The sequence below is a fragment of the Ascidiella aspersa genome, chromosome 1 (genome assembly GCF_963924565.1).
Source record: "Ascidiella aspersa chromosome 1, kaAscAspe10.2, whole genome shotgun sequence".
NCBI lineage: Eukaryota > Metazoa > Chordata > Ascidiacea > Phlebobranchia > Ascidiidae > Ascidiella > Ascidiella aspersa.
The window spans coordinates 10469159-10613337 of record NC_139447.1 but is presented as its reverse complement, the minus strand read 5'-3'; the positions used below and the strand labels follow the sequence as shown (position 1 = coordinate 10613337).

The 144179-nt window shown below is 36.1% G+C and overlaps 8 protein-coding genes across 8 annotated transcripts in view; 2 read left to right on the top strand and 6 right to left on the bottom strand.

The window, feature by feature from the left end:
- The window catches only part of LOC146167438 (phospholipid-transporting ATPase ID-like), a 22902-nt gene extending 9310 nt beyond the window's left edge, over positions 1–13592 (bottom strand). Inside the window, exons 1-22 of the mRNA XM_083388808.1 lie at positions 13419–13592; positions 12716–12774; positions 12022–12135; positions 11791–11889; positions 11633–11694; positions 11319–11391; positions 10940–11010; positions 10549–10631; positions 9674–9862; positions 9377–9435; positions 9043–9117; positions 7812–7933; positions 7584–7692; positions 6946–7089; positions 5268–5430; positions 4563–4679; positions 4099–4185; positions 3567–3670; positions 3138–3207; positions 1346–1476; positions 592–756; positions 112–207 (exon numbers count right to left, since the gene is read on the bottom strand). Coding sequence (XP_083244934.1) covers positions 112–207; positions 592–756; positions 1346–1476; positions 3138–3207; positions 3567–3670; positions 4099–4185; positions 4563–4679; positions 5268–5430; positions 6946–7089; positions 7584–7692; positions 7812–7933; positions 9043–9117; positions 9377–9435; positions 9674–9862; positions 10549–10631; positions 10940–11010; positions 11319–11391; positions 11633–11694; positions 11791–11889; positions 12022–12135; positions 12716–12774; positions 13419–13455 — 2229 coding nt within the window. The 5' untranslated portion in view covers positions 13456–13592. The remainder of the gene's footprint in view (positions 1–111; positions 208–591; positions 757–1345; positions 1477–3137; positions 3208–3566; positions 3671–4098; positions 4186–4562; positions 4680–5267; positions 5431–6945; positions 7090–7583; positions 7693–7811; positions 7934–9042; positions 9118–9376; positions 9436–9673; positions 9863–10548; positions 10632–10939; positions 11011–11318; positions 11392–11632; positions 11695–11790; positions 11890–12021; positions 12136–12715; positions 12775–13418) is intronic.
- Positions 13593–34080: 20488 nt separating this feature from the next.
- LOC146167437 (b(0,+)-type amino acid transporter 1-like) lies at positions 34081–52018 on the bottom strand. Its single transcript, XM_083396831.1, has 11 exons — positions 51813–52018; positions 51012–51052; positions 47887–48026; positions 45922–46147; positions 41852–42034; positions 39191–39324; positions 38295–38429; positions 37843–38043; positions 36945–37094; positions 36449–36617; positions 34081–35352 (listed from the first exon to the last, which is right to left on the bottom strand). Exons 1-11 carry the CDS (start codon positions 51842–51844, stop codon positions 35273–35275), a joined length of 1491 nt encoding a protein of 496 aa, XP_083252957.1. The 5' UTR covers positions 51845–52018; the 3' UTR covers positions 34081–35272.
- Positions 52019–58299: 6281 nt separating this feature from the next.
- Positions 58300–70331, top strand: LOC146167436 (uncharacterized). Its single transcript, XM_083391655.1, has 12 exons — positions 58300–58427; positions 59376–59700; positions 60359–60489; positions 61202–61422; positions 62095–62733; positions 63425–63534; positions 64062–64330; positions 65954–66141; positions 66565–66738; positions 68220–68360; positions 69154–69282; positions 69648–70331. Exons 1-12 carry the CDS (start codon positions 58355–58357, stop codon positions 69738–69740), a joined length of 2493 nt encoding a protein of 830 aa, XP_083247781.1. The 5' UTR covers positions 58300–58354; the 3' UTR covers positions 69741–70331.
- On the bottom strand, positions 70151–74910 carry LOC146167435 (BTB/POZ domain-containing adapter for CUL3-mediated RhoA degradation protein 3-like). Its single transcript, XM_083391668.1, has 6 exons — positions 74629–74910; positions 74250–74405; positions 73734–73871; positions 73034–73208; positions 71392–71587; positions 70151–70846 (listed from the first exon to the last, which is right to left on the bottom strand). Exons 1-6 carry the CDS (start codon positions 74837–74839, stop codon positions 70622–70624), a joined length of 1101 nt encoding a protein of 366 aa, XP_083247794.1. The 5' UTR covers positions 74840–74910; the 3' UTR covers positions 70151–70621.
- Positions 74911–75345: 435 nt separating this feature from the next.
- Positions 75346–98975, top strand: LOC146167434 (myotubularin-related protein 10-like). Its single transcript, XM_083385639.1, has 18 exons — positions 75346–75488; positions 76604–76711; positions 77165–77275; positions 79916–79985; positions 80368–80504; positions 81541–81631; positions 82298–82415; positions 83148–83235; positions 83668–83807; positions 84288–84370; positions 85422–85571; positions 86965–87179; positions 88845–89024; positions 89812–89912; positions 90381–90814; positions 92888–93048; positions 93796–93985; positions 96759–98975. Exons 1-18 carry the CDS (start codon positions 75450–75452, stop codon positions 97076–97078), a joined length of 2736 nt encoding a protein of 911 aa, XP_083241765.1. The 5' UTR covers positions 75346–75449; the 3' UTR covers positions 97079–98975.
- A 2020-nt stretch (positions 98976–100995) lies between these two features.
- Positions 100996–110616, bottom strand: LOC146167433 (uncharacterized). The gene is made up of 6 exons (XM_083389219.1): positions 110448–110616; positions 108869–109085; positions 107803–107924; positions 107255–107424; positions 103315–103541; positions 100996–102398 (listed from the first exon to the last, which is right to left on the bottom strand). The coding sequence occupies exons 1-6, from the start codon at positions 110584–110586 to the stop codon at positions 102206–102208; spliced, it is 1068 nt and encodes a 355-aa protein (XP_083245345.1). The 5' UTR covers positions 110587–110616; the 3' UTR covers positions 100996–102205.
- A 2570-nt stretch (positions 110617–113186) lies between these two features.
- Positions 113187–127260, bottom strand: LOC146167432 (uncharacterized). The gene is made up of 13 exons (XM_083389205.1): positions 127137–127260; positions 126478–126533; positions 125442–125546; positions 124527–124643; positions 123250–123408; positions 122315–122442; positions 121518–121603; positions 120680–120782; positions 119713–119878; positions 119031–119189; positions 116346–116522; positions 115104–115241; positions 113187–113469 (listed from the first exon to the last, which is right to left on the bottom strand). The coding sequence occupies exons 1-13, from the start codon at positions 127145–127147 to the stop codon at positions 113342–113344; spliced, it is 1533 nt and encodes a 510-aa protein (XP_083245331.1). The 5' UTR covers positions 127148–127260; the 3' UTR covers positions 113187–113341.
- Positions 127261–130745: 3485 nt separating this feature from the next.
- LOC146167431 (S-adenosylmethionine sensor upstream of mTORC1-like) lies at positions 130746–137491 on the bottom strand. The gene is made up of 7 exons (XM_083389200.1): positions 137217–137491; positions 136180–136310; positions 135458–135639; positions 134882–134999; positions 134700–134795; positions 133529–133704; positions 130746–131873 (listed from the first exon to the last, which is right to left on the bottom strand). Exons 1-7 carry the CDS (start codon positions 137287–137289, stop codon positions 131639–131641), a joined length of 1011 nt encoding a protein of 336 aa, XP_083245326.1. The 5' UTR covers positions 137290–137491; the 3' UTR covers positions 130746–131638.
- Between the last annotated feature and the right edge of the window lie 6688 nt (positions 137492–144179).

The following is a 144179-nucleotide window of genomic DNA, read 5'->3' as shown; positions in this document are numbered from 1 at the left end:
AATAGGTTAAAAATATTTCAATAAATTCACGTTTTGTATATTTCAAATTTCGAATTGGAAGAAGACATTTATTTCGTTTTCTTATACAAAAACAAATAAAAAGCCGCTTACCGGGGCGCATAGGTCGTGTTGTGGACTTGCGATGTCGTTCGTCGCCGGGTTTTGTTTTCCGATTTCTTCAACAGCTTGCTTGATCTCCCGTTCGACCTGATACACAACGATAATATTTTATACAAACTAACACGACACTAATCAATGAAAGGGCAGGTCGACGTCAAAATTTTGTTTGTTGTCTTTATAGCAAATTTTATTACATAAGTGACTGCAGGTTGTCAGGCAGTAAACAAAGGAGCGTTTTTAACTAAAAGTTAGCATAAGTATATTTAAAAATTATATTTAAAATCCTGTACAAATTTGCCCAATCTGGTTAATTTGAAGTTAATGTTAAGATTTATAGTTTAACCTTAGGATTATGCTGCTTTATTTTCTTAACAACTCAGAGCCCGAAACTGTTGTCAGAATTGCAAAACCCTTTGTCAACAATTTGAATGGGGCAGGAATACCGATCTTCGGGCCATTCATGTGACCAACCTCTTCCGTTGAATAGCCGGAAATGACGAACACGTTCTTCATACGATCAGTGAGCATGTTGCAAGAGTAGCCGATGTTGATGGCGGTCTCCTGTTTGTCGCCAGTCAGAACCCAGATCTTGATGTTGGCCTTGGACAGGTTGGCTATCGTCTCTGGCACGCCGTCCTGTGAGAGATAGAGCGTTTAGGAGGTTTTCTGGGTATTATTGTAGTCCAGATAAAAACTGTCGTTAAACAGTTTAAACCGCCAGTTTTAAAATGGTTAAATATTTGCGAAGTTAACCGGTCTATATTCTCTTCGGTTGTTCTTTATTGCTGCGTTGTATGTGACGCTATAAAAAAGATTATGAGTGCGACAAACGGTTATAAAATTGCGCAGCCTGTTTCTCTTATACAAAACTAAGTTTTACTGTACAGTTCAGCATATTCTGTTGAACTTCAAATTAAAAAAAAAACTTATGAACTTTTGTTCAAATTAAAAAAAAACTTATGAACGTAGCAATCGTTGTTTGTCCCTAGGGCTCTACAGGCATATTAGATTATACTTTTACACAAACTTAGTTAGTTTTGAAGAAGGTGAATTGTCGAACAACAAGTAATGTTCCTGCTAATTAAAAAACTGAACCAAACAACGCAAATTAAGATGCGACTCTACAAGGGTTTGTACGTTAAAGCATGAAAGCAAGCGCGAAAAAATACAGCTTTGCCACCAAGCAAAGCGATTCAAATTATCCTACCGCAATGCACCTCCATACCTGTAATTTGTCTTCGATGGCGGTGGCGCCGATCAGGGTCAAATCGCGCTCAATTTCCTCGTACGCGGCGTTCAATGCCTCGTCGCGGTCCTCCAGCGCGGTGGCGGCCTTTTCGTGGGCTTCCTTCCACACTAGAGAGGATGTGGGTAGGTTAGGCTAGGGTCGGCAACGAGAAAATGTCGGCTTTGGCGGTTTTTGTTAACAACGGCTAATGCTGTTGGCATGTTAGTCCATATAGGGTTGGCAAAGATTTTTATGAAACAAATTTAAAGACAATTAAGTACTTTTCAAAGAAAGTTCATCAGTCTTTTAATACCTAAAATTTGATCACTTGATCAAAACAGTATAAATGACATTGTCAACACAATAATACACAGGTTTGCTTGACCGCGACACGTTCTAAACACGCGGCGCTACCCATGGAATAAATCCAAAGACAATTTAAAGACTTTTGGAAAAAATGTATAGGATTGGTCAAAGACTTTTCAATGTGAGACAACCAAAGACATTTAAAGATTCATCCTGTGTGGCAACCCGGAGTGTAGCAACACTTCAATTTTGCAAAAAAGGAGAGTCAAAAGTGCTCGGCCTTACCCGACAAGATTTGATTTTTTTATTTTAAAACGATATATTTGCTCCAATTTAAGTTTAACCAAAAATATTTTAAATAGAATATCGGGAGCTGGGCAATACTGACTTGCGTGGCGAAAGTAAATCTGCGACCCAAAGCTTGACGAAAAGCATGTGTGTAAATTATTAAAACGTGTGACAGTCTTCTTTTTAAAAAATAAACACGCATAACAAACGTGATGTTTGTAGTAAAATATAGCTTCCATTAATGGTAAATGAATGACCGAAGTTATTTGGACATATGTCTTAACTTGGATTTCAGACATTTAGGTAAATGATTATGATTTTACAAAGAGTCCTGTTCCGTAACGCTGTCCTTTAAGTTTAGTTTTATGTAATGTTTTTGCAAATTTTAAAGTTTAACATTTGACTTAAATTGTTTCAAGTTTAGTCTTATGTAATGTTTTTGTAAATTTTAAAGTTTAACATTTGAATTAAATTATTTTACAAAAGACTTGACTTAGACTTAAGGTGATTTGTTTACAGTGTTGATTGACACTATATAAAGCGCGATTCTGACTTTCTATTGGATTTGTTTTGGTAGTTTATAAATATAAATACTTCAGTGGATAATGGACAATGGACATGGTTAACCACAGTGACAGAAGCACACGTATTACTTAAGAAAACGGAAAATGAGGATCATTGACAGGTAAAAAGGAAATCGAGAACGTTGTGGGACAATGGCAACAATATATAGGTTATGAGTAGGGCGAATATTTTTTGACCAAAAAAATAGGAAATTTTGACCTGAAAAAATTTATTTTGACAAAATTTTGACCTGTTAGAAATACATTGATTTAAATAACCTAGGCATCGTTAATCACGCGTTTTTTATACTGTATATTGCTCTAATAAAGATATAATGCGGTTAAAATGGCTTTGAACTTATATCAAAACTATTCTTTTTTGATAAAATGAAAGATAAATTTCAAAATAACCGAACGACCAATTTCAAAAAGCTGACTTTATTTTTTTTTAATTTTGTAAGCAATTTATGTGCAATTTTATTCGATTTCGACTTAAAAAAGTTTGACAAATTTTGACCTAACGTGTAAATTTTGACAAAATTTTGACTTTTTTTGACAAGTCAAAAAATATTCGCCCTAGTTATGAGTTAAACAATGATATAAGCACAACTCTATCTTTAGGTAAACCTTACCTGCGTAAGATTCTTCGTCCAAGTGCTTTACGGCGAGACACAACGTCCTTAAGCCGCAACCAGCGAATTCCTGGTAGAAAAAACTCACGTTCGGAAAACGACTACAACAGTTGCAAATATAACAAAAATATCAGTCCGTTTGTTTCAAGGGTACAAGAGTTTTTAGTCAAAAATCGCACGTTCACTACATTGTCTTTATTCATTAACTGTCCCACAAATAAAACCCAGTTGTTAAAACATTACTAGAACAACCTAACGTAAGGCGAATTGGCGAGGTTTGTCAATATTACTTCTCAGTTGTAAAAAAGTGGACAAGTAATTAAACCCCAGGGCCTAGAATTCGTCTGAGAGCTCGTCTGGGACTTTCAAAGCACCAGCGGACCCTGGTTGAAAAGAACTTAAAATTGATTTTACGAGGCTATAACTCACGTCAAGGTGTTCCGTGGTGATGGCCTTAAGTTCCTCGTTCTCGCCTTCCTTTAACCTTTCGTATATGACGCTGTCGGCTCCCTTGCACATCAAAGTTATTCGGCCTACAAAATAAATAAAAAAATACATGAAATATAGCGTTTAATGAAATACGTTTTTACTAAGCTGTCATTTAAAAAGCAAGTTTTAATTCTTATTCTTAAATATATTCCTTCCGTTCTTGGTTCTACCGAATTGAGTTTTCAGTCATAGTTATTGAGTGAATAAGTTACGAACCCTCTAAATCCCCATAAAGTCTCAGTCATACGAAGAGCGTTGAGAAATAACGTTAATGTGCTCGTCCTGAGGTTAAACACTATTTTAAAGTTTAATTTTGACAAAGTTAACACTAAATGTGGTATAGCCCTATTTGTAACAAACTACACAACAGACGAGGAGTGTAATTTCTGTCATCTCGTCACAGGGAAATATTACCAAACTGTAAATCTAAAAATACGCGCATGTTTTTAAACATTAATAACCTGTTACCTACCTTGTTCGTCTTTGACTATAACCGACATCCTTTTCCGGACGTTGTCAAAATCAAGAATGGCCAGCACCTTGTACTCGATGGACTGTTCTGAAATATTGCGCCGCGTTTAATTCACATAAGTACTGTATATACAAGAAATCAGAGTATCTACAAAGGCTACTTTAACAGTTTTCACATGTGGTGGTTAAATTTAGCAAAATAAGAAAAACTGCCATCATCGCGTTAATATCTAACAAATTATCAAAGTTGGTCAACAGGGTTAAAGAAGATAAGATTATAGGCTACTTGTACGGCCACCAGCAAAACATTAAACACACAAAAATATTTAAGAACAAAAACAATTCTGAATAAAACTTACATTAGTATTAATGTTGAAATCGGGCGAAATGGAAACAAATTAAAAACATGCGCACCGAAATTGAAATTTTTATAGCAAAAGTACTAACAAAAAGTGGAATTCTTACCCTGTTCAACCACCGTCAAGGTGTCGTAAGTTCTCGATTTGAAGACAAAGCCAAAGTTCCTAGCGGCGCCGACCAACGCCCCTTCGTCGGGCGATTGCGCCTGGTACACCAGATTGCCTGGCACAAAGCCAACACAGGTTTTTGTTTTATGTGTATTTGAGCTAGGATTTTGACGAATTTTCTTTTGATTAAGTTGAAAAGCAATCGGTACAAAGGCATATGCAAGTAGAACTATAGATCAGTAGGGAATAATGTGTTGTTTTTTGTTTGGATGCTTTACGTTTGAAATGAATAAAAAGAGTTAAAAATATACCATTCTGGTCCGTTGCGCGACAAAAAACGAAGCTAAAAAAATGCAAAACAATACTTTTAAAAGGAAAACTGTGCTTTTCAGCGTGGCATTGTAAACCAAAAGTGGACAGTAAATTCGGAAACGACCCCCAAACATTTTCCTGCTTTGCGATTAACAAGATTCGTTAGCATAGATTTCTATTTTCTAAACTTTACTTAACTAGCAATATTAAACAGCACAGCAATAGGTTTCAACAAGCGATGAAAGGAAGAAAATACAATACACGTGCCCAACTTCCATGAATCGCACAGAACATTCAAACAACCCTGGCGAACCGCTCTTCGCGGAGCTTAAAGGCTGTGTAGCAAACTGACCACGAAAAGTCATGCTGCTACAATTTGGCGTTCACTCACCGTCCGGTCCCTCGTCGGGCATCACGGTGTGGCAGATTGCCAGAAGGCGAAAGAAGAGCGCGCAGTTCTCGTCGCCGGAGCGAATCGCCTCTACCAGCTTATGGTCGTGGAAGTCAAACGTCGACTCGGCGTATTCGTTAAACGAGAAGTCCACCTTCGATTGCTGGGCGACAAAAAAACGATTGTACAAGATGCTGGGCGCGTGGTCACTCCCCTAAACTGTATTTTAAGCCTATTTTCAATACGAACTGTATCAAAATTTACTTCTTGATGGCGTCATGTTTATATGTAACCTTGTGACGTCACGTTTAGATGCGTCCTTGTGACGTCACGTTATGACGTCATTTCTGAATAAATGTTTAACCCCCACCACACCCTCAAACGAATTCGTGTCTGCTTTTGCCCAGTATTGTTCTTTGAACCGGTTGCCAATGCTAAATCGCCTACAAAACCTTGCTATTGGATCGCCCCAATATGGCCAATGGCCATAGTTCGGCAGAAAAGCGATAATATGACTTAAGATCGGGTATCAGCCTCAATCCGATATTATCGGATATCCTTAAGACACTGAAATGCTATTCATTTACAGTTTTGCATTACAATCTTTCCCCTAAAACTACACATGAGAAAATCAGACACAAAACGTAAAAAGCTCTACTGTCGTCATCAACAAAAGATGCAAAAACATTACTTATTTTAAGCCTAAGAAGTTGTAAAAATGTAACTGACTTTGCAAATAAGTCAAAAAAAATTTAAGACAAATTATGTAATAAATACACCTAAAAATTTTATTTATGAGACAAGAAAACTATACTACGCTAGTTTTAAATGTCAACAATACTAAATCATTACAGCCATATTTTTTTCGTAAGTATGTTTCGAAATATGCATAGTGTGCCGCGGAAATTTTATAATTTAAGAAAAGAACCTTTAGGTTTTACAAAAGCAAGCAGAAAACCATGCCAGACTTCAATGCAAAATGTTTATCCGACACCCGATTATATTATGGCATTCACCAATTGCCATACAGCCAGCTGACAGAAATTTCCACAATTTATTTTATAGAAAGTGTATCGCAGGCTGACAAAGTTCAAGAAGCCCTGCAATTTGTAGACTCAAAACTTCGTCATTAAACCATTGCTATAGTATAAATATAATACGACGGTTAGGGTTTAGATTTAGAAACTTAAAATTAAATTGAATACGGCCGACAAGGAAAATGTCTACTAAATGTCATTAAATGGAGCCTTGTAACACGCGATATTGAATAAGATCATTTCAGAAAAGTTTAGAACGAAGGTTGACATTTAGTTCAACCAGGCCATAAATAATTGATGATTGGCGTTTCACCTTTTGGTTTACCGTGAAGCAGTGATGAAATGCAATGCAAGAACGCTCTTGGCAATAGGAACGGTGTTTTTTTACATATGCAGAAAATTTGCGCCAACATAAGAAAACATTAACGAAAAATCGTATAAAATAAACACAAACCAAAAATAAAATAAATCATCAAAAATGACATGATATGAAAAGCAATCATTTTAGGGTCAGAAAACAAAGTGAATAAAACCAATCGTTAGCTAAATATTGTTAGAAGGTATTTGTTACAGATTCGTAATAATAAATAAAATAAATTATGACTTATAAAAACAAAGAAAAAAATAACACAACCGTGCACCTCATCAGGGTATACCATTCTCCCTTCTTTGTCCCGAGCGTCGCCATATCTTTTGCCGTTTATCGTACATTTATTGAATTCCATGATGTTCTGTGTCAAAGTGCCAGTCTTGTCAGAGAAGATGTACTCAATTTGACCAAGTTCCTGTAAAACACATATTTAGTTGAACTTAAACAGAGATTTTTTTAAGTAAAAAGTCTCACTATGCTAATAAGGTTTTTCAGGACTCAGAAATGTAATAAATTCTGATACACACTATATTTACCTAAAATAAAAAAATACTTTTTAAGTATTAATTACATATAATTTTAGTTATTACTATTAACTTTACGGTCTAATTATCCTGTTTTGCTCATACAATTGAATTTGTACGATTTACACGTTTAGCATTATTAAAATGTCACATTAAAATGTCAGTAATAAATAATAAAGTATATTTACTTAAAAAAACCTGATAGAATAGCATCTTGCATTAATAAAACAGCGTCTGGCGAATATAGGACATTTGCTTTAACTTGTTGTAAAGTATCTTATTAAGTGTGGGCTAATAAAACACAAAGAGTAATTTTTATTTTGGAAAATTAGATTTATTGGGAAATAAGTCCATTTATTGGAAATTACTTCTAGATTGAGAGTACCTCATTAAGAGTTGTAGTTCTTGCAATAGCAGGCAAATCTTTTTGTTCATAATACATTTGCCTGTCCCAGTTAATATAAAAACTTTGGCCAAGTCGAATAAACTCCACACTAGAAAATAATGATAAGATTATGAGAGTTTTACTAGTTTTGGGCGTAATAAATTTCTAAAGAAAATATTTAATGTCCATTAAGTCTCACAACTATAAGAATAAGAAGCACAAGTTTACCTGACATAAAGTGAAATAGGGACAACTGTGTTTAGAATAATGATATAAGACCAAAACATGAGGAAACCTGACATCTGAGGATTTTGGGAGTATCCAGTCCAGGGCATGTAGACCTGGAATTTCTAAAAGCGAAATGTAGACGGTTGTCAATAACATAAGTATATACAGCTATTTGTTTTTGTTATTTACACCACTATTTTTTACTATTTTTTTTGTTTGAAAATATACCTTTTATTTCCAAGTGTAACAATTGGTAACTACCAATTTTAAAAGATAATGTAGTAGTCATTGATTTTAAATAAGTTTGGCTAGTGATAATTAGAAAATTAACAGAACTTAATTCGTATGAATTACAATAAATAAGCCATTGCTATTGTTTTGAAATTACACAGCTTAAAAATGTTTTTTATTTACAATTAACAGTTTCCTTATGGCTTATTGAATGTTTTGGTAAACTTCATATTTTGGAACATTTTTTTCAGCTAATGCTCATACAACTTGTAAGAAAGCTGTTTCCGATATCTTGTGATAAAGGAGAAAGGAAAACGAAACGCTATGAATAGCAACATTACTGCTCACATGTGTGTGACGTAATTCTACAAACACAGGCCAACCATGAATGAGGAAGAATCGTCAACTAATCTTTTGTCAGCTGGATTGATTCAGAAAAGTACAATATGCCTAAGGCGTTTTCAGAACCTCATTTAACTCCTAACCTCATACATTTACTTTACAAGTTGTAACACAATATTGTGGACAATATACACAAGGTATATAATATTAAAACCATGATTTAAAAAGATCGATCTGAAAAAGGTAGATTTAATGCAGGCCTGGCACTGAAGTGACACAAGACGGTAATTTATTTACTTTGGAACAAAGGTCACTTAACTTCTTTAAACAGAGTTTTTTACTGAAAATATACGAACATTGTAAAATCTAATTACCAAATTACAAAGCAAGAAATACAGTACTTATTTACCTATAAACTCAGCAAGTTTATGTCCCATTAGAAAAATTGGCCAATATTTGTTAAATTGGACCAATGCTCGGTCATGTTCTTGTTTTATTAGTTATTTTTGTTAACAATAAGTGATAAATGGGCATATAAGTGTAAGGCATAAATGAAACGTGGTTGTACTGATTATGGTCAGGATATGATGAATTTTCATATGCAGGCTTGACTGCCTGTCGTTTAGGAACTGGTGTTTTCCATAATCATATCACTTACCACGCCCACCAAAGTCTCCCAAACGCTATTTCCGATCGCGGCTACTGTTGCCATCAACAGCAAAAACAGAAATATCTGTGTGAATTAAAGCATTGTTAGATTTATAAATCACACTCTTTATATCAGTTTGAAATTATAACTATAGATTTTCTTTCAAGAACTTCAACACAAGACTTTATTGGTTTGCTAAGCATGTAAAAATTAACAGTTTTCATATAGTTGGCACAGTATTTTTTAATATTACATAAAAAGAAGCAAATATTCTGATGCACTATAACTTAAATAAATAGCTTTGATCCAATGTTAAACAAGCAAAAATAAAGAAATTACTTACAAACCACACAAGTTTATTCATCAGTCGGTCAATGCTTGTCCGTTTCAGTTTGGTCTTTCCTGTTAATGACAAATGAAAGCATTGATTGGCTTTTCACTCTGTCTTGTTTGTGTTTTTTTAATTACATAGTATAGATACTTTTAACACACAAGGTAAAATGCAAACTATTCCTGATCAAGTAATCACAATTATTTATATTTAGCCATCTTGGAACAAGTTATAAAGATAAAATGTATACCTATCAATCGCCATTTCTACACTTAGAACTTATACGTAAGTATAAAAGTAAACTTTTACCTGTGTTTTGCATCAGCTTTGTATCCGGGCCAGCGAAAATAACTAGTCCATAGCACCAGGCTGTGTTTCGAAGAATACAGCCACGCAGCAAGATATTCTGGTTGTCAATGGGAAAGGTATCATCGTTCCAGTACAGATTACCGGTAAATTTGTGAAGGTGATTGTTGGGTGCTTCACATTTAACATGGCCTTAAAAAAACATAATTCGCAAGATTACGGGCAGTAGAACAAATGTGATAAAGGGGATGAATGGTTATCATCAGTTGTAGTGTGTGTAATGATGATTGTAGTGTTGCATATTTCTATTTAGAAAATTTTGATATCCAATCACAATTGCTTATTAAACTACACAAACTATTCAATAATTTGAGAAAACATTCTTATTATCTCTTATCCAAGTGGCACACTCTGTTGCGTTGGAGTTAAAAAAAAAACCTTTTTTACAGGAAACAAAAATATAAACTGAAAGATTGATTTGTGGCTACACAATGTTCCTAAAGAAAATGTCAAAATCTGCATACACTTGACAAATTTAGTAGATGCTGTCTTGGTGACAAAAACTATTGTTTTTTGCAAATCAAAACATACCACGGCAACTTAAAGAAAGCTAAAATGTAGTCAAAGCGATTAGTGGATTACCAAATCCTTTCATTATTAAAACCTTTGCCTTTAATAAACTATTCTAAAGAAAGGAAATCCTTAGAAAAAAAACATCTTTTAGGATAAAATTTTTAAACCATTCTTTATTTCTGGCTGTAGGCTATTAAACCGACAAATTATAATAATTTCCTGTTTTAGCACAACAATAAAACATAGTCCCTCAGACACAGTAGTGCATAAATATTAATGAGACAAGCCTTGTGACCAATTCTTACCATTAAATTGGGAAAGTTTTTGAATGTCTTCACCCATTTCTCCAGTTTCAGGAAAACCTTGGCGGACTTTCAAGTTGGTTTCACTATAAAAACACTAATGTTAGAATTGAGAAAAGTAGATTTAAACCGTTCCTTTTATAAAAAGTAGGTCATAAAGAATTAAAATACACATTAGGCTTACACAAGTTTAGCTTTGCATTTTTTAAGTAGCTTTGCATTTGTTTATTGAAAGACAAAAGCAGCAAAATATATCAATGACATCAAGACGCAAAAGGATATGAGTATATAAACATGACAACCCTGGCGGAATATATCTATATCTGTAGTTAAACACATCATGTCATGGCTTTGTTTGCACAGGAGTCAAGACAAGTGTACTTTATTGACCCACCCATCCAACTCTGCCGTCTCAATGTAAGCAAGGTGGTGCTGTTCGCTCGTTGATAGCAAAAGAAGATCCGCCTGTTGAGAAATACGGAAATATAATAAAACTGGAAAATTTTAAGGCTATCTAAATGGTTATACATATTATTGAACAAAAATTGTTTTTCTCGTTTTCAGATCATCATGATTATTAACAAGTCCTGTCCAATACCATGTGCTTTAGGATTTACTCACAAATATAAATTTATAAAAATATATCTCAAAAAATTTAATAAAATAAACAGAGTAAAAAAATAAAGACGGTAAAAAGCTATGAAAAATAACGCGATAAATTTTATAAACAAAGTGAAAAGCATGTTTAAAACGGAAAAAGTTCTCATACTTACTGTCACATGTTCGTCATGCCGAAGTTTAATAATGTCCCCAACTTTTATGTTTTGCCATTTCTCTTTGATCAACCTAATAACAAAACAATCCAGTTGAAAAACAGCATAGTGTTTCCTCTTCGCACATCCAGTATTTTTATGAAAAAAACTTTCTTTACAAAGTTAGTTAAAACAGCAATGTTTTATAATATAACAATTATTACAGTAGCAAGAGAAAGCATAAAGAACAAACAACTAAAGTTTTCTAAATAGGGCATACAAAACATCAAAACGTTTAAACCAATTTTTACATACAATAAACAGAGTATACATACTCTCCATTCCTGAGCATTCGTGACTTCCTTGTATTAACAGAGTGGTCACTTTTATGCCGGTTCTGTAAAATAAGTCAAAAAACAAAAAAATTCAACAGTCAAAATACATACGTTTAACAAAATACAAAGCCTTATAAACAAAGTCTTAGGTAACTTACAAAATCATCCACACCATCTTTCACAGCAGTAATAGACAATACAAATACAATGGGAATGAGTGTCGTTGTTGGATTCAAAGAAGATATTTGAGGAATGTACTACAAAAACAAAGCAAAATTAAATTGAATAAGAAACCAATTCTGAGGATTTATTTTAAACTAACAACAGTCTACAAGTTAAGCGGCAAGAAATACAGGTAACACGGATGTCAAAATAACCACAACATTCACCTGTAAGATTAAAAGTATGACAAAATACACGTTGGCGACCCGGTGCATTTGTTCCCATAGATTTTTAATGAGAAAATTGTACCACGTGTACCTTGAAGTTTTGATTGCATTGGCCTAAAGTTGGAACAAATGAATTATATATAAATATTTATTCAGATTAAGCAAAATAGTATTTTTTTTTAAATCTTACTAGTAAGGCTTTGTTAGTTAGACCTCAAAGAAAGTACTACTAGACAAATTGTTAACCAAGTACATATAACTGCTTCAATGTGAAGTTGCTTGAAGCAAAAAGCAGCTTTACAAGGGATGGACTCAGTTGGTAGAGCGACGGTCCCAGTATGGCCAGAGGTTGTGAGTTCGAACCTCACTGCAGGCTAGTTGTTTTTCTAGCCTGCCCTGCTTACATGACTAATCAACAGATTCGGTGAGCCTTTGATGGCTTTCAGTGTACCAATTACATGTAGTGTGAATTCCATTATCCCATTGATTTTTAATATTTTATAGAATGCCAAAATGTGTCCGACATTGGATATGCTAATAATTTTCTAGGTATTTGCACAGTAAACACAATACACAAATCAGGACAAACAAATGTATTCTTGCAAATATTTGCCTAACTAAACAAACATTGATTTTCCTACTTCTAGGTGCTCATTACCTAACGTAAACACAAGCTACCCTAAAATATACATACAGCATAATTGAATTTAGCATTGTACTCCACATCATTTGCGATGAAATCACGCTGGTCCTCTAAAAAAACAAAAATAAATAAAATTAGAGCATTTTCTAATTTTGGTATTTTAAGACTCAAAGCGAGTCTTGAAAATATGGCAGATCTTCAAAAGATCTCTGTTTTTAAAGAGAAGATAAAAAGTGCACCCCGAAAAAAATCTGAACTGCACCCGAAATATGTAAAACGCTTATGCAGAATACGTTTACAGTGCAATGTATGCAATACAAAATGCATCCTAAAATAATAAAGTGCACCTGCCCTTTGTTACATCCGGTCACACAGAATTTTGCGGCCATGTACCCGCGAGATCTCGTCAAGATCTGCCATACTTTCAAGCAGTGTCCAACTTCACCCCAAACTTTCCTATATGTTGTGCACCAGGGAGATATTGTCAAGATCTGCTATATTGTCCACACTACTTTATGCTCATCTCAGTTTGGATTTATTCCAAAGGCCAACATTAAACTAATTATTAAAACAACTAACATTATTTTTGTAGGGGTTTGAGTTAACATTTGAGTTTGTGCGGGCCGGGTATTAAGTATTATTATAGTAATTCTACCAGTTTTCGTCACTCTACCTAAAAAAACTGGTAGGATTGAAGACCAGCACTAAAGTACACCAAATACTATTTCTAAAGAAGTTAAGGCCTATTAATCACCCTTTTCTTTTTGCTTGAAGCACAACAATTTGTCCATCTTAAACTTTGGACCAGAGGTCAGATACCGGTTTAGGCCAGCTTAAAACACAGAAGACTTAAGCAGTGGTTTGGAATTAGAACCTATCCGTCACTAGCTTCATATTGGCTAAAACATAACAAACAAACGTTAACACCTAACTTGTAAAACCAAGTCGGACACTGTTGGTCACCATTGTCATTTCGGCGAAATAATTTTTCATGCTTTTTTTAACATTTTTTACGCCGTTTACCACAATTTCACTTTCTTTTGCCTACCTATAAAACTGACTAAAATTAAATATTTTCGTGTTTTTTGTCATCAATATAGTCAGATTGTCAATTCATTCAAATATTTTCAGCGAAATAGGTTTGCCGTAGCCCATTTGAGCTTAAAAACAAAAAAGGAGAGTTTGGGGGGTACATTTGGTCGAATTTTTTGAAAACTATCCGCTTCCGCACATTAAAATTTCTTAAAAATTTACATAGAACAACTAGAAAGTATCTTTAACAAGATAAGCATAGTCTCCCACTCTGGTCATTCAGATATTTTCAGCGAAATAGGTTTTCCGTAGCCCATTTGTGCTTAAAAACCAAAAAAAATTAAAGTTTGGGGGGTACATTTGGTCGAATTTTTAAAAACTAACCGCACATTTAAATTTCCTAAAAATTTACATAGAACAACTAGAAAGTATCTTTAACAAGATAAGCATAGTCTCCCACTCTGGTCATTCAGATATTTTCAGCGAAATTGGTTTTCCGTAGCCCATTTGTGCTTAAAAACAAAAAAAAATTAAAGTTTGGGGGGTACATTTGGTCGAATTTTTAAAAACTAACCGCACATTTAAATTTCCTAAAAATTTACATAGAACAACTAGAAAGTATCTTTAACAAGATAAGCATAGTCTCCCACTCTGGTCATTCAGATATTTTCAGCGAAATAGGTTTTCCGTAGCCCATTTGTGCTTAAAAACAAAACAAAAAATTAAAGTTTGGAGGTACATTTGGTCGAGTGGATCACTTTAGATCAGTGGTTCTTAACCTTTTTTGAGTCGCACTGCCTCTTTGGTAATTTTCCTATGCCATGCTCTCCCCTATGAAAAGCAATTCGGCATTTTGTAATGAAATGTCAGTGGACAACATGAAAATAGTTAAGCACATTGCTGGTCGCACGAAGCGCGAAACAAATTTAGTTTTATTGCTTGAATTGGCTAAAGTGTAAGCCTATTTCAGGAGGCTTTTCGAATTGCGCACACAACAAATTGCTCGTGCTCGACACGAGCTGATTTTGTCAAACATTTTTGAGGGCATTTATTCCACAATTGTAAGGATGTGATGTTGAGAACAAAATTAAACATTGCGTTATTGTGTTCCAAAAATGTGACGACACAAAATACAACGGCAATTTTGCAAAAACATTATAGATTCGCGAAAAAAGGACAAGTCCCCCTGTTGCTAGCCTGTTATTATATATAAAATTGAATGAAAATAGTACGAAAAAGGGATAACGTTTATGGTTTATCTACACTGTCATTCGATTAAACACCAAAATTAAACACCTGAAAGGGGCGAAATGTCAGCACGTTTAAAATTAAACATGTTTAAATTTCAGGTGTTTAGACGTTTTGCCGTTTATTTGGTCAGGTGTTTAGGGCTAGTATGCAGTGTTTCCAAATCAATTCCACAAAAATTTCATTGGGTAAACCATTTTATTGCGCGAAAAAGGTGAAAAACAACACAAAAAGCTCAACACAGTGAAAGTTTCAAAAAATGTAAAACTTGGAAAAGAAAACTATACACTAAAAATTGAAGTGCTTATATTAAAAAGGAAAAGAAGTAGGAAAACGGAAAACTTACATAATACACAAAATAACATGTTGGAAATGGATACAATGAAAGTGTTAATGCAAACAAAAATATATATGCAACAAAAAATCAAAAAGTAAATAAAAACAACAAAAAAGATATATATTTTTTAATATTTATAATTTCTATACTTGGCAAATTTTCACGGTGGGGTCTTTAGTGGGTTGTTTAAAATCATATTGAGTTATAGTATAAATATCGCTTGTTAAATACAATGAAGGTGTTTATGCAAACAAAATTGCGTATGTGATAAAAGTAAAAAAACAGACAAAGAATATATTTTACAAAGTTGAACCCTTTTTTATAAAATTTATAATTGCTATGCTTGGCAAATTTTCAAGGTGGGGCCTTAAGTAGGTGGTTTAAAAATATATAAACACAGAGCAACTTAAAGTTAATTAATAACTTAAATCCTGTGCATATTAACGAGCTTGAATATCAATGAAATATAACTTAACAATTTGTTCAAAAATGTTGTTCTTCCGCTAAGTCTAATTTAACAGCCATTCCATCCATTAATATACAAATGCAGAAATGCTGCTGTGATGTACAAAGGTTTGCCCAATAAAGGCCTTAAAGAGCTTTTCTTGACGAGTTGAGCATGGCTGCCTAGAAAATAAAATTTAGATCAATATAATATACTGCAAATCTGCAATAATTAAATTATACACTGTCACTGAACAACTTTTTTTTTATTTGCCTAACATAGTAAAATTTTCAAGTTACCATCCAGAACCACTACATGTAATGTCACAAAAACATGTTTTAGTCTGTCACTAATCACCACAAAACATATTATTAAGACATGTACTAATTTGTAGCATTAGGAAATGTATAATAATTATTTATGTTACACTGTAACTCAAGGGCGGGCAACTTCTCCGGTTTGCGGGTCAGATATGGAAAAATGAAGTACTTGGCGGGCCGGATTAAGTACTGCTAAATCTTGCATGTTTTGTCGCATAATGGCGGCTAATGTTGTACTCTTTAAACACGGCCACACTTTCATTGCACATTAATTGCTTCCCGAAGAATAAACTAAGTGCAGAACTTAGTAAACCGAAAATCAGTTTGTTTGGATTTTGAAGTTATAAGATAACAATATTTCGCTACTAAAATCATCATAAGTATAATGATTTTAGTTGCGAAATGTGGATCATTTAAGGCCGGAAACTGTCTATGGGCCACTTAAAATCCCGTATGTTGCTCCCGCCCCTGCTGTAACTGAATGACCGTGCAATGATTGCGAAACAAGTTCATTTTTATTGTAATTGATATCTTCATAACCGACTAAAATTAAAAAAAAGGTTCACCCTACTTTGAAAACAAATTAAATCATTATTTCACACAAAAAGTTAATGTGTGCCAGATTATTGTATTGGCCATTATGTGCTATTGAAATTTGTGCTTAAACTAGTAATACACAATCTAACCCCCAAAAGTTGCCCATTACTGGGACATTCAGACCAGACACTATACACAACACATATAAATTAAATGTATTTTCCACAAATTTAAAAAAAATTGAGTTTGTTTACCTTGTGATCCATATTCTTTTGTTGATTTCCACTTGCACTTTGTCACAGACTTTTATTTTCCCATCTTGCACTTTGCAGTTAAAATTGCTGGAAATAAATAAAATTATGTAAACTATATAATTTATTAAAGGGCCAGTAGCATTCCAAAAGACTACAGATTAAATTTTACTGCTGGAACAATATGTAATATATTTTTTTACATATTCTATGATGAAAGGTTCTAAGCAAAAACTTATATATTAGCCAATTGCGAAAGGCAATAGTTTTCCTTGCTGGCCGCTACATATGAAATAAAAGCCAAATGCGAATAAATTATTTTCATGTAAAACATGTAAGTAAAATGAAATTACATTTTAACCTTAGTGATCGTCCGTGAAGTTGTTTTTGAAGTCGAAAAGAGCAATTTGTTTGCTGTCATTGATTTCCCTGAAACAAAGCAGTGTAATTAAGTATCTTTAATAATAATAAATTGTTAAAAGCATACTTGATTGTTTAACAGAAAAATTAAATTTCTATTTAATAGCATACAAACCTTAAATGTTTCATCTAAGATAATCCTTTAATGTGTACAAAGTGTAAAGCCACGAATCATCATGAAATAGTATTTTACAACTTTCATTGCTTTTGGATATATGAATGAAATACCTATAATTCTGAAACAAAAACCCCAATTCAGTCACTTCATTTTCCAAGACAAGGCTTTTGTAACATACATTTCAGATTCTCAACCTGACAGTCTTGCACAGCTAATAAAACATTATTACTACACATTTATCAAAAGTATATTAAAGTATATATGTCACCAGTATACACATTAGTATTTGTTTAACATAAATGTTAGTAACTCGAAAGCCAAATATACGCAAAACCGGCTTTAACAGTAATGTATAACTTGTAAAAGTTCTAAGTATTTTCTCTGTTTGAGGTTTCAATATCCCGCGTTCGTCACAGGCCAGTGCGTTATTCAGCGGACCGAATCAATTTCAAATTAACTATGACTTTATTTATTGAATGAAATTTATATGTACACATAAAATTGTATTAAAACAAAACATAATTACTATAGTTAGTTAAAATATATCGTAAATCAAACACTTAATAAAGAATACTTACTGTTCGTCATATGTCAAACCAGATCTTGAAAAATATATAAGCTTCGTTGCGATACAGCTTTCCCTAGAATAAATCCGTGCCGTAGATTGTTTTCATCGCGCGTTTTTTTATTGCTGGCGCAATTTAAGTAGGTCATGGCGGCACAAGACCGCACAGCCTCGCTTTGTACTTTGGTACAAAGCTATAGGCAAGCTACATTAATGAAATCAAATATTGGATTAAATGACACGTTGAGCACACTAACCCGTATATTATTATTTCCACATTTACAAAAATAAAATAATGCCAAATAGGCCGAACAGATGTTAAGTTAGGAAACCATGTCTTAAGTCAGTTTGTTTATTGTGATCTGTCACGGCCATATATGCTAACTTGTTAAATATTTGACGAAATCGATAGACGCAATCGCACATAAAACAACCGTTCAGTGCTTTAAAATAACAATACCTCTCTCAACAACATATCATCACATTAACATAAATGGCTTAAGCTATTGCTTTGCAAGAATGCATCGAATTAAACACGTCTAACAATCAACGTGTTAAAATATCAAGTGTTTAATCGTCAACATGTTTAAAATCGTTAATTGTGCTTAAAATATCCCAATATTCGTTGTTAAACACGTCAAAATATCAGGTGTTTAGCATAAAATCGTTCAGATGTTTAGAATTTAAACATCAAAATTCAAATTAAACACAAAGGTGTTTAAATTAGGTGTTTAAGTGTTTAGAATTTAAACGTGCTTAGACCGTTTTGGTGTTTAAATTTAAACACCGTTCTGACAGTGTATATAGTTAGCAAAACTGTAATTAAATGGGGCTGTTATACCTTCGATGATATGTGTATTACTAATAGACAGAAAATATCGAATGGCACTTAACGATACTTCATGTCAGAAAAGACAACATAAGTAGTAAATTCGCGCCGAGCGCGAAAATAGGCTGTATCATACAATACAATGTACATAATAAGAATATCAAAGCCCATACAGAAGTAGGTATCATTTTGATCGTTTCGAATAACTCTTTATTCATTTTCAACATAGCTAGCTATTGCTATGTTGAAAATGAATAAAGAGTTATTCGAAACGGCCAAAATGATACCTACTTCTGTATGGGCTTTGATTTTCTTATTACGTCTTACTACAACCTCCAACCATTTTGCTACAATGTACATACATGTTCCGTATGTTGTAGGTCCAGGATGTAGCGTCCGTTGGAATAAATAACATTTGTATTTACTATATCATGTGGGACGTAAGACTGAAAACCTCACTCGCCATGGCTCTGTCCGGCATAAGTTCCAAGTTCCGCTACGTGAACGTTCGAGTAATTTAACTTAGCAAAATGCGTTGGCGAGTTTCGTAAATTGTAGTGATCTCAGTTTTTAAAAAAACGCTGTGTTTTCCGTTTTATAAAAAATTATACATCAGAAGGGTTAGCTAGACGGTTTAAGCAACATGCCGACTTTCTTTGGCAAATGGTTGGAAAACCTTTAAACCGGCAATTTAGCATGTTTAATGGCTACAGTAAATTTTCAAAAATAAATTCCATATCTTGCCTAAAAGTCTTGTTGAAAATGCAAGCAAATACCTCGAAATGCGATCAAAGAGGACAAGCTCAATATACCCCTAAAGCGGCTGGTGCTTTATTGCGTAGCTGCGACATGGTTAAGTTAAGGTAAAGAGATGGCACAGCACAAACACACGTTTATAAATGTACAATAGCGAAATAGAAAAAAATGCGATCTGCACGCTTTGGTGAACGTGGATAGACATCGGTAGGTTCGCTACAGGACCCCCTCCAGAAGATGTGTGAAGCTGCGTAGGTTCCAGGGAAGTTCGTCGGGTTGCTTCGTTACGTCGGTGACGTAGGGAATAATGCAGGTTGCGGTGAAAATAAAGCGGCTGTTGCTTCGACGGCGAAAATAGATGGCGAGCTTGCATAAGCTGTCTTCGAAACGGATTCTTTGAAGGGTTTGTGCGACGTTCGAGACAAGAAAACCTATTTCGACGTTCGAGACGAGAAAACTTTTAGGAAAACCTATTTCGCTGTAAATATCTGAATGACCAGAGTGGGAGACTATGCTTATCTTGTTAAAAATACTTTCTAGTAATTGTATGTAAAGTTTTAGGAAATTTTAATGTGCGGATAGTTTTTAAAAATTCGACCAAATGTACCCCCCAAACTTTAATTTTTTTTTGTTTTTAAGCACAAATGGGCTACGGAAAACCAATTTCGCTGAAAATATCTGAATGACCAGAGTGGGAGATTATGCTTATCTTGTTAAGAATACTTTCTAGTAGTTGTATGTAAATTTTTAGGAAATTTTAATGTGCGGATAGTTTTCAAAAAATTCGACCAAATGTACCCCCCCAAACTCTCCATTTTTTGTTTTTAAGCACAAATGGGCTACGGAAAACCTATTTCGCTGAAAATATCTGAATGACCAAAGTGGGAGACTATGCTTATCTTGTTAAGAATACTTTCTAGTAGTTGTATGTAAATTTTTAGGAAATTTTAATGTGCGGATAGTTTTTAAAAATTCGACCAAATGTACCCCCCAAACTTTAATTTTTTTTGGTTGTTAAGCACAAATGGGCTACGCAAAACCTATTTCGCTGAAAATATCTGAATGACCAGAGTGGGAGACTATGCTTATCTTGTTAAGAATACTTTCTAGTAGCTGTATGTAAATTTTTAGAAAATTTTAATGTGCGGTTAGTTTTTAAAAATTCGACCAAATGTACCCCCAAACTTTAATTTTTTTTTGTTTTTAAGCACAAATGGGCTACGGAAACCCTATTTCGCTGAAAATATCTGAATGACCAGAGTGGTAGACTATGCTGATCTTGTTAAGAATACTTTCTAGTAGTTGTATGTAAATTTTTAGGAAATTTTAATGTGCGGTTAGTTTTTAAAAATTCGACCAAATGTACCCCCAAACTTTAATTTTTTTTGTTTTTAAGCACAAATGGGCTACGGAAAACCTATTTCGCTGAAAATATCTGAATGACCAGAGTGGGAGACTATGCTTATCTTGTTAAGAATACTTTCTAGTAGCTGTATGTAAATTTTTAGGAAATTTTAATGCGCAGATAGTTTTCAAAAATCCAGCTCAATGTAGCCCCAAAAATCTGTGTTTTTTCCAAAAACTCTTTTCGAGTTTTTTTATATTAGCAAAATTAATGGATTACGGCAATGCTGTTTCGGTGGAAATATCTGATGGCCAGAGTAGGAGACTAATGCTTGGTAGGCAAACTTTATTGTTGTTGCATTGTATTTTTTAGAACTTTTGGATGTGTGCAAATTCTTTAAAATTTATTCTAAAACAAAGATTTTAGCAGATATATTTTAAAAATGTGTTGTTGTTGTTGTGACAATCTAAATGTATTGATGATAATTAAGGCAAATCATCATTTATAAATCAGTTTTGTATGAGTTTGTGGGGGGTGTGGGTCGGTTTAAATGTGTCTTCACTTATATAATTGCCAAGATGAATCGACCACACTCCTACAAGATTTGAGATGGCCTGTCTTCGTAAGGCCAGACAGGTCCAATTCTTTCCTTTAGTTCAGATACATGAACAGTCAATTTTGCTGTCTGAGTAGAAGCTATAAAAGCCTCTATCTCTCTCTCTCTTTTTTATTGATTGAACACGCTATTTATAGACGAGAATCAGTTAAGAAAATTTCTGCGATAAAGAAAGATTTACGTCATTAATTCTTATAATACTTAACAAAATATCACGTGATAACAAGGCGTGGTCTAAACCTTTTTCTCTCGACTCTTATAGACGGAAATAATATTTTTGTCCAAATATGGCTTGAACAAAAGCGCTTCGATCTACATTGCGACGTAACTGGCGTTCGATTCTAAAAAATGCCGAATTGTTGACAATAAGGCGAATTTCAAAACAAATCGCTCACATTAAACGGATATACGTCACATCACATACAGCTCTGAAGCATAAAAATTGGTGTAACAAGGCATTCGTTGCAAACTCTAGCAAGAGATATCGGCAATCGAATTTAAACAAAAACTTTCATGACGCAACATTAAGGCGATAAAACAAAGAATTAATTTGATGTGCTGACGTGTTGCGACAAATACTCCCTTTGCAAAGGTTTTGCGGTCATTTCGAATATATAGGAATGACATTCTTTTCCAATTGTTTTCGTGTGTTGTGTTTCAGCTGTTGTGAAATGCTTATGGAGCATTGGACGCGAAATTGTCCGATCATTCAACGCATTTGCGCAATTGTTTTTGGTTCGATTCCTGATTCCTCGAGAAAATTTTCGTTTGTGCCTGAACTGGCAAGGAGGATTTTGATGTCAGCGTTCGCTGGTTGCTTGAAATGTGTTTCATCGACACGCCAGAGCAGTTTGCTGTGGCTTTTTTGCTTTTCAGGAAATCTGTGCGGCTTGCAGGTGAAAATCCCTGCGCGGTGCGTTGCAATTCTGACGTCACCAGGAAGCCGTTGTTTTGCGCGTTGCATCTCGATCTATCGCTTTGTCCAACGCTTGTTGTGTTTGTTTTCTGAAATTTCAAAATATTTTTCCGGCAGATGTGTGTTCGAAATTATCTGTAGCAACACTCAGTATTCAAGTTATTTATATTTTGGTTATAGACACACATATTTTCTATACTTATATATATATATATAGGCGCGACAGGTTACACTTAAAGTTTGAGACAATTAATTACTGCAATTTGTAATTACTCACGTTACATCTTTTGCGATTCAATACAAAATTAAATTCTATTGTTTTTTTAACATTGAGCAACATTTCCTTAAAAATTTGCATTTTTTTTTTTTTTTTTAGTTTGCACAATTCGTTCAATGTAAGTTTTAAAATAACGACGCATCACAAGAAAATACGCTTTGAAATTGCTGCTTTTTCACTATTAATTTTAACAAAGGCAGGTAATGGGCTTATCCCTAATTCGTGTTTATAGACTTACACGATTTTGAAGCATATATTTCGCGTGTGGAAAAAATCATTATGCTTTTCTTCGAGGTATTTAGACTCGTGTTTGTTTTTTAACTACCTAACTAAACGCGGCTGCGTATAACGAGAGTTCCCTAAACTAAAACCCAAAACCGTACCAAATATTTAAAAGAATTCGGAAATTTAACACAAAATTATTTCGTGCACAACAAAATTAAATCATGATTCACAAGTTTAACGCGTTGATTTCAAACTATTGAGCTCCAAGCACAAAAATTAAGCTCTTTTAACATTTATCAAAATATCGTGCGATCGATGTTTAAGCTTAGACTTCATAGATATAGACTATACATAATTTGCGAAATGCGATACATAATGGTTTAATAAAAAGTCGCACTAAAACAATTTACAGACCTTTCGGTCGGTATTTTAATAATTATACATATATATATTAAAAGTATAAGATTTTCACCTGATAAACTAGGCAGAATCAGTTATTGTGAAATCCATAATTCCGTTTCGTTTTCCATGATTCCAAACGGTGGTGATGACTTTATCGACAACGCTTGTTTGTATTTCGTGTTTCGAATTCCAAGCAAATGCTTTGCTGACGCTATGGAGCGTCTCTTCACGTATCTTTCGATGAGATTATTTTCTTCTAAAGCTGGCTTCTTGCAAGTTCCAAACATGACAGTTTTTAGGCGGCCGTTTGTAGGTGGTCCATACAGATTAAGGCACATATTTTTTCTTTGAGCTTCGTTTCTTCAGTCTTCTTGGGAAAGTAGTTTGCAGGTGGTTCGTTCGTCACACGCGGGCATCAATTTGAGGGGATGTAGGTCCGGATTAATGGGTTCTTCGATCCTCACTCGGGTCGCGCCAATTTGTGGGGGGTGTGGGTCGGTTTAAATGTGTCTTCACTTATATAATTGCCAAGATGAATCGACCACACTCCTACAAGATTTGAGATGGCCTGTCTTCGTAAGGCCAGACAGGTCCAATTCTTTCCTTTAGTTCAGATACATGAACAGTCAATTTTGCTGTCTGAGTAGAAGCTATAAAAGCCTCTATCTCTCTCTCTCTTTTTTATTGATTGAACACGCTATTTATAGACGAGAATCAGTTAAGAAAATTTCTGCGATAAAGAAAGATTTACGTCATTAATTCTTATAATACTTAACAAAATATCACGTGATAACAAGGCGTGGTCTAAACCTTTTTCTCTCGACTCTTATAGACGGAAATAATATTTTTGTCCAAATATGGCTTGAACAAAAGCGCTTCGATCTACATTGCGACGTAACTGGCGTTCGATTCTAAAAAAATGCCGAATTGTTGACAATAAGGCGAATTTCAAAACAAATCGCTCACATTAAACGGATATACGTCACATCACATACAGCTCTGAAGCATAAAAATTGGTGTAACAAGGCATTCGTTGCAAACTCTAGCAAGAGATATCGGCAATCGAATTTAAACAAAACTTTCATGACGCAACATTAAGGCGATAAAACAAAGAATTAATTTGATGTGCTGACGTGTTGCGACAAGTTCAGCAAAAGATAATGAACTTATGGTAAGCGGTTCGTAAAAGTGTGAAAAAAAGCGTAAAAAATTATTTCGCCGAAATGACAATGGTTGTTGGTCACACTTCGCTGAAACCCCACCGGTTAGACCAAAACGCTTTAAAGCAGTCTGATCACGTCTAATCAAGTGGAACGCTATTTCTTTTGTTGTCGCGTCCCCACCGACCAGACTTGACGCAAATCTTACGCACAGCAGACAGACATGACTAAACGCGTTTTTAGCGAGATAGCGCGTGCACTACTTTTTTAGCGTGTCTGAAGATGCTTTTTGCTAGACACCATGAGTTTTTTACGGTTTTTTGTAGGTTTTATGTTAGGAATGTTATTTTAAAAGGTTCAGCAGGTATTTTTTTGTAAATTAAGATGGTAAGTAGGACTGCAGTATTTTATTTATATATTTATCTACATTCTGTTGGCTGTGTTACTTTATTGCAGTTGGATCATGTAAAAAGGTTTGGACAGGCCTTCGCAATTCCTACTCCAGGCACCTGCGTGAGTCTAAAACTGCACCAAGTGGATCTGGCAGTAAGCGCAGGATTGCTTGGTACCGGAGAGGGGTTGGTAGCCGAGGTCGCATATACGGGCGTTTATGTCGCATATACGGGCGGTTCTTGGTCGCATATACGGGCGGAGATGTCGCATATACGGGCGTTCGCATAATGTCGCATATACGGGCGAATTTCTCTACCGAACATACTGTGTGGTGGAAGGCGTCGGAATGGCGTTCTATCAGATTTTAGTAGGCCATTATGAAGTGTTTGTGTTGCCTGACAGTTATGACGTCATATCGTGTCTTCATCGTAACGTCACTCTCATCAAGTTCTGTAGTAAATAGCTCATATTTGGCTAGGTCGCATATACGGGCGTTCGCATAATGTCGCATATACGGGCGAATTTCTCTACTGAACATACTGTGTGGTGTAAGGCGTCGGAATGGCGTTCGAATAAATTTTAGTTGGCCATTATAAAATGTTTGTGTTGCCTGACAGTTATGACGTCATATCATGTCTTTATCGTGACGTCACACGAATCTAGTGGTGTAGTAAATTACCCATATATTTGGCTAGGTCGCATATACGGGCGTTCGCATAATGTCGCACATACGGGCGAATTTCTCTACCGAACATACTGTGTGGTGTAAGGCGTCAAAACGGCGTTCGAATAATTTTTTTAACTTAAAATTAAATAAATTCATTTTTTATGTTCCTAATCCTTCTTGTCACTTCAGTCGCTGTCCTCAATAGAAACACTGTGTTTAATGAAAAAATCTAGTTTGATATATATTACGCCTGTTATTTATTTTTCATTTACTTATCTGTTGTTTTAAACATACAAATAGCCTCCCGCAAGTGAGTATACTATTATTATTGCAATATTGTTGCGTTCTTTTTTGGATTTCGCGATATTTTATTTTACGTTTTACAGTATTTGTTTAGTAATTGTTTTCTTTAAATAAAAGATTATACGATTTTGCTGCCAAATTTTGGATTGGCTCGCTGTATATCGAAATTTACCATGGAGACAAAGCCATATTTTATGACGGTCAGCTAACCGACAAGAAATCAAGCAAAATGTGAAATACATTACCAGAACAAAAATCGAATGTATGATGTAACAAAATAACCTTATATAAACCGTTTGCTAATTTATAGTCTTATTTTATAGTTTTGTTTATATTTTTTATTTATCCAATACAAATGTATTTTGAGTGTGTTAATTGGCAGCTGCTGTATTTTGTTAGCAAGAATCGTTAGGACCGTCAGTATTACAGTATGGTAATTTACTACACCACTAGATTAGTGTGGCGTAATTACGAAGACATAATATGACGTCATAACTGTCAGGCAACACAAACACCTTATAATGACCAACTAAAATTTATTCGAACGCCGTTTTGACGCCTTAAACACACAGTATGTTCGGTAGAGAAATTCGCCCGTATATGCGACATTATGCGAACGCCCGTATATGCGACCTAGCCAAATATATGGGAATTTACTACACCACTAGATTAGTGTGACGTCACAATGAAAACATGATATGACGTTATAACTGTCAGGCAACACAAACATTTTATAATGGTCAACTAAAATTCATTCGAACGCCATTCCGACGCCTTACACCACACAGTAGTATGTTCGGTAGAGAAATTCGCCCGTATATGCGACATTATGCGAACGCCCGTATATGCGACATCTCCGCCCGTATATGCGACCTACAAGCGCCCGTATATGCGACATAAACGCCCGTATATGCGACCTCGGCTACCAACCCTGATGTGGTACCTTGCTGAGCAAATGTCATTCCTAGCTCCCTTTATGAAACACAGAAGGTAATATACTGTTTTTGTTGTTGTTTTAAAATTTTTAGCACTAAGTAGTGGGTATACAATAGGGATGTCCCAAATTCCAACACCAATGCCAATATTTTGAACAAAATATGTTTTATACCACCCTGGTATAATTACAAAGCTAACACATAGTACCGCATATTGGTTCTATTCCGATATTATCAGACATCCCCAGTATACACACATATAAACCTTACACGAGGGGACAAATATTGCTTAATGTATATAACAAGATAGTATAATTTTTCAACTTTGTTGCCAGGTCACAAAATAAAAATAATAAATAGTTCTGGTAAAGATAAAAGCTTTATTTAGAACCATAGTTTTTATTAAAGTAGTTGTTATGGAGCTATTTTTCACCTAAACAATATCTGTGTTGCTTACAATGTTTGCTTTAAAAATAACAATAATTTACTAACTTAAATATATAACAACTAGTGGTTAATTTTCTTATATTGTATGTTACACTTCAGTATGTCTGGAAATATTTCCACAACTTCATCAAGTGATGATGTACAGGAAATAGAGGTCACTTTTGGGGACATAGAAGAAAGTTCGTCTGCTGAACATTTTGTTCTTGAACCTGATAATAATGCCCTAGCAACTGATGCTAATGCTAAAACATCTGGTGATCACCCACCTCGCAAAGAAAAACGAAGGCGGGAATCCACCAGTACTTCAAGTAAAGTTGATGAGGCAATGCTAAATTTTTTAAGTCAGAGGCCAAGGGAAGAAGACCCAGATAGACTATTTTTGCTAAGCATACTGCCAGAAATGAAGCAGTTAATAGGTTCCCAAAAAATTAATTTTAAAAAAGATATTCTTACTGTGGTGGAAAAATATGTGGATTAGTTGTTGTATTTAAGAATTGTGTTTTGGGTTTGTCATACCATACATCAAGATAATTTTTTGTTTTAGAGAATTCGTTTTTAAAAATGGTTATTTGCATTTTAAAAAGAAATTATGTTTTTTATTTGGCAACCCTTAATTGTTCTTCCTTTTATTGTTGTGTCATTTTTTCACGCTATTTTTCAATTTCAAAGTTCTGCACCTGCCTTTCGTTTCACTGTTGCCTTTCTTGCCACTGCCTTATATTCTTATCACTGTTGTTCAAGTTTTAATTCGTTTTTCGTTATATGCTTTTTTTACTAAGGTACCTCATGTGTTAACCTACGATTGTTGTATGCAATACCACCCCTGTTTTATTTTCCAATTTAGTGAAGTAACAAATTTGTAACGGTTTTATTGTACCCAGTCATTATTTTATAAAATAAATTTACATGAGATTATTGTATTGCCATGGAAGTTCTCCGTTTGGTGAATGAAAATATTGCTTGAATAAGTCACGAATGCCCAATGCTTGCGATGCAGGTCTAGATCTGTTTACATGGACATAAGAATGCGTTGCAACTTGTTCCATATCACAGAAGGAGGGCTCAATGACGGTGCCTTCTTGTTTTCTAACATAATTGTGAAGTATACATGCTGCTTTAACAACTTTGTCGACTTGTTCTGGTTACAGACATATAGGTTTTTCGAAAACCCGCCATTTAGCAGCCATTATTCCAAATGCACACTCAACACTTTTTCTTGCTCTAGATAAACGAGCGTTAAACACGCGTTTTTCGTTATCCAAAGCTCTTCTCGGGTAAGGCCGCATAAGATTTTGTAGCAGAGGGTATGCTTCGTCTCCGACCAACACATATGGAAAGTCATTTTCTGTTTCTCCTGGGAGTGGGCGATTTTCCGGAATGTCCAATGAATTTCCAATCATCCTTTGCCCAAACATAGAAGTGCGAAAAACCCCGCCATCACTATTTCTTCCGTAATCCCCTACTTCGATAGAAGAAAAACAACCATCAGCATCTGCAATTGCTTGCAATACAATTGAATTATAACTTTTATAATTGTAAAATTGCGATCCAGCTCGTACAGGACATTTGATGCGGACATGTTTGCCATCGATAGCACCAATGCAATTCGGGAAATTCCAAAGCTCCAAATATCGACGGGCATTCTCCAACCAGATTTCTTCGGTCACTTCTGGCATGTATAATGGCTGCAAAACGTTCCAAATTGCGTTGCATACCTCCGGAATAATACGGGCAATTGTAGAATGTCCAATGTGGAATTGATAATGAAGACTTTTGTAGCTGTCTCCAGTTGCCAAATATCTATAGCAGAGACATATTTAAAAAAAAATCTGCAATCATCATTTAACTACAGCCAAAAAAGGTCTTACCTCAAAGTTAGCATAACTCTTTCAGTTGGTGATATCGCCGCCCGATAGTTCGTATCTTTCTTTTCTATATCTAGTTTTACCAGCTTAACCAGTTCAAAAAACAATTTTGAAGACATCCTTGCGTAGTTTTGAAATTTATCCTCATGTTTCAATAAAGTGCGAAAAAGTGTATGGAAAGAACCCTCTGTATACCTTTGTTCACAAATAGGGTGAACCCAGTACTTGTTTGGTCGAGTAAACTGCTGGTTACGTTTCCAAATCCATATTACTGCCAAAATTTCCATTTCATTTGCCTCCGCCATGACCACAACTGAATTATATCGCCTATAGCTTTGACCAGTTCAAGTTTCGCGCGCTTTGTCGGTGGGGATTAGACACAGTCGCTTTCAGGCACGACGCGACAAGTCATTAGACAGACATGTTTCGTCGCGTCGTGTCTGATTACAAACACTGCTGAGCGCCTTTTTTTATAATCATAACGTCATGTTGCTTAAACTCTCGGAGATATTTAACAATAATTTCATTTCGGTTATTCACTCTTGAATGTTAATAGTGAGTATTCAATAAAAAACATTGTCGTTATAGGCGAAATATAGAAAATTTAGATCCGCATACCACAATATCACAATTATTACAAAAAAAACTATTTTAACATTATCATCTATAATTTTGTAGCGAAGTGTTATAAACAAAACGCTTCAAAAGAGTCATTTTGCTAAAAGATTTTTTATGAGAAAGGTGGGAACTACGTTTAACCCTTTAGAAGCGGAAACCGTGAAGTACGAAAAAAATTCTTGTAGAGCAGTGGTTCTCAACCTTTTTAGCTTACGGACCGGTAAACTTCTAAAACAAATTTTGCGGACCGGTGAACATTCAAAAATTGAAATTAACCCAAAATGTAATTACGACAAAAGTAGGCATACTAAATGCAAATAACAAATGCTTGAATTTAATGAGCAATTTGCTGCTGTCTTTGATATTATACGTGCCTTATGTGGTGTGTATTAAAAAGTTAGGAGTGTAATTCAAAGTTTCTATCATAAAACCATAAAAAATACTGTAGATTTACTTCAACGTAAGCTTTACAAGATAAAGATATAGTCTCCCACTCTTGTCATTTAGAGATTTTTAGCAAAAAGATTATTTTTGTTTCCAACAAAGTAAAGCCCCTTCTGTACGTACAATGACCGGTGTCCAACGACGTGTGACAAACACCGGGACCGAGTGTTATCGGCGTTACGCGTTTGATCGATTTTATACTATTTGATTTGATGCACTCTTATCCAACGGCTTAAATCACCATGTTACGTTATTGTGTGCACTGAGATTTGTGAATATACTCAACGAGCAATATCAACCGAGAGAAGTGACTCTGTCTAGACCAGGGTTTCTCGTGGCCCCACGAAGCGGACATTGGGGGGCTACGAGCACAAGTCTGTAGCAATGTTGTGGTATTGCAAAACCCGTGTCACTATATTTAATTTGTATTAGTTAAACTTAAACTTGTAGTGTTAAACATTCTTTGACCAATTGTAACGCATTTTTTCTTACACATTACTACTTGCTTTTCGTGAGAAGTGCAACAGTCGACGTCAAGCTTGTAATTCTTTATCTGCTCGCCTAATTGCCAAACATTATTACGTCACATACAACCAACATTTTTGTTTTTCTAGTTTACTTAGTTTCTCTTTGGATCGTTTAAAAATGTCGAAAATTTGCAAATGGTGCGAGAGTTACGTTTTTTTGGCTTCACAAAAGTTAGACAAGAAGGCCATGATACTGCTCGGTGGTGATGTCAAATGCGTCATTACGACCCTCCAAACTTAAAAATCACGGCGATAAAAAGCATCCCCCAAAATCGAATGATGCCGCCGATTTTATTTCTGCTAAAAAAGTACGATTTGATCGGGAAGCGACGTCACCTGATTTCGGATTTTAATTAAATTATTCATTCGTTGGCTTTCGTCCAATTGAAGTTTTTTTAACAACGTGGTAAAATGAAATAAGTGAAAATACGTTAAACACAATTTTAGTCATTTTTTTATAAACGAAAGGGGCCACGAGGATTAAAAGCCTTTCAAAGGGGGCCACGAGGCACGAAAGGTTGAGAACCACTGGTCTAGACTCTAAAGCAGTGTTTGTTAAACAGGTGAATGGTTCACCCCAGGGTGAATAAAATTTTTGCACGGGTGAACCAACCGAAAGGGGTGAATAAGGGTGAACCGTCAGAAATTGATGATCTCTGCAGTAAATCGACTATTGAACTGCTGTTTTTTTTTGCTTATTGTATTAGTGAAGTTGGTTTGCACTGAGTGTATAAGGACAAAAATTTGGTGAATGTGTTTTGTACTTTTGTAGCTTTATATCTCTGGACGAGAAATTGTAGATTTGCAATGGTAAAACTGAGCTTGGTTGATCTTAACAAAAGTCGAAACAACCTAAGTCATTTTGTGCTGCTGTTTATAGACAAGATAGTTTTATCATATCATGGGACAAGGGTGAATGAAATCTGGAGATAGATGCTAAGGGTGAACAAAACTTTAAAAGTTTAAGAAGCACTGCTCTAAAGTTCAAGAAGTTAAGGAATGGTATTTTACCGGCCTGCTCCTTGAAGTCAGGTGTAACAATAAACGTGTAAGAGACATAGGCAGCCGTCGGTCCTCACTTTACGGCCCAGCACCTTCACGCAGCAACACACCCCACTCTAAAGTATCATTAATTATGTTTTTTATCGCACTGCTTAAAGCAGTTGTTCCCAACCTTTTTGTTGTCACGGACCCCTTTGGACAGATTATTAAATATGCGGACCCCTACCTAAATTTTACCTGAAACTCAATTAACATACTATTGAGTATTCACTATTGTAATAATTATGCTACTCAACTACTGTACTGTGTCAAATTGTTGTTGTACTGTGTCAAAATGTTGAAGAACTAAGAACAACAGAACGAACGAACAAAAGTTGAATAAACAACTGACATAATACTAAATTAAAGAAACTAGAAAAAAGTGGGGAAAATTATATAAATAAAGACAAGATAGGCTGATGACCAACCCGCTACATCTGCACAGCAGAGAAAGAGGGCCTGAGGTTTTTAGCGGGATTTGCGCCTCGCACTGTTAGGACTTAGTCGCCCTTCACCAAACGATTTTCCTCGGGGATATAAATTGAAAAAGGTGACCTAAAGTGCCATGCCGAAACTTTGTCAACGTAACCAAATTTAATGAGAGGACTGTTGTTGCCTTTCCTGAACTAAACGACTAATCTGTGGTTGAGTTTTTGACAATGCAACACGAATGTCATCTTCGTCCTCTGCCTCATATCAATTTAACTACATCCTGGTGTTTACATTCAAATATTAATTCTCACGTATATGCTTACCGGTACATATCTATTGGCCTAACAGTATTCTCCAGCTGCAAGCACTGGTGTCGTTCCCGCCAATATGAGGTAAACCAGGGATCGGTAACCTTTGTCTAGTCGCGGGCCAATACCAAACTCAGAAAGGTCTATGCGGGCCCCACAAAATGCTATCTAAGAATTGTGTTATTAAAATGTTAGAACAACTTTTAATCAGTTAGGCTTCGAATCTTTTTTTGCACTTAAAAACGTGTTTAATTACATTTAAGGAGGCAGTAAAGTGTTGGCTCAAACGCGAAAAATTCGAGTTCACACGTCATCATCCATACTAATAATGAAAAGTGGAATGAAACTACTAGGAAACACGATCACTATCTTTAGTGAGTGTTTATTAACATTTTTATGTCCGGGGGCAGCAAGCGTAGCGAGCACGTTTTTATTTTGGTGCACTGACATTTCTTTTAAATTTCTTTCAAGTTTTTATTACATTGCCGAAAATAAATAATAAAAAATATTAAAAAATTTATGCCCAATATTTTTGAATAGGCTACGTTTTCCATTTGTTCGCGACGCTCTTGGCAGCCTTCCACGGCGCACGGGTAAAGAAGCGCTGATCTAGTTCAAAATACAGCTTTAAAACGTAAACGAACTGGACATAGAAAAATCATTTGTGCGAAGCGCGAAAATTTTTCGCACTTACGTGGTTAAAATAGTCCAAATGCGATTTTTTATGTATTTTTCGTTGCATACAAGTATGTTTCACATTATGGCATGGCAGTGTTTTGTGTCATCAATGCGCTATGTATTTGATAAACAAGTATCCTGAATCCGATCTATTCGTAGTTGTTTTACATAGTGGGCCTTTGATAGCAATGAAAAAAAAACTATGGGCTGCGACAAAAAAAGTTTGCCGACCACTGACCTATACGTCATTAAAAGCAATGATGAGATAACGTGGGTGTTTAGTAGTAGCTTATAGTCCCCACTAAAGGTATGTTTTTGTTGTAGAGTTACAGACTATGGTAGGGGTGTGTAGCAGCGCTGTGGGCCTATAGTTATTTTAAAAAGATCCCAGTAAATTCATTTTAAAAAATAACAATTAAATTCTCAGTTAAATCAAGATCAGAGCAAATCAACTGCATGTCAAGTCTTTGATTTAAAACAAAGCTTTAAACTATTTATATTAGAAACTCATCCGATTATGAGTCACGGAAAAAATAACAAAAAGGCCGAAACGGGGCAAACAAATTGTTTTAACGTGTAAAACCGGATAAATAGCCAATTTAAAAAAATGTCAAACGTAAACGCTTAATTTTAACCCAAGCCAGTTGACTCAATGACTTAAGTTCAAAGTCAGACATTGTCCAAAATACTTGATTCAAATGAAGTCATTTTACCGAAAATCATTTAAAAACAGTGACTTAAGTCTTGTCAATGAAGTGACTCAAGTCTTGTCAAACGAAACGTATTTAATTAGAACACTAGTGTGTGAAGAGGAGTATAGTAGACTCTCTGTCTGGACGTTTCTTTATTTTTTAAACGGACTTTTAAACTTGTAGGCCAGAGGTAACATCTTGTAAATCTTTCGCCTTTTACGAACGATTTAAAGAGGCTAAACTATTAACCAACAATCAGAACACGAATGGCTTACGCTTTTATATTTCGAACACAAGGTAAAGTACTAATGTATACTCATGACCGTTTAATAAAATAAGAAATCTGAAAAAACATAACGTTTATAAAGCATTACGACACTATGGTTAAACGTTTGGTTACGACGTTTTAAAAAGATAGATGCCAATGCACATGAATGCTAACTTTTAAAATAAACACTACTATTGCATCATTGGTTGTCACTAGCCGCAATGCATGTATTTTTTATCAAAACAAATTCGGTTTAAAAAAGTTAAACATCGGTTCATTTAAGTGTCACATCAGGCTTTGAAATAGCGTGGGATTTTCAAAACGCAAACTGGAATGTTCTTACCTACTTTTGGCCACAGTCAACGGTTAAATCTAACACAAAAATAAGGTACGCATCTAGATAAATTGACAATCAAATGCAGCTATACCGTTCAAGTTAAACTAAGAATAAATAAAACATACTCTCCCAAGAATCAAACAAGCAAAAAAGAAATAAAATAAAAGAATCCGTTGCTAAAGTAAGCTTTTTTTTTTTTTTTTTTTTTGCGAAAGTAAGTTTGTGTATTTGAGAGTATCTTGTGTACAACAGTACCACTAGTGGTAATGAACAGGAAAGTCCGATTATATTTATCCGATGCCCCCCAAAAATCGGTGCAGATCCGATACCAAACTAATTAACGATTTTCTTTCATGGTTTAAAATCACATAATAAACAAATAAATAAAGGTTAACTGCATGTCTTCCATTGCTAAAGAAATTGTTTACTTAGCAATACGGATACAGTGCCTTTGTACGGTTTAATGTCATCGATTTAGCTTATCATTTGGCATCGGATCGGAGTCATTTTAGTTTTAAATATCCGATGTCTTAATACAACATGTTGTGTTGGATATCCCTATAGTAACAATAGTAAGCAACATATTTGATCCCAGACACACGCTTTTTGTTGGTATAAAGTATAAAATTTGTACAATTCGTTTGCCGCTTGTGGTAGAGGCAAAAAATGGCACTAAACGACGAAAAGGTTTGTGTAATATTGCACCAAGCGAAAGCAACCAGGATTTCTGTTAGGCGACGCACTAGGCGATTAAGTGAATTTTGAAAAGATAAGCCGCACCGCGAAAAACAAAGAAGTTGCAAAAGCAAGTGATACGGCCTAAGTCAAAAGCTGACGTCATTGGTTGAATCACGTCATGACGATTCCATCTCAGCCTCGTCAACGTCAGCCAGCGCGACGAAAAGAAGTTTTTGCAAAAATCGGTTGATTTGGTCTGAAAAATATTAGTTGGGGGTTTATTATCTTAATTGCGTGTTTACAATTTTATGAAAAACTGTTGAAAAAACATCGCATGAATAATCATTTTAAATTAAACAACCTAATCAGAAACACTCAAGTCTAAGTTTAGTCAACGGCAATCTGAATCCAGGTTTATTATTTTTTTTAAATTAGTAAGGTGACCTAAAAATTCTTATTTTCTAAATGCTAGAGCAAGATTTAGTTATTTTTGTCTAGTCGTTTTACAATACGATTGTGGAGTCGAGTTATATACAAACAACAGCAAGTCAAGTAAATTGGCATCAAACTATGTAGGTCACAATGAATATAAATCATGTTCAAACGTATAAGGTCAAGATATTCACTTAGGTCAGGGATCACCAAGTTTTTTTTTATAAAAGGGCCGGATCATGTCAGTCATAGTACACAATTTTATCAAAATTAGTTTGCAATTAAACCCTCCGACATTCCAACTGTATACCTTATCTTCATTAGGAAAATATGCCTGGACCGATAGAAATAATTTAGCGAGCCGAAACAGGCATGCGGTATGTAGTTTAGTGACCCTCGACATAAGTGATTACAACTCTGTTAAGGCAACCTAACAATCGCAACGTTTTGGCAAAACCAGAAAGTCACTACTCGAGAGAAAGTTTGACCGAGTTTCCATTGATATATGTCATTCTTTACAACTCGAGACAGAGTTGGTTTATTTAGAGTCGGACTTGAGACTCGAGTAGTCACGTAAGACTCCCCGATTCCCAAGACCGACGTGCGCATGCGCAGCACCAAATTGCGAAACTGCAAACCGTAAACATGGGATAGCAAGTAATAGACAACTTTTCCAACCAAATATGGGTGGATAAATTATATAAGACCCATATGAGTGGATTGCTCAATATCACCTTAACAGTTACGCAAACGCGTGAAATACAGTAAAATCGAACTCGGACTCGGGAATCGACGAAATCGGCACATTTATCCGGAGTCAGACTCGACATTTTGTTGGCCGATCTCGGGACTCGGACTCGGGTTCGTTTTGTTGGCGGGAGTCGGAATGTTTTAGCCCTGCTTACAACACAACAACTTACCGATAGCGTTGCTTTTTAGGCGCATGTGCACGAAGGGAATGTAGAAGGCGAAGCCGGAAAGCATGAAGAGCAGAGCAAACAAGTACTGGATCTGCGGTTTATCGATGATGGGAGCTAGCACTAGGCAAACAGCAGCTATGCACACTAAGATCGGAATGACGATTGGAACCTGAGACAAAGTAGTGTTGATTGGACATTATGTAAAAAAAATTGTTTACATATTTTGTGTTTTGTGTGTGTAAAATATATTTTTGTTAATATCTCTCATAGAAATGTTTCGCCACAGTGCACCGCACCGTTACGATAGACGAAAATATTGACAGGGCTTTTCAGTGTTGCTTCTCACCTTTACAGACTTAAGCATGTTGATTTGTCGAAGTTTAAAATAAGTGCATACCACATTCAGTGTTTCGCTCACCTTTACAGGCCGAGGCTATATATGATGATTTCTCGAAGTTTAAAAAGCGCGCGTACCACATTCAGTGTTGCTTCTCACCTTTACAGGCCTGGGCTGGTCTGGTCTCTTGTATCTGAAGTAAAGCAACGCGGCGCAGGTCATCCCGTGGAAGGTCCACATCGAAAAGCTGAAGTAATCCAACAAAGTGTCGAAGTCATTTGGAATCACCATCAGGGCAGCGATGATTCCCTGGAAAAAGTAACAATTATGTTGGCTTTTAATTACCGGTAAAAGCTGGGCGATGAGCACAAATCTCATGGAAGGCTAAATTGTTTTGCTAGTATCGAGAATCTTGTTAAACCGTAATTTGGAAAGCTTCTTAAGATTTTTTTATTACGGAATATTTTTTTAATATTATAACACGATGTAATTTTAATCGGTTTACCTGGCGAAAAACTATTTGCTTTTAAAAGTCCCAGTGACTGGCAAGATGTCTCGAATTACCGTTTTAAAAAAAGATTACAACGGACTAAAAAAACGCATGCTTTGTAATTGTTGATATAGTAATTGGGAACTAACGCAGTTGTTCTTAACCGGAGTGCCGCGGCGCCCTGGTGTGCCATTTCTAATGCGCAACTGTGCCGATTGGTATCCAAGAAATTTTAAGGATCTGATATTTTATGCTCAATTAGTAAGTTTCTCGATACAACTATTTGTGTACGGAAACATGCCATTTGACCGTTGACCGTTAAGTCAAATGACATGTTCCCACATGTTTTAAGTTGATTGTGTTATTTCGGTTTAACCTATAGTGACATTTCAATAAAATACTCAACAAAAATTCCAGTCGTCATGCAGAAAATATATTTATTATTTTTGAGGGGTGCCGTAAGCCATAAAAGGTTAAGAATCCCTGGACTAACCTATAGTTTTCGGAATCACTGTCATAAGTAAAAGTAAAATATATTTTTATTTCTACACAAAGTTCTAAACTCACGTTTAAGATGACTGCAGGCGCCGGAGTTGACCGTTTAACGTGCAGCATTGCGAGTACCTTGGTGAACTGACCCTCTCTGGCAGCAACGTACGATATTCGACCGGCTGTGAAGCAAGATCCAAGACATGTGCCGAACACCGACCAGGTAACAGCTACTGGGATAACCCAGACGAAATAGCCGAGTACGCGGTCACCAAAAGTCTAAGAAAAAAGTTGTTTCAATGAAATTATCGAAAGATTTATTTCTCACGAGAAATCTTTTATTCTCCTTTTTCTTTTTAAAAAAGTTGTATGAAAAATAAGAGTCACCACTGTTTTTAAGGTAGTTGAGGCCTTTAAAATCAAAACTGATAATATAGCGTTTTAGCAACTATGTGGTATTTCTACATATGATTCTATAAAGCAGTTGGGCTACAGCTAAATACATTTACACACAGAATGCAAAAACTTACAGCGCCCACAGCCGGGGATGCAAGAAGTTCAGGAAGTGACATGGCGCTGAGATAAGCTACGTTTGTCAGCATGTAGAGGCCGGTAACCAAAGCCATCGCAGCTCCAATGGCGCGAGGAAGGTTTACGTAGGGATTCTGAAAAATATTGTATTGCATTACAGGGTTACCACAAAATCTTTAAGTAATTAAAAGTCTTTGTATCGATTTGTGTATTGAAAAGTTTTTGGAAAACCATATGTTTTTTCAAAAGTCTTTGAATGGTCTTTGAATTTGGTTTATATGCAGCTTTACGTTCTGTGATAAGTAAGACTAGTTGAAAATACAAATTTTTATTTATATTTAATTCGTGTTGACCGTGCCATTTATACGCTGTTTTGTTTTCGAACTATATATGAAAAATACGTCGAGCGACGTAATTTTAGTGCTTTGAAAGGTTGAAAAGTGAGAAGTTTTAACAAATAATATTTTTAACATAAGAAAAATGGTTTTTGAAACATCTAAATATTTAAAAACGAAAAAAAAATTCGCCAAGGGCGGAATTATCAGTTTTTTTGTAAATTGCAAAATTGGGTTGCTGTTTAATTTGGTTGGGACGCCAAATGGAATAGTTCACCAAAATTGAAGAAAATTGCGAATGCAATGTGAAAATATGGTCCATATAAACCAAATTTGAACTTATTTATGCAATTGTCCTATTAGTTTTTGATCATTTTAAGTTTACAGAAACGTCGGTGAAGAGAATTGAGTCGCCAAGTTTTCTCTGTTTATCTTTGCTACCTATATTTGGGTCGCCGCGAAAAAGGTTAAGAATTACTTTTTACACTTTTCTAAACAAAAATACGTTCTTCAGAAAACCTTTACGACAAAGATGTTTTTTGACAGTCCAGCGAGCTTACCTTGAGCTCTTCTATGACGTAATTAAGCTGGTTCCATCCGTCGAAAGCCCAAAGTCCCTGGTAAAAAGCGAGCGCTATCTCTCTTGCACCAGGGGCTTCCCCATCGAACGCGTGCTGAAAGTGCTCGGTGTGACCTGCGAAAACAAAACTTGGTCATTTATTTTTGTTAACCAATTACGCAAATCGTGTTGCACTTTTGTAGAATCTACCAGGCTTAGAAAGGCATATTTAAACATAGGCTCATCATACGTCCCGTTTTAGCCGAGACAGTCCCGATTTGTAGGGCTTTGTCGATTTGTAGGGCTTTTGTGTTTTTTTAGAAAGCCAACATTTCCTCACACATTACGCGGAAAATGTTGTAAATGGTCAAAACTTGGAGTCGAAGTCCATACTGAAGTAGGTTTCATTTTGAACGTTTTGAGTGCATCTTTATTTATTTTCAACTTCCATGTTGAATGAAGAGATGTTCGAAACGTCCAGATTATAACCTACTTCAGTATGGGCTTTGATATTGTTACTACGTTTTACTACAACCTTCAGCCATTAGACTCCACTGTTTAAGAGTGATACGTGTGATGTGCGATTATTTCCTTGCATTAAACGTAAAAATGGAAATCTTACGTCACTTTAGCGTGTAAAGCCCAGTGGTGGGTTGGAGTTAGCACTTTAGAAAACAATGGGAATAATTTTAGTCCAATTTTAACTTGAAATTTTCCTCAAAAATTAGACTGGCAACAACAGGCCTGTTCAAGTTAACTGTTTTGTGACTTTGCGCTATGACATATTTTTGTGACGTCATGCTTAAATGATGACAAAATATATTTTGACTGTTTAAATGCGTCCCGATTTTAAGCTTTAAAAATATGGTAACTCTATTTAAACATGTTGAAAAATGTGTGGTGAATAAATGCTGATATTTATAAGGAATACTAAATACCATGTTATAAACATAAAAGTTTGAATGAAATACTTGATCGAATGTGGAAAAATCAACAGTTTTCCCAAAACAACCTGTACAGATACTTTTGTCAAACACCAAGCCTTACAATTACACAAAACAGAAAAAAAATTAACAGTTATTATAATTATGGTGTAGTTCAGTTAAGCTACCAAATTATACGAGGTTGAGCGCTTCCGCAAACTATATTTAAACAGTGATCTGCGGTCTTTCAAACGAGATTATCGGCCGATAAGCGGAATGCGTAAAATTGCGGGAATTTCTGAACACGAAAATTGTCTTGAGTTAACTGCTCGAACTAGATTATAGCAGATAGGCAATTTTAAGGCGCTTTGTATTCCATTTAATGCTACAGTCGCCACTTTTTCTTGTACATACTTTAAGGTAATTATTCTTATCAAAGCTATGTTTGAATCAAACACTAATTATGTGTACGGCCAAATTTCGACTAAAATAACTTAAATTAGCACGATCGACCAAAACATAATTTACGGTACAATAGATTAAAGAAAATTAGTGCTGTTGTCCTATTAACAGCGGGTCCTATGTATGGGTTTTAAAAGGATAATACCGAGTTCTTTATTTTCGCCCCATACTTAAACCTAGGTCTAAAAAAAGAAAAACAATAGTCGAAGGTAATGATAAAAATGTTTTTGTAGGGTTGAAATGACCTTTATAGATAGTAAATTATAGCAAAGTATTTTCGCTGTATTGTAAAAGTGTTTCGCTGTAAAATATTTTCGCCAAATAAATATGATATTTTAGTCAACTAGTTTTGTTTAGATTCGTTATTGCAACCTTTACGTATAATCCTATCTGTGTTTTAACTCAGGACGTTCGAAAACGTATTCCAACACTTATCCGATTTAAGTAGAAGGTGTAATTAGTAAATAAACTGTAACATTTATTAAATCACTGAATGTTCGCAGTGCGTTAATGCCATTTAAACAGGCTCTTTTAAGTCCTTGTTTTTATAGCTTTCAGTGAATTGTTGCTACAATAGTAAAGGCGTCACGCTTTTGACACGTTATGTTGTTTTAGGAGAGGTAAGGTGGCAACAGTCGATACCTCTCTTTGCCTACGTTAAAAATTAAAGGGGCCCAACTCAACCCAACTTGGGTTTTTGGTATCCTATAAATAAATCGTTGTGGCGGACTTAAGTAACCATGTCGAGCTACAATGTATATTAAGATGTCAATACAACCTACTCTTCAGCTATATATACTGCGTTATCGTACTGCTCATGCATACCCTATTCAATAGGGGTGGCCAACACGTCGATTGCCAAAAGTGTCACGTCATTATAGTAGCTGTTGCATACAAGTGAAACATTAAAATGACCAATTGTTGTCTGGACAAGCCTAATAGGGCATTCTTATAGACGTAACAAATTAACCTCAACAGCTGGTTTGGAATACAATTAACGCTCAAAATAAAATGAATATGTTTTTTAACGCTCCAAAAAAAGTGTTACTCTTTTACAAAACCAGTCGATCAAGAGTCCCCTTGAATATATTTGTTGGCTAAACCTGCTCAAAAAAAGTGTAATACCAAGTTTGTGTTAAACAACGGCTATTTGTATCTGGTTGGAAGCTCGCGTTTAACAGTTGGTCATTCTGGATGAGCATCAGGGATCAATGTGTGGCTCTTCGCGTTAAATAAAGTTGACTAAAAACGAGAGTTTTTTGTGTTTTTATACAAACCTTTGGCTAGCATGACGATTCCTGCGATGATAATGATGCAGAGACTTGCTATCTTTCCCATGCTGAAGATGGTCAGGAACTGGGTGGAGAGCTTCACACTGGCGCAGTTCACGAACACCACAGTCATGATCACGACCACGGCTGCCAACTTCACGGCCAGCTCGGAAGATTCGCCGCAACCCGCTGTGTGTAAAAGGAGGTTGATAAGTTTACATAATATAAAAAAGCGGCTAAATAATCTGTAAGGTCACCCTTTAATTTTACAGTACTGTTCTACTTTGATCGGATAAGCTTTGGAGTCTGTTTTTATACTATTAAGTCGAGAGTTTAAACCTTGATTAGGCTATACGCACAAAGTTAGTACTGTGGTAATGACTTCAGTCAATGACTTGACTTGACTTAAGTCTTTTTGACCAATGCCTTGACTTCGACTTAATTGCAATCATGTCCATCACTTGGTTTAGAAGTTTTGTTTCAGTTAACTATGTTTTAATTACATTGAGTTATTTATCTCGTTTGCACGTAAAATAATTTATTGATTATGTTGTGCTTTTGTAATTTTTTTTTAGAGTTATTGGCCATGGACGAAGTCGGCTTGCTCTAATAATGACTTGAAACGGACTTGACTTTGGCAAATGATGACTTGTAATGGGACTTGACTTGCTTTTTTGCAAAAGACTTGTCTTGGTTATTTTTTGACTTGACTGAGTATTAAGTTTTTTTCTTGACTTGTGTACAATATGCGATAATCCTTAAGCGACAAGCGATGTAAACTAAAGCGTAATGTGGCTATTATATGAGTTGTCATTTTGTGGCCCAAACACCATCTGCGATCATTTGGCGTGTTCGGACGCTACCCGGATATTCAAGGTTTTGATAAAGCCACGTTGAACGCGATGTAAAGCCTTCGTTCTCACACAGATCAACTGCAGCTTTTGGTGCTCACAGTAACATTGCATTAACAATTTAATGCACCTGACTAATTTTAGTTGGCAGCTTAATAATTGAATGCTGAAAAAAGTGCGGCTAAAACAATGCGAACTGCATCGTTTTGTCACGATCAAAGTGTTGCGTTAGTAATATTACATTGTAAAAATAAATAGTCAAGTATTTGGGCCCCAATGATTTTTAAAAGCCCAATTCGCAAACGCACAAGAAATTGATCGTTATTGTAACGTCATTCACTGTACCTAAGCCAAAATTTCCAATTCACATTTTTCCATAAAGTAGTTAAATCTTGCGAAACTCGTGTTACAAAAATAGAGACAACTGCCAAAGGGTATATAGACACGTGTCACTCTAGAATACGCGCTTCGTACTAGACCAGTTTCCATTAGCATTTTAGTTTATTAGCATTCCAGTTTACGTTTTCATTGTTAACGTTTTTATCAACGCGAACACCCCCCCCCCCAAAAAAAATGGCTTCGCGTGATCCTTGGTCGGCATGGGTTTTTAGAATTTACGTAAAAATCGACGTCATAAAACCATAAGACTTATCAAACCGGCTGTTTTGGTCCAAAAAATGTGAAACTTACCTAAAGCATTAAATATTTTAAAGAAGAAGCGCCAAAGCGTGTTTTTTTATTATTTTTTTTATACAGTTTTCTCGTGTACCCAAAAATCAATTAGCGTACATTGACGCCCTACAAACTAGTCAACGCCTTTTGTGCCATATACGGTTTTGGATACACTATTATTTGTGTTTTGCGTCCGCGTGGTTTTTTTTTTGCGGCCAAGTGGGTTAAAACATGACTAAACGAATAAAATACTGACAACTAAAAGAAAGAGTCTGGTATCTTTTCGAAAAACAGGCTGATAAACTGGTCTTTGGAGTGTCAAGCCTTCAGGCCAGCGATGCTTCAACTGACAGCACAGCACTTGAGTCACTCTAGATTGCTTGTAATTGGCGTTTATTTATAAAATAGCCCATGGCAGAGAATTATATCTGATTGTAGCGGTAGTAAGTGTAAACCATTTACGTTTCGCCGTGTAGTAAAGGAATCCCAGTGTCTTAAAATATGACTCGCTTAATTTAGATTTATGGACTTTACAAAAGCCATCTACAATTTATACGAAAACGTGTTTAAACTTTTAACGTTCGATCCTGTATTAAGTGTGATTTTCACCCTGATGTACGTTTTACATGTTTAAAACATTAGGCTTATGTCTCATACAGTTTGTTGTTCGCACATATTGATGCGGAAACCAAAATATTTTATCCAGCGAGGCACCTTGGGAATTTCAAAGCGCTTAAACAACATAAATGAGATATTTTTGTCTACAATGTTTATATTCCAGTAATTTCCAATATTTTACAGCTTGTGACTTTTTCAGGACCCCTAATTACCCGTTTCCTTTAGGAGATAAAAAAGTCCTGATTTACCTTTGGTATATTCTTTGCTTAATTGGATTGTTAAGAAAATGCACAAATTTCCAATGCGGGTTTCAGTGCGAAATCCTCTGTTGGACTTGCTTTGTAAATAACGTTTGTCGTACATGTAACAGCGGCACAAGATAAATCGTTCAAAGGCGGAACTTTGACTTTGCTATATCCGGCTTTCATAAACTTCTAACTTTGTTGCAAACTTTCCAAAATATTTCAAATTTGACTTGAAAAGAGTTCGATTTGCCAAAAAGTATAAGTATAGGCCATATGACTTCCTATAGTTATTTGTATGGTTGGCACCTCAACCAATATGCTAACCAACAGCCAAATGTTTCTGTTGTTTGCAGATCACATTCACAATTGTTAAGAAATGTCTTATGGGGCCAACGAAGCGCTGAAGTATAAACGATCTGGTGTTAGTGTTTGTCAAACAAGAATTTAAGCAACTTTAGTGCTAGCCATAGTCCCTTAACTCGAGCCCAGTGGCCCAAAGTTTTTTTTTATTGTTTGCCCGTCGGTCAATGGGTTTGTTAGATATGTTGAGGTTCACAAACTATGCGGAATTGAAAGAGCTGGTGCAGCATCTGCCATTTTTACAACTTATCCTAGTGCGAAATGGTTCAACAATATGTTTATGAGAATGTGGGTTTATTAACCCAAAAATGTGAGGCCTAACGATGTTTTAATTCAAGGGTTTCTAACTAAGTATAATATGTAATATGTTCAATTTAATGCAGAATATTAAATACTGAAAAAGTGGTTTCGCTCAAAAAGTTTGAAGGATTAAGCTATAAGCAACATTTCAACGCATTTTTAAATCAACTGAACTGACTATAACCCAGGGGTATCCAACTCAAACATGCCGGCGTGCTAATTTTTATCCTATAACTTCTTCCCGTGCCAAAGTTTAGTAATATAATCCTTTCTAATAATAAAAGCGTTTTTTTACAAATAATAAAAACATGTAGTTAGCAGTGCGCATTACTGCATCTAAATGTCCGTCGGTGAGCTGACTTTGCTTCTTGTTTCTTAACACCATGCTATATAGTCATGTGAATGCTAGCCTCCACTACAATATAATGTTAAGTATTAAAAGTAACTGTTAGTTGTCGTGATTGCCGCGATTGTTTTTTATTGTGAATAAACAATGTCAATTCCTATATAAAAAAATTAGGTATTTTTTTGACAATTGGTTGAAAAACAAATTAAGTATTTTAGGTGCGTGCCTTTTTTTATTAAGTCGCGTGCCACATTTGGCACGCGTGCCGCTTGTTGGACACCCCTGCTATAACCAGATTTCCGAAAAGAAATACTATAGAGCGATTAGGCTTGGAAAAGTTGAAGAAACAAAAGTGTTTAAGTTAACATTTGAGACTTATTTTTCGACGAATTGCAACTATAGCAATATGTTCAATTAAATGCGTAAAAGCGACTATATATAACAGCACAAAATGACTTAGGTTGTTTCGATTTTTGTATTTTCACCTGTTCACTAAACAGGTTGAACATCACGAATATCCGCCCTGCTCGCAAGCTATCATCCATTTCTGACAGTTTACCCTTATTTACCCCTTTTGGTTGGTTCATCCCTGCAAAAATTTTATTAACCCAGGGGCGAACCATTCACCTGATTAATTAAGAAACACCGATCTAAGTGATCGAGTCCTGCTTTTGCTAAACTTACCAGCCTGAGCACTCGCTAGAGCGTATTTGGAGAAGGTAAGTGACAGAAGTGCAAGAGACGACGGTTTGAGAACAATGGCTGAAGTCCAGGCGAAAAGGTAGGCCGGGATGGGCCCGAACGCTTCCAGGAGTACCGGGAATTCCCCTCCCGACTTGGGGATCATCGTTCCCACCTCGGCGTAGGAAAGGGCGCCGAAAGTGGCCAGAACGCCGCAACCGAGCCAGATCTGCCGTAAATGGGGGAAGCAAACGTGTTTTACGAAAATAGTTTGAGAAAGTACCGAAAATATATATTTTTGTAAAATAGGTTGCAAACGTTCAAATGTGGTCCAAGAATGTGTGAAAAATGGCGCAAACAAGAATTTGGAAAAAATTGTGAAAGTATAGCTACATCCGCAATAACAACACGGTATCTAAAAGTAGGTAAGGAGCAGTTTTTGTGGCGAGTGAATTATTCAGTGGCTGGACGCCCAGTCGAAACCTGCGGACTTTGCGGTGCGCAATTATCTTCTGTGCCCGCTATGATATTTATTGCATTATTTAAAGTACAATGGCTTTGTTATATCCAGGGAGTCGAACCGTTTGACTTTTCCGGTTCAGGTTCGGTTCGGGTTCAAGGATTTTTTCGGAATCCGGTTCAGTTCCGGTTTCGGTTCGGAGCAATTTAAAAGTTCTGGTTCAGCTCCGGTTCGACCATCGTTATTTCAAAACCGGTTCATAAAGTTCCGGTTCGGATATAATATAAGTTGCGTTAAATCTAAAAATGTGGGTCAACAAATGTAGAGAATAATCTTTGAATTGTACGTCATTCAATCAAAGTTACGTGACGCATTAAAAAAACATCAACTCATTATTGAAATATTTAAAAAATCAACGTTTTTTAATCAATATTCAAATTTGTTCATTAAATTTTAAACATGGCATAACTTGAGTCTTTAAAATACAAGTTGTGACGTCATGCTGGAGTGAACCGCTTTTGTTAACAGGTTCGGGTTCGGTTAAGGTTCATGTTTTTTTAAATTATTCGGTTCAGTTCCGGTTCGGCTCCTTAAAATCGTTAAAAAAACGGTTCAGGTTCGGTTACGGTTCGAAAAAACTTGACCCAAAACCGGTTCATAAAGTTCCGGTTCTGTTCCGGTTCGACTCCCTGGTTATATCACAGCAGTGTTGTCAACCTGATTTATTTAAATACCTTGAATCGAATTCAAGTATTGGAAAAATGTCATTAACCTACGTCACCATTAAAATGTATTTCGGTTTACGAGTTAAATCAATACAAGTTGTTCGTTTAAATCGTCGCAAGATATGTAAAAAGTTAACCAAGTGAGATATGTAAAAAGTTAACCATCGTCATACTTTAATCGCCCTTCCAAAAAATGACTCAAGGCCAAGTCAAGTATTTAGTTAGAAAATAATACAAGTTGAGCCATTGTACTAAGTAAGTACAACATTGCGATTGTTAAATTAAAGACCCCCGTCAATCCAAGATGACGTAATTGACTTATTCAAATTAATGCCCAACTTTCATTTTAAAGGGTGCGATCAGATGCCAACGCTTTCGGGCTAAAGCGATTCTAACAAAATAGGCTAAAATATATCGATTTTCGTTTTGCATTAAAAGTGACAAAAATACAATTTTGGGAGTGCATGGCCACGTGCATGGCCACATGGAAACAAAAACATAAATCCAATCCAATAACTTAGAAAATTCAATCCTGTTTACCCAAGGCCATCTACTTAAATCACCTTAAGTCAAAGTCAATTCATTTGTCTAAAAGAAGAAAGTCAAGCCAAGTTATTTTGACCATGGACTTAATTCCTAATTCATGTCCTTTCAAGACAGATACTTTGCATCGGACCTAACCTTAAATAATACCCTTAACAGTCAGCCTTTAAATTAACCCAAAGCCTCCATCATTCACACAAGAACATTCCAGAAGGCCAGCCACGGGCCGTGTGCACTCACCAGGAGCCCAGTTCCCACCGACCCAGCGTTCCTCATCACTCCCTTGGGAGAAACGAATATCCCGGAACCGATCATCGTTCCCACGATAAGGGAAATCCCCCCGATAAGATTGACTTCTCGTCGCAGTTGCAGTTTTCCGTCTGCGGGGTTAAAATTGTTGTTTAAGAACAGGGTTTACAAAACTACGGCCAGCGGGCTAAATATGGCGGAGTTATTCTAATTTCCTTAATGAACATAAATTGTATTTAAAAATTGTCGGGTGCAGTTTCAAACTGGATTTTGGTAAAATTTTAAATCGAACTGCAGTTTTTAAAGACTCACTATTGTTTTGTTGCATAGTCATCTACATTTTCTTTATTTAAGGATAATCAAGTTATAAAAGTCGACAGAAAATTGTATATCCTGCACGCGTTCGTAAATCCTTACAGTTATCCTGCCCGCGATGTTCGAGCCTTACAGTCATTAGGCCATTTCTGAGAATTTTTTGGGGGGTGACTCCTGTTTGAAAGCAGGGGTGGGCCACCTACGGCCACGAATGTAAATTATACGGCCCGCCACCTAATTTCCAACTGAGCATATAAATGTTTTGAGTATATTAACAAAAACAATTTTTTCTCGCTTCGCACGAAATCTTACATTTCTTATATAATAGTTGGAGGTTGTAGTGAGAAAACGTAATAAAAATACCAAAGTCCATATTAAAGTAGGTAACATTTTGTGCGTTTCGCATATCAGAGATATCAGACATATTTGAAACGTTTAAAATGCTAACTACTTCAGTATGGGCTTTGATATTCCTAATATTTATACAATTTTAACGTTATGGGGTTAATCCTCAGCTCAGAGGCGCCCTGTAACCCACGAAGTTCTCAGCAATGATAGTTTCGTCAACGTATTCTATACATGACTGATTTTGATCGAAATTTGCGCAAATAAATTGCGTCTTAAAATATTTTCTGATAAACAATGAAATTGATGGCGCTTCCCGTAAGTATTTTTCTTACAGATTTTTACTGCGACCAGGGGTCCTCGGCGATACAATTTTTTTTTTAAATGCGAACTTATTGACGATATGGCCATTGTTACGTAAGTAATCTATCTTCAATTTCAACTAAGAATTGATGTCAGCACGTATTGAAATGTCTGCAGCCAGTCTGTTTGTTATCAATTTTTTACGATGTCAGCACAAGTTTCCCATTTCGATCAGTCGTTTTCAATCTTTCCGCTTTGCTGGCAGAATTTGGCGTTGACAAGTCGACTGTGGTTTCGCCAGGCGCATAATTTGTGGTTTTTCAAAAAGGTTTATTTTTTGGTGTTAAGCTGGCACAGTTTGCACTCGATAAGTGCAAATTAACATCCACCAAACCCTGCAGTTTTGCACAAATATTTGACGCATCGCTAATTTCTCAATGTTTTAACCAGTAATTCGCAATTTTTTAGGCTTCTGTAAAAGCTCGTTGCAAGTGGAATTTTGCGAAATTTATTTTTGTTTAGTAATAAAATGCACAATGCACATGTCAAGAGATAATAATATATTTGAGGTTTTTTACCGCAATGGAGTTTAGATACGAAGACGCCCTTGGAAATATTGAAACGACGTATCAGGGCATCGCGACGCACAGTTTGTAAACCTATGGTCTAACTCTAAGTGGTCTTACGTAAAAACCAGCCATTAAAAATGGATTACGCCTTGGGCGTCATCCCTAGTAGTACGGCAGTGTTTGGTTGACATTTTCACTTTTTTTACAATCCATGTTTTTAGTTCTGAAATGTGCGCCGGGATACCATTTTCAAGCTTGTTCGTTGTACTTTTGTGACAAGATCAGCGTTTGATTTCTTTAGGCAACATTTTCAGCTTAAGTATGTTTTAGGTGTTCTTTTGTAAGTAGATATCGTCGCTAGAGGCCATGCGTCTTAATTTTGTCGACTGGAAATTCCAACCTGTGAGTATAACCCAAACAAACTGTCCCTATACTTAACGTACACTAGACACGTGCGCCAGACACGCAGTTATACAAACAAATGCCCATACACAATACAACAGTGCGCATTGTATTACAAATGATGCAACATTGCCGTGTGCCACGAGTGCCCGTGGGGCATGAAAACTCTTTACCTAACTGAGAGTGGCAGCTTGGAGCTGGAAATTTCGCCGCGAGCCAACTGGAAAGTTCTCTTAGTCGCAGCGTCACGCCTCGTTGCGCCCGAAAACTTTGAAAGCAACGTGGCAGCCGAGGCGAGGCAATACTACGCTGTTCATTCATCAATTAATCCATTCATTCTGTTTCTGTTAAAAAAGCTCAGCCAATCGCGTGCCCTGCTTAAGTGACGCTTATTTCGTGCGCTACTACCGAACGGCAATAAACCGGCTGCAGCTTGACTTGCCTTGCAAACTTCAACAAGCTTTTAAAGTATTTGCGCAGAACCACTTTAGGCCATATTTGTGTCGCTGGTCTTGTATTTGGACCCCTTTAAACCAGCGCATCCCATACATAAGTAGGTAGCTGTTTGAATAGGCCCGTGTGCCCGAATGAATGCATTGTATAATTATGTGCTTTGATTTGTTGCTCATTTTCGCATGAATGTTAACCATTGTTAGTTTGTCTGTGCTACTGATTTTAGAGAAAAAGTTAAGCCCTACGGTACAACACATTTCTTTCAAATTTGTAAAACCTTTTGAACCATTGGTTTTTCAACCTGGGGGTAATTTAGTAAGATTCAAAGGGTATGCACAATGTTTTGTAAATGCATTGACGACATAACTATATTCCACGGAGCCCATTCATTACACTTAGTCGATAACGTATTTTGACACTTTGTGTTAGCAAGTAGTTTGTATGAGTACTGATATAAATGTTAAGTAAGTATATGTGCCCTATTTTTTAACTTTCTTTGCTTAAAAAAGTACACAGCTCGAACGTTTACCGTATAATATATCTCCGGAAATAAAATCTATATTGGTCAGAAATTTTCACACTTTACTTAATCTTTATCAAACAATCAGACTTTAATTAAAATATTTCAAACAAATATCGCTTTTACTTCTGGAGACATTACACGGTGAACTTTAACGCTGTGTGCTTTCCTTTGATCTTAATGTTGGATTCGGAATATGGAAAACTTACCCGATTCTGTGAGTGAGTCTATGCTGTCCACAACGCTCTTTCTGTAACAATAAAAATAAATGTCGCGTAAGGTAAAGTCGCATTACACATCACACGCTTATCACTACGACTGCAGACTGCGGTATTAGCGCTTCCGTTTGGGTTATTATGAGTAATCAACGACAAACAATTCAATACTAGAAGATGCGATTGTTATTCGCCTTGTTACGAAACAAGCGGGTAATAAGAGCATCGTTATCAGTAGGCATGGCACTTTTTCATCAACGGGAAAGTTTGAATATGTCTTATAGTTGTTTTAATTAGGGTATTACTCGTTTAATCCCATAATTTTTTGACTTCGAATTTTTCCTTTTCACAGTGATTTCAGGAAAACGCAAGTTAACAGTCATTATGTTTGTAACAGTAACGAACAGTTTAATTTTTCTTTTTTTGGTAAAAGGGAAGTACGTCGATAACAGCGAAATGCTTACATGAAAGCAAAACAAAAGTCTTACGGTCGCAAATCCCAACCTACTGCACTGACTCAACGGGGAGATCAGGACAAATGATACGTTATTGTAAAACAGAAATGAAAACAAAGCAGTGCAGCACCTTTCTCAGTAAAATTTAGACCACTTTTAGAAAAGTATTTCGCGTATGGCATATTCAAAATCAGAACTTAAACACACCGCTTAACTAACAATATTAAATGCGGTATAGAGAGACTAATAATTTCGCTCTATAAATAAACGCGTTTAATTACCTTTGTTAAAAACCTTTAGTAAATCAAAGTGCTATTGTCATCTCAACCTTAAAACTTACTTGACAATTGGATTTCCATTCTTTTTACCCATTTTGTTTTGCACGAAATGCAATAGCTAGTCGACTGTTTTTGAAAAGCCTAAACCCGCACCACCTGTATGAAGCCAGCAAAGAGTTATTTAGCGGAACTGTTAGCGTTAACAAGGTCAGGCAACAACAAAGCCGTAAAGCGTGCGCGTTGTTGTAGTTTAAACTGGTTGGACATGTCCCGCACAATTTCGCGTCTTTCCTGTCTGTACTACATTGATCTTCCGGCATTGACTGCCAAGTCACAGCAATTCAAAGCCGGCCAAAAATACCACTCGGTGCAGTTGCCTAATAAAAGCGTTTTTGGCGAAGTTCGACAGAAGGTAACAGTGTTGTAAACATGTCACTTTTAAATGACTAAAAGTCCAAATCAAGTCATTCGCATTCCTGTAAATCATAAACTGAAGCATTGCATAACTCGCTATAAGACATTACAATACTGTAAGCTGGTTGTGTCATTTAAGAACAAACAGTTAAAAAGTTAGTTGAGTCGTGCGGTAACTCTGCAAATGAAATACTTCGCGTTTCTTGCACTATTGCGTCTATGTCTACCGTAATAATGGTAAAATTTAATATTTAATTTAAAATTTTATTTTTATGCAAATAACTTGACTAGGACTTACTTAGACCTAAATTCATACGTAAATGACGTGTCTAATTACGTTCAATTAAAAGCACTCATATAACTACCGAAATGCGAGAAAGACTAAATGGCTTTCGTAGTATGGGACAAAGTATCTGGTAGTGTTAAATCATTCGACTAAAAGGCCTTCATAACCTGTCTTCAATCATTTAAAACCTGTGCTAACTACTTAACTTGACCGAGGCGAAGTTCTACCGCCCATACAGAAATGTATACAGCTCCTTTAAACAAACACCTGATCTTGCGTTCAACTGTAGTTATTTAACTTTCAGGTTTGAATTGTTTATATTCACTTGAGCGTAACAGTGATCAACCAGCGGAAACCTGCTGTTTCCGTAAAGAAACACCCTTAAAAAAAGCAACACAAAATACCTGTGCAGTCATACGCGTAGCTAATATCGCTTTGTCGACGGTAACTTACCAAACAGGAACTAAAATGGTCGCGTACGATTCCAGTCGCCGAATATTTAAGAACGAATATAAGCACCTCAAACCCTGACGCAACGTACAATAAGCAGCCGTGCTGAGTCACGCGACGCGTCGCCACTTCTTCTTTTTTTCGCGCGGCTATGGGTGACACAGCATTTATCCGCGTGCTCATTCCATTCGAGAATGTTGTAGCGCGATTGAGCTACTTAGGAGTGACACAGCATTCCTGCTGAATTCCCATCATGTGACGAGGTGTTTTTTGAACAATAGACAACGGAAGTATGACTTTAGAATATGCGTGACAAGAAGTTTTTGAACAAACGCTGGAGAGAAAGGTCGTTCCAACTAGCCGTTCCTTCGCACATCATTTTTAATACGGAAGCACGTTACTTAGTCTTTTATTCCGTTACCCGAAAAACAAATACAGGTATGATAACAAATGGCCTGTTAAAACAAGTAAAGCAAAAAACAAGTGTTTTCAGGTTGTTGGCTTAAAGTTGCTCCAACGCTGTTATTTTACTTACTCTTATGGCATACTCACTAAGTTCTATCGATTTCTGAAACGATTCTATCAATTTGGTATTGGATCGGCACCAATAGTATCAATCAAATGAAACATTCGTAGAGACAATGTGCATAATCCGTGATCAAGCCCTTCTGGAGACCCACTGACCAACGATACAAGCAAACATGATATAGTACACATATCAGCCCTTCCAGGGGCATCAGGTGCAGTATCGGACAACTATCGATATTGCCACTGGCCATAGGAAAAACTGATTTGCCCTTGTGCAAATAGAAAACGTCCTTTCGTTTATCAAACTGTGTATTTCCAATCCAGCATTGCCTCTTACGTAAACTGTTTGTGTTACTTGTTGTAAATGAGTTTCCCCCACCCAGTAACAGACAACGAAAGACAAATACAACGAATCGCTCTTGTGCGCTACATACGAGAATAAATGTCTTTACACTTTTACAACCATTATGTAAACTTTCCGTTTACCTTTAGTCAGTGGTGAAAGTAGGCCGGAACGATTCGGAAAGGCGTTCCTGTGAAAGTATATGTCGCACATTTGTGCACGGTATGAAACGTTCGCATTTTTAAGGCTACAATATGTTTCTTGAAGTCCCTTTATGACATAACTTTGTGACGTCATCCCTAAAATGCATCATGTGATAAAAAAAACTCTTTCATTGTTCCGGTAAGAAAAGTATTCTACTTTCACGTTTTCAGTTAAAAGTGTTCGTTAACCACTGTTTTTTCTGAGTTCGTTAACCACTGTCTTATATCCTTTTTATTTATTTATTTACCCTGTAAAGACTAATTGACTTAAGTGTTACATAACTCATATAATAAGTTACGAATTTTCGCGTGTATCTAACATAATTAATAAACTCAAGCTAACTTCGCAAACTAAATAAATTTACCGATTTGTAGCGAATACATGAAGAAGGAAGTAAGTAATTGAAATTAGATGCCAAATATGGCGCTAAATGAAACATGAGCTTTCTATATATACCATTCATTTTTCATACCGAACCTATTTCCTTTTATTTTGAAAAAACATTATATCGCATTTATAACAATATATTCCTAATTAAATTGTGAGTGTCTAGCTTAATTTATAGTGACGCTTAGCGGCGGCCCAAATACTAAGTGTAAGTAGCTATAACAGAGAAGCTTTGGCAACACAATTCGAATCGAGTCGTTGAGTCTCCAATCCGGGTTTCACTATATAGTTTGTATATCACACACTTACATAACGAAATTAGGGTGGATTTGGAAGGGTGTTATATATTTAAGCCATCAACATCAACAACACATGGGTGGAAAATTGTATGCCATGTGCTATTCCATCTTTACGAACTATATTGTGTGGCCTTATCGGGTTCGAATTAGGGAATACGCATCCGCAAGTCGGAATCTAAATTCGAAACTCCAGCGAAAAAAGCCGAAGCCATCATACAACAGAATAAGCAAGTTTGAATTTAAGTAATTGAAGTAATATAAGCTACCTGTCATTTTTTCTAAAACTCGTGCTTCTTTTTAGTACAGTTTCCTATATAATAGTGATATGCTTGCTTCTGAGCAACGTGTTTTCTTAATTGTGTGCATAATTTTCCTGACATGTGTAAATAAGCGCATTACAAGTTATTGTTTAAAACTTTGGCAAATTTTTAACTTTTCATTTTGCTATAGAAGCATCACATAAAAGCTTCCATTAAATATTCACAGGTCGTAAACTAAATAACGTCATCAAAAATCATCGTGCTTATTTGTTGGACCTTGTAAACCTAAATATAAGCCAGCACGTCTTTGTAATGCTTTTACAACTATCTCAAATGTTGTAGTAATCTTGCCCAAAACCACTCAACATACCTACCCATGTTAACTACTGCAGTCAGCGACCCAATCAAATCAAACGGTAACCCCTTTTTTGGGTCGCGACGCGTGGGTTATGAAGGATTAAACCACTGCTCGAACGACTGGCCTGTTTACAGTATGACGTGATTCATTTATCTGATCGTTGCTTTTGTATAAAAGAAATACCAACCGTCATGACAGTTTATTGCAGGGCAGGTGACGCCCATGCACCTAATAATACGCTCGCGGCGGTTTAAAATTTGTTGTCCCTTGAAAGACTTACATACAGTAACAAAATTCAGTATAAAATATAATAAAACACAGTTTTTTAATGACTTAAGTCAAAGACTTGACTTAAATGCACTTAAGTCACAGATTTCAAAATGCTTTTGAATAAATGATTTGACTTAAACTTAAGTCATTTAGGCAATTGACTTACATTAATTTTAAGTGTATTAACTAAAAACATTGGTCGTAAATAATAGGTTATTTACCATAGTTTTCTGACGTGAAACAAGTTTCTATAGCTATTTGTTAGTGTTTTGGTGTTTTCTGTGCGAAATATTGTTGGGTGTGGTAGGAATTTTGGTAATTTTAATGGTTTCGCATTTCTTTTCGGTTACCATGACTTTACTTGGAATTGACTTGCTATAAAAGTGACTTAACTGGGGTAGCTAATCACTTTTACTGGAAATTGACTAGGTAATTGTTAAAAATGACTTGACTTTAAATTAAGTCATTTAGAAATGATTTTTACAACACTGGTACGACATGATTTTTGTACTAATATAAATGGCTGCAAGCATATTTTCTTTCAACTATAATGCCTGATACGTGTTTCATTGCGATATCGGTAACCGATTGTTTGGGCGAAAAGTACCGCTATCCAAGAAATGACATCATAACGGTCACAAATACCTATAAATTTATTAAATTCACAACGTCCAAATGTAATGTATTTAGGTGTTAAGCCACAATTTTTTTAAATCCAAGTTACTTTAGATTAGACCATATATTTTCTATTTTGGGATAAATTAGATTTTAAGGTTAAAAACGCTTAATTGGCTTGCCAAAAATGCCGAAATTAATTTGGTATCAGATCGGCGGCGATACAAGCCTGGCATCGAATGAATACCAGTTCCACAACAGATATCGGGTAACAGCTTGGATCCGAAATTATCGGATGTAACTTGTCAACTAATTGTTATAAATCATGAGTGGACAGTTCCAACAAATGACTAATCCTAGCAAAGCATTGGTTTCTTGGTAACTATTTTTAGCTTTAAAGTTTAATGGCTCGGACATTTTGAAATCCAACAACCTATTTTAAAGTTACCACATTTAACTTGACATTTCCAAAATAAAACCTGTGACGTAGTTAATTTGATTTCCAAACGCCTTTTTTGGTTAACGAGTTGGATTTTAAAGTCACAAACACTATATTTGTCATTGCTATTCACTATCCGACTAACCAAAGGTGGTCTTGGGAAAAAGCCCTAGTAATTTTCTCAATGAGGATCTATTTCAGAACACAAAGAAGGGAATTTGTTCTATACAAGTGCACCCAAAATAGCCTACAGCGAAAATGACTAGTTTCGTAAACGACGTCTGCCCTAGCTTGGACCCTAACCCAATGAACCATGATTGGTTGTGACACAAAACAGCCACAATGGAGTGAGTTTTGAATAACCTTTAAAAAATATTTTATACTTGGCCTCTAAACTTTAAAATATTACATACTTTTGTTTTTTCGACGACTGCAAAGTGTGAAAAATTTGTTTGATTCTAATTCGGAAGTTATATTGCAATTTAAAGACATATAACCGCGATCGGGTATGAATATTAATATTCGTATCATGGCAAGTTTGAAATTATTGGAAAGGTATTTTCTTGCTCAAACCGAATTTACGAGTTTGAATGATAGATAAACTTTTTATTTGCTCTTATGGCAAATATTACTATTGATTTTTTTTTAATTTAAATTTGTGTAAAGTCTTGTGGATTTTATTTTCCAATTAATCTTATGTTGCAACATTGCAACCAAATTTATTTATCTATGAAGCGTATTTTTCCTTAAGGCATTTTCGCTGTCCATGTGATGTTTGGGTATTCTTTGTTTCCCAAAGTTCTAAAGTTGCATAAAAGCTAAACGTAGTTTAAATCTCGTAATGTTTTTTTTTTCAATTGTTTTTGTGTTTGTTAATCTTTACTATACATTGAAGGGACTTAATTAGTGAAGAGGTTTTGGTAAAAATAGAACAAAAAAAATTGTTGAAAGGTTAAAATACCAGGATTGATTTACTATAGGTTCTACGTACGGAAATTAATATTTATTAGTAATTGCAATTTTATTAATATTTATTAGTAATTACAATGCTAAAAGTCTCATTGCTGGAGGAGTCAGGTTGCTTCCAGTAATGTGTGGAAATTTCTGATCAAAATATTTTTACGGAAAATATTACACGGTGAACTTTCGAGCTGCTTGGTTCCTCTATAGTTTATGTGATAAACAAGGTAGTTTAAAACTTAAGTCCTAGTCAAGTCATTTGTGAAGTAACTAAAGTCAATAATCTTTAAAAAAAATGGACAAATCAAGTCCAAGTGTTTAATTGCCCAAGTTGGTTAATTTTTTTAGATTGGTTTCTAAGGATATTTTCCAGGAAAAACACTTGGTTAAGGTACTAAATAGCCGTTGACCCACGATGACGCTTATACCCAGCGTGTTGGCTGACTTACATCCTGTGAGGTTACCGCGCAGTGCAACTTTCCAAACTGGGAAATACACGTAGCGGTGGCTATCACGCGAGCGGTTAGTCACTTCACGATCACACATATGCACGTACATGCACCTATACGCCGCGCTGCCGCTTCGAGCGCTGACCCGGAAAATGACGTGAATCCAGGTAAAAAGTACCTTACGCTTTGTCGCGAACAATAGAAGGAGCTTCGATTTCTTTACTCTATTTTGAGAAACCAGCCCGTGATAAACCCGCGAAGGTTGCGTGAAAATGCTCAGAGGAGATTGAGGCATTTTGAAAAGCGTTTAGAAAAGATTCGACTTTGCTGTTTCAACTAGAAATGACGTTGCCAACAATATTTGTGTATTTTTTACGAGTTTTCGTGTGGTCAATTATCATGGAAGCCGCCGTCGGTAAGTAGCATTAAGCATATGCTTACTCTATATTATTCGTTTATTTAAAAATTTACCAGCGATGGTAACAGTGGAAAAAGTAGACATAAATAGTCTAATTAAACAACGGTTTGCTAGTCACCTCTTTGGAGATAAATTACGACTGAAAGATGTTGTATCGAAAATAATGTAAAACAATTAATTTAATGTTTTTGAAATTTTCAGTAATTGGAATGATTTCAGTAATGAGGATCGCACAAACTGAGTAGCAAAACTAAATCGTGTCGATGCTCAAATAAATTCGTTTCAGAGAATTAGTTTTTATAAACTCAGACTATACTCGTGTCAGCCTTGACGCATCAAAAGTAGCTCGGAAAATAACAACTGGCGTTAAATAAAAAATATGAAGAGCCATTTTCTAAGCAACTATAGTTGCTATATGTTTTGTTTAATGTTGTTTTATGCTTTATTCGTTTGGGATTAATCAAGTAAATTAAATTCAATACAAAGTTTTATATTCGTCCGGCAGTCTTTTAATTCTTAGAACAACCCGCCCCATGATTATACCAATCCTTTTTTCCCAACTTTTACGAAAAACGTTTGGCTGCCCTTGTCTTATCACAGAGGTCACCAAACTTCGGCTCGCCGGGTTTTCCAAAAGATGAAGTAAAGTTGAAAGTTGTGGGATGCAATTCAAAACAAAATTATTTTGATGAAATGGTAATCTGTATGACAATTTAGTAAGGCTCACTACAGCTGTTATTGCATAGTGTTTATAGTTCCTTCCTATAGCAATATTCAAACTAATAGGGCTCGACAATTTTTTTCGGCCAGCGATCGTAAATCCTAAAAGTTATCCGACCCGCGTTAGTCAGACTTTTGCCGGCTCTTTATGAAAAAAGTTTGATGACCTTGCCTTAGACACTTAAAGGACGCAGTTTAAGAAGTTTTTTTTAATTTCACTTGCAGGCACAACTGCGACGGAAAAACCAGAACTACTTCTTGCCCCCGTAGCATTCCAGAGAATTGCAACACGCGCCGGAGTCCGGCTTCGCCTTTCCAGCGAGATTGTACCTTACGATCAAGCCCGGGCAAAGTGCGCCTTTCACAACGCGACCCTGGTCGAACCCACAACCCCAGAGTTGGGAGATTTCCTTTACAATTTCACTCAGGGTTATATAGAGTGGAATAGGAGCATGCCTGAAGACAGTGTTTGGATCGGTCTTAAGTTAAATCGAAGCACGCCGTCTAAGGATCCATTCTGGCTGTCGGGACAAGCCTACAACCCTTCAATGTAAGATAAAGGCTTTTGTTGAGCTATAGCCCTATGGGGTGGGCAATTATTTTGACAGTAGGCTGCATCAGGGCTGCGGAGTCGGAGTTGGACTCGGGACTTGACGGAGTCGGTTTGTTTTTCTGAAGTCGGACTCGGGAATCGGGACTCGAGTAAGAAAAAAACTAACCGAGTCCAGAGTCCGACGTGCGCATTTTCAAATTTTAAAACTGATATTGCCGCCAACTGCAAATCGTAAAAGTGTAATAGCAAATGATAGAATATTTTCCAACGCCCTAATACAACTAAGGGTTAAAAGAACTTTTTTGGTGTACTTGGTGTATATAACAAATTGTTGGGTTTTCAGATAAGTTTTCAGTCATGAAACACTCAAATTGTGAAAAGACCAGTGTTTCTGGATATTCGAACAAGACTATACTTTTTTTGTTTATTGCACCTTTTCTACTATTTTAACGACACTTTTCTCATCATTATTTATTTGCCATGGGCGTTTGCGCGAATTTCTATACGAAATAAATCAAGTAAAGTCAACCTATAGTTTACTGATATTGAATAACGTAACATTTAGATTTAAAGCCGAAAAATTTCTGTGACAATGGCTTGAACTTTGCTCCAGCTTTTATAACTTGTTTTAAAAACACTTCATTACTGTTTACAGTTACAACAACTGGGCACAAGGGGAGCCGGGAACAAGGGGAGCATTCTGCGTGCAATTGTGGGCCGCTCATTATTGGAAATGGGACGACACTTACTGCGATATCAATCGGCATTTTATATGTCAAGATGAAGGTGAGAATAGCTGTTGTACTCACAACTTCACAAGAACGATTTTTATGCTGTATCAATATAATGATTTAGCGCAACTGCCAAGACAATGTTGTTGGAAATTAGTGAATATTTGAAGCCAATTATTCCTATCGTGATCATTCGATTTCCTCAGAATTTTTTAAAAATAACTCAAAGCTTTTACTTGTTTCTGTTGGAAACTAATACGTTTTATACGTTTTTTACTTTTATTCCAAAAAGTATAATCCCTTGAACGATCTGTTTTTGTAAGAAATTTAATTTTACCTAGGCTACATTTTAGTAAAAGTAACTCTCTCTAAGGTTAATTTCAATAAACCGGAAATATTGGGTTCACGGCATGACAAATATCGACTTTTTTGCTGGAATCGTTGATGATCCAACACCATAAACCAGAACTCAACATAGATACAACCTCGGCACCTTTATACTTTTTTAACACCTGGCAGTATGAACTGACCCATACATCGCCTTTTTTTCGCTGCTATTTTTTGTCCTTTTTTCCTTTCTTTTTACGTTTTATCGCTTTTATCTTCACTTGATTTTTTTTTGCTGAAACGTCTGTAAATTGCGAAATGTCGCTTTTATGAAATATTATGGCTTTTCTAATTTTATTGAAGTAACTCTCCACTTATATCAATTTCTTAAAAAAACGTTTTTTACGTGTATTTTTTCAAATCAATGTTTATTTTCGCAGACCCTTCGGCCTTCACAATAACGCAAGTCCAGGAGTTGACCAACTCCATCTTGGCCTTTCAAAATCTCACCAAAGTCGACCAAAACACCGTTAGTAACATGACTCAACAGCTCAGCACCCTACTCGATGTACCCAACTCAACTCTCAGCACTGCCATTTTGGCTCCCAGTGACGTCATAAGCACAGTGGACCGCGTGACGAACGTCTATGACGTGGCACAGGTTAAGAACTTTGTGTAGTGACCGTACGTTGGACATCCTCTGTTAAGAAGGTCGCCTAGGGCCAGAAGGGTGATGATGCCGTTTGCTTACGTTGATGCATATTGCAAAAATAGTAGGACTTTTTTCTGGCTATTTTCAACCTGTTGCGAAACTTAGTCATATCTTAGATTAAATTTTCTAACTTTTTTGTAATATAAAGCTTTATTATATTACGTGTTTTTTTATAAATGGTTTATACTTACTGCATTCTGCCAACATTTACTCATAACCTTAAGATCCAAACTAAAACAAGAAACATTTGATTCTTTGCTCATTATTCTAACTAATTTTTACGAGGACATTCGTTTAGAATAGATTCTCAACAACACGGGGATCACTTATTCAATATCCATATGATGTTAGCCAATAGCTAATATGACGTCAATATCACCCATTATTTACTAGAACGTTAAAACAATGAAAGATCATCTGTAGAACCTATATGTTTTTACAACCACTTAGTTTGACATAACTCCCTGGATCAAGTCCAATTATTTTAATAAATTGATTTATGTGCACTTAAAACCAAGCCATTAAGTTTTACGGGTATTTATTTTTATATGAAATTAAAGATTAAAAGTTATAGGCTCCTAAAGTACACATTTATAAAAAAAAACTTTTGTTTCTTCGCAGGGTGACGTCAGCGAAAACTTCCAAAACGTCGGCGTCGAAATCGCCAACATGACGTCACGAGCCTATGACGCTCGCCTCGCCTCGTCCATGCTCGGAGAGGAGATGCCGAGCGCTGCGAACGCTTCCGAAGTCGACGCGAGCTCGGCCGAGCTGTCGCGCGAACTCTTGCGTGAAGCTATGCGAAAAAGTGCGAACGTGACGTTGCAAGTGAGCTCGGTGGTTTACCGCAAGCCCTCGCTCTTCGTGCAGCGCGATGGCCACGGACACGCCTACTTCGGCGAGGGGCCGGTTAAACGGCCACAGCAGCACGTCATGGGCCACGTTATCTCGGTTCAGGTGAAAGGAGTCGCGATGAAGAATCTGGCCTCGCCCGTCATTATCCGCCATCAGATGGCACTCCCGAACAATCTAAGCGGAAGAGTTGATTTGATCGAAGGCGAAGAGAGGACACAAGGGGACATGAAGAGTGTTCTGAAGATGAAGTGCGTTTTCTGGGAGTTTGGTGATATTGGCCGCGGGGAGGAGGGATTTTGGTCAGAGCAGGGATGCAGGATGGTGGAGGGAAACCTCAGCGCGAACTCCAGCTTTGGACGGGTTACATGCGAGTGCGATCACATGACTCACTTCGCCGTTATTTTGGTGAGAAACATATAGTGGACCAAATATTTTAGAAAGACGTCATTTTACATCTTGAACATAATGTGCTAATTTTGGTTCAACAAATATCAAACTGGAATGTTCACGTGCATTTAAGGAGAAGGCACCAAATATTTTCGTCTCGATTTATTTTTTGAATTGGCCTTCTTGGAGCCCCTAAATCTCATCCATGTACCCCAGGCGATCCACTGAACCCAGTTTAAGAACACCTGACCTCGATGTTTTATATTAAGATCGACACAAAAATTTGTAAAAACAAAACTTGTCGAAAGTTTACCCAAATCCCTCATTGATGATAAATAAACACTGCCGCTGTTCAAAATGATTAAATTTATATATCTTTTTAGTGAATTGCTTTAAAAGTTTACAATTTGCATCATGCTACAAATTTCTATAGGTCTACGTTCTTTATATATTTTGTAGACGTCTGATAAAATGTTTGATAAATTAAGATAGCATTAGGATAAGATCTTGTTTAACATTAAAACTTTTAAATTAAGTTTAAGAATTATAAAACCTTGAAATATGATATGGTTTCAAATTTATAAAACGCTCGGTATTATTTTATTTAATCTCGATTGCTTTACATGATCACCTAAAATAGAAGAATGCTACTGTTTTAAAAATCTCGCTCTAGAAAACAACGACGAAATAATACCTTTGCATAACACAGGACACGTCGGAATTCTACGAGCCGCTCTATCTAACCTACGTTACACTGATTGGATGTGCTGTTTCAATTGCCTGCCTTCTTGCCACAATTTTCACCTACCTCAGATTCAAGTAAGTCAAACAAACCGAAGATGCCTTATTCCTTGACGTAGTGTTTTAACCAGGGCTGCAGAGTCCCGACTTTGACTCTGGCCCAAAAACGAACCCAACTTAAATTCCCGAGTCCCAATCCGACCCTAACTCTACTGTCTGTATTTCAACCATTTAAGTAGGCCTAAGTAAAATACGGCGAGTCCACTCGTAAGGGTGTCATATAATTCATCCATACACAATACGTGGTTGGAAAAAAATCCACCATACTCGAATCCGGTGTCCGACTTCAGCAAAACAAATCGACCCTGTTCAGTCCCGAACCCTCAGCCCTGGTTCTAACATAGTTGTTTGTAAAAAGCCGGACCTAAACGATTAAAAATACCAAAAATATAATCTAAAAAATGTAAAAAAAAATTCAAAAAGTAGGACGTTTGGTCGTCTTTCAGCGTTTTCGGAAATCTATCCATTTTTCTTTGGAAAAGATGACACATCCTTTTCAAAGAAGAATATGGTAACCATATAACAGCCACGTTCTTCTCTTGCAGACATCTCCGAAGCAAGCTCCCGCAACAGATCCTCATCCACCTCTGTTGCTCTCTGCTCCTTCTCAACGTAGTCTTCCTGGTCGGGATCGACAAGACGCATCTTCCCACCTTCTGCTTCGTCTTAACCGCACTCCTCCACTACTCCGTTCTCCTCTCCTGGTCCTGGATGCTGGTGGAGGCCGTCTTCCTTTTCCGGACTCTGGTGCTTGCCAAGAGCGGAAACAGCGGAGGAACCCGATTCATCTGGGTCGCTTCGTTTCTATGCTACGGTGAGTTGGCCATTGCGCTTATTTAAATCAATGGGATGTCCAATACTACACCAGGAACTACGTCCCGCCGAGTTAGTTTATCCAGCCCACGGCATTCCTCAATGAAGATGAAGTACAGTTAAAATGTGGTATGATGCGACTCCAAACTAATTCTTTTTTATAAAAGTTGAAACTGCGCGACAATGTATTAGGGCTGATTGCAGTTGTTGTTGCATAGTCATTTATGTTTCCTTCGCATCACAATAATTTAATGCAGTTTGACAAATTTTTAATCCGGCCCGCGATCATACATCCTAACATCCGGCCCGCGATGGTCAGAGGTTACAGTTATGCTACCATTAATGAGAAAAAGTTTGATGAACCCTGTACTAAACAGTTTATTTCGATACCGATACCTGACATTTTGGACCGCGATCCATGACTGAAAATACAAAACATCTGTTTACTTTACGATTTAGGTAAATAGTTTCGTTTCTAATCCAAAACTATTGTGGCACTATATTTACAGACATTAAAACGTTTAATCAAAAAGTTTCTGCTAATAAATAAACAGGAGTGAAAAAAGAAGTAGAAATAAGAGGAAGTGATGCGCCTAAATACCGTATTTTGCGGTAATTTGCGTGTATTTTGAGATGGGCCCTGATCAATAAAGCAATTATGTTTCAGTAGACTTCTCTACTTTTTTGTTGCCAAAATGTATAAGGTCCTTATTTATTTCAAAAACGCGAAGGGGGTCAGCCAGGTACAAAAGTTTTGTTAACACATTGTTTAAAATAAAGCCAAAATTCGATCGTGTGTAACTTTTGAGGTGATTCTTTATAAGCAATTGAGTCTATTTTTAAATATTGCTGATAGCTCTTCGACTATGTCACCAGTTTATATACAACGGTTAATTCATAACAATCTGTGGCAAGACCTTCCATAGTTTGAATTTATAATCACCAGTCGTTCTATGTAGTCTGTTAGAATCTGATTCATAAACGAACGCCTAAAATATTTAACGACAACATTCGAGGTTTAAATGAGTCAGGGTGCCTGCTCCATTTATATCGCACACCTGGCTTGACTCCAGGAAGTACACGTATACTATACGTGGACCGGATATTTAACAGCTAATGGTGATTCCTACCTAATTCGGCTTTGCCCTAGATTGCTCAAAAGAAAGAGTATACGCAAGAAGATAAAAACGAAAAATGACTTGCATCACTGATGAAATCTTACGTTCGTGACCATAAATGAAGACCAGTGTGATTCGGTAGAATTTTATCTTTTCCAGAATGCAGTTGTAAAAGAGTCGGTAAAGTTATTGCAAAATAGGGAAATATCAAATCACTTGAAAAAAATTAGCAATACAAGCCAAAAGACATTAAAATCTGTTGGCAATAAAAAAAACAAATATGTTCCAAATTTTACCTACTTATTATTTCTATTTATTGTGCATCTGAACACCCCCAAACTAAACTGTTCGACGTCTATCATAAAGTGAAAAGTAACACTATATACAGTGTAAGTCGAATGACTCAAGTTCAATTTAAGTCATCTGACCAAAGAATAAATTAATTTTTTTAAATCAAGTAATTTAAAAAAACAGTAAATTTACACTGAATAATTATTTCCGTTCAGGTCTTCCAGCTGTGGTCGTGGTCACATTGGCCACGACACTGGAGAAAGAGCAGTATCAAGGGGGCCGTTACTGCTGGCTCAACATCACTTCGCTAATCTATTCAGTTGCGATCCCAGTCGGAGCAATACTCTTCGTCAACGTCGCCGTCTTCTTTGTGATCATGTACAACATCACATATAAATCCAAGGTGAGTAATGTTGTGTATTTTACAAAAAACGTAGGGAAGGGTTGCGGCCTAATTGTTCTTTGATTAGCTGTGCGATCTCAAGACTGCCCGCGCAAGTCATTTTGAAATGAGTTCAATCCAAGTCACACCATTCGCAAAACATTTAGAATGCAAGATAAGTCATTTTCAACAAACTCCAAGTCAAATCTAAGTCACGTCATTGTCATCAGGTCAAGCCATTTATCTAATTGACTTAAGCAAATTAAAATCATATTGCCCGAAAGATTGAGTTGATCAAGTCATGTGCATTTTACTGAAGTCATTATAATATTGGTAAAAGCAATAAAATCGTTGAAATAGTTTTTACAAAATTCCCGATTTTAACATAAATTAATCGACGGCTGATACTTTTAATCAACTGCTGACACTTTGACCTTTGAGTAGGTTTTTCGACAGCACGTGGATTTGCGTCGCATGTCGCAAGCCGCGCGTCGCGCCCTGTGCATGGTTTTCGCGCTCGGACTTCCCTGGATTTTCGGCTTCCTGATGCTTCTCGCGAATGACGACAGCGCCAAAGAAGCCTTCGCTGCCCTGTTTGCGGTCTTTAACTCATTCCAGGTAATAGAAAATGACGTAGCTTTTAGTGTTGTAAACAGGTCGTTTAAAATGACTCAAGTCCCAGTTAATCATTTTGTAATAACTTAAGTCCCAAGTCATTTGTGAAATAACTTAAGTTCGAGTCAAGTCAAGTCCCAGTCCAAGTCATAAGTTGCCCGAATAAAGTCCCAGTCAAGCCATTACTCAAGCAAGTCATCTCCAAGTCAAACTACCAACATATTAATAAAACGATAAACCATTAAAATAGGCAAACTCGTCCGATTATAAGTAATATTTTAACTAAAAAATAGCAACAAAAACAGAATACAGCAATCTAATCGTTTTATGTGCAAAACTTGCGATAAATAGCTCAATTTTATATTAAAATCGTAAATGAAAACCTTTAATTTCAACTCAAGTCATTTGACTCAATGACTTAATTCCAAGTCAATTGATTTGTCTAAAAGACGTAAGTCAAGTCAAGTCATTTTAGCAAAATAACTTAATAAGTCAAGTCAAGTCATTTGAAAACAGTGACTTAAGTCATTACAACACTGGTAGTTTTTTTATGGGATATTGCGCGATCCCATACCCTTCTAACAGAAATTATACGACCGAGTTACCCTCAGTTGAGGTAATCGCATAGGTTAGCCAAGCCAAATGCAATTGCAATGTTACTCCTTTGGCCCACCGCCTTGCGTGATCAGATGAAAGACTATGTGTAAAGTGTAAACTAATAGATCAGTTGTACATTTAAGAACAATATCGAACGATACCTCTGGTTTTCTATAAGGTTACTCGTGTTAGACTTTCCGTTTATGACAGGGGTTCTTAACCTTTTTTCCCTTAATACCCATTTCTGTCCAGATCATAGTCCCATTACCCAAAATCTAATTTTTTTTTTTCATTTTGCTATAAAAAATTATAGCTTTCTTGTCTCAACACTGACTCTAAATGCACACTTTTAGCTACTGTATACTACCCCAAACAACTCCACTAAGACTACCAAAAGTAAACACTAACAGCAAACTGATTATGAAAAAATAGCTAGGCTCGCCGTTAGCGAAAACAAGAATAATCTTACTATTACGTCACATAAAAACGAAATACGTAAAACCGGCCACAACAATGATCACTATGATGAAACAATTGTAAAAATGATAAAATACACATGTGCTTGTTTGGTTGTTTTTAAAGGACTTAAAACATCCAAAGAAGGTGTAAGTAACAAAGCAACTTTAACGCTTACAGCTGTGACATTGTTTGTTACAACCATAATTCTAAATATTCTGGTTCAGCTGATTACCCACCTGCTATCCTGAAATTACCCACATGTGGGTAATTACCCATGGGTTAAGAACCGCTGGTTTATGAGGTCATCTCTGAAAATTTTATGCGTTTCGGCAAGAAAAAAATTTATACCTTCTGGTAAGAACAATTTTCATCGTTCCGGTATTAAAATTGTTCGACAGCCCTTCTAATAACTGTACGCTGTTGTTTAGGGATTGTTCATCTTTATCCTGTACTGCGTCCGCCAAGAGTCCGTACGAAGCTCCTGGTTCAAATCGTTTGGAGCGAGTTACCGGCAAACAGTGAGGGCTTTCCAAAGCAGAAACTTCACGAGAGATCACGCCGGTAGCACGGTAAGTTAAAAAACGCATTGCTTTAAGTCACTTACGGAAGTATTAACTGTTTAACCCTTCGTAACTTTGGTTAGTTGTAGGTCAACCGAGAACAGTAAGTAGGTCATGAAGAACAGTAAGCATTCTGATTAGGCCTTCTTTTTTTCGTAAAAAGTGTGTTATTTATTGCTTTCAATTGGCAAAACCGATACGTGACATATTGGTGGGCCCACATACAAATATTTGCATAATGGTAGAATTATATAGTCGTTCTCTTTAAAAAGGCGTGTTTAATGCTTTATGTTTAAGGAAGCTTACTTTTATTTAGGCCTACTCATAATTGTCGGTAAACGTAACGATTTGAAATTTGAAAAACACTTTGTTAGGCCTACGTTCTTGTTATTGTCCTCGTTTTAAAAATAGAGGGAAATCGTGCGGGTATTATTACCGTGGTAAAACCCGTTAGAATCACACAAAGCGCAAAAAAACGTCTATTAGTTTTAAATTTGCAAAAAATTGATATTTAAAAGAATACACATATTGGCACATTTGCACTTAAAAATTATTCTCATATTGCTCGTTTTTAACATAAAATGCGCTTTTGCATTGCGTCTTTGTGTTGAATAGATTTCCTAAGCCAGAAATGTCAGTTCTAATTAAACGCATTTTGAGTTAGATTGAAAGGTTCTTTACCGAAAGTCCTAAACTCCTAAAGGGTGTTATTTACATTACTTAACAAAGGATGATTGCAAATTAAACATAAGAATTATAATTTCCCTATATTTTACGTTAACTGTTGATCTTTTCGTGCCAGGATACTGTCAACAAAACGAGGACTTTTACGAGCAACAGAACTTTGGAAGACAAGACGTTAGAAGATAGAACGGCGACAATTCAGTCAGACCTTTCATCACCGACGTTGCCTCCATATCCCGTTCCACAGGTGAATTGATAGAACTTACTGTCGTAAAACCTTTAGCTACTTTCTCTTTTAACCAATCAAACTATCGACGTACGATTGCCTCTGCGTTGCTGACATATTGTGACAATGATTGGGACAAGTCGCTTTGTTTTAATTTTTTAAGTTCAATCGTCAGGACTAATCAATCATCTTGAATTTACTCCCATTATGTCAAATAACTTGATTAAATTTTCCAGACACGCACTTCACAAAGAACGTAAATTAAGGCATAATGAAATACTTGCAATCTCGCTTTAAAAATACCAAGTTCTTGCTAATTTTGTTTTTCTCAAACTCTTTGCTTATTTTATTTCCTTGCTATTTGTAAACCTTTGTTTATCATACAGACACCCCCGAAGCCGCCTCCAGTGCCACCCAAACCCCCCAAGCCGTCTGCAGATCGCCCCCAACCAATCCCCTTTAGAAGTGGATGGATGTAAGCTATCAGCACACACAATACGTGTCAATCGGGCTATCGGTGCAGATTTGATATCAGTTTGATTACAAGATATCACACCACCCTTTGCAAATTATTACTTTAGTTTAGATTAATATAGTAATTTTCAGCGTGGCTTTAAACCTAATTAAGTTATCAAAAAAATCTATATTCTATCGCCCTCCTGTAACTAATGATTAGTGGAACTTTTTTGTTTTAAAGCATCTAAAAATAACCAACTTTTAATTGGCTTTCGTAAAGTCTAGAGTAGATTTAATGCATTTTTGTTGTCTAATTAATTAAATTTTAATCTATTTATAAATAATGCCGATTCCGTTCGACATCAAATGTACAGCTTTCGTTCCTTTTCTGTGAAAAGTTATGTTCGTACACCTTGCCAAAAATCAGTCGCAATAAATATTTCACTGTGTATTATATGATTACCATGCAATCATAGCTCGAGTAAAGGTTGGCAAACAGTCATACATGAGCTGTCGAAAAAGTTTTTTTCACCTGTCGTTGATGCGATTTAGTAGAAAACGCTTTTTATAAGTAAAGAGTTATGGTGCTTGGTCAAAGTTTAACTACGAAAATTTCGTTGAACAACCTCAAAACAGCAATGATGAATATTGCCAAAATAAATTCTTGAGAGGTTTTTTGTTAGCAGCTAAAATATACAAGCGCCTTTGGTTGACCAAAGTTAGGCAGAAATCAGAGAAAATAGCATACTTAGTAAAGAGTTAACATACTGCAACGGGGAGTTTGCCACTCGGTCACAACAAGCAACTCCGCCTCAAAATACTAAAATACGCAACAAAATAAGAAAAAACAACATCAATATACTTTTCGCACAAAAAATGGCATTAAAAATTACAAAAAACGCCCTCAGACTGGTCGGTTGCTGTTGACGTGAATGCGCCGCACGCGGTGTGACCTTGACGACTCGTCAAGGTCGTCGTCGCTCTGGCAGTTGTGTCCGGACCGGGTAACGGCGCCGCTGTCCTGGCCGGTCTCGGCGTGGGCCACGATCAGGCCGGCGCTGGGCCGGTCCGGCTCGTACAGAAGAATGTTGAGCGTTTCCTCGTAAATTCGAGCCTCTGGGAATTCGACCTGCGGTGCAACGTAGGGAAATAAAAGGATGAAATATTTTCGTAACGAAAAAGTTTAAATGTCGAAGGTTCGGCTTTGGTTTAAATGTTTTTTTTTTTAAATAAATTTGCGTGTTTCACACAGTAAAGGCCAAGTTTACTCCTTATTTTCCGCTATAGAACTTTTAGTTTCAAGTATAGCATTTTATTCTGATACTGATACCAAATGACGTAAGGCTCAAGCAAGCATAATAGACAAGCCTTACTGCCAGATTAAGTTTGCTTTTAGCGTTAAAAAGTTTAGTTACCTCTGTTATTAACCTACTATTTTTTGATAAATTTTGCTTTCATGATTGAATCGCTACGACGGATCGTAGATCATTGCTAAAATTCCTATGGTAATTTATTATCGGATTGGCAGCGATACCACCCTAGTATCGGACAAGAACCGATCCTACCACGTGGAATCGGGCATCGGTGCCGAACCGATATAATAAAGGACATCCCTCGATGGTATCGGCTCCGCATCGATAATATGGGACGACATTCCTAGTTGGAACAGCCTACCTTTGTCTGTTTCTTCTCTGTGGCGTACACGATCGAGGTGCAGCAGATCTCGGCCACCTTTCGCTGGTGTCCGTAGAACGACCACACGCATATCTCGTCGCCTATTATGTCCTTCATGAAGAGAATGCGGCCGTTAAAGCGAAGCGAAAGCTTATCGAATAACTCGATGTTCTTCAGTTGATTGTCGTCTGAAGAGCTGGAGACGAAGTTAAGGCGATTGTTAAACGGCGAATAAAACTTTTAACCGCTAGTTTTGTATTTGAGAAAAGCATGTTAGTCAAAAATACTATATACAAGCCTCATTTTTTTTGCTGTTTGAAATTTGGTTAATCAGGTGGCATTATATAAAGACAAATTGTATTGAAATCTTGACAAGCTTTTACACAACCGTGCTTCATCCTGTTAAAGTAGAACAACCTTTTCCCTATTTATAATTAGACACCCTATTTTGAATTAGACAAACACAGTCATTTATAAAAATTGTTTGAAATTTTTTAAGTTTCAAACGGTTTAAAAAACGAACCGTGAAGCTTAACATTTTTTTTTCGTTTTTTAGTTAAATGTCTTTTTTTTGTACATAATCATGATAAAATGTAACAATACTTTACAACATTTTTGGTTAGGAAATGTTTTGCAACAGACATTTGGAGCAAATAAACAATATATAGCAGTTCTTCCAGGTGCAAAAATATTTATCTGTTTAAAATGTCAAGCTGTGGTTTTCAACCGATTTTGTTTTGCGTCCTTTATTTAAAATGGTTTAAAGAAACGCGTTTTACTTTTTTTAATGTGAAGCGCATTACAAGTCAAAAAAACTGAAGGTTGTCTCTAAAAGTAGTGGTTTCTACGAGACATTAAAAGCATTGTATGAGTCAATTATCATACATTAGCATGAGCATGAGCATGAGTCAGGTTGTCCCCCAGACAGTCTGAGTTAATTCATTCGTTTAGATTTTGTGATTGTCAGTATTTAATTTCTAGGCACACTAGACAATGCCAAGCCTCTGATAGCCAGCCTACATTGTTCCATTTTACATATCCGCCCACAACAAACCAAGGTCATTTAAGTAACATTTTTTCAAATACTCGCAATATTGAGTGTTTTTGCAATTTATTAGACATTACTAATGGTATCATATAAAAACCAGAAGAATATTATGCAGATTTAAAGAAGCTTTGAGTCGAAAATTGTGAAATGTTATAAAGTTGATAGTCTTTCAGTTTTAAAAGCACATGCAACAAATATGCTCTAAAATTACAAATAATTTATAAAACTAGGCCTGGTGCCATCGCAAAGGCACTGTATGTACAAACAGGACGCAGCAATGGTGCTACCGTCTTTTCCCAACATGCTCCCCTTTTGAGCCTATGTAGCTCCGTTAGTAGAGCAACGGTCCTGGTATGGCCGGAGGCCATGAGCGCGAATCCCACCGCAGGCCAGTTTTGCTTACTGAATGTAGCAGGCTAGGGGGTATATATGGTTATTTCTTGAAGTGCTCCCCTCTTGAGCCTATGTAGCTCAGTTAGTAGAGCGACAGTACCGGTATGACTGAAGGTCATGTGTTTTGAATTTCCACTCAGGCCAAATTCATTTTCAGACCATATATACTAAAGATCTGTGCATAGTGTACTAAAGCCTTACTTTGTGTAAGAATACTTGTTGTTGCCCCTGTTGTACATAAACTTCACAATCGGTTTGCTTGTATTTCGGACAAGGTCCTGTTCCTCCTTGTGGCAAGTGAGTATCGGAACTCGGCAGATCGGATCGATTTCACGATTCTTACGCTCAAGCGCGGTTTCGCATTGCTGCACCAGGCCTGGAAAAAAAAAAATTATATTCTACTAGCATGATAAACCAGCAAATAATTACTCTTTTTATCTAAAAAGTAAGCCCATAGAGAATTATAACCCTTACTATCAGGACTTACTTCTGATATTATAACACTATACTGCTTTTTGATTTTTATAAAAGCGCTTTTAATATTAAAAAAAAATAGTTGCTAAACTTTGGCACACAAAAAATTTATAAGATAAAATTTGCACGTCACTATGTTTGAGTTGGACCTCCCTGCTTTCTATAGTACCACACTTAAAAATAGTTTATACTGCACATTTTATAACTCAAATGAAATTTTCCTACTAATCAAACACCAAATGTGCAATATCTAAGTACATTTAAACAAAAATCCACATCTTTTAGGTATTTTGTCAACATTTACCTATAGTTGTAAATTGGTTAAAAAGGTAAACTTGAAAATCAAGCTATGTAAAACTTGTCAAAATAGGAATTAAAAAATGAATAAAAATAAAGTTTTAAAGCCCTTAAAATAAGGAATTAAAACCTTGTATAAGATAGTATTTTGCTTCAGCTAGTAACTCCGCAATCTCATATCTGTTGTCTGGTAGAATGATAGAGCCATCCCGAAGGTAGTTTAGTATTGCACTAAAATGTTTTCCACATCGATCAATTAATATCCACCCTACACAGATTAATAGGAATATTTAGGTCATGTTGAATACAGTCTGACAAAATCACAAAATAATATTCTTGCGTTGTTAAGATTAAATGTGTTTGTTTAAGTAGGGTTTTAAGTAAAAACTTGTTCTCTAAAAGAGTTATGTAGTTTAATAATTATATATAAATTTGTGTTTAGGATAATAGTAAAGCTTGGTTCTGACATATAAATGTAAAAGTACTTTGAAAGTACAACAATTTAAATTAATCAGTCAGTACAAATGATACTAGAAAAATTGCCACAAGTAGAGTAATAAATTTTAAGATACTGGCTTCAATAGAGATTTTCACTTAAATATTCAACAAAACAAGGAGTAACATCATATGCTTTTCATACACATACCTTCACTGTCAGATAAAACAACCATTCTTCCGCTGAACATTGCACGCAACATGTTATCTTCCTTGGTCAAAGTTCCCATGGTGGTGTAGTGCAACGATCCACCGACGTTAAGTTTGACATATTTGTTTGAACTGATGGCCGAAGCAGTTTGGGCTTCTGGAAATATTAGTAATAAAGTTATTATTTATTATGGACAGCACACATAGAACATAAAATCGTATGTTTTACAGTTTGCAAATATACTTAAGCATTTGCTAAAAATGTCAATTATGGTCGATAGCATTTTTGACCACTACAAAAGTTGCAAACCAAATGGCATAATGTTAACAAATTGTATTTTAAACTTGAATTGCTTAAATGTGCTGTGAACTTAACACACCTGTGGTTTTCGCAGGGGAAAGATGGTGCGTTGCGAAAGTCTTTTCGAGGGCGTTCCCAGCAGGCAAAGCAGATGTAGAAGCGCATGGAATGTGCTGTAGGTTGTTGGCTGGCGGGGGTAGGGCCACACTCGACTCCTTGATAAGGGCTCCTGGGTGACTTTGAACATTCGCGGGGTAAATTGGCACCGAGTGTGGTTCCTGAGTTGCCATGATTTAAGCTTTGTAAAAATAAAAACAAAAAAATAAACGTAGTAAGATTAAGAACTTAATTCAAATTGATGGTAAAAATATATTTTATTCCATAAAATATAATCGTTGATTTGCTTCATAAATCACTTAAGCTCTGTATAACTAAAAAAATGTATTTCACGTTCGAGTATGTTAGGGTGAAACACTGAAATTGCAAAAAATGTTTACTTTTAGGGCGTTTTGAACACCAATTGGTCTCAGAATATGAACGCCATTTAATAACAGCAATTGCGTAAAATTCAACAAATCGAAGCTTTAACGAATTATTTTAGTAACAGGTTTTGTTAATTAATTCAAAAAAATATTTAAGTTTAAAAAAGATTAACCCGGAAAGCTTCAAAGTAATATTGGAAAAAAACAAATCCTGCCATTTGCCGGTTTCTGGGTAAATGGGAAATACCAAAACTCTTGGGAAATATTCACTAATTTGCTACAACGAAATCGCTATGACGCAAAATAATGTTTTTAGATGGAATGTATTTAGCAAAATTTGCTGAATCTTAACGTAGTGGTATTTTTAACGTTTTGTTTTACAAAAAGCAATGGGCTGAGAGATTATTAGATTACAGAAATGGAAACTTCCTTCAAATCTTACGTAACACAAGCTGAGGTAAGCAAAACATATCAAGTAAAAAAGTAAATAGTTCATATAATGTAAGTGGCTGTATTTTATCGATTTAGCTCTTTTATGGTTGCACCCATACGTGACTCAAATCCATTGATTTGGGTTAGGATTGGAGTTAGATTATGGGTTTGGGTGATGATAATTTTGTAATTCATTTTTGAAGAGGCTATTTGCCCGGTCCGCCCGTTTACCAAATTTCAAAATTCACACTACTGTAACCAGATCTGCAAAATTACTATACGATTTATTGCTAAAGCCGTTTACAGTAGTGCAAATTTCGGTTTTCAAAATACTGTAAACGCTTTTTATAGCTTGTACCGGTTAGTGATTATGTCGATTGGAAAATCTACTTTGATGGTGTCTTCCTTAAAATCAGAATCTGCCCAAAAACTGATTACTGTTGGCATTGCAAATTTTACATGTGGTTATTACTAAGTGTTATAAAGTAGCAAATTACAATAAAATTGGAGCTGATCCAAAATCCTACCACATTTTCCTCTGTTGGTTTATATTGCTAACATTATTTTGGTTATGGTGCGAGTTTATCTGGGTGAAGTACAGGGCTGTAGAGTCGATTAAAAATTACCTGAGTCTCTGGCCGAAAAGAATAAACCCGAGTCCGGCTCCGGTCAAATGTGCGATTTCGTAGAGTCCCGATTCCGGCCCTGACTCTACAGCCTGTATACCGCCAATTTACATAACTAAAAACGTGGATATTCAGCAATCCACTTATAGGGGTGTTGTATAATTCATTCACTCAAAATACATGGTTGGAAAATATTCCACCATATGCTATTCCACCTTTACAACTTCCAGTTGGTGGCCGTATCAGTTTTAAAATTTGGTACTGCGCATGTCTTGGTCGGTTTTATGTGGTCTTACTCGAGTCCCGAGTCCGACTCCAGCAAAACAAACCGACTACTTGAGTCCGAGTCCGAGTCCGACTCCACAGCCCTGGTGAAGTAATATTATTTTATTTATTCTCCCATATTTATTTCTTCCCTGCAATTTCAATTTTAACAACTCGTTTTGTTACTGCAACTGGTAGGATTGTAGACCAGTGCCAAAAATTAACTCTTTAAATGTTTTATAACTTAAAGAAAGATGAAAAGTTGTCGAAAGCCTTTCAAAAGGTTTATGAGCGACCAGACACTGACATTCAAGAAAGGATTTTGCCTGGGGAAATAACTGTTGGCTATGCCAAAAAGGTAAACAGAATGTAATTAAAATTATAATATTTGTCTGCTTAACTGTTAACTTTATTGGTTTCTTAACTTAGCCGCAATAACCCACTTGACTCTCAAAAAAGCATGGCACAAAGAAGGTTGATTGGTTCACCAACGGTTGAGAGTGTTTTCCAGTTGGTTAGCATAATAAGAAAATTGTAGTGCACATTACATTTTTGGGGTGCACGTTTAGTCTGTTGAAAATAGACTCGCAATTGAACTTGGCGGAGTAGCAGTAGTACTTAACTAACTGAGACTATTGTTTAATATTTATAATAGTGATATTCATCTTCTTAATTTGTGTTATGAACCTATCACATGTTTTTTACATTACATACAACTACTTAGACTTTTAAACACTCAAACAAATAACCATACTCAAATCAATTTGTTGCCATGCCAAAGATTCTAACACTTGTTTTTCATGTCATTAAGGTGATGAAGTACAGTGCATGTGATGATCCATCCAAAGGTACTTGTGGAACTCTAATATGTACCAACTACAGAATCTCCTTTATTACTTCAGAACCTCCAACGTTTGATCTGGTTAGAAACAAAATATTTGACTTTTTTGATTTTTTGTGCTGCATATACTTAATCTGCTAAAAAACAGGCAATTTTGTCCAAAGTTTAGCAATGTCTAGTATTTTATGTGTGTTTTGGTGACTGACACACTCTTTTGAACTACAGCCTCACTTCTGTAACTACTGCAGAGAATAAGCAATTGGTACTTGACATATTTAGGGTCTATTTAAGTTTCTTAGTTGTCAGCAAAACCAAACCTTGAAAAATATTTTTTATACATATTTTTTTTCTAGCCTTTTTTCCATCAAGTATAAATATTTCCTATTTGTTGCTTAGTATCATACTTGCAGAAAGCTGGCAACTTGGCTACTATGTCAGCCAAAGAATCTGCCGCAAAAAAGATATTACATTTAATTTTTTTTTTTTGAAAGATCCATTTGACAAAAAAGTTTTGATTGTTTCCATACATGTTCAATCTCATATATTTTACACAAAATAGGTAGAAAGATCCCGCTCTAATTAATTTTGTTGCGCCATTCTGAAAAAGTAACTGAATTGCAAAACTCATTGAGTTCTTTGATGAAAAAAGGGCAGTGCTAGGCATATAGATTGTTTATTATTTTAAAGAAATACTTAAATAGATCTAATCGTTGTGTATTTGTTGTTTTTATAAAATTTTATGTTTCATTCAATTAAAACAAATTGATGATGCCATTCATATTGGGAATTGTATATTTCTATTAAAAGTTTTACATCTTGCTGACTGATTCTTGTTTGTAGTGGTGCGTTTCTCAAGCTACTATATACTAATGTCACTAAAAAATAGAACATGAGATATATAGTATATAATGCTTTTATTGCTATTGCGTTGACATGTGTTGTGTAGAGGCTATTCGAAAAAAAAAGGATCTGTGTGAAACTTTTTATGCTTATATATCTGTTTTGGGTTTTGTCTCATTGTATAATTGTATATATACCTACACACAGTGGCGTATCCAGGGGGGAGGGGGGGTTCGGACCCCCCCCCCCCCCTTTTCGTAAGTGACAATATCGTATTTTGTTCGTTTTTGTCAGCGTTTAAACTCACCGTCCGAAGCTGCGTGTTTTTAAATGTAATTGGGTCACGCGTCTTGAGCTAATGCGAAACCAAAATCAAAAGCAGAACGCCGTTTTTCGTCTTTTGTTTGGTCGACCGTAAACGCTAGATAGTTTTTTCTCTTCTTTCGTTATTCGTTCGGGTTGGCTGATCAGCAAGTGTGTGTTCGACAATTAATAATATAAATCAAGCGGTTTCCGCTTTTTTCTCTCTGAAAACGTCGAGTTAGACGGTGCTGATGTTTCTCGCTGTTTGTTGTCTGCGTTAACATCAGATGTTGATGTAAGACTGGGGTCGGCAACCTACTGTATCGGGCCCGTCGCCTCTTTGACAAACTATACACGAGTTCATTTCTAATACTTTTTGACTATTTTAACTACGCAAGTGCGAAAATTTTTCGCGCTTCGCGCGAATGATCTTCCTACGTCCCATTTGTTAACGTTTTGATGCTGTATTTTGAACTAGATCAGCGCTTCTTAACCGTTGCGCCGTGGAAAGCTGCCATTTGCGTCGCGGACAAACCGGAAACGTATTCAAAAATATTTGACATATATTTTTCAACATTTTTCATTTTCGGCAATGTGATAAAAACTTGCAAGAAATTTAAAAGAAACGCCGTTATACCAAAAAAAAAACTATTAAAGTTAGACCCTTTTTTTCGAAATAGTTTTATATGTCGCGCTAATCAAAAAAACACCCGGGAAAAACGATCTCCGTTTAGTATTGCAGATGGCGAAAGACGTGCTTGTAATTTAGCCTATTCCCGTAAATGGATCTACCAAAATCAATCACACATATTTCACGGTCTTGGTTTAGTTTTTCGCCTGAAGTTAACGATTGCACACTAAGCGGTTTGACAGCTGGCGCCTGGTAGGATTGTCGATAACGCACGTGTTCGCTTTTGCTGGACGTTAATTGGCTGTTTCGGATGATTTTTTTTCTTGTTTATGACGTCATTACCATCGCTATTTTATGACGTCATTACCATCGCTATTTTATGACGTCTTATCCGTCACTATTTTATGACGTCATTAACGTCAGACGAAAAAACAACGGGAAATTCCCTAAGTTGAAAATTCGTAACCCCCCCTTTTTGAATTTCTGGATACGCCCCTGCCTACACATGACAGTCGTTTTTATTAGGGGTCGACCGATATCACTTTTTTGGACCGATACCAATACCCGATTTTTTACAATTTTGTCAACCGATACCCGATACCGATTTTTTTATATACCTAAGAAATGTTCAAAATTTGAATTAATTGAAAATAAAATCCAAATAACGTTTTAGATTATATACCTTTATATTAATTATTAAACTAATATTTTGCATATTAACTTGGTGTGATGCTAAAACCCAATTTTTTTGTTTGTTAAAAATGGGTAATTTGTTTGCTCTATAGGAAAATTTATATCATATTTTCGTATTAAAATATCGGCCAAGGTATCAGCCTACGTTTACCGATACCGATATTATCGGTAAACCGATATATCAGTCTATCTCTAGTTTTTATTGTCATTCCTTGTATAATATCTTGCTGTAATTTGTTTGTGTTGTATTGCAGGTGGATCTACACAATAAAATGCTGGGTGAAGAAGATGTAACTCTAAATAACGTTGACTCTTTATTTGTCGGTAAGTTTGTGACCAGTAATCCTGTCATAATGTTTTTTTCTAACAGTATGATTTGGGATCACTAATAAATTTTAAAGCACTGTAGTTTAATCTTAAGAGACTGCTAGTTAATATAAGCCTGTAAAAGAATAGAATTGTAGTTGTATTTCTTTATAAAAAAAACTGTTGGGACACATCTAAGAGACTGTTTCCACCCCTTGAAAAATATATTGGTTGTAACATATTAAATTGTTTTTTTTTCTAAAAATTTAACCAGAACAAACACAAAACAAAAAATTGATGCATTTTCATAATTGATTAAACTAATTAATCCACACAGCTGTTTCAACCCATCTGCAATGAAACCAACAGTTTTCCAATAATGGTGTTTCTTTTTTTCTAGAATATTCAAACAAGCGAAAAAGGCTCACTTTGAAGTCCAGAATTAAGGATGGAATAAGTCGAATATATATTCATTGTAAAGATTTTCGAGTGTTGGCATTTAACTTCAAGTTGACCCCTAAGGGAGAAGAAAAGGGTGTAAGTATATATATATTTAATTTTCTAGGATTCATTATGTATATATGCAAAAAAAAACAGTTAAAAATAATATTTTTGTATTGTAACATTAAATACAAAAGAAACAAAAAGATCAAATTTTATATATATTCACAAAATTAGGCTGGCTGTTTGTAGTTGGTTATATAAAATTGACATGGGTAAATGCTTGTCAAGGAAATAATACACTTCATCAGAGAATGTAGAGTTAACTGTTATAGGAGGAAGTGTGATACAATGACAATGCAGTTCAACAAAAGATAGTGATCACAGGCATCACAATTTCGAACAAATAATGAAAATAATGAAGGCTTGGTAAAAACCTTATGCTTCTGGTTAAAAAGGGCCTAAAGGGCCATTCTGTGTCAATTCACACAGTCAAGAAATTCAACCTCTCCAATTTTCCTTAAATTTCACACACCTTTTCACTATCCTATATAATGAACACCTGCAAAATTTGAGCGTAATTTGTCGAGAAATGCGAGAGTTATGAAGCTTTTAGTTTGGGGGGATCTGCCGAGGGGACACAATTTTTAGGGAAAATTTTAGCCGAGTGCTCGGAAAGGCCAACTTTGGATGTCTATGACCTTTGACCTTTTAAAGTGACAATGTAAACTATGTTTTTTTTTAATATTCGGCAGAAGTACTATCACCTGTAAAAAAATTGGGTTGTTACATTGTTTAGTTTAGAAGTAATAGGGCGCCAAGCATGGCCCAAAATAGAAAAATTGCGCCCCCTTGGCAGACCCCCCCAAACTAAAAGCTTCATAACTCTCGCATTTCTCGACAAATTACCCTCAAATTTTGCAGGTGTTCATTATATAGGATAGTGGAAAGGTGTGTAAAATTTAAGGATTTTTTTTTTTTTTCTAGAATATTTTAATTTTGTTTTCAAATAAACAAAACCTTTGTGGTTATAAAAAATGTCAGAGGCATTTTTGAAAAATAGAATTTCTATTTACTGTTCAATCACAAAATCCAACCAACCTTCTGTAAAGTTACACGTGTTTTTTTTCAGGTTATTAAAGCCATCCTTCATCATGCATACCCAACTACCGTGTCACTTCTGTTTGCATTGGACCACAAGCGCCAGCCGAGCTCAAGCGAAAGTAAATAAGTCTTCATAAAACTTATTACCACATCATCGATTACTTATCTATTTTGTAGAGGACTTGTGTTTAACTTGTAAATCCTTGGTATAAAAACTTATGGATTTATTACTACCTTTTTTTTCGAATTAAGCATTATGCTGTAAACCAGGGGTCATCAAACTTTTCTCCGAAATGGCCGAATAACTGCAAGGCCTGACCACCACGGGCTGGATAACTGTTGGGATTTACGACCGCTGGCCGGTCGTGGCCCCTAATAAATTGTCAAATGAGTGGCCCCTAATAAATTGTCAAATGATTAAAATTAAAAAATTTCATATCTTAGTTATACATAATGTCTTATTTTATTTAGTGTATTGGGTATATCCTTGTTAAATTTATGTCCATATGTATTTTTTCACAAAAGTAAAATATTGGCCTTCCTAAACATTTAGAACAACTTTGTTAGCACTGCTAAACGTTTGGTGTCATTTATGCTAATTTTAAACTTGTACGTAAAATTTTCCTACTTTTATGTTTTTTGTTTAAATCTTCTTATTTTATCGTCATGTGCATCAGAGTTTTACATAATGTTGTATTTTCTTGCTCATTTTTTGTTCAAATTTTTTGTTTAGCCAAAATAAAAAAGTGAGCCTTCCTTAATATTTAACACATGTTTTCGTCAAGTTTGCGGGATTCCTCTCTATCGCAACTGCACCCAATGGGAAGATTTGCTGAAGAAGTTTGATCTCCTCGAAACGTGGAGGGTCGCCTTGATCAACCAAAACTTCACTTGTGCTGAAACGTGAGTTGATCAATGTTAACAAGCAGTAGTAAATGTAGTAGCATTTTTGTTTAATCTATGGTAAATTGTTTAAGTGGTAGTTGGCAACAACCTCTTTGTAAAAACAAGATAGTACTTGTAAAATATTAAATAAAAATAATATTGTGCACTATAGTTATGCGAATTATTCATTTCTGAGCTTATGTTTGGCAGCAGTGCTTCTTAAACGGGGGCCCATGTAAAATCTTTTGAATTCATTTCCTAATAAATACTATTTTTTGGAGAACACCCTTTTTTATTTATTTGAACTCTTAGAGTGGTTATTGTACAGTATTTATTTTTAATTCTACATAAAAATTGATTATTCTGTTCTCAAAATTTTAAGAAAGCAAAAGGTTTTCATCAGTTTAGAAAGTTTGAGAACTACTTATAAGACGATTGCAACAAAATTTAGAAGGCTATTAACTACTTAACATACCTTCAAACTGAGTTTTGTAAACTGTTTCGTAAAGGTGCTAAAAATAAAAATACTCTTCTAGACATAGAATAAATAAAAAAGCTTATACAGAGGTAGGGAGTATTTTGTGAATGTTCTGACAATTCTTTATTGTTTTTTTGTATATATGTGCTTTGATATAAAATAATGAAAACGTTTGAAAACTGCTTTCTATTTCTAAATGGGTTTTGCCATTAATTCTGAGTCGAACTACAACCTTTAGCCAATATGCTTCTTTGTTGTTATATTACCATCAGCATGGGTTCCTATTTCATCGTTCCGAAATCGGTCACTGGCCAGTATCTAAAGGATGCAGTGCACCAATTTACAAACAACAGGCTCCCTGTAAGTAAGGGTTATTAAAGATAAATATAACATTTATTGCAATATCTATCTGCTTAAACCCATTATTCTTGTAAAGTTTGTTTGAAATTGAAAATTCCAACAATGCTTTATTGAAATATTTAAATTCCATACTCATGTAAATTTGTGTTTAAAAGCAAAATTCTTAAGATTATTTGTCGGTTGGTTTTTAACCCCTTATAGCCAGTCACTTGATCCATTTTTCTCAGTTGATAAAAATATTATTTTTCCGTTTCCTATGTTTTGTTATTGTGACCTGAAAACAAATTGAAGCACACGGACAAGTAAATAAGAAACATATTGTTCCATGCGGGGATGTGAGTAAACGTGTCAAGGGGGCATGGTTGAAAAATTTAAGAACTCATGCTCTAGCGAAAATCTAATAACTACGTGTTTGATTAAATTTCTGGCTAGATGTGGTGTTGGACAGCTGAAAATGGATGTCATCTGGTTCGTTTCTCGGAAATTCGTTCTGACAGTGAATCTGGTGCAGAGACGGAAAAAAAGTTCAATTCAGCGATTCAAAACACCGATAAAAAGAAACGCACGTTCAAGTAATAAAATTATTGGATTTACTTTGTTCATTAAGTTGTAAACAATGTCTTTAGTCAACGTATTTATCAAAGGTTAATTCTAAGCAACACCAGAATGACTTTTTCAGACTGTACCTAATTTTTAAGAAAGGAACATTTTGTGGTAATTTTTAGCGTGTTCCATGTCTGTTGGTTTGCTTTGCAATTTGAAAACCCGGAAATACTTTTTTTAATAATAATAACTTATGGTCGATTGCAGTCAATTTAAGGATTATTATTTCAATATGTTTTATGGTATCAGCAAAAATGCATTTCTTCAGCACAGACAGCAAAAGAAACAAACTTGTAACTGAAATTCAACCTAAAAATGATTTGTGGTTCAGCAGCATATTTCTTTTTTATTTGAACATACAGATGCCTGTTCCGAATTCCGTTGAACGGAAGAATTAAGTTAAAATTTTGCACAGCCTCGTCACATTAACCCACAACTTTTACTTGCAGAATAATCGATGTAGCAAAGACATGTCCGTCTTGTTCGCAAATCCAACAGAGTTTCACCAAGCTAAAAAGTATTTGCACGCCAGGTATATATAACTCACTGAGAGACCTTTTCGTAAAGCTCAATTTCCTTATGCATAGTATAATATTTAACGTCGTGGTGTCTGGGCCAATGTCCACATTGTTTTGAGTCATTTCACGCTCTTATTTTTACCTCATCGTTGTTATCATCTTCCTTCTACTGATTACAACATTGGCACGTAAAATATATTGGCTTTGCTTAATATTTTTGGTTTAACCTGAAAATTGTTAAGTTTTGCCCAGGAATAAAACAAACGGAACCACCTAAATACCTGACTTTTAGCAAAACCAAGTCATCCAATTGTTTGGCTTGTACAGTAGTCGCAACCTACTATCAGTTTTTTTTTTTTAAACTAACTGTAAAACAGTATTACTACAAAAGCCTCTACAAAATATTACCTCTACAAAAGTAAAAAATAGGTAAACTATTTATATACTTTTGCCAGAAAACTGTTCCATAAGTACACACGAACGAAATTGGATTATGTTAATGTCGCATTTTAATGATTTAATTATGGGCGAATTGTATTTTCATGCCTTTATTTAGTTTGACTCATTCAAGGTCGTGAAGTAAAATGAGTACTATATAAACCGTTTTTTGTCATATACCTGCCCTTACTGCAAACACTTAGTGTTTTAAAGCAGGAAATGCAATTGTTTCATGTTATTGTCACAATATAAATATTTAATCATTGTCGTATTGCTTTTCATAGTTTCAATGCAATGTGAGACGTCATTCAAGTTAATAAAATATATACACACAGAAGTTAGCAAACCGAAATACTATTTTTTTAAATGCTGAAAATAAGTGCTTCTGCTATTTATTTGCATTTTATCCCCTTTTATGTGTCATTTTACTTCGCGTGTTGTTGGGCGGGGTGTGTTACATTCCTGACGAAGGCATCCTGGAAAGGTAGCCGAAACGTCAGACAAACACATAAATGCCAGTAGAAGTTATTTTTAGCATATAATATGTCTGGTAGCAGCAACATATTTTTTTCATTTTCACTGTATTTTGATTGTACAGTAGCAGTCTCGAAACAGCTTGTATTTTAGGTACGGAGGCCGAGTTCTGGGAAACCGACAACCACTGGTTCTCATTGGTCCATTCTTCCAAGTGGATGCATCACGTGGCAACCATGCTGTCCGTTGCCATGGAAGCCACCGAATGGTTACTCAACAAGGAACATCACGTCATCATCAAGGGTAGGTCGTTGAAGGGAATCTGTGATGCGCCTTGGTTGGTACCAATTCGTAAAACGGTTGCGCCGAAACAAGCTTAATCGGAATTGCGAAATATATTGTGTTTGTTATATGTGTAGCCAACTTATTTTTGATTGCGATCGACTGAAATATCTTTTAGAGACTCGCGATCGACTAGTTCGGTAAAAAAGTCACAAGAAAACTTGTTAAACATTTTGAGCGTTAAATGCATTTTAAACCAGAGATGGTGGTTAATTTGTTACGTCGTTACGCTTTATTAGGCTAAATACGCCTTATTAGGCTTATAGCCTTATACAGACAACAATTGGTCATTTTAATGTCACGCTTGTGTGCGACAGATACTGTAATGACGTAACATGTATTCGACGCGAACCACCAGGTAAATGTGGCGATCGACCTGTTGATCGCGATCGACCAATGTATGTCATCTCCTAATGAAAGCGAAACGCATAGTTATAAAAATAAAAGCGGCTGCCTTTCTCTCAGAAACAATTCAAACAAGCCCATGAAAGAAAACGGCGCTAAAACATGACCGAAAATATAATCTTACATGAACTGCTAGGTCGTAATATTGGCTCATTGGAGTTATTTAATATTACCAATTCCGGGGTATCGAGCAAGTTCGGTCAGTTGGTAGAGCGACAGTCCGGGAATGGCCCTCGTGGGTTCGAAGTTCACCATAGGCCAGTGGTCCCCAAACTGTGTGCCATGGCCCAAGAGTAGGCCACAAGACTTTTTTCATTGGACCATAGGGTTATTTGAAAATATTGCAACTAAATATGTTATGTTTCACGAAAATAGCTGTTAGCATATTTAAAACTCTAATAGGAACGAGGCCATTTTTTAAATATTTGTAAACTATATACGTAAAGGCAAAATCTCACGACATACGTTTGTTTCGCTACGCATTTAGCACGGCAGTTTACTTTAAATTCAGTTTGTTGTCATCGAAATATTTAATTCCAATCTAAAAATGAGCCAGAACTAAAAAGGATTATTTGGATGTTGATAGAATCAATGTATTTATTGGGAAATTGTCCGACTGTAGTAGGCGTAAATTGGGATTACAAAAAGGTAACGGCCCATGGTGGGCCACAAACTGTAAAAAATTAGCCTACATTTTTGGGAACCACTACCATAGGCTAATATTGTGTTTCTAGCTGATTTAGGTTATTCTCTATAAAGCTTTCGGTATAATGCGAATTCAAGTTAAATTCACCGGTTTAACATTTCCTTCTTAACCTAACCTTTGGTTTTGGGCAACTTTTAATTTAAACAAACTGGTGGAACTTTATGAAGTAACTTTTTAGTAAATAAAGAACTACAACTGCAGCACAAGGCAATGCGATTGTTCTAAATTCGCTTCTTAATCCAGAGCATTCGGGTACGGACTTTTCGCCCATCCTGAGCTGCCTGGTCCAGCTTCTACTGGACAAGGACTGCCGGACATTGGCCGGGTTCCAAGCGCTCTTGCAGCGTGAATGGGTGGTGGCTGGACACGCCTTCTCGGACAGACTGGGACATCTAGTGCAACCATCCAAACATGGAGCTAATAGCGTTCTTAACACGGAAGCCGAAGCCAATCAGCTCGTCGTAAGTAGAGCTTGACGATAATTGAATGTTGCAAACCAGTCATTTTTAAATGACTCGAGCCCCAATCAAGTCGTTTGCTCAATGACTAAAGTACAAGTCAAGTCATTTTCAATAAATACAAGTAAAAGTAAATCCTAGTCTGAGTAAATGTGGATACCCAATCATTTTTAAATGACTCCAGTCTCAATCAAGTAGTCTGCTCAATGACTCAAGTCCAAGTTTATGAAAAATAGGTTATTAACATGTGTTTCCATTATAAAGCCATATAAAGTTAGTACAGCTCATATCCAAAAAGGAAAATAGGTCAAATTTAGGTTGAGCCTATTTCAAAATAACAAAACAAACACAGAAATACAAGGTGCAACGAAAAATTACTTTAGAAAAAAAACAAAACAGTGTTACGCACTTTTGCATCGGTTAGACGTTAGAATATTTCGCATATACGTCTCCCTAAAATTACAAACTTCTCAAATAAACAAGGTATATATTTGGTCAGTCTGTTACAAACTTCTCAAAATAAACTTTCTCAAATAAATCATTTTCAATACATAACAAGTCAAAGTAAAATCCTAGTCGGAGTAATTAATTACCCTAAGTCTCAGGCCAAGTCATTGCAACTGCAAGTCAATTCCATGGCAATAAAATTACATACTGACTTAGCAAAATTAGTAAATTCATAACGTTTAAACTCTCAAGCAATATTTGACATAGCAAACACAACAAAGCGAAACAAACAGCAAGCAGATTTGTTTACGACTAAAATTGGGATAAATAACCACTTTTTGCGAAAAATGGTTTCAATTAAATAACTTAAGATCAATTTAGGTCCTTTGCCGAAAAGATTTTAGTCGGAGTCAAAATATTTTAGATTAATGACGTCAAAACTTAATTCATTACAACACTGTAACTGATTGGTATTTTATTTGGATACCAATATATACGTGATATTTTGGGCGTGCAGTTTGTTTTGGGCATAATCGTTTGAACCTGTTCTGCTACTTTCGTAATCTCGGATAACTATAATCTCCTTGTTTGGTTGGAGGATATTACAGGCATCCGAGATCAGATATAATTAAAAAAAATCAATTTCACGAAATACTAAAAATGGAGGTTGACACCTTTAAAGAAATAAAAAAAGTTGAAAACTTCATTGTCATAAAATACTAAAAATTGGAGTACCCTTGAAATACCTGGCGCCAACAATTTAGACTTTTATGCGAAGGCTAAATTCAAACAGTTACATAAATTATACGTTTCAAGTGCAAAACTTAAATGTTTGCTCGATTTCCTAAAGGCTGCTTTAAATTATTTCACAAAATACAAATTTTCGGAACACAAAATTTTGCCTCTGCACAATCATTATATATCAATCAGTTTCAATAGGACTTAACTTAAGATTTGGTAAGAATTCGGGGTTTGCTTAAGTATGTAAGTGTGATTATATTGGCTTTAAATACGATCCAGAAAGGTATTTGTGCCGAAGAGTGGCATAAAAAATAACAACATTTTGTGTTTTGTAAAAAACAAGACCCCCTAACAAATTCGGGACCGCAAAACTATACAAATGCTTACCACAACACCAACAAAAAAACAGAAATTTAGTCTTTATGATTTGTGAATTTTTCTCGGCAAATTCCTCCATCTCATCCCATTGTCTTCCAGGCGCCTCTATTCTTCCTATTCCTCGACTGTGTCCATCAGCTGAGTGGCCAGTATCCATCCGCCTTCGAGTTCAGTCCCGTGTTCCTCTCCCTGCTTCACGACAACACCAGGAACTCGGCTTTCGACACATTTTTCTTCAACAACGAGAGACAACGACGGAGAACCATAAATAACTCCGATGTGAGCCATTGATTGTTTAAGTGTAAAAGTAGGGATTTGCGATTCTCGTCATTTTATTCCAAAACCCGACATTTTTGACAAAAACACCCCGATATCATACTAAATGACGTCATCAGGGATGTTGGATGCTCGACTTTTAATTCCGATACCGGTACCCTATATTTTGGACATAAGAGCACCACGAACCGATACACATCATTTTGAATCAGTAGCTTTATTGGCACATCAATTCTCCTTGCGTTAACGATTCCTAATGTAATGTTACCGCAGAGCAATCTTTAAAAAGAACGGGTTTTGATTTGAAATATTTTAAAAAAATAGGTAATTATGACCTAAGCACTAAGCAGTTATGACAATCAGTGATACAATAATCCAAAAATGAACTATTATTTGCAATATAATAGTGAAAAAACGAAACATTTTATGCTCTCATAAGGTTTTTGCGGTTAAAGATTGTCATCGCCCAAATATCCTAAAAAATATCTAATTACCCGTGAAGGGCAGCGTATATATACATGAAACGTACATATACACAATGTGCATTCTGTGATTAGTCCCTTCTTGGGTCGTATTTCTGAGTCTGTGTAGCTCAGTTGGTAGAAACGACGGTCCCGATTTGACCGGAGGAGGTGGGTTCGAACCTCACCGAAGTTTCTAGTTGTTTTTCTAGTTTGACCTTGCTTGACTATAATCCTAATGGCTGACTTATTTCGTTTAACCTCTTCGGAGGCATCTTGTGAACTTCTAAATAGACCGGTTTTTGAACCTGAGTGTATTTTCTGTGCAGCAATACCAAGCCAACCCGGCGTTCGAGACACTCCCAGTATGGGCGTGGTCACTGCAGTACGACCAGACCGACTTGACGCTCTTTAACAACCCGTTGTACAAGTGAGTATTTATGGAAGCTTTAAAAAATAGATGGGCGTGGTAAAACGGATGAGGTACTAATTGGTGGCTGCGGGCATCGTTTGAGTAATCTGCCTTCTGTGGACAACAAATAAAAGTTAATTTTAAGGCTATATTTTCTCTTCTGTTAGCATTGTCGGTTTGTCTAAAACAGTGTAAACAAATCATGACTTAAGTCTCAGTTAAGTCATTGGTATAACAACAAGCAATCTGTTGCCCAAGGCAAGTCCCGGTCAAGTCATTTGTATAATAACAAGTGAAGTCTGGGTAAATTCATCAGTTGCCCAAGTGAATCCCAGTCAAGTCATTATTATAGCAGGTCAACTCTCACTGGTAATCTATTTTTGTTATTTAAAACTCAAAATTTTCTTTAAAAGTCTTTTTATGACCCTTGATTTCATACAAACGTGTGGGACAACGTTGTAATTACCCACTTGCCACTGTTTGCAGAATCCAGAAACTAAGCATCCCTGACAAGTACTTCACCTCCACCTCACCTGACCCTCCCGAGGTCGTGGTTGTTCCCTTCAACCTCCACTCCTCCTCGGTCGACTCTCTGGACCTCATCGCGGAAGAGGACGACCTCCAGCATCCCGGGGAAGCCCCGGGACCCTTGGGTGACCCCGAAGACGCCCCCGTTTACTACAACAGCCGAACCGGGGTCATGGTAATCGGCGGAGGAACCCCAGAAGATAAAAAGAAGCGCAAGTTCTCTATCAGGAGGAAAAAGTCCAAGGAGCATCCGGGATCCGAGCCAGAGGACGGAACATCGTCTTCCTCTTCCTTTCCTTCTTCTTCGGCCACACCCGGAGTTTCGCCCGGCAGCTTTTACCGCACGAGGACGCTGTCCACAAACCGCAGGCCGAATCTTCTGTCAATCACAGGTGAGGGCCGTTGAGGCGCCGCCCTAATTTATCTAGGCCTGGTCTATAAATTTGTACACTATGCACGAACCAGCAATTTAGCTTGTAAATGAATATCAAAGCGAAATGGGTCGAGTTAATGGAGTCATCTCAAAAAAGACGCTTCGATACGCAGTTGTAGCATCGTCAATTAATTCTTAATAAGAATTATTTTCCATTTTTTAAGTGAGTCTTTAACAGTGAGCCAACAGTGAGCCACATTAACTGATGATGATAATAAGTGCGTACCGAAACCTATTTATTAAGTTGATGTCGATTTTCTCAACGTCTCAATCTATTTGACTTTGACCTTTACTTTAATTTTTAGATCAATATACGTTTTAAAATGCAGGTTTGCTTGGTCACGTGTTTCGTTCAAAGCGCGCTTTCAGTAACAAATTACTTATGAAGAATCGCTTCCTTGTTCGAATCCAAAGACCTCTGAATATTTTATTTTATCATAGTCTTTTGGACTAAGGTTCCTATAATTAATTTATGAACAATCAAACTCTGAAACCGAAAAACCTCTAAGCTTAATGAATAGGCTCATTAATTTGGTGCCCGATTTATCAAAATTCTAACACCGATATTTAATTCTGATACTAAAGTTAGATTCAACTTTTACGTGATTGTTTTTGTTTTTGAGTTATAGACCTTTAAAATAAGCAGCATCTGTTCGTCCTCTGTTAGTAGATGTTTCTATTCGCCACACATAATTTGGGTTAGCTTATTACACTCAAGTTAACGGCATTTTTACCTCTTTCATAAGACACCAGTTTATCTTATGTTGTTGGGTGACTAGCAGTTCTACATGCAAAATTAAACCTTAATTTAATAAAACTTCCCCATTTGGTCAACGAAGTCAATAAAAGCAAAAACAAACGCCAAATCACAATAAATCGAAAATCCGCGAGTTTTTTATTTGGCTTTGACACCAAATAATACGAAAACTTTAATATGTAAGATTGGGTTGAAAAGTGTGACACTCCTAATTAATAATTCTATTTGCACTTGGCTCGCCACTTTTCTTTATGCGCCTGGCCTGCATGGATAAACCCGTGTAACATGTATATAAAATACCCTAGTATTTAACCAACATAATTATGGTAGCAAATTGTTATTTGTGGATTAAAAACAAATACATATTGGGCGTCATTAAAGGTGACTGATACTGATACATGTTATAACCGGACGTATATTAGAACATTCGCCCACACATGAAACGCGCCAGTTCTCGTGTTTGTTAGATCTGGTGTGCAGAATGGTGGCGAAACGCGTTGGCGGACAATCTAATTAGGAAACACGTTTAAAGTGCCAAACTTTTGTTTTTGTTATCTTAAAAAAGGTCCTATGCTGTTGCTGTACTTACAGCCTGAAAGAATGTTTTTTTGGAAACACGGCGCTTTCTTCGTAAATTGCTGTTTTCTCACTTGAAATATTTATGCTTTGAAATGTTATTTTTCCTAAAATTTTATTTACCGTTCAAAATTTCCATTTTTTCATAACACTCTGGTTTTACATAGATGCTTTTCTAACCTTCTACGTTTAGTACGGTTTCTTTACACAAGAAGTGTAAAAGTGCTAGACGTAAAATAACAGTCAAATAAAACAATTGCATCGAAGAGAAGCGGCTTCTTCAAAATCTAGAAAAAATACCAAATTCCTTGTTAACCACTAAAAATCACCTTCACATCACGTTACTCTTTTAACCAAAACTCAATGCCTCGACCGCAGGGATTCTGACCCCTAAAAATATTTGGGTTCACGTGGCCATAGTCGGAATAAAAATGTTCAGATACGACGTCATAACCTGACGTCACCAAGCATGTAGACCTAAGGAATCTACTGTTTTCTGTCAAAAAGAAGTAAAATTAAATTAGAGTCTAAAAACATTCAAGAGAATGCGCCTAAGTGTTTTTTTAAATTAATACATTAACAAAATCAATTAATTTTTCAATGATATACTATTATTTCAAACATACTTTCATGGACCCCCTAAAACTGGTCCACTGACCCCCAAACATTTTTCTATTAAACAACCCATTTTCTTCACAGATGAGAGACTGCGACCCCGATGCGCTGTACCCTGGCTGAAATTTTGGTCGTCCTGCTACTTTAGGTGGATCCCCTGGTCCCAGTCTTTTGGGGGCGGTCCCGGGGCCCAGTTCGAGCAGGAGTCGATCTTGTACGACGAAATCCATCACCTCTATACCAGGGTGAGTGGTAAAAGTATATCAACATTCCAAAGTCTTAAACAATAGTATTTAGAGGCCAGTGTTTCACAACCTTTTTGTCTTGAGGTGCTTATTTTTGATTTCCTAAAGCGGTTATGGGCACTTTGATTTTAAATTATCATTTCTCCAAATGGAACCTAAATTTTCAGATAACACCGTGCTCTCACTATATTTTGTCGCGAACCTTCAAAAGCGATTCGTTTTATATTGCGGTTCGAATTTGCAAGGATACATCCCGGATTTTAGTTTAGGGTTATATAACGTCACAAGTTCTACGTCATAATTCGACCAATCTGAAAAAAGCTGTTGAACTCGAAAGAACCTGTAAGCAATTATTCCACTGAAGCTAAGTTAATAAAAGAAATAATTTTTTTTTTTTTTTTTTTTTTAGTTGACAGAACGTTTACTAAAAGTTGACGAAAATTTTACTAAAAGTTGACGAAATGTTGCTTTCCACCCCTTTAAGTTGTTTAATTGCTAGGGACGTCAAATAATTACAAAAACGCAAATAATTCCTAAAAGCCTAAAGACACGGTAATTTTAAATTCAACCACGTGTCAAATCTCTTTATTTATTTTAAATTTGTGTTTGTAAGAGAAACTAAACGAATAAGTTTGTCCAAGATTACAAAAAGAAACTCAGACCATAGCCTTATGCTGTGTTGTTTTTAACAGCGAAACCTAAAACAGCAAACAATTCCATTGTATTTAAAGTTCCTGTCCATTCCAGATTCGAGCCCTTGAAATACAACTGGACGATACGACAAGCAACGGTACCGACTTCTCTAGCGACGACAGCGGAATGTATTTCTCGCGCTCGCCGTCGCCAGGTGTCGCCCGGGTGCCGGACACTCCGAGCGTTATTCCGAGCTACTTTCCCTATTCACCGGTGCGCGGATTGGGCAGAAAATCACTGATCGGTAGGTTTTGATCTCATTTTGCATTACACTATGTAAAGTTGTCCGATAATATCGGATCGGCGCTTGTCCGATGCCAAATTATTATGGAAATTCAAATCTTGATTTGCACTTTAATCCAGCGATTCTACTTTTGTAAGGTAAACGTTAAAAATAAGTCGTTTAACAACTTTAGAAAACTGACTGGTAAAGCAATTTTGTTTAATTTTTTTATGAATAAAAAAAAAAAACGTTGAACGTTCAGTATGGCAAAATGCTGGCGACTATGTCGGCCGAAGAATCAGCCAGAAAACCGAAGAAATCGGTGCAAAATAATTTACATAAAAAAAAAAATTTAAATTAAAAAAAAATTCAAAATTTTTTTTTTTGAAGTTTCTTTTTTCAATATCCATGTTACAAAATACCTTATGGTTGTTTCCACACATATTTATTCACATATATTTTTGAAAAGCGGAAATATGTAATAACATTACACACTACAATTGGCAGAAATTAATTTTGTTGTGTCATTTAAAAAAAGCACGTTGTTTACAGAGAAAAAGCCAGCGAAAGGCTTTGTTCATTATTTTAAAAAGTAAACAATTTTGATCATACAATTTGAGTTTAATTCCCTATTCCTGTTAAATGTACAGGTATGACATTCACGTCGGGATATTAAGGATGCACCAGGCTATGCTTCTCCACCTAAGGCCTAAAGTATATTTTTGATTGTTTTAATTACACAAAGGCAAAAAAGTTTCGCGCTTGGCGCAAACTTGGTTTTGCTAGGCTTATGGGTCTTTGTTTTTAACAAATCTATCCCAAAGGTAGTATGCATACTATGTGACATGTTGCACTGCAACTGTGACAATTTCTATTAAATTTTATTATAAATATCATTATTTCGCGCAATATAAATTGGAAATTTATCTTAATTTATCCAAAGAATATTCTTTTCGTGCTCTGGTTTCGAGATGCATGTTTTCACACAGCTTCGCCTGAAAATAGCTTTCTATATCAGTGGTTCTCAACCGCCGGTCCGCATCAACTTTCCTGCCGGTCCGCCAAATATATTACAATTTTATATCTTAGTTGCAAAATGCAAGATGTTAAAAGCTTGTTCATCATATGTAGAACTTCGCCAGTTCCGTAATTTGCTGCATTATGACGCAACATCAAGTTACTTTATTGTTAGTCACAATGGTGCAAGTGTTGTAGTAGGCTACAACTCGTTTTAGTCTTAAGCTTTAAAACCAATTGTAGGTGAAAAACTTCAATGAACCACGTCAAACACGTATGATATCGAAAAGACAGCAGCGAATTGCTTATTAAATAAACGTTTCCATTATTTGCTTTAAAGTTGCATACTTTTGTCGTAATTACATTTTGGGTTGATTTTGATTTTTGAAGGTCCACCGGTCCGCAAAACTTGTTTTGAAATTTCACCGGTCCGTGAGCTAAAAAAGGTTGAGAACCACTGCTCTATATAACAGTTTTAGAGTAAGAATAGCAGACATGTGCACCCCCAGACCCCAGGCTGTACCTTCACTTGCCCCTGATGTATTTGTTAATGACTTAATGTCACAAAATTATTTGGGCCTTCGGCGCAACGTTTTGTTGTTTCATTTACCTATTAATAGCCTTGTTTATCGCCAAAACATGGGAAGGTTCATACATTCCTTAGGCGAACACATCATTTAAGTTTAAGGGCGCGACCAAAAACCGAAGAATTTACGCCAAAAATGCTTGTCACCAGAAGGCTGGTAAGATTCTACCAGCCTGAACGTTGATCGAATTGCGATACTTAATGTGCAAAATATCAGATATCGGTATCGTGAAAAAATGTTCAGTATCGGACGGTGTGCGTAAATGTTAAATGTCGCAAAAACTAAAGCAAAGTTGAAAATTCTTCATATTTTCGGGCTCAGTAGTTCCGAAATATCCTACAACGACTTAATGCCAAAAATTGTGTTGACCTGTGTAATGGATTACAAACAATGGCGTATCCGGGGGAGGGGGATTTTAGGGGTTCGAACCAATCTTTTTATAAGTGAGATGTCGTTTTTTTTCGGTGCTTAACTCACTGTCCGAAGCGGCAATGTTTTCAATGTAATTTGTAGACGTTTATTGGCGGTTACTAATTAGCTTTTTTCTATTGATAACGTCATTACAAATCACTATTGTATGACGTGTTACGTCACTATTTTTATGACCTCACTATTTATTACTGTAAGACAGAAAATAGGTGGATTCCCAAGTTGAAAATTCGGGATCACCCCGTTTTGGATTTCTGGATACGCGCCTGATCACAAATATTTGTTGCAATATAGCACTTATATAATTTATATACCGTTGTGAAAAGTACAGCATTTGCCGTATAGTCCGTTTTTTGCGATGTTTTGTGTTTTTAATTGTAGACTGTCGTCAGTAGTTATCTGATAAAGCTTTACTAATTACAATAAAAACAAGCTGTGTCATGATTTTACGAAAAGTTCCTACTTTTACTTTGGCTAAGAAATTTTGACAAGAAATTTGGTGAAACTGCATAGCACTGTGTGGACGTTCAAACAATAATTATTGTCTTAATATCATATACTATCTATTTTTTATGAAATTTGGCATTTATTCTGCATTTACCTATGAGCTAGCACTGTTGTGAAGTTGAAAATCTAAAATGCTAGTATTTCGGAACTTAAAACAATTTAACGTATTTTGAATGTTGTTAGCGTTTATACACCACCAAACCTTGAAAAACACACAGTTAACTCAACTATGAACGCTAATTAACTTTGTGCAGGAAGTCCGATCGCCAATTTTCTGCGCGGCGGTTCCATTTTCAACTTCAAATCTCCGACGCGTCAGCCCTTGAACTCGCACAAACACACGCGCTCGCCCTCCGACGTCTCATTCACGACACCTAGCGGTGATGAAAGCGCCTCCGCGGCCGCCGCTGGGGGCGCTGTGTCATCGACTTCCTCGTCGAACAGCCTGGACGGCGTCGCGCATGCGCAGAACGACGAGGAGCCGAAACAGCAGACGACCCCGACGAAAGGTCACCACCCCAAAAAGGCCTTAATGCCGCCTAAAGACCGTATCACCTACATTTCATCGGTTTAGTCGCGACTTTTTTCTCTTTTTTTTAATTTCTGGTAAAAAATAACTGTCTAATCTAATGTTATTGAACGAACGAATGCATTTTTAACAAAATTTCGCCAACTGGTTGTTTTTCTAGTGTCATAGGTAACACGCTACATCGGTGAAAATTTTGTAAAAAATTTGTCATCAAACTTACTTCGTAAAAGTGTTAGATAAATGTAAGGCCTGGCGCCCGCCGGCAGGATATTAAATTTTCTATCGCACAGATCACCTAATTATCGTTAAACGAACTAAGTATCACCAATTATTTACAAAAAGTATAAAAAGCTTGATGAAATTATCGTTAACCCTAAATTTCTTTAAAATATGCCGCGAACCGACAGAATTTTTCCCGCGGACCGTTGTTTGTTGACCACAAACAACAAAATCTTGTCCAAAAATGACATCATCAGTTGCTTTTGTGAATCCTGCGATAAATCTTCTCTTCGCATTGTGTTGAGTAGCAAGTATGTATGGTCATTGGTCACGTAAAACGCGACCTAGCTTTTAAACTTGCTTCATCAGAGCTGGAACGTATGGATTTGTTGTTATATTTATAGGGCAAGTTTTATTAGCGCTAGGCTCTTTCTTGCAACCTTGAATTTCGTTGTTTCATTTCCTAGCAATTTAAACATGGTTGTCTAAAAGAGTGATTCTAAACCTCTGCTATGGAGTTTAGAAAAAAGGAAAATGACGCAAGTGGAATATTAATTCTGCTGCCGTAACTTATCTTTATTAGCCGACCTAAAATCTAAACTATTCTTGCGGGCCGTCAACGTCACACCGATTCGTGCGCCCTGCAGTCACGCTTGTTCGCTTTATCGCATCAGTACGCTTGAGCCAGGCTGTAAGTTTAAATATTCAATATGCAACATTTTCTGTGCACTTTTAATAAACTGTTTAGGTCTTGTTACATCGGCTACGCCTCGTTCCGCGCCAGTGCGCTCGTATACGTCACAGTTGCCTTATGACGTCAAATGACGATGAAAATTGTGAGGCTAAATACCGAATGGTAACCAACGCAAAATACCGAAAGGTACCACAGTTTGATGCAGTCTTAGTGTAAAAAAAGGGTCAGTGGAAATTAGTTTCACTAATCCGTGCCATATTTCCGGTTGCTACTCGGGATGTCCGATACTTGACGTTTTATTCCGATAAACGACATTTTAGACAAAAAGTATCTGATTCGATACGAACAAGTAAAACTCATAGTTAAAAACATGAGTAAAAACAGGATCAGACGTTTTGTTTAAAGAAAAATATATTTCGCCAAGTGGCATCATCAGTTCCTTAATTCGAATGAATCTTTACTCATGTTTTTAACTATGAGTTTTACTTGTTAATATACGCGTGAGCGGAGCAGTGATCGACTGGCTAAAACCTGCTGCCGATGGTTTTGGATTCTATAAAGATACACCCTATTGTTGATTCGATACAAATAATGTCATGTTGATTAGGTATCGGATCGGCATCGATATGCCCCTCTGTTATCGGACGACTACTGATACTAACACTTGATATATGGTGCATAGATCCGATATTATCGGACATCCCGAGTTGCTATCACTGTACACATAAAAGGGTTAATACAGGGTTGCCAGAAATTCTTTGAATTTATTCGTGTATTGAAAAATCTTATTTTTTGATTTCATTGTGAACCACATGTGCCGACGGTAGCATTCCTTACCATTCGGTATTTCACACGACAATCAGTTAGAATCAATTACAGTTTTTGTGAGCTTTTGTTTTTTGTTGTTGTGTACCGACAAACTGACATTTTTCGAGCTGTACGCATGGTATTCTTGCACTTACAATTCACAACGACCAACAGCTTTAACTTCGTTTGTACTTAGAGGCGGCGAAGAGTTCGGCAACGTTTTTTTTTTTTTTTTTTTTTTTTTTTGCAAAAAAGTATGTTGCAAGACAAAGCCCGTTAAACAAAAAAATCCGCTTTAGCGTAAGTTCTGCTTGTTTCTTGTTAACTGTATAGTTATTCAGATATATTTCTTTAAATAATTTATTGTGGTTCGTGGAACTGTGATAGTAGTTTGATCGGTGTTGTTTGAGCTAACACTTTGATTTCGCTTAAACGAGAATCATTACCAACAACTTTTAATCAATAATTTCTATATTTTTTTAACAGACCAGAAATTTTCAAGTTCAACCTGAGCGTAAACAATCAAAATAGATTTATGAATCGCGTATGTTTCTGTTTGCTGAAGCTGTATCCACCTTTTTCCTTTTCATAATGGTACTGGCTTTTTATCGACTTTCCTTATTTTCAATTAGCTTTTATTTCCTGTTACTTACATTTCATAATCTCAGCTTGGTTTCTTTTCACATCGGAGGATTTGGTTACCCGATTTTTTCTATTTTTCATGAAATTGGTTTTGGCCGTATTTACAGACGTTGGACTACGTAAACAAAACTTAATTTCAAATTTTATTTCGAAACAATCCTCTGCCCCCAAATCGTTTTTTCGTCCACGGTATAAAATCGATTGTTTATATTAAGAATATTTTAACAATATATACGTTTTAGGCAAATTTCCTTACATATCAAAGTTCCTGGTAATTGTTTTTTTTACCCTTTCTTGCTGAATTACCATCTCCTATAATTATTGTTGTCAATTTTTATAGCATTAAGCATTTACTAAAAACTACTATTACAAATTCAAGCAATTACCCAAGTTACGTTTCTAGGTTTTCCAGTACACCTGTTCACCTTAAGTTTAAGACTTTTTTGTAAATTTTGCGCTCCTTTCATCAGGCTAAATAGCCGCTTTTTCATCCAGCTAAATATACTTATCATCTTTATTCAGCCGACTCATAATTTTTTCACTGGAATCCCAAATGGTAAACGCTTTCTGTTGTAAGCAATCTATCGCAGACAGTTTAATGCAAAGGAACAAAATTCAGTTAGTCTAGATATAACACATGAAGTGTAAATCGATAGGTTTTTAACGATTTAACAGAATACTTATATCACGCTTTACATACGTTTGAAGCCTGGTAAACAACTGGAATTAATAATTAAAAAAAAAACGAATCCTACTGGTACCTGATTTAAAGTGTTCAAATTGTAATTCAATTTATATAACGATTGAATTTTCGCTTGAGGTCATACTGGTAAACTTAAAAAAATAGTCCTTTGGACCCCATTTTTGATTTTCCTGCCTCTTTGTGTTTTTTTCCTTAATGGCCTTGTATGATTCATCGTATGATTTGACCTGTTTTCTTTGATGCATTCAATCAATCGTATGAAGTTCTTTACTCTTAATTTGTCGCGATTGTGATGCGATGTTTTGAAAATGGTTGAAAAATACGCTTTAATGAAGTTGAGGTTGTTCTGCGCCTTGCGACTCTTTCTTTGCGAGAAAGAACTGTGGAAAATTGAACAAGAGTCTATTGAGAGTCTTACCAGGGATTGTTTTGTGAGGTTTGGCTTTTGTAACCGCTAAAAAAATTAACCGCAACTTTTTCATCCAAAATATGTAAAAATAACCACAGGTGATAAAACGATTTATTTACGGTGTATTTTTTTAAAGTTTGGGATACCGTTTTAGTTCCTTATAACTGGTCTTCACAATATGTTGTTAGACCCAACTAAAATATTATAATATCGCATCAACGCCGCCTAGATTGCATCAGCGTTTGCTAAAAATCATCACCAAAATCGTGCACATTTTTTTTCTTTATTGCAATGCAAATATTTCACATTTACAGAATATAATATCACATAGTTTTACATAATTATTCGCGCAGCAAAAGTAACGGAAAATAACACAATCAAGACATAATTAATGATTCCCTTCACGTTTATCAATAAGACACATTAAAAAAGAAAAGCAAAATAATTTACTTTTATTTCAAAAAGACAACACTTTCTACTTAAATAGATTCTACTTAAATAAGGCAAGTAGTATACTCATATTAGTAGCAGCAGAACCACTTTTTTGAAATTAAACCTGCAGCACAGTTTTAAGCAGTGGTTGCCCCACGGCATGCCGTTTCTAATACTTTCTTCTAATATGGGTGCCGATAGGTTTTTCTTTAAAATTTGATTTTCCTTTATTGATAAGCCTCTTGATACAACTTTTTTGTGTACGATTACAGTGCAAAGAAGAATCAAATGACATTTCCCGTTTGTAGTAACATTACATAAAACCACTTAAGGAAAAATCAAGTACAGGTGCTGTAATCTATTTACTATTCCTATGTCGATTCCTATGTGTTCGGCCACCTTCAGTGTTTAAAAACACATCAACAGTGTTTACATTTTCTGATGCACACCTACAAAAATATACAGAAAACGACGATGGTCTAATGTTGAATGCAGTATAGATTGTGTGAAGTCATATACGCGTAAGGCGCAAAAATTTTACGTATTATATTACCTTATCATATAGTTTTAGGTTTAAAAAAGTTCTAAAACAATCCGATTCAAGTTTTGGGACTTGCCTCGGTTACCCCTAGCGGTGGCTAATCATAGGATTTTAAGGGGTTTTAGCATTACGAAAAAATGGGCAGTGGCCTAATTGGAAAAATGAAACTCAAGAGAACATTGTATTTCGTCGTACTTTAATGTTCGAAAAGCCTTCTGGAATGCCAACCAAGCTAAAATTGTGCCTCATCATCAAGATAAAAAATATACAGTGCAAACCGAGGCGGATAATAATAACACAAAAATGCCAAATATTTTTTACATGGAAATTGCAGGGGTTTTGCTTCTGTACAAATGTTTGAAAAAACCTTGAGTTTGTTTTAAAATTATTTCAGAATTACAACTTTTTTCGATTGAATATAGCATATAGCTTTAAAAAAAGTTAAATAAGAAAAGTGAGTTTACTGGAATTATTGCATACTGTTCAATTGCCCGCCTAAAATATACGGTTTGGATATTATTAGTAGCCTACTAAAGTTTATAGAATATCTTTGAAAAAAAAGCGCAAGTAGAAAAGTATTTTTACATGGCGGCACCCCGGTTGCGGAGCACTGAGGTAAGCCATAAAAGGTTGGCAACCACAGGTGAAGTGATGCTTAGTAGGGGGGCAGAAGTCTAAAAGAACTATAGTAGATTAAGATACCAGCAGCACGTTACAATTAGCCATCAGTAGCAGCAGTCTGCAATGTACAGCTCATCGGCCCTGGTTCCGGCGACGTCAGGTGGAAGATTGCAAACCAACTGGTGATTGTCGGCGATCAACGAGCCCGAATCGTTTCGAAAGTTGAGAAAGTTGCAGTCGCAGAACAGGGGATTCCCGCCAAGGGTAAGGAAGAACGGACCAGTGTTTGGCTCTGCGCTATAAAAAATCAAACACAATACTGCGTTAGAGTAAGCACAGGTGAAAGTAAAATCAATTTCTTGCCGGAACTCCGAAGAGTCTTTTTTCCGCAACGCACGACAATATTCAGACATGACTGTATAAAGTTACGTCATAAACTGAGGTTTAAAACAAGTAGGATACATTTAGGAAACCTTAGGTTATGGTTACATATCGTGCGCAAATATGCAATGCAATCTTAGTTGTAATCCTTAATAGAGATGGGGGGGGGGGGTAGGTAACTGGTAAAAAACAACTTTTTTATACTGAAACGACGTAGCCTACCTGCAAAAATCACTGGTTAAAGTATAACGTAGACGAAAATTGACTAAGTCAAGTCACTAGGTCGTTACAACACAGTTCATGCCCTACACCAGTGCTCTTCAACCGGCAGGAACGATGCACCATAAGTTGCACCAAAATATGCATAGGGTGCACCAGAACGAAAAGGTATACAAGAATGCACAACAAACTTTTAATAAACCAAAAATATTTGACAGATTTGTAGACAAAAAGTTATTAAATAGTCTCTTTGCTATTTTTCTGAAGTTTGTTTAAATACTGTTTTGTGACATGCAATGGTATTTGCAAGCAACCTGCAAACCATCGTCGTACTCTCACCGACAGTGTGTAAAACTTCGGCAACTCCGCTTGGTTTGATTGACATGATATTGATTTGCATAATGATTTATCATATCGGTTTTTACCTCAGTTTGCTTTTTGAGTAAACAGGGTGCATGAGTTCTTCGCAACAACTTTAAGGGGTTTACTAAACAAAAAAAGGTTAAAGAGCACTGCCCTACACTATGGCTTAATTAGTATGTACCGGATCCGATCCGACATTATTGGACATTCCTATATGCAACTTGAATTACGTCAATTAATGTATGCTTACTTCCTATCTACGAGAACTGTGAACACGTCCATGTTGATGAACTGCATGTTGTTGTGGTCGAGGCTGATCTGGTGTCCGCTGGGATTTCTAGATCCGAAGGTTCTAAAGGCCGACGGATGGATTTCGTTGATTCGATTGTTTTTCAGGTTGAGGTAGAATCCTTGTCTCAGGCTGGAAAAGGCCTCCGGTGGCAACCTTGTCAGGCTGTTTCCCGCCATGTCCAAGACCTGTGTTGAAAGTGACAAGTTAGGTGTCGTACACTCGTACAGGTTTACATTGTAGCCTACAGCACCTTAGGTCTTGACTAACCAAATCAGTCGATCTCCATTAAGGATATTCATGCAAGCCAGGCTAGAAAAAACAACTAGTCTACAGTGATGTTTGAATGCACGAGCTACGGTCATATTGGTACGCTCTACCACCATTAGCTACACAGGCTTAGAGGGGAACATTCCGAATAGGAACCAAGACATTGTTTACTACATCCTATTAGTACAAATAACTTCATAATGAAAGGGATCTACAGTTACATGCAGGGCCGGATTAACCAATAGGCTAATAAGGCTATAGCCTTAGGCCCTGGAAAAATTCGGCCCTTAATTTTTTTAAGGTTCAATTTTTTACATCATTCTCAATTTAGAACGAAATATCTTCAGTTTTTTGCCACAACAGTTTGAGCATTTCGTATTGACCATTTTTAAGTTAATGTTTGTAGTTAAAAGCAAGTAAACAAATCGAATCCGCACTAACGATTGTAAAGTAATACATGTTTTACTGTAAATTACTTTGTCTAATCGGTTTTCATCAACCATGCGGTGTATGTTTTGTTTATCATAAGTAAAAAAACAAGGAAAAATATGACTTTAGAAGAGTGCTCAACACAGCAGTTAAGTGTTTGACAATAAAACCGAAAAGCATTTTGGGGGCCTTTTTTAACACAGTCACAATTTTCACGTGATTTCTATACAGATACAGCTGTGGGGTCAATGGCCCTTGCAAATTGACAAAGTCATCTTGATAAATGCAAATGAGATAATAGTTCGCTATTCTTAATTGTGTGCTAAAGGCATCTTATATCCTATCTTGCTGAATTGGACGTTTTGTCAATTTAACCCAAAGAGTCGGATATTTTTCGCGCGACCTCTTTGTTGCCATATCCATAAACGTATTTAAACTCGATTGAAGTTGCGCATACAAGTTTCTTGAGAATATTAGTTTCATGGTTTCACGCTTTGTTACGCCATCTTTATAACTTTCACGACTTGCCCCCATACAAAAACCATTAATCTGCCGCGGGCCCCTGCCAACTCAGGCTTCAAATATTTTTGTACCGGTACACTACAAATCATATTTTCGCAGTAGAAAATTTTCCTAAAGGGAGCACTGACTATTAGTCTATGATACTTAGGGAAAGGCGGGGCAAAACGGGATAAATGCTATTTTTTGAGGTTTACAAAATGTTTTTGATAAGTAGGGTAGCAACCGAAAGGTCTCACTGAAAGTTACTTCTATGTTTAAATAAAGCAACTGAGAGAAGCATACATTCTGAATAAATTAACATTTTTAGACGATTTTTGCACGGAGCAAAGCGTACCCCACGAATAAAATATAATTTAATTGCCTTATTGTGTGGAAATGCAGGATGACGGATTTTTGTGTAAGGGGCGCATAAAAATTTTCCGAAATATTGTTACAAGTTACGTCACAACGTGACGTCAGGAATTAAGTAATAGTGTACATGGCGCGTTTCTGGGTTAAAAATATTTTTCAAAAAAGATCAAAACACACAAGAAAACGAAAAAGGAAATAATACTTCAGCAGCCTTATATCAATATATAAGTTACATGGTTATAAATTGGCCGTACATAAACAGCCTTTTATTTCCCCTATGCTATATATCAACTTATAAGTAGGCCTATTAAAACAACTATCAATTGATCCTTTTTTACAACAGATCTTGTTAAAATTTATCATTGTTAGGCCTTCCTGCAAAACTGATCACAACATAAAATAATAATATATTTAGTTATTTTATTTCAATTCCAACATGTCTTACTGAAAATTTATTAAAAAAAACAAACAGCAAAGTTTTAAGTTGAGTTACACAAGTAATAACGGACTACCTTGTGAGGGTTTGCCCCTACACTATGCATCGCATAAAAAGCTAATTTCTTTAAAAACTCGGAACTTAAAAAGTCCAACTGTTCCGGATTAATAAACAGGCCCTTAACTACTAATTTTTAAGCAAAAAATAACTTAGAATTTACTCGAACTTTAGTAACAAACGCATAATTTTGCTGCGCTATCTCACATCAACATTCCCCAAACACATTTTCTCTCCTTCCTGGTTTCTACAAAATCGAATCTGCCTAATGTTTTGCCACAAACGTTTTTTTCAGATGGCAGTCTGTAGAATTCAGTAAACAAATACTGACGCTCGCAATTTTTGTAAACGAGAAAAATAAGGGGTCAATTATGGCCCGCTTTACCCTAGTTACATTTAAAAAAATGTTTTTATCCATGTATGATTGTATGTATGTATTTTCGTTACTTTTTGTACCTTGTAATTGTACAATTGTTCTTCTGGCAAAATTTTATGCCAACGTTTAGACCACCTATTCGGGCAATATATTGTACCTTGGTTTGCCACATTAGGCCCTTCTCTAGTAATCAGCCTTAGGCCCACAGTACCCTTAATCCGGCCCTGGTTACATGTCAATTTAATGAAGGATGCATGACACATACTTATACAAAAGTGACCTGGCCCTCCGGCAGTTGTTGTTTAATCAACGATAATAAATAATGTTCAAGTTAACTTTGTCTAATTTAATAATGTCCCTCTTTGGTTGTTTTTCCTTGGCTGTTAATGATATTTTACCGCATATTCTTGACTGTTTTGTTAAAAGGTCTGTCCATGTGCTATTTTTTTGTAGTCTCTTTTTGTATTCCCAAGTCACTTTTTTGGTTTTATTAAAGAATAGTAGCTTTGGGTAAAAACGTTTCGTTTTGAAGTAGGTTCTACACAGTAACAATCAACGTTTCAAACTTCCGAAAATCCCAATACATATTTGTGCTGCCACATTTGTGTAGAATTTTTTCTCTCTCGAAAAAGTGATCTGTTTAAGCGACTGTGTTTTTTTTTTTTGTTACAGCAAAAATAATTTCAATTCTCAGTCAACAAACTTATTCACTGCAAGCTGATAAAGTAAAAATAAATACTTCAACAACGGTTTTAATTGTCGGAATATCCATTAGTTTAGGCCAGGGGTGGTAAGCAAACTTTTTTTAATAAAGATCCGGATAACTGTAATGTAATGTTTGGTAATCGCGGCCAGATAACTATAACCAAATATATAGTTAGCTTTTATAAAATGTTTTGTTAACTTTAAAATCTCAACAAAATTTAGCTTAGTTTTTTATCTGACAAACTTTTCCATTTAATAAAGTTTTATTTAACGTATTTTAGGATCATTAAAAAAATAGGCTCCAGGCGGGAAAAATTAAACCGGTGGGTCGTAGTTTGTAGTAACTATACCTCTATCTAGCCATTGGTATACCTGCCAAATCGTATTTTTTATTGTATTCTATTAATCGCCCCTTCTTCTCGTGCTTGGTTATATTATTTGTGCTTACTCTCTTCAAGAGAGATCGACTCTGTCTCTCAGCCAGACCAGAACAGCTAGCTCTGGTCTCCTCGCTTCTATTCTATTGTGCAACCTTCTGTGATGGAATAAACCAAACAAGCTAAGATTACAATAAGGATGAAATAAACCAAACAAGCTAAGATTACAATAAGGATGGAATAAACCAAACAAGCTAAGATTACAATGAGTAGTCAATATTGCCTTAAAGTTGCCCTACAGTTTTGTGGTCCCTGTTATAGGCGAAGATAAAAAAACACAGACAAAAAATGGCCGAAAAAAAACAACAACATAGCAACCTCAAGAGAGACGAGTTGTTTGAAAGCACCAGGTAAAATGCGTCTGATCTGGTTGTTGTTAAGCTTCAGCACGCGAAGGAGCTTGACCTTGCGGAAGGAGTTTCTCGCCAGTTCGCTGATTCGGTTGCCGTTGAGATTTAGGATTTCGATCCTGGACGGGAAACGCACGCCTGCCGATCAATGAAATTCTTGTAACACAAACTATAAATTAGATTGTAGAATTTCAGTTTCCCAACTTTGATTGGAGTTAAAATTATCTCAGGTTTTAAACTAGATTAGAGTTAAAATTAGAGCAGTTTAGATTAGGCCTACAAATAGTTCGGAATTAGAATTAGGGCCCTACCTGCGTGGCGGCACCTTCCCCTAGTGGAGACAGGTTGTAAAGACAACTATAGGCTCAGAGCACTACTGATTAGTCAAATATTCCCGACCACCTGTTCCGTCAATGGAAAGAACCCAGCAACAACACTTAGGCCTACCTACTTTCTGTGTTTTATCTTACCTTCTCTTAGTAAAGTCCACATTGGTGGACAAAAAAGTTTACCTACCTCGCACTGATTCAATATGATTTTCTGCGAGTATGAGTTCGGAAACGCCCTTAAGCTTCAATAAACCCTTCCTTGGCAGCGACGCAAAACGATTTCCTCTTAAACTGAGAAACCTTAATCTCCTGTGAAACAGATTTGAGGCTTCAGTCCTGAGTTAACATAAATAAAACGTGCACACTCTTCTTTTTAAAGGTTTAGCCTTGGTGACCGCTAACATATTTTATGAGACCAAGACGGTTATAACGACTAACTGTTAATCATCCGCTCTTAAAAAACATATATGTTGTTTTGAACGACCACTGGAAAATTTTGAGAGACAGTTGCGGTCACGCAAAACACTTCTTGAAGATACAGGTTTAACAAATGCAGTTTGGTTTGTTTGACAATGTTTGCTTCACATATGTGGTGGTTGGTTGTCAGAGTTCCATTGTAGAATAGAATTTATTCACATAGGCCCCAGAAGGTATGCTAAGTTTTATCCCAATTGGTGCTCTTTGACCCAGTACATTTGAGATACCCCTCCTGTTTATCTACAATAACCCAAAGTAAACTCGCATTTTCGTTATATTTTTGTCTGTTTTTTTTCGGGAAATTATCAACTTTTGGGTCAATAAAATTCGTTAGGACTACTTTGCACCTTCGGCGCTAGTCTAGAATTCTACTACTTTTCTACAGTAAGAAATGAGTTTGACTTTTTTTAAATTTTATTTAATAAATAAATAAATATAGGGGAATAAATATAATAAAATAGTTGACCCAGCCGAACCCAAACGCTTACTCGCACCCTAACCCAAATAATGTTAGCAACATAAATGGTTAGCAACCGGACGAAAATGTGGTAGGATTATAGACAAGCGCCAACCGATTTCTTCGTATTGATTTAATAATGAAGCTTTTTGCCATAACTGATTGTGACGCCCTCATAGCGTAACTGTAGTATATTCTATTTAAAACAATATTGTTTCATACATGTTCGCCTTTGTAGTTCTTGTTAGATAAAGTTTATACTATAACACATTTTAAATAAACTAATCCTTCGCAAAATATACATTTCAAAACATCTCACCTGTTGGGTGTTTCGACCGTGAGTGCACTTGCATTGTTATGGTCAATAAGAAGCACAGAGAGCCCTAGAAACTTGCTGAAGTCGCCTAGGTGTATTGCCTGCAGGTGGTTTTCTGAAAGGCGTAGGGCTGTGACGTTTACCGGAATCCCGGGCGGAACCGCGTCCAAATTTCCGGCTAAACAGTTGACCGCGAAGCCAGAACACCAGCCGCGCCGGTCTTGGAACAGAAAAGTGGACGTTGGAGTATTTAACTTGGGCAACCCCCTATGGGAGCATCGAACTATTTAATTATTATTATTAGCCAGCGCTAGACTATACCATATTTTTGTTTTTTATAGACTTTAGTGGTCTTATAATACCCATTTGATGTCAAGTGCACTTTTATGCATATGATTTGCATGGAATCGTATAGGCCTATGTGGTTAAGTTATAGAAATTCACCGCCGTATTTTATATAGGGCGCAATTTTAAATAGAATTTGCAGTCGTTGTATGTGTATTAACAACAGAATCTGGCCCTCCAACAGAACACATAATGCCGACGATAAAAGTTCTAAAATTTATTAATAAATAATTTGTTCATCTTGGATGTATTTATTTTACATTTATATTTTAATATTTTAATTTTTTACTATTTATTTGTACAGACAAACTGATGATGCCATTTATAGGCGAAATGCATATTTGTATTAAAGTTTTACACCTTGCTGACTGATTTTTGTTCGGAGCGGTGCGCTTCTCAAGCTTTTATTAATTTGCAGTCGTTTGTTAAATATCGCTTTAAGAGTTTAGTTATTTAAAATCAGTTAATTCCTTGATGTTAAATCGACAAAACAAAACTGCCTTAAAGGTATACGTATTTAAAAGGGAACAGGACAATTACAAAAGGAGCCCTGGTGGTAAAAAGGTTAAGCACCACTGCGCCGGAAGGCTGAAATACGCACTAATATACGTACAACAAAAATTATTCTAATAAAGTATCTTATTTTAAATTATTGACGTCATAACGTCACACAACAAGTAGACTTTTTCTTCTGAAAAAAATCATTATTTTGTCTTGTACAATGAGATTTCAATCGGACCTTTGTGTATTTCTTAAAACTATCCCTTATAACTACAAGTGGTCTACAGACCCTAGTTTAACAACCCCTGCACTAAATACAGTGTGAAAATGGTTGTTTTTATCGATTAAACTAGTGATTTTCAACCGGTGTTCTGGTAAAAATCGTCAGGTGTTCCACGAGAAATTTATTAAATTTTTCCAAAGTACACTGATAAGTTCCAAAGTACACTGATAAAAACTCGTTGCGTAATACTAGGATTGCAGTAGGCTACAACCCGAATATACATTTTGTGCTCGTCTAACCATGTACAGATATCGCGCTAGGAAAAACTGAAAGCGAATTTATCGTGCTGATATTTGTAATAGATTATTATAGTTCAGTAGGCGTTCTGTAAAATTATTTAATACATCAAGTGTTCCGTGGCTCTAAAAGGTCGAAAAACACTGGATTGAAAAGTCCTGCGACTAAACAAATGTAAATGGGTTTCCATTCAGTTAATTTTAACAACGGTCTTACTGCAGCGTGTGTCTTTACACGAGTTGCATTGCGGCGGGCAATATTGCATTTTCTCCGCTTGAAACAGAAAGGCCTTGGCGGTTGCGGCAATCAAAACCAGCAGGAGCATCAGGGCAATCCATGTCCCTGTCTTAGCCATGTTAGTGGCAATTTAAGCTAAAGCACAATTCGTTTCTGTTGATATTAGAAAGAAAGTGTAAACAAAACGTTAAAAATCACTCAGTTTTTAGAGCAGTTCGATGTTTTTTTATCTTTTAATTAGTCTATATTCAGAAGAGTATATAATTTACATTCAAATGTCGTTTAAAAAAAACGACAGAATATTGATACATTGTAATAAAAGTGTAAATTGATACACGTAATTTTAAATCATTTAAAAAAAAAATTACCACGTAAAACCACGTAAAAAACATATTGGCCCAACAATGTCTAGGCCTACCAAACGCCCCGTTTTAGCCGGGAGAGTCTCGATTGTTATGACTTTGTCCCGGCATCCAGATTATTCGACCAAAATGTCATGATTTTAGTCAGCCAACATTTTCCTTATAAAATACTCGGACATTAGTTCGCTGTGATTGGCCTGTTTTGTGAACTTGATGAAAAGCGTTACCCGTTTTGCCTTTTAATTTTCTGGCGTATAATGGAGTTGTTACGTTACTAGTGCAATTGCAACCAGACTTGGACAACTATATAATTCTAGTATTCTAATTAACGAACTAGAGCAAAATGCGACTAATTCTATTTCTAATCTGATTTGTGAATTGCTTGTGTGCTCTAATTCTAGTTCTGATCTAATTTGGATTTTACCAAAAATGGTAGGCTTTCTTTGTCCAACTCTAGTTTTTAGTTTCTCGATCAAAACAAAGGATTTGAATTAAATTTTTTTGGTTAGAACGAATGTATGTAATTTTTACAGTCTGAAATGCATATGCTATGCTAAAAAACATAAAAATTAGCACACACGTGTTTATGATTCGCATTCCTATTAGAATAATTTGCGATTTAAATTAAATTGATTGTGAATAATTAAAAGTAATTCTAGTTTAAATTCGAGTGTTAAGGGTTCGGTAATTGGAATTCTAATCTAATTTGAAAAAGCTAATACAATTCTAGTTGTCCAATTCTGATTGTAACTTCTAGTGATGGGTTAATTGTTAGCGCATTAGCTATAGTACAGTAATAGTAAGAGGTGGTATTCCAGCAGCTTATCGGACAATCGCGACACAATCAGTCCTATTTTTATTGCACTTTGGCTGAAAACTACAGGCCTTCTTTAGTAACATGTTTAGTGACGTCACGCAACGTCACATTTTTTGACGTCGTACTTGAATGACAACAAAATGTGCTGGATCTGGAGCCTTTTTTGTAAATGTACCGATTTAAACCCCCCAAAATTTGGTAAGCCTACCCATGTCTGCACTTGATTTATTTGATTTGCGAACAAGATCAACACATAAAATCCTGCTTAATGCAACTGTCTATTTTGGCTTTCCTTCAACCATTTGCAACTGATGCACATAGAACGACACATATAAACTCGAATATTTAAATATATATTGTCACATAGCTGACATCCTGACCGCATAGGTCCAACACGTAGATACGCCCTGGCCCTTTCAACGAAATTGACTCATGCATTGCTATACAACGAGTGAAAACGGCGCTGGTCTAGAATCCTACAAAAAGCCCAATATTTGGGTTAGTTTATGGACTGTGGGTGGGTCAAGCAATATTATAGAAATTATTTAACAATAAAGAAAAAAATATATTTAAACATAAACCCAAATAATGTGCATTGTGGTTGGATTCTAGACCAGCGCCAAAAAACCTTCTATAACCTTACTAATAACCACTCAACAACAAGATTTCCTACAAAGTCCAACTAGTAACTAACTCAAGGGACAAATTTGCTCAGACAACGTTCTAATTGGATGCTCGCTGTTTGAAGGCAATCTTGCTCACTTCCAGCTATTTGTAAGCCCTTCGGAAGCAATAGGTGGCGACGGATTCCCGGCTTGAATTTCGGCAAAGTGCTCGTTTTGCGGTTTCCGTTTGACCGACAGTGTCTGCGCAATTCGCCGTTGGAGCAGGCAACCATAACGGGAAAAAGTGCAACCGGGCTACCAAGGTTTCTTCTTTGGTATTGGCAACCGTTAAGAATCACCAGTCGTTGTAGATATACAGCCTTTTATGAAGAAATGTTAGTTGCCCCGCTTTAAGACAGACGAGATGACCAAAAAGTGTAAAATATTACATTCCTATGGTTAAAACGGCCATAGTTTGTAGGTGCGATTTAGACAATATTACTCCGGATCTGTAGAAATTGCTCTCATTCAAAGGTATCAATTGTTTACCTTTTTCTCCTAAGTCAGATAAACTGCTATATGTCATATAGCAGTCTGTAAAATACCTAACATTGCCGCAATTTACGTTACCAAGTAAGCCATGTTGTACGACAGCGTAACGTTAAACTTTTATCTTTACCTAATTAAAATTAAAAAGTTTCCCTGTTTAATTGTTCCCTTCTACCTGATTGGTTCTCACTTTTTCTTCTCAGGTCACAATATTTGTTTGCTTAGTGTGGAATTTTCGAAACAAATAACGTAACCATGTCATTAAATGCCATGCCGTTCATTTTTTGCTAAATATGTTACATAATTATTTTCATTTGCAAGCTTTTCAGATCATCATTTGTACTCGTATGTAAAAAAAACAGTTACGTGTTCCAGTTTTTTTTTACGATTAAAAATCGAGCACAACAAACATAAAAATCGCAAAACGCTAGAACAAAACATACATTTTATAAAAGCAAACCTGACGAGAAAGAAACGATGCGAATGGAATAAAAATTATGGCGCAAAACGTGCCCCATAGAAATAAACAAAAACAAAAAGCTAACAATAACCGCAGGTTTTCCTGCAATGCTTCTGCAAGAACTTTTTGGTTCGCGAATTCTGGCAGACTTTACTGTAATTTCGACAAATTGCGCCGAAACCGGAATCGTCGAAGCATTTGGAAATCTCTGAAAGGAAAAAGTAAAAATTTTACCTTTACTTCATGTATAGCTGAAATTGCTTTTGACAATCATAGAAGAGGGTTATTTTTTTGTTTAAAGAAAATAAAAAAAATATATAAATTGGGGTTCTTTGTTGCCCTTTTTCAATATTGATTTTTTTCCAATATAGCGTTTTTTTAATATTGTTCTTTTTTTTCATATAGGTAAGTCTATGTGCTCACATTTTAATTTACCAATGGGTTGTAAGCAAGGGCGCCCGCAAGGTGGGTCAAGGGGGCACTCCCCCCCCCCCCCCCCCATTTAGCTGATTTGGCACATAGCTTGGCGCAGATGTTGCGCTAATCGTGGCTTAATAACACCCGGAAAAATAGATCTTCGTTTAGTATTGCAGGTGGTGAAAGACGTGCTTGTAATTTAGCGCTCGTTCCGTTCATGGAACTTGAAAACTGCGCTGCTGATAGTCGAATTATGTATGATTCTACCACAATTAAACACACATATTTCACGGTCTTGGTTTGTTTTTTTGCCTGAAGTCAACGATTGCACACCGTGATTTCGCAGCTGGCGACTGACAGGATTGTCGACGACGCACGTGGTCGCTTTTGCTGGACGTATTTGGCTGTTTCTGATTAGTTTTTTATCACGTCTTGCAATCACCATTCTATGACGGCATACTGTTACTGTTTTATGACGCCATTATTCATTAACGTCAGACGAAAAATAGGGGAAATCCGTAAGTTGAAAATTCAAGACCCCCCTTTTTGATTTTCTGGTTACGCCCCTGGTTGCCCCCCCCCTGGAAAATTTTCTGCGGGCGCCCTGGTTGTAAGCCTATAAAAACGTATATTTCCAGCAAATTTTGAGCTTGAGTTGATTTTCTAATCCTTTTTGCATTACAGAGTCGCCAACTTTAAACGTTGATCTCCGAGGTTTAACATATACATTTTTACCAGCGTCACTCTTACGACTTTTTAGTTAAACTCGAAATACAAAATTTGAAGTTTGGTTTTACACATAAGTTTTCATGTCAACTGCAATACTGTTTTCAACAAACAGAAATACACTTCTCAAATAGTCTCTGATGCTATTAATTACGTTATACCTTAATCGAGTGTATTTTGTTCACTTCATAACATACAACATAACAACCCAGTATTATTACTTCTTGGCAATTACCCTATACAAGTGGTCTTTTCACCTTTTTTGGCTCTCAACTTTTTCTGCCCACCACTCCCTTGCTCACGAATTAGAAAAATATTTCACAAACAGTCGCAAGGAAAGTCTCTAAAGATATAATGAAAACGACAATTTTGTGCCAAACTGGATATTCGTTGAAATAAGATATTGTTGTGTGCCCTTGGGGTTCGAGGGCCACGGTTGAGAAGCGCTGCCCTAGGCGATACAACAAGGCATTAGATAAATATTATGGTAGCAGTTCTGTGAAATATATTGTGGTATATCTAACGCTTGGCTCCATGCCTTTTTGCAATACGAATAGGTTATTAAAAAACCTTGTTCTGCGGCACAATTTATCATCTCTCGAGGCACACTCTTGTTACCATTTTTGATACGGCAAAAGGCTGTTTTCTTTTTTTACACTTCGGAAGATGCATTGTTTTTGGTACAAAAGGGCAACGTACCTCCGTTTTTTAGTCGACAGCATGACAAGCGGCAGTTTGCTTCCATATAGTCGGGATAGCTCGTACAGCGATCCAACTGGTCCTCGCAATCGCGAGCCACGTCGTTCATTCCCTTGCAACCGTTGTACACACGGGTGCCTGGCAAGGTAGGTAAGTTTGCATGTTATGTGAAAATCGCTTTCGTATATATCCATACAGTTTCACTTTGATTTTCGTTTGTGGGATTACAGCCGATTTTGTTTAGCTGAAAGAGGTGTTTTTTAAGAACGGGTGTTTAGTTTAATCATATCAAAAACCACTTGGCATTTTGTAAAAAAACTTTGGACTTATGCTAATTTGAAATTTTTTTTGCAATTTAGGGGACTAAAATAAATCAAATTTAAGAGCATAATGGCTCGAGGTTGTAGCTGAACGTTAAATGACTATATCAAGGCTGTATAGAAGTATAGGTTGCATTTTTGGCTTTCAAAAAAATCATATTGAAAATATGTTGAAGTATTTACTTTTTTTCGAAATGTTTTCGAAATGCCACCAGCTTGTGTATTGTATTTTTATATATGTTCTATACGTTTGACTAAAACCTCCGACAATTATCTTAAGGTTTGTTCGAAATATCCACAAAATGCTACCTACTTGTGTATAACCTTTCATATCATTCTTTACGTATAACCAACACCTTCACCGATTCTTTGAAGGTTGATTAGAAATGGGTACAAAATGCTATAACTACTATTATATGAGCCTTGAAATTATTTGTACGTCTAACTACAACCTCCAGCCAATATGCGGCCACTATGTAGTCATTTATTTGAAACGTTTGCAAAAATGACACTGCCTTCAGTATATACTTTGATATTATTCTATACGTCTTACAAATATGCAAAATGCTACGTTTTCTCTATGGGTTTTGATATTTATTTAACGTCTAATTACAATGTCCAGCCATTATCTTAAGATTTAAAGAAGCGTTTACAAAATGGTACCTATTCTGTATGGCTTTTGATATTCATTTGAAGTCTTAACTACAGTGTTCTTCCATTATCTTAAGATTTATTCGAAATGGGCACAAAATACCACCTATATACTTTAGTATCGGCTTTGAGATTATTCTATACGTCAAACTAAAACCTTCAGCCATTATCTTAAGATTTAAACAGCCGCAGTTCTGTACAAGGGCTTTCGATATCCGTTCAACAAAAAAACAATTTGTTCACTAAACTAACACGCCACTGAGGTACTCACAAAGGCCGTCAGCGTCCTTTCCCAGCATAAGGCGGATCCAGGCTTCATAGTTGACCACGTTGGTGTAGACGCCGTAGTATCCGGCCTGAGCGCAACCTTTACCGAACGACACAAGACCGGAGAGGTACCATTCGCACGAATCGGCCCGCTGACACACCATTGGGCCGCCCGAATCGCCTGTAATGCACAGACTTTTTTCAGTGGTGTTCAAACCCTATGAAAATGATAATGCAGTTTTAATTTGTTGTTGGTTTTATTTGTTAAATTTTATTTGATGTCGCCCCATGCGGCTTTTCTCACAGGTTTTGTATAAAAGTTTTGTGCGCGTACACGAGGTCCGCGACAAGTTGAGCAGGAACGAATATTATTACTATCACATTTATATTCAGGTCACAGGCGCGAGTATCGGACAAGTATCGATATGTGCCGATAACATGTCTTGTTTCCCGACCTAAGTGTTCGCTAGCTGGAAAAAAGCACGCGTCAAAAAACAGTAAGTTGCAATCGAAGCTGACTAAAAAAAAACAAATCACTGATATAAAAATACATAAAATATTTAAATATTTAAAAACAGATAAACCTGTCCGCTTATAAATATTTTACCTCAAAAACCATTAAAAACATGTAGCAATCAACCGTGTGCAAAGCCTGAGATAAATAGTTTAATTTTATAATAAAACACTTTGTCAGTGGTAGACGTTATTACGATTGCACAAGATGTCTTCGGATCGGCTTTCCGAAATTGTTCAGCCTAATCAGGGTTATAGTGCAAGCACCATCACCTGCTGCATACTGTACGTGTCGTACAGTCGTACATACAACCTCTATTGGAGGGGATCAACAGACCGTTTTTTTTTAGAAACTCTAACGCACATATATAACTGTAACCTAGGCTTGCCATTTTTTAGAAACGTGAATCCGGGACGCATTTTGAAAACTGCAAATAAACTTATTGTAGACCTAATACAAAATAATTTAATGCAAATAATTAACTTAACGGGGTTGCGGTTGTTTTATATTTTGTCAGGGGGTATTTTTTAGAGCCCTAGTTTTAAGGGTGGTTTGTTTAAGTAATTTAAATTGTAGCCGAAAGTATTGTCTGTATTGTGGTAAATGAGTTGAGTAAATACGTTCTACAATTAAAGTAGGATGCGGCCCTCGTGAAAGCAGCAACAATTTTAGGCCGTACATGTTGGCAAAGGCGCTGTGTCCATAATAAACTCTTATTCCCCGGACCAAATCATTCTCAAGCATAAGTTAAACAAAATACAAGATTTTATCAAGCTGGCCTGTTAAAACTATTACATATTAGGTTGTATTCTGCGTCATTTGCTTGAGCCGCGTGTTATTGCCGATGATTTAAAAAGGTAATTTATCATGTTATTAAAAAGTAATGTTTGGCTTGAGTGCTAACTATAGTGTGTAAAGTCGTAAACATTTTAATTTTTTCTAAAAAAAACATTTTAAATTCTCCAATCGTTAATTGTTATAAAGCATATATGTTGGTCGTCCCTTCACTATGTTTTGCTTATTGTGCCTGAAATGGGTTAACTAAATGATTCCCCACAAGTGGTGTCACATTCTCTACCCTGTGTGGAAGCAGCATTTAATCGGATGACGTGTTATAAATTATCGCATTTATCTGCGTGACTGTGAAACTTCTAAAAAGTCTTCGCAAACTAAAATTTTACATTTGTTGAAACAAAATTGCAAATAATGTGTGGTTATTTGAAATAAAATGTCTAAATACCCAACGGCTAAGCACGTCAAACATCTTTTACGTAACGAAAACCAGTGACATATATCGATAGGGAACCACTCACTAACGTAAAACCTTAAGTTGTATAGCAGCCATTGTTCGCATTGCGGGATATTCAGCAAATACGTAATCCTGGTACTATACTGCGTACCTACAACGTAAGTAAAATCTCGTTTGAAACTGAAAATTGGTTACTATTAAAACCGCCGCTTTAAATGCGAAATTTTGCGAACTTTACCTAAATTTTGCGCGGTAACAAACATCAAGAAGTTTTTAAACATAAGTCTTAAGTTGGAAATATTAAAACTTATTTTTGTTAAGGCAATCAGTATGTTATGACTTCAATTTGATTGTAATGCTGAAAACTCGCGACATTTATCGATCCAGAATTACTAACAAACGTTAAACTTTAGGTTGTAACAGCAATTGTTTAGACTTAATAATACCGGCACCAAACTGCGTCATACGTGAAAAAAATCCTTGAAAATTAAAATTGCTTAACGGTGACCGGTTCGCGACGGCGCTCGCTTACCTTCCTAAAAAGATATCTCCCAGCAATTTTGAGAAAGGATTGCTAAATGCCTTACTCAAGAGTTTTACATTTTGTAATGTTTTTCTTAAATTTGAAAAATCCGGGACAAAATGGTTAACCGGGCGCGACACCGGGACAAGGCCTTAAAACCGGGACTGTCCCGGCTAAACCGGGACGTATGGCAAGCCTACTGTAACCTACATATATTCGATGTGTATTCTGTGTTAAGTCCTTCTGAAGTCGCAATGGCCATCGATAACGGCAACCATTATATAGTGCGCAAGATACCTTCAAAAAAGGCTTACCGAAACCAGTCAGTCCGGTCGGAATTGTAATGCAAGTAAAACTTTTTGGGGGGAATTTTGCTTTCCACGTAATTTAAGTAATGATCAACCTTGGCAGGCATCCTTCTTCCCTTCGTCGTAACCTGCGCAGATCATTTTGTCCGGGTGTATTTGGGCAGAACCGGAGTAGGCGTTAACGCATTTGTTCGAATCCACGATGGGAACGTCGACTTCCAGAAGTTTCTCCGACGAGCGCGTCCCGCTGCTTTCTACGAATTAAGCAAACTTTGCAAGATCGTATCTTTGGTTGGACACAACAGAAGTTTTTTTTTCGGGCTACATTAGATCGTTTATATGCAGTTGTAGATTTTATTAAATCCGATATGGTGGCTTTGCATTTACCCAGGCAACTTTTTAAATGGAATATAAGCACTTCAAAGTTATTAGATATCAAAATGTTATCCGTTTTCTATCAAATAATGCCGATTTAAGTTTCGAAAGTTTGTCTTCATGCCTACTTGTAATACGTATATGTCTAACATACAAAAGGTTCGGCGAAGCACAATTTGAGAACCACTGGTTTATATTTTCTTCTAACATATAAAAGGTAGGATAATAAACAAAATATGGTAAAGCATTTTACCTTTGTTAGTCTATGAAGACAACATATTTTTTTTATAGCTTGTTGGTCTTTTATTCTAGTTTACTTACATATACTAATATGTTTATTATTATTATTAATATATGTACTTGTTTTTTACGTTTTTACCGGTCAACCCGAAAAAGTTTCACCTGTCAACCCGAAGCCAGTCACCCAGCACTTGTGACCCACTTCGGGGACTTCCCCGCAAGGCAGACACACCGGTGTGATTACGGCGTTCACTATAACTTCTGTGTTCAAGCGGAGCAGGGCGATGTCGTTCTCGAAGAATTGCGTGTAGTTGGCGTGTTTTATCAGCTGGAACGGGATTAGATCATTTACAATGTTGTGTAAGGTGATATGGAAGTGTTCCTAACCCAATATATACAGAATCATATGGACAAGGTGTCTTGGATTTATGCACGCGTTTATAAAATGACAAGGATTGTATGGTCATGGCAGATCCAAACTTTTTGTTTAAGTAGGGCATGAGAATTTATAGAGGTCGTCATAAAATTTATGTTAAAACGTGACGTCAACAGAATCAGTCGACCAATTAGGGATTTTCGTAAGTCGACCAATTAAGTTTTTTTTAAGCTAAGCTAGAAAAAGCAGCCTGGGTTGAGGTTCGAACTCATAACCTTCGCCATCGTGAGACAGTAGGTTTAATTGGATAACGTTTTGCTTGAAAAGGTATTACCCTACTTACAATACTAAAGTAACACTGCGAAGAGTGTGAAGATTCGCGCAAACCCGCACAACTTGCCTTAACTGGCAAAATTTGTATTGCTTTTTGAGTGTTGTGGTCCGCGGGTCACATAATGGCTCACTGACCTATTGTAGATTTTAAGTGACCAAATTTTATATTTTTTAAACTAAAGCAACATAACAATATATTTTTTGAAAATGATAAATATTTTACCAAACACTTATATAACACACCAATGTTTCAACAATGTTAAAAAACAATTTTTACAACATAATAGATTCTGCCAAATTCGTTTGATAGAATGACTCTTTTTTGCGTGAGAATATAATAATTCTTTAAGGATGATATCTTTCTGAATTTAGGGAAAATATGAACCTTGTTTAACAAGCACCCAAAACCAGGCTAGTTACCTGAACAATTGTCCTCTGCACTTTATGGGTGTTATCCAGCCCAGTTAAGTCTGCGCTCCTTGTCTGTCCAAGGTATACGAACATGTTTGTGTAACTTGTGGTCCTGTTGGAAAAATCAAACGTGACACCCGTTTGAATTGATAAGTTATCACAACATAAGAACGCTGACGGAGTTTTTGCCCTGGCTCCATGAATACTTAAAAAATCGACAAGCATTAAAGCCTGAAAAGTTTAGAAAATCTATAAAAGCAGAGCATAAGGCCCATATATACTTTGCGAAGTGTCCAAACTTATGTTAAAGGAAGGTCCAAACTTCTGAATTGTGAGCGCCAATTCGTATAAACTTAAATTGTTGCATGTGGGGATTGTTTGTCTTTATATATAGCAAGCGAATCTTGGTCTCAAAGAATGTTGTATTTGAATGTCGTATTATTGTTGGCGAAAGGCATACAAGAGCGGTTGTCAGTACATTGGAACAGCACAAGGCGTTAACGGGACTGGCAAAAAGAGATAGTTCAAGTGTTTACTTGCCTAGTGTTTCTCAACCCATGAGTTGCGACGCAAATTCGGGTTGCCGTTTCATTTGATTGTATTACCGACTGCGATAGTTTTCACATGGTTAGATTTATTGAGTTGGGTTGTGAGCACGATTTCCCCAAAATGTTGCGGCACGAATACGAAAACATGACTCGTAATAATTAAATCCAAATTTAGTTATGATCTACTTTACAATGTGTTTTGTTCACTTTAAGCCTACAAAATGTTCAGTCAAAAGAATATTCGCTTGTACGCTAAGCATTCGGGTTGTCGTAAAAAAGGTTGAGTACCACTGACCTACCCGAAGCAATGAGCAGCCGACACCACCCACTTCGATGTGAGCAGGGACCCTCCACAGTGGGAACGTCCCCTGTATGTTATCTGCGCCTAAAGAAGAAGTCAATGATTGGAACTGGAAAAAATTGTGATCTTTGCTTCTAAATGTTTTTGTTGATTCATTCCTCTTACCCGAATAAGTAAAAAAATACGCTGCTCGTACCGAATCGATTCATCCTTAGACACTGCTAATATCGCAATTATAGAAAACATGTATTAAAAAAAGTTACTCAACAAACTTCATACAGTTCTTTACTTTAATTTTGCAAACTTTTGTTTCCAGCAGGGGCGTGGAACCTACATAAGCGAGACAAACAACAAGTAGCCTATAGTTAAGTTACCAAGTTTTATATGTGATCGTTCTTGCCCAACTAACAGTTGGATTGATAATGTTTGGTATTTTGTAACCAAATCACCTAACCTAAACTATTGTCGTGGGCTACAATAATTATAAAGGTTGCCACTTCCGAGTTGCACCAAACATCAGTTACTAAACCTAATAGTCCGAAAATATATTCAAACAAGTAGAAAACAACTATAGGTTCTACACTTCGGTACATTGATCGCCAGGCAAAAAACTATACTGTTAACTAACTAATTGTACTTAAACCTAAAATGTAAAAAATAAAAATTGTCGTGATAGGCTGAAATAAATATGGAGGTTTGGCATCTCTCATTTCAATAAACTAAACCTACAGCTAATGGACCGACAGTAGTAGCAAACAGTTTTATATTCTGGTCTAAACATAACCATATTAATACCATCCAGGGCCATGCTGATGCAACTGACTCCTTTCCACCGAATACCCGCTCATTAGTGGGCGACGCCATGTTATCTTTCCGTGTCTCCATGTAGTTTTTTCGTATACTTGGGTTGGTTCCGCATGGGCCTGTAATTTAGGCAAGGTGTATGTTTTCACAAGGTATAGGACTTATCGGATGTGAAAAGCTTCATAGCGCTTTTATAGATAGGAATACTTTGGTCAGTATCCCTTCCTTGCGAAATTGTAATTTAAGTGCTAAAAACTACTGAGAGTAATCGAATCGCTATTTTTCATTGGGCATCTTTGTACCATGTGCCAAACAACATTGCAAAATTAACATTGGAAACTTTTAGTTTGACTTGGCAAAGCCAGATTGGTGGTGTGGCAATGTTTTATCATGGGAATAAACCATTTTTGGAGACAAAAGCATGTAATGTGGCCCGACGGTCATGGTACTGTGTGTCCAAAGTCTTTAAAAATCTCGCGAAATCTCGCTGCGGGTTAACTATTTACTAGCTTAGCCTTGCTTGCACGGAAGTCCATAAACCTGATGCGCTGTAATATTGCAATAAATCATTAAAAGATCAGTTAAAAAACGAAAGCAGTGGTTTCTCAAGTTGATAAAAACATTAAAATAAATGTTTAATGATAAAAATTGTAGCAAAAAATATGAATAAAGGATGGAAAATATATCGTTTGTGACGTTTTACTTGACCAATAGGCGTTTAAAGGTAACATAACAAAATTGTAAATCTAGTACTAATTAGACGTCGGTAAATTTCCCACCGCTTTATCTCTACTTATTCAGCAGCAGTGTAACTTTACGTCTTATACTCTTTATGTGAACTCAGCGTTAAAATATTCTGCTCACTGAAACGAACGTTTTGCTCAGTATGAAATTTTCTAAACAAGGAACATCGGACATCATTATACCATTGGTTGCTCTGCAGCAGTTCTTGTTCTTGTAGTAGTTCATCTGGCCAGGGGCCTTGCACTTGTAAAACTGACAGGTGTAGCTGCCGACCAGGTTGACGCAGAAGGCTGGAAGGCCAAGGAAGCAAGGGTCGGGACCCTCCGTACATTCGTCAATATCTTAAAGACAAAAAACAATCATTTGAACGTTGATCTTAAGCAGGGCTGTGGAACCGGGCTTGATTCTTGGCGGAGTGGGTTTATTTGGCTGGAGTCGGATTCGGGACTCTGGAGTCAGACTAAAATTTCATTTTTGCGCCGAAGTGGACATTGATTTGTTTTAACCGACTCCGCAGCCCTGTTTTCAACAGAAGGTTTGTGGTTGACGTCGATGCTTTAAACATGAGATTATGAATTTGTTACTTATTAACTAAATTTGGCTTTACATTGATATCTTAAACAAAAACTTATTGCGAAAATTGACTTCTGATATCACCAACACAACTGTTTGGATTTTACAATGCTGTCTGTAAAGTAAAAGTTTAAATTTGTTATTAAAATATAAAACTAATTTTAATATGAAAAAAGATTTCTTCAACAACAACATTTAACTTAACAAAGTTGTCTCATACACTACCGATAACCTTTGGATTTCATATCGATAAGTAAATCACAATTTTAAATTCCTAATTGACGTATATAACATACAAAAAGTTTGGATTTCACACTAATTTCACTTGGTGCCCCGAACAACAAAGTTTGTATTTGGTGTTATTAACAAATGTCAGAAATACGTTGATCTATCAAAATAAAAATAAGTTATTGCATTAACTCGAATAAGTTCCTCCCGTTTGTAGACTTAAATTGGGTCGTGTTGGACGGACTTTTATGTTTTTTTAATAAAATTTATCAAAGAAAAAATCATTTGACAGAATAAGCCGTATTTGATACAATTTTTTTGTTTTCTTTTACACGATAAAACAAACAACACATTATTAACAGAATTTTTACTTTTTTGTTTTTTAAGGCTTTATAGAAGAAAAATATATTTGACGAAATCATTCCGTTTTAGACAGGAAATTTCCGTTTAAGGCATCATAAAACAAAACAAAACACATTTAAAGGAATTTTACGTTTTTTAACGTCGATGATAAAAGTAACAAAAAATAACTGTATTTGATAAAGTTTTTCTTTTGTATGACATTCTAAAAATACATTTGACCGTAATTTTAGCGTATTTTAAAACACCATCAAAAACAAAATATCTAGATATATACTCAGTGTGCCAAACATCGTACCAACGCAAGTCTTCCCGTCAGCAGCCAGCTTATAGCCTTTGAAGCAGTCGCACTTCGGTACAGCACCACTTGAGTTGCAGCGATGTGAACATCCGCCGTTGTCAACTGAACAGCTGCCTGCCAAAAAGACGCAAAAAACTTTTATGTGTGAGCCAGGCTTGGACCATCGAGTTCTTATCTTTCCAAATTTCACAAGATGCCTTCGGAAAGGGACTCCTCAGGACGTGAGTTCGAAACTCACCGCAGGCTAGTGGTTTTTCTAGCCTGACCTTGCACGTACTACAATACTGATTAGACTCATTGCCATCGGTAAGCCTTTCCAAAGGCAGCTTGTGTACCATATAATGTGTGCATTTATCTTTGCCTGTGGGACTACAGAAGACTTTGATAACGGAATACACATTGCATCGTGTATATGTATGTTTCAGTTGCCTTTCCAAATTAGATAATATTTAAAATTAAAGCTTTCCCGTATTCGGACTAACTGCAACCAGAATTACCGACGTTGCTAAACCGTACCATAAACTATGAACTAAAATTCAGCTGAATGTCTTGCAACTAGGATAAACTGAAAAACGAAAGTTGAAAAACTAGCATTTGCGGCAAAATCGGCAAATTTGATAATAATGAGATAATACCAGCTTTTACACAATTCGAATCACCATCATATCGCTCCAAGTAGCTTGCACAATTTTAGAAAGTTTGTATTTCGTTTAATTTATAGGATTAAAAATCCAAACTAAACATTATTATATTGACAAATTTTGCGTTCAAAAAACTATCAGTAGCACTTTGGTTGAATCAAACTTTACGCTAAAAAATTTCATTGAAATTTATCAAATATTTGAATTTCATTGAAATTTATCAAAATAATTTGAAGTGGAGTTATTTGTTTCGACTAAGTAAAGTACTCACCCTGGCCACATGCGCTGCACGTGAGCGGACAAGCTTTGCGGACGCTTGCAGAGGAGCATAGCGACTGGTACCCGGGGCAGGCTGTTAGTGAGTCGAGGCATGTGGCTGTAAAACAAAAGCAAAGGTGTCTTTCAGCTACAAAACACAGCTTTCAAGTTCAGTGTTGTAATCACTTGTGTACTGAAGTCACTGTTTTTTTAAATGACCTGACATTACTTGTCTTCTGGACAAATGCCTTGACTTAAGTCTGCTCGACAAATGAATTAGGTTGAAATAAGATATTTTCGGTACCGGTAAGCACTTTTTTATAAAATTTGGCTAGTTATCCTTATTTTAGCACGTAAACCAGTTGACCTGCTATACGTTGCTTTTTTGTTATTTTTTTAGTTGAATATATACTGTTTATAAGTTGACTTGCTGTCATAATGACTAGACTGGTACTGGATTTGAGTAACTGATGACTTGGACTGCTAATTGTGTCTATTTAAAGAGACTAGAGCACCAATTTACAAATGCCTTGACTGGGACTAAAGTCTTTTCAAAATAAACTGTTACAACACGGTAAAAGTTAATTGCTTGAACGACCGTTGATATTTCCTTTTTATTATGAACTTCATAAAAATAAAAAATAAACTTTATGTTAGCCTACGGGTCGAATTCAACTTCTTACTCCTTGTTAAACTGTTAAACAAAAACTTGTAATGTGTAATGATGGTTTTTGTTTACTGAGTTGTTTGTTTAAACTTTAAAGGAAAAAAAATACTCATTGGTCCAATAAGCAATAGTTTTCCACGTTTTGTGGGTCGGTGGGATATATGACATCCTGTAGCCGATATCCGGGTTTGGTAACGTAAATGTTGGCTTACTGGCTGTACAGTCAGAGGCCAACTCGGCGGATCAGTTATTTAGAAAGGAGCGGCTCGATTTTATTTTTTAGGCCGGAGTCGGGCTCGTTTTTTTAACCAACTTCACAGACCTGCAGGCTATACGTTGCTTTGTAACCTTAAAGTTACACCATTTTTACCGCTTGACCTACCTGTACTTGTATGGACGTAGCACGTGATCAATACAGATGAGACTGCTATCGAAATGCTGCAAAACAACGACATTTTTTTATTATAACATTTTACATTAGAACCGATATTTTTATCTTGGGCAAAACGTTAAGTAAAATTACCCGAAAAAATCCGCTTGAACATTCGTCTAATTGACATGTGAATGTCACTTTAGCCAAGTTCAGAGATACAATAATATCCTTTGTCAAATTTCCAAAATAAATTGTAGGTTCCGATAGCTAAAAGTGACCGAAATATGTTTCATATTTCATTCGATTTAAAACCGACACTACTTTAGTATCAGGCGACGGCAGATGCCACGATCTCATGGTATTGAGTTTCGGCTCCGACCCGATATTATCAGACAGCTTTTTAGGCTCTAACCGTCATGTTTTTATATTTATTAGTCTCTGTGCTGGCTATAACGTTTTTCATCTGTTGTGATTTGAAAAAAATATGTCTACAAGCGTTTCACCTGCTATATAGTATGAAATAATTGGTTGCATCTAAAAACAATAGGCAATCTATGCGGCAATTTTTTATAATAATAAAAATCTGGGACCACTTAGGGAGAATTAGGCTTTGTGACTTTTTGTTCTTAAACGTTAGCACTTACACTATAAATTCAAACCAGTCTTACCTGAGCTTCATTTCTTCGTCCGTTTGCAAAGTGCGGTGTTAGCAAGATGCTTTTGAAAGCAAGAGGGGGAACAAAACGCTTTCCTAAATATTCCGTTTTATGAAGTAGGCGGCCTGAAACAAAATGGGGAATTTTTTTGCCTGTTTGAAATAGATCGGTAGTATCTCATTTCATTTTCACACTATCGCAAAATGCAAATTTACGCTATTCTAAACGTTGTAAGTATAGCCTATACGCCACGGTTTTTTCAAACAACTTAGGCTTCGACCGCGTTTAGTTTCTCAACATTTTGTGCAACCTTTCTATTTAAATGCGATACACCAAACATTTTCAGTCGCCAATGCCTTTAGCACACATTACCAGTGTTGGAAACAAGTAAATAAAACGTTAAATTATTAAAATTGGTAAAATGGTCCGATTATCGTGAGCAATAACTGAACGAAAAAAATACCAAAAAGTGATATATAGCAGGCAAATTGTTTTATATGGTAAAAATAGAATAAAACCCAATTTATAAAAATATGCCTAATTATAACACGTTTTTTAACCCAAGTCATTTGTCCCACAGATTTACTAAATTCAAGACATTTGTCCAAAAGATGTAAATCAAGTCAATTTTTTTACTCAAAAGACTTAGCCAAGTAATTTAAAAATAGTAACCTAAGTTAAGTTATTGCAACACCGCGCATTACACTTGCATGTCTAACGTTAACCTTATATAGATGTTAAACTTCGTGTGGAATTGTTGTAGGCCTTCTCAGCAACCCTGGTTTGGGAATCGCTGAACTACGTATCCGCTAAAACTATGCTTAACGAAGATTGACATCATATCCGTTACCAACTGGCTTAAGTAATAGTCCAATTCACTAAGGCCGTTCATGCATATAGAGTTGTTAATATTACTGTCGAAAAACCGTTCAAAATTTTGCCCTCTCATATTACTAACCTTTGCACAACTGATAAAACAAGCATCAATTTGTATTTAATTTTGGCCTTTATGGTGTAGTGTTTTTAGCTCCCTATAGGTTTACAATATACCGTGCTATGTTTTACAAAATGTCCTTAATTTAAGTTCTAAAATCTAGCCTGATCTCATATCAAACTTTTTAGGCTAGCCGCTGTTGAGACTTTCGCAACTGTGTTCAAAATTACCCCTGCACTGAAAAATAGGAATTAGGATATTTCACGACTAAATTCCTTCTAGAACCAAAAAATCTAATTTTACAAACTTATAAAAACAGGGTAATCTAACTTTGCAACAAGTTTAAACAATCTTACTTGCACTTCTGATAATGTTGCTAAGGACTTACTAGGCTAAACATGAACTCATTTAGCGTTGATGTACGTCACATGCAGATTGACGCATCCCACATTTTACAAAATTTCGCGCGTTGACTGACGCTATGAAACGCATAACCTGCTGCTGGTTATTGTACCTTTTTAAGAAGATCAGTATTTCAATGCGACTATAGGCTATGCATGTAATGCAACAGTGATTACGCGATGGATAATACAGAAATCTTTTTCGTAAGGTTTCTAAACACAAAACATACCCATTACAACATATACTTCACGCGCTAAACCCGTAAAACCATGACGTGGTTCTAATCAGCCGAACTTCTCTACTCCAAAGGTATATACAAAACTCGAATTTAGTAGTTTAAAGACTATGCCTAACTGTTTTGTTTTCTGGTAACGTATTAGAGTGCCTCTATATCAGGCAAAAGGTCATTATTTGCCCCACTTTCAAATCTAGAATATCTGTTGTCCCTGTTCCCCCCTGTGTAGCTTTAACATCACAAATACGAAATAGATGTGAAGCAAGTTCGACTCGCTGCATTAAAACACGAACTTGTGTTCCGGTGGTCACCGCCAAAAACGTCGCGCAAAAACATTAAAAGTGTGCCCCGGGCCAAACTTGACATCATTCGGGCAATAAAACAACTGGTCTGACTCATATCAAAGTCTATAGTATACGTATATTGGTAGCATTGTTCAAACGTTCCAGTAAGACAATGCGCTTTATCGATGTCATAGTGCGGGTAGAACTTGTAGATTTGTAGAAAGACCAGTTATTAAGAAAGGTCCAATAATTTTGTTTATTTAGGTTGATGTAATGCATCCTACCTTAGGCATTGGTTGTCAAACATTTCGTTTATATTTTACCACAAGTTATAATCTCTATGACATAATATTGAGTGTTGTTTACCTTGACGTTCAAATAATGCTATCTATTTTCGTATGAGGTTTGATATTCTTCTAAGTTTGAGCAGAACGCTTCAATGTTCCGACTCAGCGCTACACTTAGATAAACTCCCGTAACTCGATATCCGGACAGGTTAAATCTTATAACGAGGGATTTTCCGGGACTACTGAAACCTGCAACCCGACACATATAATACAGTAAAAACGTGACCAGTCCTTGATGTTTGTTCCAGTAAATGTTTCGCGACTTAAGGAATGACCGCCTTGTCCTGAATATGACCCACATTGGTAAACAAAACAGCAACTCTAAATTTAAATAAAGAACAGTCATAGTCACGAAGTCCATTTTACATGGCACATAAGGACAAACGTGAGCTGAAGAGTTCTTCGATTGACTTTTTTCCGCAACTATTATTATTTGGCATTTTCTTTCCACATTACAACCTAAAAAACTTAAAATTAAGGCTCACTTTAGACCCAATTTTATACTTGTTAGTTGCGATGCTTTGCTGTATTGGATTCTTTTGCAGCTACTTGGTATTTAGATGGTATAACTTTCTCTCATATTACACCGTAAAACCCCTGAACAACTGAAAATTGAGGCACACCGAAGGCAAGATCTTATATTCTTCTTATTAAGTGTAACCCTTTCTAGTGTAAAGTAAACTGCTAACAATCAACCGGACGAAAACTACAAAACAACAGTCGTAATCTTTCATATTAAATCATCAAGTTAAAACGATAAAAAAATAGAAAAAATACATACAATGGTGATAAAGCGTCATCTATTCTACATGCGCTTTGATTTGGGCACCATACAGGCAAATTCGCGGTAAAAAGTCGGAAAGTCTTAATCAGGCGGCACGCTTGACGTATACCAGCTATTGTTGTCGAAAAAACGCCCTGCCGTGCCAGCATACTATTAGCTCTGTGACAAGCGTGATGCATTAGTCGAATGCTGAGTCAATGTTTTTCAGGCTTAGGTTCTATAAAAGTTTTATTCAATTTCAAACTTAAAAATGACGCGAATTTCATTGATATTAAATAGCTATATTCAGTGAACAATCTAAAGATAAACAAAAATTAATTGAAACATATTCGGGTGGTTGAAAGTCAAATGACACCAAATGCATTGTTAGAGATGTAAACTATTATTATCGAAGCGGGCCTACTGTAATACCTGGTACTACAAGTGGTGTATATTATGGGTACTAGTTGGGCGAATATCGGTGCCGATCCCTAACAAGCTGATTTTGCTTTGCTTTGCGATTTTATGAAGCGTTTTCTACCTTGTAACCAATTTTTTCCAAAATGACGATCCAAGATTTTTCTAAAATGACAATTCGAAGGCTAATTTTGGATTTGTACTCATTTAAAATTTCTATATAAGTCATGATGATTTGCTATCGAATCGTTCGGGCGTAAATTTTGTCATCAAAATCGGGTTTCGGATAAAAACGTATCAAACCAGAAAAGCAATTACGAGGAAATATAAAAAAAACACATATTATCAGTTTAAAACGATGATAAAACAGTAAAAAATCGTACGTCGTAGCTTTTGGGCATGATTTTTGGTGTTTGTTCAGAGGTAGTTAAAACAAACCAATACACATACAAAAGGGAACCGTTCAACTGAGTTTCTGCGTTTAGGGCGAGTCGTACTAAAACTGGGTAAACGTGTTGAGACGTAAATTATAAAACGATTAAAAAACGCTCCACTTTTAGGTTAACAAAAAATCACGACGGACAGTTTGACTTTGTATTCATTTAGTAAGTATTGGAAAAGATTCAGGACTTAATTGCCATTTGAGTTATATCCATGATTTTCATACTGCACACTTACAGCGTTGAAGTGAGGTCCCTGGCGCCGCCTTACTGTCTGAGTCGGGAATCTAGCATATAGCGGTCTCCGCATACAATTTACGCCACGGTTTTTAAGCGCTTAGCGCATGAGCAACACAAAACCAAGGTTTGCGTTGGCCGGGGTTCGAACCCGTTTTTAAGATAGTTAAATTTCTTAGCTCTTTGTGCGACTTGTACTCCCTGTGTGATCTCAAGGCCCGAGGTTTCAGGCGTTTAACTCATGCTTTGCCTACGCCGGGAATTGAACCAAAAACCCGGAGAATTTTGTTCAGGTAAAGCACCAAACCCCGCCTTTAAATGCTTTGCCGTAGACCGAATCCGAAACCCGAGGAATCTCGACCTGGCAGCTAAAGAATTATGCCCACGCCTTCGCTTGTTTTAGCCGAGGATCGAACCACCAACCTTGGGAATTTCGAAAAACACAATTACTGCTTTTAGGGCGAATCGTCTTCGTCTGAGGACACCTCGCGAAGGTCCTGAGGTATGTTCAGCATTTGGGGTATTCCCCCTATTTCGTCGTGGCATTGAGTTTTTCGTCGATCCCAGACAAAGTCTTTTGGGACTTTACGGAATGCCATCAGGTGAAGATGACGGTCCTTGGAGTAGATCGTCCTCTGGAACCCGATTGATTCAATGGATCGCTGCCACTCCTTCATCAAGGCGGCGTGCCTGAACAAATAAAGTTGGTTTGTTAGTTTTCCATCGCAGCAAATTTGTTTGCTATACGTTTGACTATTGCCTTTTATTAAAAGTGGTAGAACGACAGAGATGAATAGACCAGTGGTTCTCAACCTTTTGAGCTTACGGACCGGTAAAATTTCAAAACAAATGTTGCGGACCGGTTGAAAAAAAAAAAAATTAACCCAAAATGTATTTACGTTAAAGTATGCAACTTGAAAGCAAAGAATTCGAACTTTAATTTAATGAGCTATTTGCTTCTGTCGTTTTGATATCATAGGTGTTATTTATACGTGGTTCTATTGAAGTTTTTCGCATACAACTGAACTTAAAGTTAAAGACTTAAAATACAGTCTTAAAAAAAAAACGAGTTGTAGAATACTTTTAAACAGTTGTGCACAACACCTGTAGCATTGAGACGTACGATGAAGTACAAAGTAGACCATTAACTTTATGTTACGTCACCACAAATTACGGAACTGGCGAAGTTCTAAATTTGATGGACAAGCCTTTAACATCTTGCATTCTGCAATTGAGATATAAAATTGTAATATATTTGGTGGACCGGCAGCAAAGATGTCGCGGACCGCCGGTTGAGAACCACTGGTTTAGATTATCTTGATAATCTTGTTATTCTGATTTAATCACGCGATGCTGGTGTTTAAACAAAATAGGTTTTATTCGCGGTTGTTAGCAATATAGCGTTTAAATATCTTTGTCACCTCAATTTATTTCCTTGAGTAAAAACTTTTTAATCAGTTCAATGCCATACTTTGCCTTTGAATTTGGCAAGTAACAGTTATGTATGAGCCCTTTTTTTGAATGAGTTAGCAAAAATGCCGGCCCGATTTTATGAATGAGATGAAAACAGAAACGAACGCGTTTAACTGTTGTACCGCGTTTTAAATAGTAATGCGATTTCGCGTAAGCAGTTACGCGTTTCGGATCGATTTGTAATTCATTGTTCACCGTTTACATTCGTCATTTATTCGCTGTGTCGCTAAAACCGGAAAGTAAATAAATTTGGTAACTGCATTAAAGTAAGTTACATGAAACCAACAATTCGTCACAACACAGTATTGGAATTTTCTTCGCGCTACAAAACTTACTCAAAACAGGTTGCTATTTTTCTACGCACTTTGAGTAAAAAAATTGACTTGACTTGAGTTAAGTCTTTTGGACAGATAGATTGAGTTGAAGTAAGGTGTTTTCAATAGGCAATTTAAAAAAACAACAAAAAACAAATGTTGCCTTTTTGTTTTTGCTTAGATGAGTTATTTGCTTAGATGAGTTTACTCATACACGGACGAGTTTACCAACTTTAGTAGTTTAACGTTTTATTTTATTACAAAGACTTTACCACGAGTTTGCTTGCTCTAATTATGACTGGATTGGGACATGACTTGGTATTTAATTAAAAACACCTGACTTGGACTATGTTATTGTACGTTTAATTAACATATTTTGTAGTTGTATTGGATTTACTATTATGTGGACAATATAGAAGTGTATAGGGGATTTTAAACGTTTCGTAAAACTTCTTTATGAGCTCTGATGTTTCTTCTACGTCTCACTAAAATTTCGAACCATTAACGCCAAAATAAGTTGGTAAAAAAATAATACATATACAAAAATATACAAAAAACCTGTTTTGATGGCTGGAATCTGGCGTGATAATCAACAAGAGACCGTTTGTGGCCAAAACATGGTGAGCTTTTTCGCACATCTTCCAACGCTGGTGTGGACATGGTAGGTAGGTTAGCAGGAGGGAAAAAACGACCACGTGGTAGTGGCAAATCGGCAGGATTTTCAGGACTTTACCCTGTGTAGACAAATGTGGAATGATTTAATTCGAGGATCGGCCTTTTTTATGAGTCGTTTTTTTACAAACCAAACCGAAAAAGGTCTAGGCGGGCCCTGATATTTTTTACTTAGAATTATGCTGTTCGTGTAGTTTAGTAGTATTTCATTATAACAATGGGGGATTAGGGGGCTAGGATTTTTATGCAATGGAAAGTGAGTCAAATTTAATTTAGAAAGAAGGTGTTAAAGAGTTAAAAGTTTGTTTGCTTAGTTAACAATTTGATTCAACGCGGCTTCATTCATAATCACAATGAAAGAAGATAATTGAAAAGATTTGAACTTATGTAGTTAAAAAGCCCAAAACATGGGTATATCCTTGTGCCTAGTTAGTAAGAGACTGGATAATTTGTTTTGACAAGCTGTTGGTTAAAAACACCTTAATTAACAATACTTTTGCAGATGTTGAACTCAACAGAAATGGTTAATTAGGCATGAGTCCGTGGTGCGTTTCGTAAATGCGGAACCAATATCATATCATACACTGTAAATTAAGGTGAAAAATTATAGGGTGGATTGTTTTTCAAGCACGTATTGTGGATAGGTATATAGCATATCACAACACTGAATTACTATACCTATAAAAGGGCGTATCTTTATGCAATTGAAAACCATTGGCAGCAGGTTTCTGCTAGTCGAACAGTATTCCTCTGAAGCGTATATTCACAATAATTTGTTTATTAGGGTTTTCAAAATTTGAGTTTTATTGTTAGTTTGTTACTAAACTATATCCTCCTTATTTTAGCTACATGAATATGCAGAATACAGGGCTGTGAAACTGAACTCAGGAATCAACTTTATTTTCTAGGCTGAAGTTAAACTGGAGTTGCACCTCTTTCTTTATAGCATGTTGTATTTAAAGGTTTATTCAATATCTATTTATTATTCTTTGTAATTTTTTTTCCGTCTAAAAATCTTTTATATTTTTAACACTTTGTTTTGAGGAAAAAATGTTACCTTATTATTGTCTTCAGTGTCATTGTGAATTGAATTTGGCGCTTCTGCCATGCTGTTGTTCAATGGCACACTCAAAAAGTCACATTTCAAGACATTCTGCAAAGTTGTTAATGTTATTATATTGAGTTGAGTTGTGTTATCAGCAAAAAATACAGATGTATTTGCTAATTTAGTGCAATCACCTCATTAGCAGGGGATAAGTCAATGGCGGTTGTTTCAAACTCTTCCATTTTCTGGAAAGGGTTGTAGCATGATCCTACATCCAGTAACTTTATTTTATTGCCATCTTTCCATTGTGTTCTAGAAAATAATTTACATATTATTATACACACAAATTCCAATATTTTATTGAAGCTGGTTTATTAATATAAATAATTTGGAAATTCCCAAAGTCAGAATTTTTAGGGTTGTCACAACATTTGAGGGAAAATTTGTAGCTTTTAAATATTTTAAACACCCCAAATTGGATTATTCTCTGTGTTTTAAATAAAAACAAAAAAAGCAGTATCTGATCACATAATAACAAAATGTTACACACAATTGCTCTACTATGGCACTTTTAAAACACATAATTTAAACGGCAAATAAAATAATTCAAGACATATAAAAACAAAGGGTATATCAAAGACTTCTAATAAGCAAAACAATTTTAAAACTTTGTGACAACCCCGAAATTGTTATCATCGGGTTAGGTGCATATAGGAGGAAGTTTTATCACAATCCAGGTTCAAATATAATATAGTCAAGGAGTAACAAACCTATCTACATCCTCTACTAAATCGTTTTGCTCGACGCCAGCAGATACATTGATTGGTTTAGATCCACACAAGAACTCTGAAGCCTTCTGCTTGAGATAATATTCTTTTCTCCTCTGGTCTTTGTTAATAAGCCTTGTCAGTCCGCCATGCTTGAAATAGTCATTACATACAGTCCGGCACCACTAAACACAAAACAAAGTGTACACCTTTGGAGCATAATGGTTGGAGGTTGTAGTAAGACGTAATAAGAATATCAATGCCCATACAGAAGTAGGTATCATTTTGGACGTTTCGAATAACTCTTTATTCATTTTCAACCTGTACACCAAGATAAGCAAAGTGTACACCAAGATAAGCAATGTTCCTCTGTTAATATGCCTAATAAATTGATCGGTTTTAGAGAATTAAATTTAATCATTTTATGTGTTTTAAATATAATTTTAAAACACAAAGGATAACTGATGTGGTCAAAACAATAACAAATAGTCAAACACACACAAAAAAAGTTTATATTCTGTAACTTTCTAAACACATAACTTAAGCAGCACATGAAATAAATTTCAAAGACCATTCAAACAGTTTTGTAAAGAGATAAGGTATTTGACTTTTCAATAGGCAAATCAATATTGACTTTAAACGTACAATGTCTATTGACAAATTCAGTTAAGCTGGTATGTTTATATTAAGTATAACAAAACAGCTTTGTAATAAACGAAATATACCTTTGTTCTGTCTGTTCCATCACAATCAACATCCCAAACATTATTTGCAAGCGACTTCATTGCTATTGCATAATTCTCCAGTTCTTTTTCATTCTTGCAGTGTTGTTGCCACAGTTTGGTGAAGTTTTGATCTATATAGATACAAAGACAACCATTTATATTAGGGTTACCACATGTCATGGTTTTTGGGGACATGTTTGTAAGGTAAAGGTGTAAGCGAATATTTACATTCAGGTGTAGAACACAAACTTAATCTACTTTCTAAAACAGAGTTTTGATAGTGTTTTTAGACTTTATAAAGCAACGCTTATTGAAAGAGGAGAAAATTCTTTCGGTAGAAGTATTAAATAGACAAAATTAACCTAAACATCATAAAATGTATAATTGAACAAGATTGTCTTGTTTCCCACAAATGCCCTGGTAATTTAATTACCTTGTTTAACTTTTTACTGAAATTTAGGTGTGCTATGTGCATTAAAACAAATCAGTTGCGCACACAAATTATTTAAAAAAAAATGTAACCTGCTACATCGGTTGTTAACAAAAGAACCGAAGCAAAACTATATAATCACAAAACGAATAGAGCTTGAAATCAACATTAGTTAGCAACTATACTCTGTAGCTACAATCTTGTAGCAAAGCAAATATGGGCGCTGGTCTAGAATCCTACCACAACGTTGAAATGATTATTAAGCAATGCATAATATGTGGGTTAGGGTGTCGGTTAGTGTTTGGGTGTGGGTAGGTCAAGTAATATTGTTTAACACTATTACTGGACTCACCCAAACCCAAACGCTAACCGGCACCCTAACCAAAATAATGTTCGTTGTGGTAGGATTCTAGACGAGCGCCGAAATATGTTCCTTCTTAATGTAAAATATATTTGTAAGTTTACCAGCTATTGAGCCAAATTTTTTACACGTTTTTTGCAATATTATACTCTAAACAATCATAGTTTAGTTAAAATACATCTGCCTATTTAACCAATTATTCAAGATTACCAATAAATTAGCTGTCGCCAAAACAACCAACCATACCTTTGGAAAACTGCTTCCGCAATTTTTTATGTGTTTTGCGTATTGTCCGAACAGACGTGGACTTATTTTCCATTGTTAATTATAATTAAAGAAAATGTCGCAAAAAATTAAAGTAGTTTTTGCGGTAGATGTTACGACCAAGTGAAGTATTCCAGCAAGATATGATATGGTCAATTAAGCTACATACAATATACATTGATATGTGACTTTGTTGGCAAGACAAAACTTGCGTTTGTGCAGTTCACGGACTGCGTTAGTGACAGATAAAACTAAGCGTTTGGGGTTGTTCTTCTATCCGAAGACATATCTACAGTAATGTAGTCCAGTCGTGTGAAGATTTCGTTATGGTCAATGCATTTAAGTTTTCGTTGATAAAAAATTTAGGAACATATGGGAATTCCCCTATTTAAATAAACTTGCTAAATTTGCTTCAGCAAGTAATAAATCATTTTTTTTTTAATAATTAGTAAATGTTAGCGTTTTAGTTCAGGTAGGTCGAGTATTATTAATCTCACATTTTCTTATCTTTTGTCAAAACTTTCAGCGAATATTTTCAATTGATCCATGCCGGGAGTTTACCTAAAGGTCTAATTAGTACATTGCCACGACCTCAATGTCTAAAAGTCAGACTTTTCTGCCCTTGGATGCCCTAATTGTCGTGGACCTTTATGCTTAGAACTGCACTAATTTCTAACAGATTGGGTGGAATTTTCGGTATCGCTTCTCAACATGTCCTAAATACCGAAATCTCAGTGAAAAAGCGTTTCCATCCTTGTCACATGCCCACGACATATCTTTGCGAGCAAAGATTTTTTGCTCCTGTTGAAATTAAAACCAAAAAAGAAATTTTATCAAGGATGTTTATCGCTTATGATAGGAGCACTCGAAACGAGGCTACTGCCTCGGTTCGCACAATTGACTGAACAAATTCAACATCAGCAACACTTGCATTAAATGACTGATGAAATTATTATTTCTTTAAAGATATGCTACGGATATCCTTCTATTTCCTATTATAATTACTACGCATTCTGCGTATTGCGTGGACTGGGGTGTATAAGTTTTAACTAAACGTAAAAGGGGTGTACCATCCTGAAAAAGGTTGACAAGCACTGCTCTATAGTCTTCACGTTTGTTTTTAGTGCTATTAGAAAGCTATGTGTAATGTCTTTTTGCCATTAGCAAACCTAAAATAAAATACGTAATGTCTAACGGTTAGCCTCTAACCGCTAGGCGCAGAAAAACTTATTTTTTTGTTTTAAGCGATACATGTTTTATATAAACGCTTTTATTTCTGCAGACAATTTTCCAGCCAAACGACTACGCCAGCGATGAAAGCTACTCGTAGAAATCACTAATTGCAAAGCACATTATCGTTTTGCCACGTTGCAAGAAATAAAATAGATCAAAGCATTTGTAAGACGGACCGAGACGTCCCTAATGAAAGACCATGGCGAATATCATATTCGAGAGTGTGCATCAGGTTCAATCTTGTTCATTTTGGTTAACTGCATGTAAATCATCAGAACACAGACAAAGTCGCAGTCGAGCATCGTCTGAGTTCGTTAGTCTCTGTTTTTGATTATGAATACTGAAAGGTAATTTTTTACAATTAAAAATTCCACTGGTCAAAAAAGCGTTTTTTGGTATACAGATATTTCTTAAGTTTTTATTACATTGCCGAAAATAAAAAAAAAAGTTAAAAAATATATGTCCAATAATTTTGAATACGTTTTCCGTTTGTTCGCGACGCACCTGGCAGCCTTTCATTGCGCAACGGTAAAAAATCGATGATCTAGTTAGAAAGGCAGCATCATTACGTATACAAACCAAACGCATAATAAACATTCGCGCGAAGCGCGAAATTTTTTCGCAATTACGTCCTTAAATTAATCAAAAAGTATGTGAAATAGACTCGTGTCTGATTTGTCTGAGAGACGGCGGGCCGGATGGATTACATCGGCGCGCCGGATGTACGGGCCGCGGGACGTAGGTTGCCGACCCTTGGCCTAGCACATCACATTTTAAGATAGCGTCAAATTTTTTTTTTAAACGCATTGAAAACAACGCATATCGCACAGTTATGCTACATGGCCCTTTAAAACGTCGGACATATAACTTCTATCAGGTATTTTTCAATATTCCTCCTTCTAAAATCCTTTGTGACGGGATTTTATGGCTTAAAATGTTGTTTTTGGTCGCCACAAACAAAACCAAAGTTCTTTAGTAAAAAGTTCACGTAAGCGTGCTAGAAATGCATTTTAAGTGACATGCATAGCCAACCAACATATAAAGCTAAGTTTTTTGATCATCAACATCTAGCGAAAAATAATGCAATTTTCATTTTTTTTTCAAGTTAGCACACACAGTCACAAAATGACAGTTAAGCGCGCAATTCAACCTTTTCACAATGTGCATCCTTTGGAATTTTAAAAATATTTTGTGGAGATAACTGCTAAACATAGACCTTCCCCTTTCCTATTCCTGAAGCAAGAAAATATTTTTATAAGGCGTAATGTTTGCGATATCAGCCGGCTGTTTACATTTGTCTGGAAAGCAGGGTTTTGTACTTTCGTTTTGTTTTCATAAACTCATTTTACCAACGTGGTAGGGTTTCTTACGTAAGTAGCATTACCAAGAGACATCAGGCCGGTTACACAAATGCTGAAATCAAGGTTGGCCACAGCTGTCCGTCTCCTGAATAGTTCGCACCTTTACATTGAACGTTGATGTACTCGCACAGTTTAACATTGCCATGCTGTCAAACTTAGCTTCGACTGCAATTAACATTCAAGGCGCTTTATAGAATAAGAAGTTCCCGAAAAAACGTTGCTGAAAGCTTAAGATTGGTCGCTGCGCAATCTAATATACGCCAACGTGTACGTTTGTAAGCCAGTGTTTGTACTATTTAGGCAGTTTAACTTTACTTGCCGTTTAAAACATGTACACTGTTCAGTTTAAAGTTAAACATTACCTTTATTTCAGTTAGTTTTGCCTTAATAAAAACCAGAAAAATTGATTGCAATTCATCCCAATACGTTTCATATAACGTTAGGTTAGCTTTGCTGTATATAAACAACTTTATTGGCTACTATATAGCATGAATCGAGTAGAATTTAGTTAGTTCAACTTGTTTTGCCTAGTGCAGTTGATCTAAACAGGAATTCAATTAATTCAGGTTATCACTATTTCATGAGCAGTTAAAATGAATTACTTGGAATAGGCTACACATCAGTTGTTACACCTAAGTATATTTTAAGCTAATTAAGTATTTATGAACAGTTTATTCGACAACAAATGGCCCTAATCGGTTACATATCAGTACGTTTAGTTTGTTTGGAAATGTTTAATTTTTGCTTTATTAAACAGATAAGTTAATTAGATATGTCTGAAATCGGTATATAAACGCCTGGAAACCTTTTAATTAATTTTAACTTGGCGTTGCAAAATAGGCCTATCATGAGTTTAAAACAAACGCAAACAATCTTATTGGGATACATTACAGCTGTAGGCCTATACTTTAAATTTGTTTTATTATCGTTTTCGGCAGTCTCATTGATTTGAAACGGCCACAAACGTGTACATTTATACAACCAAATTTTAGATCAGAATTTCTGTGCAAGGCGACTGACATGCAAAGAGCCTGAACCAAGCCTACTTACTTTTTCAGCACATATACTTTTTTAATCAATCTAGACTTGTTTTGTGTTGTGAAAGCGGTTAAGTTGGCCAACACTCTAGGACCCTTGCTTTGCAATGTTTCGGACTTAAATTTTAAGTCATGTACAAAGCTTTACAAGCCGAGGAGGACGAGGAAGTGAAAAAGGATGAAGGGCCTTACAAAGGAAAGATGGTTTGCCACAAAATCTTCTCCAGCGAAGTACTGCGAATGCTAGGTAAGTTGTTTTGTTTTATTTAAAGTAAAACTGAATTGAATCAAACTTTGGTTTTGATGGCATTTTGTGCTTCGGCGCATTATGTTTTTTTTCTGGTTTCTGTTTTTTTTTTTTTTTTACTTAGACCAGTAGTTTCCAACCAGGGGTGTTGAACCATCAAGTGGTCAGTAAAATGGCACAAGGAGTTCGTGGATGCAATAAAAATTGATGAATTTTTTTGCTGTAAGGCAACATATCTTAAAAAGTTAGTAGTAGTTCTTACTTTTAATGTAGAATAATAATCCTTTTAAATTTACCTGGGACTTTAAAATATAGTCGTAACAGATGAGAGTCAGTGTTAAAAAACTTTGTTCAGTGTGAAAAACGGTCTGTAAGCTTCAAAAGGTTTGAAAGGGTTCCATTACTACTTTGAAAGGTATTATAGTATAAAAAAGGTGGACAAAAGTGTCCTGGTGCTACCACTATGAGCAAATTGCAAGCAGATTCGCTACAGATATAACCCTTGTCTGCAACGAATATTTTGTCCTATCGTTTTTCTCCCTGTTTTTCACTTTTAGTTTTACCTTTCAAGTGAGAAGTTTGACATTTAAAACGATTAGCTGGCAAAATAACCAATCAACAAGCTGTGAGTAATATTTGAACAGGGATTTTTCCTTGGTTGTTATCTCATTTTAGTACTTTAGGTTTTAAACGGGTCCAAATTAAAGCGGGACCAACGCTTTGTTCAATTAGATTTTTGTAGTTTCGCCTAATAGTTTTTTACGTTTCTTTAGTCTATTCTACACAAACAGTTACTAGCGAGAACACGCATGTTGCAGATAATTTCCAATTGCCAAAATAACACACGAGCAATTTTACAGCTGACCCTATAATCGCACTTTTGTTCCGTTTTTGAATATGATTTGCTGTGTTTTGTTTTGCTTTGTTTTCACTGAGGCATAGTTGTTTGCGAAACCTACAGGTCGACAATATTTGCAAAATTGGTTACAAACAATTTTCGAGAAGAATTGCAACGACGTCAGTATACCATCAATAGCATTAATGGTATGTTTGTAATTTCGTTCGTCCAATTAAAATCTTACACGTTGCCAATCAATTGTGTAACATAGCAGTCGCCAACCAGCAATCACTTTTATTTAAAAAAAATTATGTTTGTGATCGGACTTTTAAAATTTATTTGAAGGAGATGCTCCTCCGATAATTTCTTATTTATTGATTTGACGTTTGGGCGTTATATACGTAAATCCTTTATCGGGGATTTTATTTGGTATTTATGTATACGTTAGGTGGCGGTCGCAGCCTGCCCTGGCTGCAAATTTAAAATCGATACGACAGGGAAAGGCGATTATGCGAAGAAAAGATTGGCGATTGGTAAAGTCCCGGACTTAGCGGCGATTAAACCGAATCCGCTTAATTTCGTGCCACTACGCTCTGATTAGGCCTGTGCGCTGAAAGGGACTATGGCATAAGCTTCACCTTTGCCGCGACAGGCTGTCCTGCATTAGGGTATATCAGGCCATTGAGTTTGCGCTCCCCCGGCGTTGAATTGATTTTGCAGATATTGCTTGGCGCAGCCACCCTGACGCAGTTGTCAGTCAACTTTGTTGCTTAGTGGGCGCTTTAAAAGTTACCTATAGTTTGTGTGGAGAGGAAAGGCGAAACTAGGTAACTGTGGTGTTCTAAAATTTAATTTTTGAGTAGTTGCTCTAAAAGTAGTTGCTCTGAGTAGAGCTCTAAATAGAACACATTCAGTCAGCGTTGTCAATTCGCATTGAGATCTTTTTGAAGTTTCGCAAAGTTATGTAAAGGAAAATGGCAATGTTAGCAACCCTAATGCTTTAAACCTTACGTTCCACTGGTTTTAACAGTAGAATGCAAAACAATTATTAATTGTGTCTAGCTTACTCTGTTAGTTTCTCCATGTATGGTCAGACGGCGAAAATTGATAACCGTAGCATATGTTAGACTACCATTTTAGTCGTTTTAAGAGGAAAATAGAGAAAATCGATATTCATGCCTGCTTAACCCCACTTATATTTATGCAAATTTCAGAAGTGAAATGGTAAAACTCAGCTACTGAGTCTTGGTAACATCGTGGATTCCCATTCAGTTTCATTTAAATCCACCTATAGCTTATTGTAGTTACGGGTGACTTCAGATGTATACAGTTAATAAATAAGCAGTTTTAGGCAATTCAATAGCAAAACAATTAGTCACCGTGCCTTGCTATAAGAGTGTATAACTGCAGACAGCGTCGGCCACTTTCGCAACTCGACTTAATGAGTTATCGGGTTTTGTTATCACGTGCAGGCTCGCTACAGTGAATTGCTCTTATTTGTATTGATCTAATCGGCAGAGTAGCGTCGTTTGAGCCGGCGCATCTTTTGCTAGGCGAAAGGGCGCAGGACAATTTTGCTCAAAGCACCTCGCAGATGTTTTATGACCAGAAATAGGCTACTGGCCCGTGGTGAATGTGCAGCACGTATGTATATACACGGTGTGCATAATGGTGAGTTGCGTAAATCGTGTTATTTTAGCTTTAAGTAGCATTGTCCGCCAGGTTTCACAACCTACAGTGTGTGCATAAATTGGAACTGTTTAATTTAACGTCAAAGGCATGAGTTCAAGATGTGTACTCCCAGATTAGAGGCGCTATTAGATGTAGAATTTAACTGTTTCTGTTTTGCGGAAGAGCAGGCGTGCTTTTAGAGTGTGTAAAGTTAACCGAAAAGTGGCAAGTGTTTTGGCAAAAGACAAACACACGGATATATTTCGACTGGTTCCCAGCATTCGGAGATATTTGCACACCAGCTCTGGAGCGATGTGTGACTGATACCCTGGATACAAAGCGAAATGTAAGTATTCTTGTCAAGCAATCATTTTTAGTCTTGCATGGTCGGGAGAGTGCAACCCGTTTAGCATTTGTTTCCATATCATTGAATCAGATACAAGGACGAAACGCTAAGATTTAGTTAGTCGTTAGTTAGTCGAGGGACTGATACCCAAACTTTCTTTGAACAATTGTTAAACATGTTATTTTTTTCAAACCTCAATTTTCGCATAGTTT

What these genes read in the sequence shown, in the direction of transcription:
- LOC146167437 (XM_083396831.1), bottom strand. Translation starts at nt 51,844, where the DNA reads ATGGGTAAAAAGAATGGAAATCCAATTGTCAA. An exon ending in AGACTCACTCACAGAATCGG is followed by an intron (nt 48,027 to 51,011) that starts GTAAGTTTTCCA and finishes TTAACCCCGCAG; the next exon opens with ACGGAAAACTGCAACTGCGA. An exon ending in AATCGTCATGCTAGCCAAAG is followed by an intron (nt 39,325 to 41,851) that starts GTTTGTATAAAA and finishes TTGTTTTCGCAG; the next exon opens with GTCACACCGAGCACTTTCAG.
- LOC146167436 (XM_083391655.1), top strand. Translation starts at nt 58,355, where the DNA reads ATGACGTTGCCAACAATATTTGTGTATTTTTTACGAGTTTTCGTGTGG. An exon ending in CTCACTTCGCCGTTATTTTG is followed by an intron (nt 62,734 to 63,424) that starts GTGAGAAACATA and finishes TGCATAACACAG; the next exon opens with GACACGTCGGAATTCTACGA. An exon ending in ACATCACATATAAATCCAAG is followed by an intron (nt 66,142 to 66,564) that starts GTGAGTAATGTT and finishes ACCTTTGAGTAG; the next exon opens with GTTTTTCGACAGCACGTGGA.
- LOC146167435 (XM_083391668.1), bottom strand. Translation starts at nt 74,839, where the DNA reads ATGGCAACTCAGGAACCACACTCGGTGCCAATTTACCCCGCGAATGTT. An exon ending in TTCCCCTGCGAAAACCACAG is followed by an intron (nt 74,406 to 74,628) that starts GTGTGTTAAGTT and finishes TAATATTTCCAG; the next exon opens with AAGCCCAAACTGCTTCGGCC. An exon ending in AAAATACTATCTTATACAAG is followed by an intron (nt 73,209 to 73,733) that starts GTTTTAATTCCT and finishes TTTTTTTTCCAG; the next exon opens with GCCTGGTGCAGCAATGCGAA.
- LOC146167434 (XM_083385639.1), top strand. Translation starts at nt 75,450, where the DNA reads ATGGAAACTTCCTTCAAATCTTACGTAACACAAGCTGAG. An exon ending in ACATCACGTCATCATCAAGG is followed by an intron (nt 85,572 to 86,964) that starts GTAGGTCGTTGA and finishes TTCTTAATCCAG; the next exon opens with AGCATTCGGGTACGGACTTT. An exon ending in GAACCATAAATAACTCCGAT is followed by an intron (nt 89,025 to 89,811) that starts GTGAGCCATTGA and finishes TTTTCTGTGCAG; the next exon opens with CAATACCAAGCCAACCCGGC.
- LOC146167433 (XM_083389219.1), bottom strand. Translation starts at nt 110,586, where the DNA reads ATGGCTAAGACAGGGACATGGATTGCCCTGATGCTCCTGCTGGTTTTG. An exon ending in GTGTAAAGACACACGCTGCA is followed by an intron (nt 109,086 to 110,447) that starts GTAAGACCGTTG and finishes TTCTGTTCCAAG; the next exon opens with ACCGGCGCGGCTGGTGTTCT. An exon ending in ACAGTTCTCGTAGATAGGAA is followed by an intron (nt 102,399 to 103,314) that starts GTAAGCATACAT and finishes GATTTTTTATAG; the next exon opens with CGCAGAGCCAAACACTGGTC.
- LOC146167432 (XM_083389205.1), bottom strand. An exon ending in GTGCAGCGCATGTGGCCAGG is followed by an intron (nt 124,644 to 125,441) that starts GTGAGTACTTTA and finishes TCTTTTTGGCAG; the next exon opens with GCAGCTGTTCAGTTGACAAC. An exon ending in CATCAGCATGGCCCTGGATG is followed by an intron (nt 121,604 to 122,314) that starts GTATTAATATGG and finishes CTTCTTCTTTAG; the next exon opens with GCGCAGATAACATACAGGGG.
- LOC146167431 (XM_083389200.1), bottom strand. Translation starts at nt 137,289, where the DNA reads ATGGAAAATAAGTCCACGTCTGTTCGGACAATACGCAAAACACATAAA. An exon ending in TTAGTAGAGGATGTAGATAG is followed by an intron (nt 135,000 to 135,457) that starts GTTTGTTACTCC and finishes ATTATTTTCTAG; the next exon opens with AACACAATGGAAAGATGGCA. An exon ending in ACACTGAAGACAATAATAAG is followed by an intron (nt 133,705 to 134,699) that starts GTAACATTTTTT and finishes TTGTCTACACAG; the next exon opens with GGTAAAGTCCTGAAAATCCT.